Here is a 108971-nt window from a genome sequence, read left to right on the forward strand (position 1 = left end):
TTGTTCACATATTTTCTTTCTTAAATATGATGTTATGGATAAAATTGAAGCTCTTTTGTTCCCGATTCCAATTCTCTCCCCCTTCCTTTCTCCCCAGGGGTAACTATTATTCTGAAGTTGTTTTGGGTATTTTTCATTGAAGTCTTTAGGCTTTTATTGCAATGGTAGCTGTCCATAAGCAATACCAAGTGTTGTTGTGTGTGTGTGTGTGATTTGTATGTTTTTAAGATTTGTATAAATGGTAGCATATAGTGTATGTTGTTTTGCAATTTGCTTTTATCACATGAACAAAACGTTTTCTGGCCATTTCTCTATTTTTTTCCCCAATGAATAGGGAAAATAATATATAGGGAAAAAATAGTTTGCATTTTCTTAAGTATTTGAAAACAGCTTTTAAAAAATAATTAGGTACTTATGAGTCTGGCTCTGGATTTAGATTTTACCAACAGTTCCATAAGACTGACAGGGAATCAAATAAAAGGGTACTCAGACTGGACTAAAATGTTGTCAGGTTTTTTACTTTGATCTCTATTGCTAAAAAAAATTGTCAGATTCAATTGTCACTTAGATGAATATTAAATTGTGTTTTTATTTATTTATTTTGAAACAGGGTCTCACTCTGTCACCTAGGCTAAAGCGCAGCGGCATGAACATGGCTCACTGCAGCCTCAGCCTTCTGGGCTCAAGTGATCCTCCCACCTCAGCCTCCCAAGTAGCTGGGAACACAAGTGCACGCCATCATGCCTGGCTAAGTTTCTTTTTTTTTTTTTTTTGAGACAGAATCTTGTTCTGTCACCCAGGCTGCAGTGCAGTGGTGTGATCACAACTCACTGCAGCCTTGGCCTCCCAGGCTCAAGTGACCCTCCCACTTCAGCCTCCCTAGTAGCTGAGACTACAGGCACGTGCCACCATGCCTGGCTAATTTTTGAATTTTTTGTAGAGGTGGGGTTTCGCTGTGTTGCCCAGGTTGGTCTGGAGCCCCTGGGCTCAGGAAGTCCTCTCCCTCAGCCTTCCAACTAGCTCAGACTACCGGGTGTGCTAACATGCCCTGCTACTTTAAAAAATTCTTTTGTAGGCCTGGCGCGGTGGCTCACGTGGGTAATCCCAGCACTTTGGGAGGCTGAGGTGGGCGGATCAAGAGGTCGGGAGATGGAGACCATCCCGGCTAACACGGTGTAACCCTGTCTCTACTAAAAATACAAAACATTAGCCGGCTGTGGTGGCGGGAGCCTGTAGTCCCAGCTACTCGGGAAGCTGAGGCAGGAGAATGGCGTGAACCTGGGAGGCAGAGCTTGCAGTGAGCCGAGATCCCGCCACTGCACTCCAGCTGGGCGATAGAGCGAGACTCCATCTCAAAAAATAAAAAAAAATTTTTTTTTTTTAGAGATAGGGTTTTGCTATGTTGCCCAGACTGGTCTCAAACTCCTGGCCTACAGTGATCTTCCTGCCTTGGCCTTCTAAAGCATTTGGATTACAGGCATGAGTCACTGTGCCTAGCCTCAGATTCATATAATTTATCTTTGATAACAATGTGCAAATTTTAGTCCCATCCATGATAATAAGGTCCAATCTGCCAACATTTGAAAAACTCCCTGAAAAGAACATGTAAGTCATCTTACCCTTGAAAAGGCACCAAGAAAAATGTCAGCCTTTGGAAAGGCCAGTAAGATTCACTTCAGCACATTCAGGTAACGATTCAGGTTAACGATTCAGGAAATGATCACAAAGCTATGGCCTTTAGGGAGGGTCATACTCTTTAATTTTGTTCCATTTATGTAATATCGACAAATGTGGCAATTTAAATATCACTGCACTTAATGAAGAAGTATTTTTGTCTCTGACTAGTGTGATGTAGTAAATGAAATTGTTCTCATTGATTATTCATGCACTCACTGATTCAATAAATCAGTAGTGTATGCCCTTAAAGAGCTCACATAGGGAGAGGGGTAGCTCTATGTAAAAATTACATTAAAATGTTTTAAATGAAATAGCAAACATGGAAACAAAGTATACAACACGATCATAGGTCTTGGGAATAATTTGTTTAGAGAGTGAGGGAAGAAAGTCATGGGGATGACATTGCAGTAGGTGGATAGGAACATGTTGGTGTGCATCACAGTGCTTGTGACTTCTCTGGATGACTTGACAGCCACCCAGGAGAAGCGCAAGGGTGGAATTGAAAGAGGCAAAGAATACCAACTTTACTCATTTTATACTTTGTATAGGCTCTTGAAAGAAGGATGGCTCAGCCAATAATTTTGGAGCTTGAAAAACTCCACGTTTCTTTTTTTTTTTCCTGTGATGTTCCAATAGGGCTTTTACTTATCAGAACTCAACTTCTTCCTTAAAGCAGGAAATTAAGAATTAGATGTGCCGGCTGGCCACAGTGGCTCATGCCTGTAATCCCAACACTTTGGGAGGCCGAGGCGGGCAGATCACAAGGTCAGGGGTTCGAGACCAGCCTGGCCAACATAGAGAAACCCCGTCTCTACTAAAAATACAAAAATTAGCCAGGCATGGTGGTGCGTGCCTGTTGTCCCAGCTGTTCAGGAGGCCGAGGCAGGAGAATTGCTTGAACCTGGGGAGTGGAGGTTGTGGTGAGCCAAGACTGCGCCATAGCCTGGGCAACAGAGTGAGACTCTGTCTCAAAAAAAGAAAAAAAAAAAAAGAATTGGATGTGCCAACACACAGAATAACACAGATGTGGAAACATATTTAGGGTATTTTTTAGAAGGATTTAATGAACTTAAAAATGGAGCTAGTGACCACACTGTTTTTTTTAGAAACAGGGTCTCAATCTGTCACCCAAGCTGGAGTGCAGTGGTGCAATTATAGCTTGCTGCAACTCCGAACTCCTGGGTACAAGCAATCCTCCAACCTCAGCCTCCCAAGTATCTGGGACTACAGGCACACACCACCATGCCCAGCTAACTTTTTCTATTTTTTGTAGAGACGGAGTCTCCTTATGTTGCCCAGATTGGTCTTGAACTCCTAGACTCAGGCAATCCTTTCTCCTAGACATCCCAAAGTGCTAGGATTATAGGCATAAGCACCCGTACTCAGCCATTACCACACATATTAGCATTATTCAGAGGACAGAACTCTACAGAGTTTTGCCAGTACTGAAAAATGTAAAAAACAAAATGCATGCATCCATGCAAAAGCAGCCCTCGAGTAGCAAGGAATGGAGGAAATAGTTGAGAAAGGGAGAGGATTCAGATCTATACTCGACATGCAGAGACCAGAGGGATGTCATGTGTAGATCAACAGGAGTCTTCTTGGCTAGTGATGACTATAGAAGTCAAGCCTATTGGAAAGAAAGTCAAAATATATTGGAGATATGGTAGGGACAGAGGCAGGAGAGAGAAAGAAACACAGAAAGCTAGAAAAGTGCAGCAATAGTAAAAGTAACAGATGGCAGAAGCCACAGGAGCAATGGGGCATTAAGGAGCATATAATCTGCGCGTGAAAATGTCAGCTCCAAGATAAGAAAACCAGAATAGCTCTGAACCAGGAGGAGCAATGAGATGCTCACACCTTCAGTAATTTTATAAGGTCGTCCTTATGCTACTTTGAAGGTACACTTTGGCTTTGCTGAGGGGAGGGACATCAAGAGAAAGGACAAAAAGGCTCAATTGACTTTAGTGATACATATAGGCATTACTGTTCAGAGTGTGTCTTGCTGAAGGCACACAAAAATATGTATAGCTCAGCAGTCTTAAGAAGGGGCAAGGCATGAGTTGCTGTGAAAGGTCAGTGGGATTCTCTGTCAGTGACAGTGAACTATAATATAGTGGCATGATTGAGCCTATATAATGGTATACTAAAAAAAAAGCCAAATCGGCCCGGCGTGGTGGCTCACGCCTGTAATCCCAGCACTTTCGGAGGTAGAGGCAGGTGGTTCACGAGGTCAGGAGTTCAAGACCAGCCTGGCCAAGATGGTGAAATCCTGTCTCTATTAAAACTACAAAAATTAGCCAGGCATGGTGGTAGGCACCTGTAATCCCAGCTACTCGGGAGGCAGAGGCAGGAGAATTGCTTGAACCTGGGCAGCAGAGGTTGCAGTGAGCCGAGATCATGCACTCCAACCTGGGTGACAGAGTGAGATTCCGTCTCAAAAAAAGATAAAAGGCCAAATCACCATAAACTTTTCCAAGGAAAGTATCTGAAGGCACCCCTATTCAGGTTCAATACTAATTAACAAAACAAATGCTTTTTTGTTTTTTTGGTAAGGAAATGTTGATATCCAAGCTCCGCTTTTTGAAAAGTTGTCTTTGGTATTTCAAAGTAAGACTTGGCAATAAAAGCATAGTTATGCCTGGTAAAAAAATGTCAGCAAACCCTAAAACTGCAGAATAAGTTGCTGGGTTTTTTTTTTTGTTGTTGTTCAAAGAACTCAATGCTGAGCAAAATCTATCCCCAGGACCATTTTTAGCAGGCTGATGTAACTAGGTTATTTTAGCCAGGCAGCTCCTCCTCTGCTGTAGCAGGTGCCTATGAATTAGGTGTGCTAGGGCTTGAGAAGAATAAGGACAAGCTGGCTGGTCTCATGCTAATGCTGCAGGCTCCCCCAAATTAAATTTCAATGACTGGAAAATATCATTTTCTTGAAGATTGCAAAATGTCACGAGTGCCTACTCATTTACTTAAATAACACAATCTTATGCATTAATAGACAGACTGTTTCCCCCACTGATTTTATCAACTTCTGGTATCATTAGTTTAAGATCATTCTGGAAGCACAGCAAAGAAAATTATTTTATTACTGGACAATTGTAGAGCTTGCCCCCAAAGGAGGTTAGTGTCTTTCTTCCCATATTTTATTTTCTCTTCCACATATCAAATAAAAATATAAAATATATATCAGGATGTTTTCAGCTATGAAATGTTTTAAAGCCCTATACATGACTTAAATAGCAATAGAATTTATTATCTCATATAACAAGAAGTCTCAAGGATTGGTTAAATCAGAGGTGCACTGATGTCCTCAGCCTCAGGTAACTTCCATCCTTCCGCTTTGCCATCCTCCTGTTTCTTCAGCTAACTCCTCTCATGGTTCCAGGATGACAGCCATAGTTCTAGATATCACGTTGCAGACACAATGGCATCTAGCAGCAAACAGATGGTTTCTTGCATGTTTCTCTTTTTCTCGTTGTTGGTAAATATGATTTTATTTAGGAAAGTAATGCATTTCAACAGAAAATGAATGTCTCTTTTTAGGGGTAAGAGAAGATTTTTTCAGAAGTATCTCAGCCAACTTCCCATTGCATTTTATTGGCTAGAATTACATCACACTCCCATAAGATTATTATGTGAGTTGAATCAGTTACTGACAGGGAGATTGGGACTACACTGATTACCCTAGAGCAGGTTCTCTCAACCTTGGCACTACTGACATTTTTGGTGGGATAACTCTTTGTCATAGAAGCTGTTCTGTGCATTGTAGGATATTGAGCAGCAGCATCCCTGGTCTCTCCCTTCTAGAGGCAGATCGTGCTTCCTCTCAAGTAGCGACAACTGGAAATGTCTCCAGACATTGCTGATGTCCTCTGGGAAGCAAAATCAATCACTCCATGAGAACCACTAGCTGAGGTCAATCATTATTCACACAATGGTTCTGGGCCCACCTCCCCAGAAGCACAGATAGGGTAGCCCAGATCAGGATTCTGTTAACAAGCAAGAAAAGGGGAAATTGCTGTTCAGTAGGCAGTCAGAGGGCAGTGACTCCCACGCTCACACCATTTTCTTTCTTGCTATTCTCAACAAACAGACCAGGGGCTTATTAAAAATATAAAAGATGTTAACACAAGTTATTTGGCATTACCTGATGAATACTGGTGGTTATCTAAACGCCAAGTGGCTAATGTAAATATCCTTGTAATCAATGGGTGAGCTAGGTAATTAAATCACAGGTAATTTGTTTTGAAGCATCAAAATCATGACTGACTGGCTGGCTAGGTTCTGTAGGGCTCAGATGTTCCTACTTTTGGTCATATATTTGCAGCAATGGCTTAGATTTTGCCTTTATTCAGGTCCTATTTTTAATGTACAAGTCGCTCTACTCATGTTACTTTTATTAGTCATCCACTGTAACATTTGTGGCCTGGATTAAATCTTTTAGTAAAAGAAAGTATATTTTTATTAATTCAACAGATATTTATTGAGTGCCTATTATGTACCAGGCATGAGGCACTGTAAAGGAAAACAAGGCTGAAATACTACACTGGATAGTTAAGGAAGGTTCTCTGAGTCGATGACATTTTAGCTGAGACAAGTTGGGAGAATAAAGAGAGTTGATAAAAGGAACATGTCTGTTTATACTGGGCCACAGTAAAGGGTTCTGATTTTATTCTAAGAGCGGGGAGAAGAATCAAACGGCTTCAAGATTGTGTGTGTGTGTGTGTGTGTGTGTGTGTGTGTATGTGTGATGAGCTGCTTCCCTTTGCCTGCTATATTTTTGTACTTGGAATGCAGCTGGGTTTAATTCCGTCTGTGCTATAATAATTAGTGGGCTATGCAAACCTGCGTTCTCATTTTGTGTTTTTTTTTTTTTTTTGCCTTCTATTTCTTAAGGCAATGTTACCGTTTTGGCTTCTAGTCTCCTATGCACAGCTCTTCCATCTCCTGGTTCTTTAAAAGGTCCCAACCTCTGGATTCAAGCTCCAGGGTCTATGGCCTCATCCGAATCATGTCTTTTTTATTTTATTTTATTTTATTTTTTTGAGACAGGGTCTTGCTCTGTCGCCCAGGCTGGAGTGCAATGGCGTGATCTTGGCTCACTGCAACGTCCGCCTCCCGGATTCAAGAGATACTCCTGCCTCAGCCTCCTGAGTAGCTGGGATTACAGGCGCGCACCACCGCACTCAGCTAATTTTTGTATTTTTAGTAGAGATGGAGCGGAGTGGGGGGGGGTGTCTCACCATGTTGGCCAGGCTGGTCTCCAACTCCCGATCTCAAGTGATCCACCCACCTTGGCCTCCCAAAGTCCTGGGATTACAAGGGTGAGCCACCGTGCCTGGCCTGGATCATGTCTTTTAATCTTACTCCATTGGCTTTGGAGAGAACACTTCCTGGGGAACATCCACTTTCCTAAGGAGCAAGGTCCCTCATTTTCTTCCATCTCCCTTTCAAAAACTTCTTCCATCTTTCATAATTGCAAGGGTTAAATGATTCTAAATATAGATCACTGTTGTCCTTGCAGAAAATCTTTCTAGCATTTGAACATAAATTATTCTACTCTTGTAGAACCCCAAAAGCCAGATTCAAGTACCTGGTGCACAGTAAGCCAAACACAGATATGTCAGTCTTAGGAGCAGAGAAGGCTTATTCAATTTGGCCAAAGTGTGAGGACAGGACAGGCAAACTCTCAAATCCAACCTGCCTTTGAACATGATGGAGTGTTTTCCTGAGAAAGGTAGCTATGTGGAAGGTGAGATCCCTAGGCCGATCAAACTTCTGAATGCCATCAAGGCCGATCAAACTTCCGAATGCCATCAAGGAGGTCTGAATGACCGAAGAATCATTGTTCTTTGGAAAAACAAGTTCATTAATCTTGTGGGCAGCCCCTGAGGGTTAGGATATGAAGTTAATCAATTAGTAGTGACTACCCTCTACCGAAATGACTATGTGCGAGCAATCACGCATGGGGGAAGAAAAGAACAAAGGAAAACAAGTGTTAAATCAAGTTTAGTCTAAAGCTGCCTCCTTACATATTTTAAGTTCAGCCCCAAAATTTCTCCATGCATAGTAAACTGAAACCTAACTGTGCAAACAGACTAACCTACCTATTAGTACTAAACCCCCTGGCTTGTACCAGCCACCGGGTTTTGGCCAATAGGTGGCCAACTATTGAAACTGTGTTCAAATAAGGCAAACGCTGAGCTGTATCCAATGTGGCTGTTTCTGTACCTCACTTCCGTTTTCTGTATGTCACTTCCCATTTTCTGTCCACAAATCTTATTCCACCACGTGGCTGTGCTGGAGTCTCTCTGAGCCTACTCTGACTCAGGAGGCTCCTTGACTCGTGAATCTTTCTTTGGTCAGTTAAACTCTGTTAAATTAAACTTGTCTAAAGTTTTTCTTTTATCACAAGTAAGACAAACACCTTATGATGTGGTTGTTTTTAAAAAATAATATAGGCTTGGCCGGGCATGGTGGCTCACGCCTGTAATTCCAGAACTTTGGGAGGCCGAGGGGGGGCGAATCACCTGAGGTCAGGAGTTTGAGACCAGCCTGGTCAACATGGTGAAACACCATCTCTACTAAAAACACAAAAATTAGCCAGGTGTGGTGGTGCACCCTTATAATCCCAGCTACTTGGGAGGTTGAGGCACGGGAATTGCTTGAACCTAGGAGGCAGAGGTTGCAGTAAGCTGAGATCACGCCACTGTACTCCAGCCTGGGTGACAAAGCGAGACTCCATCTAAAATATATATATATATATAGGCTCGATGACATCACCATTACGTATTGAGTACCTTCTAGGTATTAGGCACCGAGTTTGGTATTGGGATAAAGTGATGAATAAAACTCAGTTCCCATGTTTTCCAAAGCTCTCATTCTACAGGGGTTATAATAAATAAACTCTAGTGTAATTAGTGTTATGAAGGAACTAAACAGCTTTGTGAAAGAGAATAATTTTGGGGCAACTAGATAGGAAGGCTAAGGAAATCCTGGCTTGAGGAAGCTCTAACTGCGTTCCCATGCCACCCCAAATAAAAATAATATCTAAGTAAAAATTGTGCTGGCTAGGCAAATATTCCTAATATTAAGTTCCCCAGTTTTGTACCCCCCTCCCGCCCCCACCACCCCCAGTGCCTCCAAAATCCCTCTAAATATAAAGTCTGGCACCTTCAGTGCCCTGAGGAGACTGTTAAGCCAACACCTAAGGTAGTGTTGTGGCCAATCAGGTGCAGAGGGGAGAGGAAGCTTCCAGGCTGAGGGACCTCGAGATGGAACAGAGATTGCCTGACTTGACGGAAGAGCTAACATAATGCTGTCATTGACTTCTGTTGTACTGCACTTGAGTTCCATAGACTACATAGAGATTTTAAATGTAGGGACATCAGGAATGCAGATTGTTACTTGTGCCTAGAATTCTAGTAAAAATTCAAACATTAAGGAGGGACTTGGAGACCACTGTGGCCTGTTATCTAATCTGCCCAAGTGTTAATTTTGATGAAAAGAATGTGACGATTTCAGTCTAAGCCTTGCTTATAACTTTAGCAAGAGAAGGAATTTCTCCTTTTTTTTTTCTTTTGAGACAGACTCTCGCTCTGTTGCCAGGCTGATGTGCAGTGGCGTGATCTCGGCTCACTGCAACCTCTGACTCCTGGGTTTACGCCATTCTCCTGCCTCAGCCTCTGGAGTAGCTGGGACCACAGGCGCCCACCACCACGCCTGGCTAATTTTTTGTATTTTTAGCAGAGACGGGGTCTCACCATGTTAGCCGGGATGGTCTCGATCTCCTGACCTTGTGATCCACCTGTCTCGGCCTCCCAAAGTGCTGGGATTACAGGCATAAGCCACCGCGTCCGGCCAGAATTTCTCCTTTTATATGCTATCAGAAGTGAAATATGGGCACAGTGACTCATACCTGTAATCCCGGCATTTTGGGAGACTGAGTTGGGAGGATCATGTAAGCCTGGGAGTTTGAGACCAGCCTGGGAAACATAGGGAGACCCCATCTCAACAACAACAAAAAATTAGCCAGGCACAGTGGCGAGCATCTGTGATTCAAGCTACTTGTAAGGATGAGGTGGGAGGATCACTTGAACCCGGGAGGTCAAGGCTACAGTGAGCCGAGTTGGTGCCACTGCTGCCTAGCCTAAGTGACAGAGCAAAAACCCTGTCTCAAAAAAAAAAAAAAAAAAAAAGAGATACCTATGGAAATTGTGTGGCTCACTGTATTGACAGTGTAGAAACCACCTTCTGAATGTTCTGAGGGCAATACTGTGGGGATAGGAGGATCTGGGACCTTGATTTGTTTCCCATCCATTGTACTGGAAGGGCTGTCCTTGCTCTACATGTCTCTTACACCGCCCCCCCATGAGAGTGCAGGTCACTATAAGATAAGTTAATCTAAAAATTAAAATTATCTTCTAAACTGTCTGTATATATCAGGGTGTGCTTTTTTACTTCTGCCAAGAGTCTCCAAAGAGACTCTTGGTTTTTAGCTCTTATCAGATTTTCACAGGGGCACAAGATCTAAAAAGAAGGATAAGAAGGATAAGAACTGTGATTTCCTGGGTTTCAATACTTGTTCAACTTTATGTCCCTCACCATCCACATCTTAATTATAAGATAGAATCATATCTGTTAGACAGTGTGCTGCCTTGGTGCTCTAGTTTTTCCTGAGTTGTTCTATTTATTGTGGATAATATTTATATTCTCATGGCTGAGTAGCTCCTGCCCATCCCCCCGTCATCACCAATGAGCTTCACACATGCATAAACCTGGGCATAAGCTCAGGGCTTGAAGCATGCTCCAACGGCTACATTCCAGGCATATTTTTTAAGTACATGCTTTACCTTTGCAAAGTTGAAACTTTTAAAAGCACTTCTGCTTCTCTTTTCTTATTTGGTCTTTATAATAACACAGTCAAGTAGGCAGGGAAAGGCATTATCACGCCCAGCGGCCTAGCTTCTGCAGCAAAGTAGGTCTAGATGCAAAGTCTAATGGAGCCTGCCTCTTGGTTTCCTTTCTCCAGCAGCGGGGGAAGTAAGTTTGATAAGGAGGGGTGGGGGGTGAGAGAGAGAAGATGAAATGGTGGGTGTCCTAGTCTGTTTTATGTTACTATAACAGAACACCTGAGACTGGGTCATGTATAAAGAACAGAGATTTATTTCTTACAGTTCTGGAGGCTGGGAAGTCCAAGGTCAAGGGGTTCATAACTCTTGAGGGGCTTCTTGCTACGTCATCCCATGGTATAAGGTGGAAGAGCAAGAGAACACCTAACAGAGCGAGAGATAGAGAGGGCCAAGCTTGCTTTTATAGTAACTCCCTCTCTTGATAAGTAATCCACTCCCTTGATAATGGCATTAATCCATTCATGAGGACGGACCCCTCATGACCTAATTGCTTCTTAAAGGTCCCGCTTCTTAACACTGTTGCATTGAGGATTAAGTTTCTGACACATAAACTTTGGGGGACACGTTCAAACCATAGCAATGGGTGTTTTTATTTGGAGGTTGGAGTAAGCTTATTAAGGAATAAGCAGTAAGTTCTTAGTTTTTTTTTTTTTTTCTCTGAGCAAAGAACAGAAATGAAACCAAGTCTATACAAGACAAATCCCTTGCACTGAGTTTTGATTAATATGTTTGTTGGCTTGAAACAACTAAGTTTTAATTACTAATGGAATAACCAAATATATATACTATATATATTTAGAACTTTTCTGCTGCTGTGCCACCTCAGTCTTGTTCTTCTTTTGGCTCTCACCAGTCCCATGGCCTCAATGTGCCACCCCATGCCCACCTGGGGAGCACCTTCCTGAAGACCTACCACAGGACCTGTGGGTTGATAAACTATACTGGCTCTACTGGCTTTGCTTCTAGGGGATCATTGCCATTATACAAAAGGAGAAACAAAATCAAGGGAAGGTCTTGCCTAACATGGTTACGCTCTCTCCTAGTTCTTTTCTCCTAGACTGGGGCTATTCAAATTGTGGTTCACTGGCCAATCTGAGACAAGAACTGAAATTGAGAATAAGATTTTAGAAACTTTACTAGCAATTTGACAGAATAATTTTATGTCTGTGGACTTTAATAATCAATAATTCAATAATTCATAGGCTAGGCATGGTGGCTCACTCCTGTAATCCCAGCTACTTGGGAGGCTGAGAAAGGAGGATTGCTTGAGGCCCTGAGTTTGACACCACCCTGGGCAACATAGTGAGACCCTGCCTCAAGAAAAAGATGAAAAAATATAATAATTAATAGTTAGGGCTTTTATTATGTCTTTTAAAATTAATTTCATTTTTATATCAACTTTTTGATTCCTCTAATCAACAGGAATCAAGTTTTTTTTTTTTTTTTTTTAGACGGAGTCTCACTCTTGTCGCCCAGGTAGGAGTGCAGTGGTGTGGTCTCAGCTCACTGCAAACTCCACCTCCCAGGTTCAAGCGATTCTCCTGATTCAGCCTCCCAAGTTGCTGGGACTACAGGCGTGCCCCGCCACACCGGGCTAATTTTTGTATTTTTAGTAGAGATAGGGTTTCACCATGTTGGCAAGGCTGGTCTTGATCTCCTGACCTCAAGTGATCTGCATGCCTTGGCCTCCCAAAGTGCTTGGATTACAGGTGTGAGCCACCATGCCCAGAAGGAATCAAGAGGTTTTAAAAAGGACAGTGTTTGAGATGAATCTGAAAGGATAAACTGAAGTTTTACAATTTTGAGCTAACTATGACATAAAGAAGCTTCAAATGATCATGATATATTGAGCTAATATTGCTCACATATTAAATCAGACATACAGTTTGATGCCAAGGTGTACCATATAACACCATTCCTTAATTTTTTTTTCCTTTTTGAGATGAGAGCCACCGTGCCTGGACTTCCCCTCTCCAATTTTTATTAAAAATATGTATATAGATAAAGGTCTAGATGGAGATACTGAGTGGTTATTTCTTGATGATGAGATTATGGGAAATATTTTTATTTTGTTTTTATGTTTTAATATTTAAGATTTTACACATATATTTTACAACAGTAGTTTCATAATTGGACAAAATTATTTTTGTTAAGGACTGGCTAAAATCAAAGTTGCTGGTTTAAGTGTAACTTGGTACAACCTTTTAAAAATCATTTGGCAGTTTGTATTAGTAACTGTGAAAGTGTTGATAGTCTTTTTCACCTAGTAATTTCACTTTTGGGTATCTTTAAAAATCTACATTCATGAAGATGTTCTATGATTTCTTTATAATGGCAAAAAGTGAAGGAAACAAGCTATGTCCAAAAATAGAGAATTAATGCAGTAAATTTTATGTCCACTTAATGTAATTTTATGCAGCTGTTAAACTGGTTATGAAGCTTATGTGGAAATATGAGGAATGCTTGTAAAAGTGAAAAGGATGCGAAATCGCGTACAACTACTATTACAGTGTAGTAAAATATATGTGATGGGGCAAAAGGTCTAGAAGAAAATACATTGTCCTCATGTTTTTCAATGTGGTTAATATTATTTTCACAATGAAAACAATAATAAGCTTAAAGATTGGGGATCAAAAGTTCCTCACTGGCCCTCTGATTTGAATATAAAGTGTTAAAAATTTATATCCATCATTAACCAGCCCTTAAGCTTCTACAGACTTTAACAGTTTCGTGTCAGCCTCAACGTTTATCTAGTTTCTGACCGGTATCCCTGCCATGATTTTCATAGGAAAGAGAGTCAGAAGGGACCTTTCCAATTTTGTCATTTTACAAATTGAAACTCTGAACCCCAGCCTTCCAAGCTAGCAGCAGAACCAGTATGAGGATCCAGGTCTACTAGGTTATCTAATAGTATCTGAGACCATTTATAGCTTCAGGTCCACCCACGAATATTCATAAACTTGACATGTCTGCTGATTGAACCCTGGCGTCACTACCCTTCTTGGCTGGCCTGGGAGGTTTGATTCCTTTCCCTTACAATCGTGCTCAAACTTTCATTCTCTACCACTTGGGGGCCGCAGACGCGTCATCCAGGTCTCCCTTTTCACTTCCCCCTTCCCGCCCCCAGTGTCCTGCAGGGGGCGCCGTGAAACTCTGGGTCCGTGGCCCCTCCCCCGGCCAACCGTCGATTGGGCCGGCGCGTGACGTCACTCCGTTTTAGCCAAACAAATGGGTTTCGGGGCGAGCGTTGGGCGCCGCCGCGCCGCGCTGGGTGCTCGGTCCGACTCAGCGGTGGGGAGCGAGCCAGGCCTCCCGCCACCGCTGCTGCCGCCACCACTGCATCGGGCTGGTGCAGCCCCGGGCCAGGCCGCGGCCGGGGCAGGAGCGCAGGTGGGTCTGGGCCGAGGTGGGGCGTGGCGCGAGGGCCGAGCGACTGGGGTCCGGCGGCGGCCACCGTGGCCGCTCCCCGCCCCCTCCCGCCGCCTGCCTGCGCTCCCGGGGCGCGGGGCGGGTGGGGGTGGGAGCGGGGGCGGGGGCGCCTCCCGCGGGTCCGGGGCAGGGACCCGGCCGCCTGCGCCTCCTCCGGTGCGGCTCTTTCCGCGCGCACGGCCCGGGCGCTGAGCGCCCCCGCGGGCCACGGAGGGTCGGGCGGGTAGGGAGCGGGGTCCTGGGTCCCGGCTGAAGCCGAGGAGATCACGGATAGGCCGTGAGCTTGCACCGGACCGGCGCTCCCACCTACGGGACCCAGGGCGGTGAGGAAGTCAGCCTCTGGACTGGGGTCGCCTCGCCCCTGTCGCGCCCTCCCGGGCTCGGCCACTCTGCCCTTCCCTGCCCCAGCGCAGGTGAGCTGGCGCTTGTCCTTAACCTTCCTCGACGACGAGGCGGGACGGAGGCTCGGACGCCTCCCCAGCCTCTGGGCTGGCGCATGTCGACTGCGGTTCGTCCTCAGTCCACGATGAAGTCATAGGGCTGTGGGTCCGTGTGTCTGTGACGTCAGAAGATGGGTCCTGGGATGTCACTGCAGGCCCGGGCGGGGACCTGGGCTCGCGGAAGGGCCGGGGGGACCCGCAGGGTAGAAAAAGGAAGTTGTCTTCCACGAACGCTTGGAATCGCAGTGGATTGGAATCAAAAGTTGTTCGATATCAGCATTTTGCAATTTTAATGTAATAGTTGTCAATTTCTTTAACTTCTTGTCCAGCAAGCGTTGCGAGTACAGCTCAGTATAACACATTTGATTTAGAAAAACTTAGGGTAGGAGGTTTTTTGGAGGGTGTAATGTAAAAAGCCTTTTAGGAAGCTAAATTCATAGTTTGATAGTTTGCAATCAGAATTACTGAAAAAAAAGAGAACCACTTCTAGTGTTGATAAATCAGTTTGCTTTTTTTTTTTTTTTTTTTTTTTTTAACTGGACATCTATCTGCTTGTTAGCATTTTTTGTTAGAAAATGGCCAGGAGGAGGGAGAGTGGATCTTACATGATTTTTTTTTTTCTGTTGTAAAGGGAGGGAGGAGTTTGAATTAATCCAACATTTGTCTTAAATAATAATTACCTGAGGAGTTAATTTATCCAGGTTGTCCCTATCCCACCCTATGCTACCATGCTACCACCCCATGCTACCATGGTTTAGAAGTCAGCAACAAGCCGTTTTCTTGCTTTCTTACTGAGACCCGGCTATAACTTAATATAAAAACATATTCCAGGACCGCTTGTCTGGATAGGTAACTAAAATTTTGTCTGTAGTGCTTTTAAATATGAAATTACAGAATAAAAAAATGATTTGTCTGTGAATACTGTTTTTCTTCCAAAGCTTTCAGAAGAGATCTAACTGGAAGAGAAGCTAGTCACTTGTCATAGTGACCCTCTTCGGGTATTCCAGCATATCAGTACTTTTCATTTCCTCCTCTGTAGAATAATGTAAATGGAATCTAGTTCAAAAGGTAGATGGCTTAAACTTGAAGCATAGTTAGTCTTTAGCAGGAAGCTTGGGTAGAAGTCCTTAATCCTTCCTCACTGACCTTGACTTGTAATGGTACGGTTTTTTTTTTTTTCTCTCTCTCAATACTTCCTGCTCCCCATTTGCGTTTTAGAAGTGATTGATAAGATACTGTCTCTCTGGGTTTTACATCAACATGCAGATGGAAGTTATGCCCATTTTCAGGCAGGAAATAAAAGCCAAAATTTACCCGTTAGGTACTATTGGATTTGACTGGAAGTTCACAAAACAAGGCTTTCCTGTACATGTTATTTTGATCCTCACCACAACCTTGGGAATTTGACAGCGTTGTGTGCGCTACTGAAAGTTGTTCTGGTTTTTTCTTCCTTCTTTTAAGAAATTAGGAATTTTATGCTGACAGTGTTGAGTGAAGTCTCTAAAGATACAATTTTGTATACAAATTATTTTTTGTATGTACAAATTTTGTATACAAAATTTTGTATGAAAGATACAAATTTGAGCCTTTGGATCACCAGAGACTGAGAGGCACTTGAATTATTATGCAACTGCTGATATTGAGAGTGTTAGTCAACCTTTAAGATGAAAGAATCTTGGCAAGATACTATGTAATGCAATTGAAGGAGGTCCAAAATGGACGCTTGCGTGTGTCTTTCCCGAGCGGTAGCCATTCTGGGGCCGGCTACACGGCTGTATGTAAGTTAGGTGTACTAGTTTTTTTGTATGTTTTTTTGAAACAGAGTCTCGCTCGGTCACCCAGGCTGGAGTGCAGTGGTGCGATCTCGGCTCACTGCAACCTCCGCCTCCCGGGTTCAAGCGATTCTCCTGGCTCAGCCCCTCGAATAGCTGGGACTACCGGTGCGTGCCACCATGCCCGGCTAATTTTTGTATTTTTAGCAAAGACGGGGTTTCACTATGTTGGCCAGGCTGGTCATGAACTCCTGACCTCGTGATCCGCCCACCTCAGCCTCCCAAAGTGCTGGGACTACAGGTGTGAGCCACCGTTCTCGGCCAGGTGTGCTAGTATTAATGGGAAAGGATGAAAGTCAGACTAAATAAGAGTTGAAAGACCTACAGCTGATAAGGAGATACCTGCTCTTCGGCAGTGCATTTTTCCTCTCTATTTTGCTTAGCAGTTAGGAATTTTTTATTTTTCCTCATGGAAAATGAGTTAATAGGTGAAGAATAAATGTCATAGTGCATACTGATGTGACTGAGGGACAATGACAGATATTTAAAAAGCCAGCTTGTGAGTGTTGTGTAATTATCTAACAAGCCAGAACTCGTGTGAAACATTTTTACAGTCTGTTTCTATTTTTGGCAGGATCTTTTTCACCCATGCTTTCCAGTTTTGGGTCTGGGAAGCAGCTTTTACTTCATATAAATGGTTTTATGGAAATTAATTTTGAGATTGGTTTATTATTTTAAGTCATTTGATTCACTTATATAATTTGAAGGCACTAAATTAAACAGTCATTTGTTATCCATCTTTCTGATGGATAAAAGCAAATGTCAAGATGAGAGTGCTGTATTGTAGAAATTCCTCAGCATATGTTTATTGGATCAGTTATTTTATTAACATTTAGAATTTAAATTCTTAAAAATTTTTATTTTTTAAACTTAATTTATGTTCAGCTAGCTTAATTTGACAGTTTTTATATTCTAGTAACTTTAATCTTGTTTTAATATTTGTTTGGGAGAGAACATACTTATCTTTAGAGACATCATTTAGTGTTATCTTCCAAAATTTACAGCTGTTTAGAACCAGATACTTGAGGGAAGCTACTATGGTATGATGAATGCCTTCCTTGTTAGGTCATGTGTGACAAAGGCAAAATTCAGCAAGTGCATAATCTGCAGTCCTTTGGAAGCAACAAAAACAAAAAAGAGCAGATTAACTCGAAATGCATTTAGGTCATCTGGAAATTGAATTCCTGTCAGTTCTTATCTTTGCATAATTTATCTTCTCCCCTTTAGTTAATGCTTATGGTATTTTGAAGCTGATGACATACTGTATTTTCCAGGAGAGCATTAATACAGTGTAGTTGTTTCTTAGTGTTGGTTAAAAGAACTTATCAACCTTTCATTCCCACCTCCATCTTCTAGTTAATGCTCCACAGAAGAGGCTCTCATTAATCCATTTTAAAATATTCAGCTTCAGAAACCTAACATGTACATTTCCTATCCTCAGTAGAGTATAGGTGTAAATATGAAACTAAGTGCTATGTAAGTGTGATTATTGCATTATTAGGTATGGATTTCATTCATCCAGCAAACATTTTTTTGAGTATTTCTGTGCCAGGTACTCAGATAGGGACTGTGACACAGAGATGATATATCCTTGCTGCAAGGACCCTTAACCTTTGTTTTAACATTGCCTTGCTATGATGGGTCTTGGGTGTGAGAGGCTAGAGTTGGGTCAAGAGGATAAACTATTGGCCGGATGCAGTGGCTCATGCCTGTAATCCCAGCACTTTGGGAGGCTGAGGCGGGCAGAACACGAGGTCAGGAGATTGAGACCATCTTGGCTAACACAGTGGAACCCCATCTCTACTAAAAAAAAAAAAAAATACAAAAAATTAGCCAGGCGTGGTGGCGGGTACCTGTGGTCCCAGCTACTTGGGAGGCTGAGGCAGGAGAATGGTGTGAACCCAGAAGGCAGAGCTTGCAGTGAACCGAGATGGTGCCACTGCACTTAAGCCTGGGTGACAGAGCGAGACTCTGTCTCAAAAAAAAAAAAAAAAAAACCAAAAACAAAAACGAGGATAAACTATGTTATGCTAGATTGGCCAGAGGTGTTAGTTAAAGGTCAATTTAAGGAGGTATTAGAAGCTCAGTTAAAAAGAATAGGGAATAGCTTATCATAGCCCAAGACAGACAAAGGGCCTAGATACCACAGATTGAGATTGTGCTAGAATGAATGGAACTTGGTGAGTTCGGGCTTCCTTAGAGGCAAGAACAAGTGCTCAAGGCCAGAACTAGTCTATCTAGGCAATCTAAAATTAGAAGCATAGAAAAGAGGGACAACCCGAATACCTGTTCTCCTTTTCTTTCCACTCTCAGGCATGCATATACCTTTTCCTTTAAAGTCAATCCTTTAATTGATGAACTCGGGAAATACGCAAGCCTCTCACAGCCTTCATTTCCAGTGTTTGCTTTCTTTCTGGAAGATTTCATAGTGAAACATTTCATTCATTACAGAAAAGTGGAAAGAATTGTTTGTACATTGCATACCTAAATACCCACCACCCCTATATTGTTAGTCATATTTTGGTGTATTTGCTTTATTGCCTATCTGTCGGTCTATCCATTCATCAATCCTTTTGTTTTTGTTGTATTTCAAAGTATACTTTACACCTAGACATTTCCCCATGCCTATTATTAACTATTTGTTTACTTGTTTTGTTGTGCCTGAGCGAGTTAGAAAAATGCCACACTTTGAGACGAATTAAGAGTCCTTTATTAGCCGGCGACCGAGAGACGGCTAACGCTCAAAATTCTCTCGGCCCCGAGGAAGGGGCTTGATTAACTTTTATATCTTGGTTGAGGAAGCGCGGGGGGGGGGGGGGGTCTAGTTAAAACAATTTTACAGAAGTTAAGTAGTTAAAAAAGTTAAAAGGATAAATGGTTACAGGAAAGTAAACAGTTCCAGGTGCAGGGGCTTTAAGACTATTACAAGGTGATAGATGCGGGGCTTTGGGCATTATCAATCAGACGAATTCTTGGGGACTGCAGATATAGCTTCCCACAGTATCTTATCAGTTAATTGCATTCTTGGATGTGCTGGGAGTCAGCTTGCACAAGTAAAGTCCTTGAGGAAGGGGCTGCCAGTGAAAGAGCCAAGATGGAGTTTGTCTGGTTCTCTTAGCTAAGGGAGAAACAAGGCCAGGTGAATAAGGAAAAAACAAGGTTGGGCATTACAGTTTTTAGGCAAAACTTGTATGTATATAGTAAAATGTACAAATCTTATGTATACCATTCCCTTAGTTTGAACAAGTTCATACATCTGTGTAACCCATATCCCTGTCAAGATATAGAACATTATCATCACCACAAAAAGTTCCTTCCTGCACCTTCTAGGTTAATTTCATTAGCTGTTTAATCTCCTGCAGTCATATTTCTACTAGTTTCTTCTGAAACTACTTGTTCAAATGGTCTACTTTGTTAGAAGTACATTAGGGTCGCATTGTGCTTGGTGTTCAGAGTATAAAGAAATGAAGAACATAGCCCTTGCTCTATGATTTAATTTTTTGTTTTGTTTTGTTTTTTGAGACAGTCTCGCTTTGTTGCCCAGACTGAAGTACAGTGGTGCAATTCATAGCTCACTGTAACATTGAGCTCCTGGGCTCAAGCCATCCTCCTTCCTCAGCCTCTTGAGTAGTTGGGTCTACAGGTGTGTGCCACCATGCCCGGCTGCTTTTTTTTTATTACTATTTTTTAAAGAGACTAGATCTTGCCCAGTTTGGAGTGCAGTGGCTGTTCAAAGGCCCAATTATAGTGTACTGCAGCCTTGAACTTTTGGGCTCAAGTGATCCTCAGCCTTCTGAGTAACTGGCATGTACCACGGGCTTAGTTTGGGTTGTAATTAGGTATCTGAAGAGACATAAGTAAATGTTACATGAATTCAGAGGACACAAGTTTCTTAGGAGTGGATCTTGAATTAGGGCTTCTCAGTTATAATTCTATCCAAGTCATGCCTACATTTTTATTCATAAACTGTTAACTCTTGTTGGGTTTCTGACTACTAGGAAGATGCTTCTTTTGTATATCCCTTTTTACTTTGGCTTATTCAGGATCCTGTAGCAAGAGCATTTGCTTTAAGTAGTTGTAGCAAACAGGATTTATTGAGAGAAAGATATGTAAACTTTGAGCGGGCTGAATGAACAAATTAGTCTGAACTTCTAGAGACAAACCCCTGAATGACACTGCAGAGCTTGCCTGCCAAGGGGGCTACTGCCACCACAGCACCGAGAACCATGTCGTTGAATCAGAAAGCCGCTACCAGAAGTTTAACTTCCTTGGGTAGGACTGTTCTTTCTGTTCTCTGTATCTTATGCAGGTATGTCTGCTTGCCCATACTTAGGTCATATGTGAAACCTTAGCATTGCCTATATATAAAACAGGAAGTGCATGTGAGAGCTTTATTGCATTATTGAGTCTGCAGTACATTCAGTTTGTGAGGAACTGAACTCATTTTCCCCAGATTCCCTCACTGTGACAAAGTTAAGCTTTTTCTAAGTTTTCTTTTTCAGTCCAAAGGCATGGGTATTGTTCTAGTTTTCTGAGGTAGAAACTATTGAAAACTGTATCATTTAGATTTTTTTAATGCTGATGTTACAGAAAACCAACTCAAATTCACTGGCTCACAATATTAAAAAGTCCAAAGTTGAGGCTTGATTCAGTTATACTTGTGTGATCAGACTTAATCTTTCTCTTCCTTTATTTAATGAGCTCAGCTTCCGTGGTTTTGGTCCCTTTGTGTTCACATGTTTGTTGCAGCTCAAGCCCTACGACCTCATGCTATCAAGTCCAGAGGAAAATACATAGGACTACTGTACAAAGAAAACTAGTTACATTAAAATGTAGTTATAAAAGTATTTTAAAAAATTGTTGGTAATACCTGTTTCTTTTTTTGAGACAGGTGCTTGATCTGTTGCCTAGGCTGGAGTACAGTGGTGCTAACAAGGCTCACTGCAGCTGAACCTCCTAGGCTCAAGTGATCTTCTCACCTCAGCCTTCTGAGTAGCTGGGACCACAGGTGCGCACCACCACACGCAGCTAATTTTTAAATTTTTTGTAGAGATGAGGTCTCGCCATGTTGCCCAGGCTAGTCTCGAGTTCCTGGGCTCAAGCCATCCTCCTGCCTTGGCCTCCCAAAATGCTGGGATTATAGGCATGAGCCACCATGCCCACCCTGTTTCTTTATTAAAGAGATTTAGTGAAGGCCGGGCATGGTGGCTCACGCCTGTAATCCCAGCACTTTAGGAGGCCGAGGCGGGTGGATCACGAGGTCAGGAGACCAGCCTGGTCAAGATGGTGAAACCCCATCTACTAAAAATACAAAAATTAGCTGGTCATGGTGGTGGGTGCCTGTAATCCCAGCTACTTGGTAGGCTGAGGCAGAGAATTGCTTGAACCCGGGAGACGGAGGCTGCAGTGAGCTGAGGTCATGCCACTGCACTCCAGCCTGGGCGACATAAGCGAGACTCTGTCAAAAAAAAAAAAAAAGGAAAAAATATATTTAGTGGGGTCTAATAATTTCCAAGTGGTGATGAGTATTATTACTATTTGGAGGTATCTGCAACCAAAGATCATGTGATAGGAAAATAAATAAACTGTGATTTCTACTGGTGACAAAATGAACAGATATTGCTAATATAATACTATTGTGGTGTTTTGGCTGAATTCACAGTGAAAGGAAATGCTAAATTTCAGTTAGGGGTTAAAGTAAAGATGTAATTTGTTTTTCTCAGTTTAACAACACCCTGAATTCTATATATAAACCTTTGGAGTATGTGTGAGCCTCAGCTTAAGAACCACTGTTAGAAGAGAGTTTCTCTACCTAGAAGTTCAAGAAATGTATTCTTGTGTCTCATTGACTTTGGGTTATGTTGTCATTTCTGAATGAACCATTAAGGCAAGAGAAATAGGATTTGCTAATTAGTTTAGCCAGCCTGGGCCTACCTCTGGAGCTGGGGGTCATTCCCTCCTAACCAGCATCATGGGAGAGGAAGTGGATTTCCAAGGGAAAATCAAGAAGCAGTGGATGGCAGGATCTGGAAGAATTTGCTAAGTGCCCCTAAATAAAGAGCCAGTAGATACTGAGTAGCAAATAGCATTATGTCCATCCTCTCTCTTTACTTCCATGGTCAACCAGTCATTAAGTTTTAGTGAAACTTTCATTTGCATTTGCCTTTTTCTGTTTAGTCTCTTTGATAATATCTTAAACCTCCAGTGTGGTAGTGTGTGGATTAGTCCATTGGATTGTGGAAAGAAAAATATTGAAACTTCTGTTTATTCTTCTCATCCTACTAGTATTTATATACATTTTATATATATGTAAAATATATTAGTACATGATATATATACATACATGTATATATATCACATCATATTTGTGGGTACATGTTAAAAATGTTTTAAAAAATGGGAATGGGAGAACCAGAAAAGTTGAGATAACTATGTAGAGCAGTGCTGTTGAGTAGAAATAGCCCTCTGTCTGTGGGTTTATCATCCATGGATCCAACCAACCTCAGATGGAAAATACTTAAGGAAAAAAAATTACATCTGTGTTGAACATGTACAGATAATTTTTTTCTTGTCATGACAGTACAGCATAACTCTTTACGTAGCATTTACATTGTATTAGGTATTTTAAGTAATCTAGAGTTTATTTAAAGTATGCGGTAGAATGTGTGTAGGTTATATGCAAATACTACACCATTTTATATCAGGAACTTTTTTTTTTTTTTTTTTTGAGACGGAGTCTCACTCTGTCACCCAGGCTGGAGTGCAGTGGCACGATCTTGGTTCACTGCAAGCTCCGCCTCCCAGGTTCACACCATTCTCCTGCCTCAGCCTCCCAAGTAGCTGGGACTACAGGTGCCCGCCACCTCGCCCGGCTAATTTTTTGTATTTTTAGTAGAGACGGGGTTTCACCATGTTAGCCAGGATGGTCTCGATCTCCTGACCTTGTGATCCTCCCGCCTCAGCCTCCCGAAGTGCTGGGATTACAGGCGTGAACCACCGCACCCAGCCATATATCAGGAACTTGAGCGTCCATGGAGTTTGGTGTCCAAGGGAGGTCCTGGAACCAATCCGCCATGGATACTGAGGGATGACTATAATATGAACCTTGTATGTATGTAATTTAGCATTTTCTAGTTAGCCACATTAAAAAAGGAAAAAGAAACAGGTGAAAAATATTTTAAAGATACATTAACACAATATATCCAGAACATGATTTCACATTGAAATCAATATAAAAATTACTGAAATAGTTTACAGTCTGGTGTGCATTTTAGACTTAAAGCATATCCCTCTGGGCATGGTAGCCCATGCCTGTAGTCCTAGCTGCTTGGGAGGCTGAGGCAGGAGAATCTCTTGAACTCAGGAGTTTTAGGTTATGGTGAGCTATGATCGTGCCACTGGACTCCAGCCTGGATGACAGAGTGAGACCCGACTCCTTAAAAAAAAAAAAAAAAAAGGACATCTCAGTTCAGACTACTAATATTTCAGGTGCCAAAGGCCACATGTGGTTAGTGGCTGCTGTATTGCATAGCACAGATCTAGACCAATGATCATTGTGAATTTAGATTTCTGTAATTGTCTCTATGACGGTTTTTTATAATTCCATATTTGCCCCCTTCAGTCTTATACACAGTTGGCAGGTTAGTTGGACAAAAATTCCAGTGGGATGATGTTACTCTCCAAATGAGAACCTGCTCTAGGTTTAGACGTCGTAAGATAGTCCCACCCTTCCTCTTCATTTTCTGGGACTCCCTGCAATAAACCTGGTATTCAGGCAGTTTCCTCAGCCTTGCTTTCTCCTTTCATTTCTCCAAATATTACATCTGTTTTACGAAGTCTATTCCCATAAAACCTTGTTGGACTCACCAATCCCTCTGTAACATCCTTACCATTTCCCAAATTCCTATGGTGTATATTGAGTACTTAGCCACTCAGCACGTTGGCATTTCATTGTATACTGTTGCTTGTTGCTCTTTGTTTCACGTGTAATGAGCCTTATCTCCCCTAATAAATTCTAAGCTTCATATATTATCCCTGAATTGTAGGCACATATCTAAGGCTTAGCTTTTCCTTATCTTTAGAAAGGACATAGCTGGGCTATGTAAATTTGTAGCTTTACGTTTTTTTGAAATGAATTGTTTATTCCAGTAAGTTTCATTTTTAAATTTAGCTTTTTTTTTTTTTTTTTTTGTTACAGAGTCTATTCTGTTGCCAGGCTGGAGTGCAGTGGCACGATCTCGGCTCTCTGAAATCTCCGCCTCCCGGGTTCAAGCGATTCCCCTGCCTCAGCCTCCCAAGCAGCTGAGACTACAGGTGCATGCCACCATGCCTGGCTAATTTTCTGTATTTTAGTAGACAGGGTTTCTCCATGTTGGCCAAGATGATCTTGATCTCCTGACCTCATGATCCGCCCGCTTCAGCCTCCCAAAGTGCTGGGATTACAGGCCTGAGCCACCGCGCCCCGCCAAATTTAGCTTTTTGACTCTGTGCTTGTGCTTTCAACACTTTCACAATGATTTTCTGCTTCTTGATAAGGAAGGCATCCTTGATCCTGTCATGGATTCGTTTAGCACACATCGGACCACGATAGGCCCTGCTGACATGTTTTTTTCATTGTAGACAACTTTATAAGAACTTTAAATCTCACGGCACAAACCCCTCGAAGTCTGTCTGGGCACATGCCACATGCCAATCTTGTGCCTTTCCCAACCTTCTTGGTTGGTAAACAGTTCTATTGCCAGGGGCTTGGGACACCCTATTTCTGTTGAAGGCTGTATTGTAGGAAAGCTGATGATTGTATGTCATACACTGGACCATTCTGAGTGACTGTAGACAATGTCCCCGGAAAAAAAAGCAGTTGCTGTGTTTTCTACTCTGCTTGTTAACTTAGACACTTTTTAGCAGATTCATTTGTAGGAGTTGGTGTTCATTTGCTTTATGACAATTAAAAAGATTAATTTTGTTTATAGAGTAGTTTATTTGAAACTGTAGAATCATTCTTGGAACTACAGAATAGGGAATTATTGATTAGCTGGAGTTACTGAAGATGAAATTTGAGTTTCATAAGGTAGTCTCAAAGGACACTTTTGCTTTATTGTCCAGAAACCAGGAGAGGCAAACTTGTTTCCAAAGTAGGGCAAGAGGTTTTATTTCAAGTTCAGTCATCAGGATTATTCTCTGGAGGTTGTCAGTACTTTTTTACAAACCCCAGTCACTTTAACCCTAGGGAATAGGTTTCTCTTGTTCAGGCTGTCTTCTTTCTTGGATGAAGAGCTCTACCATCATCACTGTATTTTAGCTTATTTGTGGAACAAAGGACTATCGAAATATTTCCTGAAAATAAGTCCAGGGAGGGCCTTAGAGCTTTATGCTTTATTGAATCGTCTTTCATTTGACATTTTCTTTGCTGTATTTTACTTAACATAGGCTATGATTAGATTGATAAAAAGCTAAAAAAATACACCAACATTTTTAACTTGTGGAATTTCACAGCCGATTTATTACAACCGATTTATATGCGAGGTAGTATGTTAAGTGTATTAGTTATATTTCCATCACTTTTTCTTTTAGCATAATTTTACAGATACTTATATTCTTTGGCAAATAGCAGTCTGTAAGAATTTATTCTTTTTTTTTTTTTTTTTTTTTTTTTTTGAGACAGTCTCACTCTGTTGCCCAGGCTGGAGTGCAGTGGTGTGATCTCAGCTCACTGCAACCTCCACCCCCTGGGTTCAAGCGATTCTCCTGCCTCAGCCTCCTGAGTAGCTGGGATTACAGGAGCCAGCCACCATGCCCGACTAATGTATTTTTAGTAGGGATGGGGTTTCACCATGTTGGTTAGGCTGTTCTTGAACTCCTAACCTCATGATCCGCCTGCTTTGGCCTCCCAAAGTGCTGGGATTACAGGCACGTGAGCCACCATGCCCAGCCAAGAATTTATTCTTTTTATTTAACACTTTGTGTTTTTCCCCCTTTTAGGTAAATATAATAAAATTGGTTATTAAAGTCCAGAAAAATATTAACTTTACTGGAGAGTTCACATTTTTGTTTTATTAGCTGGTAGGAGGTTATAACTTTCCCTAAAATTAAAATGTGACTTTACATTCTAAGAGTGTGTGTGTGTGTGTGTGTATGTGTATGTGTATGTATGTGTATGTATTTTTAGAGATAGGGTCTCATTCTTTTGCTCAGACTGGAGTGCAGTGGCACGGTCATAGCTTACTGCAGCCTCAGACTCCTGGGCTCAAGCAGTCCTCTTGCCTCAGCCTCTTGAGTAGCTAGGACTTACAAGCATGCACCACCATGCCTAGTGCTAATTGCATGTATTTTTAAGACTGTAGGGTATAAAATTTTTTTACACTTAAAAATTACAGTATATGGGTTGGGTGCGGTGGCTCATGCTTGCAGTCCCAGCACTTTGGGAGGCTGATGCGCGTAGATCACCTGAGGTCAGGAGTTCGAGACCAGCCTGACCAACATGGTGAAACCCTGTCTCTATTAAAAATACAAAATTAGCCAGGCGTGGTGGTGCATGTCTGTAATCCCAGCTACTCGGGAGGCTGAGGCAGGAGAATCTCTTGAATTCGGAGGTGGAGGTTGCAGTGAGCCGAGGTTGTGCCATTGCACTCCAGCCTGGGCAACAAGAGTGAACCTCTGTCTCAAAAAAAAAAAAAAAAGTGAATGATTTATTTTCTTCTCTTTTTATTTGATTCAGGGACCTAGCTTCTGGATTTTGAGTGTTAGTGGTTACCTAAAATTTTGTTACTTTTTTTTTTTTTGAAACAGGGTCTCTGTCACCCAAGCTAGAGTGTAGTGGTGCATTCTCAGCTCACTGCACCTCAACCACCCAGGCTCAAGCAATCCTTCCATCTCATCGTCCTGAGTAGATGGGACTACAGGCATGTGCCACCACATCCAGCTGATTTGTGTATCTTTTGTAGAGATAGGGTTTCACGCCATTGCCCAGGCTGGTCTTGAACTCCTGGACTCAAGTGATCCTCCCTCCTCAGCCTCCCAAAATGCTGTGAGAGTACAGGCTTGAGCACCATATCTGGCCTTACCTTGGTTCTTACTGCAGTTGTCTTGTTTTATTTTGTGAATCTTTACCATGTTTATCTTGCTTTTAATTGTCCTATTTTAAAATGCAGAGAACATTCTCTCTGGCCAGGTGAGGTTAAAAAAAAAAAAAGTGCAAAGATCAGTTGTAAAGCTTCTTTCAAGAATTGTTCTGGCCGGGCACAGTGGCTCACGCCTGTAATACCAGCAGTTTGGGAAGCCAAGGTGGGCGGATCACGTGAGTTCAGGAGTTTGAGACCAGCCTGACCAACATGGAGAAACCCCGTCTCTACTAAAAATACAAAATTAGCCAGGCGTGGTGGCGCATTCCTGGAATCCCAGCTGCTTGGGCTGATTCAGAAGAATGTCTTGAACCCAGGAGGCAGAGGTTGCAGTGAGCCGAGGTAGTGCAATTGCACTCCAGCCTGGGCAACAAGAGCGAAACTCTGTCTCAGAAAAAAAAAAAAATTGTTCTTTCTCCCAGGAGTCGAGGAACAGCACGTTACCTCAGGTGGGGTGAAGGGAGGTTTCCAGGTTGGAAACAGAGCAGGTCAAAACTCCCATGCTGATCAGTAGTGGGATCGTGCCTGTGAATAACCACTGCCGTCCAGCATTGGCAACATAGTGAGACTCTATCTCTTAAAAAAAAAAAAAAATTCTTTTATGAACATTTCATGGGATTTCCTCCATCCCCTTTTAGGGGACATAACAAGAAGGAGAACATGCCTCCTTAAAAGGTATTAGTTTTAGCAATTAAAATCTCCCTGCCAGCTCATTTGTTGGTCTACTTAATATTCAAGTTTTATTTCATTAAAGGTCTTTTCAGGTGTTTCAAGTGTTCCTTTAACCGAACACTTGTTGAACTGAACACTTGTTCACGTTTCTCATGTTTAATGGCTATGATTTAAATACATGTTGGTGTTACTGAAGTCATAATCCAGTGAGAATTCCTGTTAAAAGTGTTAAGATTTTGGACTCTTGCATAAGTCCCTTAAGGAGTGGTCTGACAGTTACTAATCTTTGTTTCCCATAGAATCAGGAATACCCTCTATCTTTAGATGTTCAGTCAAAATTGGTTAGAATTGAATTTGAGTAACCCCTGTGCTTGTATTTATGCTGCTTATTTAGTATTCATGGAGAATGCTGTATGAAAATTTGATTAGTTCTTTTTTTCCTTCCAAATTCCTTCCAATTGATAACTTAGAAGAGAAAATTAATCTCTACTTCTTTCCCTTCCCAATTTGTAAAAAATGAGTGTAACTTCCCATCTTTCTACTTTTAAAGGATGTTAGATGTCTTGGTTTATTAAAGTAAGAGTGATATTCTTGAAGATTCGACGTGAATTCAATTTAATGTTCTTGGCAGACACAAACTTAGTTTTTTTCCCTTTTAGAAGAAAACCATATCAAGCCTTCATTAATGAACCTCGGTGTAACTTTTGGCTTTCTTCAAGACATTTGTCATTTGCGTTGTATGGCTGTGGCGTAGATATCTTGAAATAATGCTAAATTTTAATTTTATTTCCTTGTGCGTTGTATTTGTTTTTAAACTCCTGCTCAGTTTACTTACCAAATATTAATAGTGTGCCTACTTTCAGTCTTCTATATTTGAATGTCCCTTTGGTCTATGTTGCTGAAATTCTACTTTATGGAATAATACAGATAACTGTATTGGAAAGTGTAGTCTTTGCCCTCAGGAGCATTTATTCTGATAGGGTTAATGATTGTAAGCCCCTAACGAAATTTCCACACTAGTTACTAATAATTTTTAAAGGATAAGTGATTTTGTTTGTAACCCTACAACCCTGTTCAAAACAATTTGATGTTTGTACTACAGGTTGAGTATCTCTTATCTTACATGCTTGGGACCAGAAGTGGTTTGGATTTTGGATTTTTTTTTTGAATTTGTAATATTCGCATATACATAATGAGATATCTTGGAGATGGGACCCACATTGAAACACGGAATTCATTTATGTTTCATTTACTTTTTTTTTTTTTTTTTTTTTTTTGAGACAGAGTCTCGCTTTTTCGCCCAGGCTGGAGTGCAGTGGCTTGATCTCGGCTCACTGCAACCTCCACCTCCCAGGTTCAAGCGATTCTCGTGCCTTGGCCTCCCGAGTATCTGGGATTACAGGTGTGCCATCACACCTGGCTAGTTTTTGTATTTTAGTAGAGATGGGGTTTCACCTTGTTGGCCAGGCTGGTCTTGAACTCCTGACCTTAGGTGATCCACCCGCCTTGGCCTCCCAAAGTGCTGGGATTACAGGCATGAGCCACTGTACCCGGTATCATTTACATCTTATACACATAGCCTGAAGGTAGTTTTCTACAATATTTTAAATAATTTTGTTCAGGAAACAAAGTTTGTGTACATTGAAGTGTTAGCAAAGGTGTCACAATCTTAGTCACTCATGTGCACAGTCTGTAGTTATTTAGCATCACCATCACACTCAACTGAATTTATATGATACTGATAAGCAGTCATTTTCTTATACTTATTCACACATAAGTATAAGAAAAAAGTAAAAAAATAACAGTAAAAAGTATGACATACCATTAATATAGTGGAATAATAATGTGTTCAGGGTAACTAAGCACAATAGCATCACCAGAATATGTGTATCTGCTGTTAAGCAACATCATCAACAAATAAGGTTAGGCTTTCAGTCTCCACCTATGATGTTATTTTTTGATTAAAAGGTTTCTAGACTTTTTGTTTGTTTGTTTGTTTTATTAAGGCCGGAAGAAACATCAGAATCAATTGAGGGACCAGGAAATGGGGCCTCTAGGGAAGAGAAGGCATTCTGCTAGATGGCTTTTAAAAATATTTCCGCCAGAGTCACTTGTCTCATTAACAACAGTTTTTGTCTTAGAAGTCTCTGTGATTTTATAAACCAGCATGATTTTGTTAAGAATGCATGCTGCTCTGGTTCTCTAATAAGCCCAACATGCATTTGCATCATGTCGGCAATAAGCACTTTTTTTGCTGTGTTAACAGTGTCATCTTCATTGTTGTGTGCCTGTGTTTTGACTGTGACCTGTCACATGAGGTTGGGTGTGGAATTTTCCACTTGTGGCATCGTGTTGGAGCTCAAAAAGTTTTGGATTTTGGACCATTTCGGATTTCGGATTTTTGGATTAGGGATTCTCAACCTGTGCTATCAGCCAGGAGGTATAAATGATGTCTCCTTTGTGGGTTTAAATATAATTTATTGCTTAAGTTGCTTGTAATTGGTATGGATCAATAATTTATGCTTCATGACCTCTACCTTATGATGTGGTTAGTCATCTTTTGGCATTGGTGTGAGAAACAAGGTTTTCCAAAAGGAAAATCCAATTTTTTTGGATATTTCTAAAGTAGACATTTTTTAAATTTTGTGCATTTAAATTATAATCATTACATAGAAATAAGTACATAAAAATGGAATATAAAATTACATACACTAATCATAGCTGGGAAAAAATAGTCCAAGACTTGGGGTACTGCAAAATTAAATGGTTTAATTAAGAGTAGATTTTGAGTAACTCGTTGTGTTGTGTATGCCATGAAAAAGGCAAGAGTTTATATTCACATATTTTAAAATAGTGTTGAAAAGAAAACCATGTACGGCCTGTTTGATACATTTCTCAGAAATCCTCATTTTATTTCAGTCTGATTCATAGACTTTCAAATGATCCTACTTGTAACTGTTTAGAAACTGTACTCCTCTAGCAAGAAAGAACCTTTTGTAATGATTTCTTCAGTTAATCAGAGAAAAGGCTTGTTGGATGATTTGATTTAGCTAGCTGCTTTGTTTGTTTTACCCCAAGAGCAAATGATGAGAAATTAAAAAAATATATAGGGCCGGGCATGGTGGCTCACGCCTGTAATACCAGCACTTTGGGAGGCCGAGGTGGGTGGATCACTTGAGGTCAGGAGTTCGAGACCAGCTTGGCCAACGTGGTGAAACCCCATCTCTACTAAAAATACAAAAATTAGCCAGGCGTGGTGGCGCATGCCTGTAATCCCAGTTACTGGAGAGGCTGAGGCAGGAGAATCGCTTGAACCTGGGAGGTGGAGGTTGCAGTGAACTGAGATCAAGCTACTGCACTCCAGCCTGGGTGACAGAGCGAGACTCTGTCTCAAAAAAACAAAACAAAAAAAGTATATGTAATATATATTTCAAGCAGCAAAATGACCCCAAAACTTCTCTTTTTGGTGAAAATGTTTTCTTGCCCTTTTCTCTCAAATGATTTAGAGTTCTTAGCCTTCTCTTTTTTCCCCCCTTTCCAGCATTTTTAAATTTTGTTATTTTTGTATCTAGTAGTTCTTAGGTAATTAGTTTAGTGTGGAAGTATTTCAAAACCAAAATCTAATATAAACCTTCAAATCTGCATATACCAAAATTTCAAAAAAGTTTGTATATTTTAGTAGGATGGAAGAACATTTACTTTTTGAATAATATGTTCACATGGTTCAAACACAAAAGGTGCAAAAAATGAGACGTTTTCTTCCTTCCCCTGTCTCTTGGGCACACTTTACCCCTCTCTGGAAGCAACCAGTGTTACCAGTTTCTTATCTATTCTTCCGGTATACGATTCTTTCTTTCTGTGTATGTACGTATGTGTGTATATATGACAGAAAGAAAGAGGTCTTGCTTTGTGCCCCAGGCTGGAGTGCAGTGGCATGATCACAGTTCAGTGCAGCCACAACATCCTGGGCTGCACTGGAAATCCTCCCACCTCAGCCTCCCAAGTAGTTGGGAATACAGGCATGCACCACTACGTCCAGCTAGTTTTTTTTTTTTTTTTTTTTTTTTGGTAGAGACAGAGTCTTACTTTGTTGCCCAGGTTAGTCTCGAACTCCTGGACTCAAGGATTATTCTGTCTTGGCCTCACAAAGTGCTGGGATTACAGGAGTGGGTCCCCAAGCCCAGTCACTGTCTACCTTTTAAAAAAAAACAAGTATGGTAGCATACTCTGTATACTATTAGCTTGCTTTTTTCACCTAACAGTAGTTTTTAAATTCTTTACATATTGGTATATGAAGAGTGTATTTGTGATAGAAAACTTAAAATAACAGTGACTTAAACAACAACAAAGTATTTTTCTCTTAAAAATTCAGGAGGGTGATTTAGGGCTTATCTGGAACTCATGGTGTGCTGTTTTTCTCTTACTCTCCTTTTTTTAAATTGAGGCATAATTTGGCCGGGCATGGTGGCTCACGCCTGTAATCCCAGCACTTTGGGAGGCCGAGGCGGGCGGATCACTTGAGGTCAGGAGTTTGAGACCAGCCTGGCCAACATGGTGAAACCCCGTCTCTACTAAAAAATGCAAAATTAGCCTGGCATGGTGGCAGGTGCCTTAATCCCAGCTACTTGGAGACAGAGGCAGGAGAATCGTTTGAACCCGGGAGGCGGAGGTTGCAGTGAGCCGAGATCGAGCCATTGCACTCAAGCCTGGGGGCAAGAGTGAGACTTCTCTCAAAAAAAAAATAAATAAAAAAATAAATAAAATAAATAAATAAATTAATTAATTGAGGCATAATGGATACAGTAACATACACAGATGTTAAGTGCATGGTTCAGTGAGGTCATCACCCCCTACCATCACTTTTCTGATTGGCCTTTTTCTATACTAATACTGCTCTATGTATGCTGCCTGTGTCCTCATTGACTTAGCAAGATCTCCAGCTATTGCAGCCCATTCCGAGCAGCAGGGTGCATGAAAGGGCAGAGGTTCTATGTTACCCTTTTAAAGGAAGGTTTCTAGAAGCTGTCACTTCATAGCAGTTTGAATTATGTTTCATTACTTAGAACTTAGTGTCATAGCCACATCTGAATGCAAAGAAGGTTGAGAAATGCAGTCTTTATTATCTTTTTTTTCCCATTATAAACAGTGCTGCAGTGAATAACCTTATTCAGATTTATTTTTATTTATTTATTTTGAGACAGAGTCTCTGTTGCCCAGGCTGGAGTGCAGTGGCACTATCTCAGCTCACTGCAACTTCTGCCTCCGGAGTTCAAGTGATTCTCCTGCCTCAGCCACCTGAGTAGCTGGGATTACAGGCACCTGCCACCATGCCCGCCTAGTTTTTTTTTTTTTGTATTTTTAGTAGAGACAGGGGGTTTCACCATGTTGGCCATGCTGGTCTTGAACTCCTGACCTTAAGTGATCCTCCTGCCTTGGCCTCCCAAAGTGCTATGATTTTAGGCATGAGCCATCATGCCTGGCCTCAGATGGTGTTTTGTGGGATACATTTTTAGAAGGGGAACTACTGGATCAAAGAGTATTTGCAGTTGGACAATACACTTGTTTTCTCATATCCTTGCTGACACAGTTTTTGTATTTGCTAATTTCATAGGTAAAAAAATGACAGAGGGTAGCTCTAATTTGCCTGATAGGACATGTAGGTAGAGAAAATACTTCTATGCTTACATACTGATGATACCTAGAAAGCATGGATTACACAGCTAGCTAATGTAATGCTAGTTGGGGTGAAGCATATGCAGCATGGTTTCATTTTATTTAGGCCAATTGTAGCAGAAGACTGATGGTTAAAGGTAGATGAGAAACCCTTCTACTCACAAACATGTCACTGTGAACTGACAGGAAAACAGGGTAATAATGTATTCTTTTGGAGTTTTTTAATTAAAAAGTAGGTTAGGGCTGGGCATAGTGGTTTATGCTCACTTCAGGAGGTGAAGTGGGGAGGATTGCTTGAGGCCAAGAATTGGAGACCAGCCTGGACAACATAGCAAGACCCCACCTTTAATAAAAACCCCAACAAATTAGACAGGTGTAGTGACATGCACCTGTAATCCCAGTGCTTTGGGAGGCCAAGGCAGGAGAATTGCTTGAGCCCAGAAGTTTGAGAGCACCCTAGGCAACATAGGGAGACCCTGTCTTTAGAAAAAAAACAGCTGGGCATAGTGGAGTGCACCTGTAGTCCCAGCTATGTGGGGGTGGGTGAGATGGGAGGATCACTTGAGCCCAGGAGTTCAAGGTTACAGTGGGCTGTCATTGCACCACTGCTCTCCAGCCTGCATGACAAAGTAAGACCTCATTTCTTTAAAAAAGAAAAAAAAAATCAATTCATGTATAAGGTTAATTTAGCATTAATTTTCTTTGGTCCTGTTTTCTATCACATACATTTCTTAACATTCAGAAACATATTTTTAACTGATCTTAAAGTACCCTTTAACCTAATGGGGAAAAAGAAAGTAATATATATTTTTTGGTTCTTTTTATATAATATTTTTTGTTGTGTTTTCTTTTTATTCTCTGATTGCTAAATGGGTTCAGATACATTACATGATATGTATTCTGCTTAAACTGTAATTTTTTAAATAGAATGTTAAGTGTCCTTAATTATATTTTTAACTATGAGCTTTTGGTTGGGACTTAAGGAAAAACTTCATAGTAATTTTCTATGCCACTGGGTAGTATTATAAGCTGTATTTACATTTTTTTTTTCATTTTTGACACAGGGTCTTGCTCTGTCATTCAGGCTGGAGTGTGGTGGTGCCAACACAGCTCACTACAGCCTCCACCTCCTAGGCTCAAGTGATCCTCACACCTCAGCCTCCAGAGTATCTGGGACTATAGGAGTGTACCACCATGCCTGGCTAATTTTTGTATTTTTCTCAGTAGAGACGTGGTTTCGCCATGTTGCACAGGCTGGTCTTAACTGTTAGACTCAAGACCCTTCTGCCTCCCAAAGTGCTGGCGTTGCAGGCGTGAGCCACTGTGCTCGGCCTGTACTTACTTTTAAAGTAGGAAATGGGAGCATTAAAAGAAAGGATATATATGCATGTTTTCCCCATACCACCTGATGAAGTCTTAGATAGCAGAGAACTCTTACTTAGCTACCATAGGTACTGTGGCATAGTAGATTAGACTCCCAATAGCAATGTTTTGGCTCTTCTGGGTGAGAGGGAGGGGTAGATGTTAGTACTTTTAAAATGTCAGTTCTTTAGGTAAAGAAACTTTTCTCTTTTTTTTTTTTGAAACGGAGTCTCACTCTTTCACCGAGGCTGAAGTGCAGTGGCACAATCTCACCTTACTGCAGCCTCCATCTCCCAGGTTCAAGCAGTTCTCCTCCCTCAGCCTCCCTAGTAGCTGGGATTACAGGCGTGTGCCACCACACCCGGCTAATTTTTGTATTGGTAGTAGAGACGGGGTTTCACCATGTTGGCCAGGCTGGTCTCGAACTCCTGACCTCAGGTGATCTACTTGCCTTGGCCTCCCAAAGTGCTGGGATTACAGATGTGAGCCACTCTGCACCCGGCCTTGTTTTTTTTTGAGACAGGTTCTCACTCTGCCACCCAGGCTGTGGTGCATTGGCACAATCTCGGCTCACTGCAGGCTCTGCTGCTGGTTTCAGATGATTCTTATGCCTCAGCCACTCGAGTAGCTGGGATTACAGGTGTGTGCCACCACATCCAGCTAATTTTTGTGTTTTTAGTAGAAGATGGGGTTAACCCTTGCCATGTTGGCCAGGCTGGTCTTGAACTTTGACCTCAAGGGATCTTCCCACCTTGGCCTCCCAAAGCACTGTGGTTACAGGCATAAGCCACTGTACCTGGCACTAGGTAAAGAAACTTTGTAAGGGCCCGATGTCTATAATCTGAAGATAGAGACTTTGAGATACTTTGAGTACAGTATCGTCTCACTTATCTGGAGGTAAGATTTCTGTAAATCTCTGCTTTTTTTTTTTTTTTTTTAGTCAATGAAGGCTTAATAAGCCAAGGAGTAGGAAAAAAGTATTGCTTAGTAAATGGGCATTGTGATCAACCTCAGGCTCTTTGCTAAGGTTCCTGTGACAGAATAGAAAGTATTGCCTGTCATGTTCTTTTCTGTATCCTCAGCATGGAAAGTGGGACCTAGCACATGGGTATTGTTCAGCAAACATTTGTTGAATGAATGAATTTTTATGAAGTCTGGTTTTTTTTTTTTTCTTCCCTAGCACAGATTTGTGTGTGTGTGTGTGGAGAGAGGGATATAGAAACTTAACAGCAATGGCTGACATTTTTGCTTATTTGTTAGGTATTGGTGGTGGTGTTAATCGGGTACACATATGCTTTCCTTAGGATTTGCATTTGCTGTTCCCTGTGTCTAGAACGCTATTCCTTAGATAAATCTTCATTCCTTACCTCCTTAAAATGTTTTCTCATCTATCACCTTCTTAAGTCTGTACTGATCACCCTACTTAAAATTATAACTGCCCCTCTTTGCTTGCACTTCTAAGCTTCCTTACCCTAGTCTGTTTAGCAGTTACCTCCTTGAAACATGCTCTGTAGAATTTACTTATTATGACTGTTGTCTCTCTTACTACCAGAATGTTAGTTCCTTGAGGGCTTTGTCTATTTGTTCACTGTATTCCAGGTGCCTAATAGATGCTCAAAAAATTATTATTATTTTTTTTGAGACAGGATCTGGCTCTGTCTCCCAGGCTGGAGTGCAGTGGTGTGAACACTGCAGTCTTGACCTCCCAAGTTCAAGTGATCCTCTGACCTCAACCTCCCAAGTAGCTGGGAGTACATACGCACACCACAGGGTTTTGCCACATTGCCCAGGCCGGTCTTGAACTCCTGGGCTCAAGTGATCCACCTGCCTTGGCCTCCCAGAGTGTTGGGATTATAGACATGAGCCTGGCCTCAAAAAACATTTGCTATATGTGTGAAGAGAAGAAAGGGTATGACGTAAGAAAGTTAGCTATAAAATAGTTTACATTTTAAATACTTATATTTGAAAGTATTATTTCCATTATTTAAAAAGTAATTTTAAAATTTTGCTTTTGGAGACTACTGTGTTCCATAATTACACCGGGGCAAACACAGCTGTGCTAAGTTTAAGAACTGTATATTCTGTTGGTGGAAAAGGACTGAGTATTGCTTTGCCCAATACATCACCTGCCTCAGTCTTCTAGTGGTTTTGTGGTGAAGTTGCTTTCAGTGGTGGTTTAGTTAATGCTGTTTGACTTACGTCCCGATAAATCAGTTGAAAATAAATGCATTTAATATATTTAACCTACCATATATCATAGCTTAGCCTAGCCTACCTTAAACATTCTTAGAATATGAACATTAGTCAACAGTTGGATAAAATCATCTAACGCAGAGCCTACCTTGTAATAAAGTGCTGAATATCTCATTTACTTTATTGAATACTCAAAGTGGAAAAGCAGATCAAAATTTGAAGTGCAGTTTCTACTGAATGTGTATCACTTCTGCACCATCGTAAAGTCAAAAAGTCATAAGTTGAACCATCCTAAATTGGGAACCTTCTGTAATGGAAAAAACCTCTAGGTTTGAATGTGTTCCATAGTGTCCAGATGGAACATCCCTTTCCTACTGGAGGTAGCTTTCTGCACAGTGAGGTGTGACAATGTTAATAGTTAGCTTTATTTATTTATTAACGTGGACTAGGCCTTATGCTAAGCGTTTTATGTATATTATCTATTCTATATAATGGCTCTATGAGGTAAATATTCTTTTCTATTTTTTTTTTTTTTTTTTTGGAGACAGAGTCTCTCGTCTGTTGCCCAGGCTGGAGTGGAGTGGTGTGATCTTGATTCGCTGCATCTTCTACCTTCTGGGCTCAAGCGATTCTCCAGCCTCAGCCTCCCGAGTAGCTGGGATTACAGGCATGCACCACCATGCCCAGCTAGTTTTTTGTATTTTTAGTAGAGATGGGGTTTTGCCATGTTGGCCAGGCTGGTCTTGAATTCCTGGCCTCAAGTGATCTGCCTGCCTCGGCCTCCCAAAGTGCTGGGATTATAGGCATGAGCCACTGCGCCCAGCTGAGGTAAATATTCTTGGCCATTTTTTCTTGCAGAAAATTGATTATTCATTAAACACCTTGTCTAGCTAGTAAGTGTTGAAGCTGGAATTCAAATCCAGCCAGTCTTACAGTGGAACTTCACTACACAAAACACTTTCCTGTTATAGTAAAGAATACTTTGAAGTAAAAAAGAAATTAGGAACAGCTTAGTGGAACAGTAATGTCACAAAGAGACCATTATCTTTTATTTGCTTTAGCTTCCCATGATTTACTAGATTGAATGAGACTGCTGTGACTGAAGCAGTAATGTTATGTTAAAGTTAACCAATGCTGTCAGGCACAGTGGCTTGCATCTGTAATCCCAGCTACTTGTGAGGCTGAGGTGGGAGGATCTTTTAACGCCAGTAGTTGAAGACCAGCCTTAGCAAGTCCCCCCCCCCCTTTTTTTTAAAGTTAACCAATGCTAATTTAAATAAAGTAAGTATATTTTAAATAAAGCCAGAGTTGGCTCCTAATTATCTCTTCTACTACTTAGACTTAGTTCAGGAAGAGTTTAGCTTCTTTTTGGGACAGAATTTTTATGTTCTCCCTTTATCCCTAAAAATTAGATTCAGCAGGAAGGCAAAAGTTGTAACTGTATAGCTGGACAGGAAGTATAATTTAGTGAAGGAGTAGAGGGGTAGACAGTGGGTGGGTTTTGCTGTTCTTGTTTTTTTTTTTTTTTTTTTTTTTTTTGAGACAGTCTCGCTCTGTCGCCCAGGTTGGAGTACAGTGGCTCGATCTTGGCTCACTGCAACCTCTGCCTCCAGGTTCAAGCAATTATCCTGCGTCAGCCTCCCGAGTAGCTGGAATTACAGGCGCCTGCCACCACACCTGGCTAATTTTTTTTGTATTTTTAGTAGAGATGGGGTTTCACCATATTGCCCAGGCTGATCTTGAACTCCTGACCTTGTGATCCACCTGCCTTGGTCTCCCAAAGTGCTGGGAATACAGGCATGAGCCACTGCGCCCGGCCGCTGTTCTTGATTTTTAAAAGAAAAACTTCCCCATAATTTACACAAAATTATAGTAATGGAAACAGTCTTCCCCTGCCTACTATAGAAAGCAATTTTTAATTTAAAATTTTGATTAGAATATTCTGATTCTTTAATGTGAATTAGTTTTGAACCTTAATTAGCCATTTGTCTTCTAAAAAAATATATTTTATTTCCCACCATGCAAATATTTGTTCTGTTCTAAGGAGCTTCAGACTGTACCTGGTTATCTCCAGTATATAAATCAGTTTTAATTTGTTTTAAAACAGTAGTTTAGGGGAGTAAATTAGAATCTACAATTGTAGGAAGACCCACCCTAATCTTAGGATGCAAATAAATGTACTTTCCCCTTGACCGGAGTCATTTTGGCTGCCCTTTACAGTACACGTGGCTGGCAGAGAAGGGAAGATGGAGCCGCCATTTTGAACCTGACTGGCACAACTGCCGGCATATATGTCTGCAGCTCTATCTTATAGGCTGCTCTTTGTTAGGAAAGTGATTTGGGGCTGCTTTTCATTAAAAGGGAAACCTTACCGAGGACTGCCGTACCCTATCTACCTAAGTAATTTCTTTTTAACTCCTATGTCAGTATTAACATAGAGTAGTTCAAATGTTGCAGTCAGATTGCTAGGGTTCACATCCTGGTTCTGCCATGTACTATTTGGTGCCCTAAGTTAACACCTTACTAGCCTCTCAGTGCCCCAGTTTTCTCATCTGTAATATTAAGACAATAATATTACCCACCTATTAGGGTTGTTAGGAAGATTTAGTTTAAAATACATGTTAAATGCCTAGCATATAGTAAGTGCACAGAGCATGTTAATTTTCCTTTCTCTTTACCAGCAAAAACGATTATGTGATTTAGATATGGTAGTGATAGCCTCTATTGGAAATTTTGATAGGATTAGGTAATTTTAGATTATTTTTCTTTTTAGAACCTCAAAGAACACTTGGTATCATTACATGAAATGCTAAAATGTATATCTATGTGTATGTTCAAATATTTTCATAAAAGTCTTTGAAAAACCCTCTACTTCTTCCCAAGAAAGGATCTCACTAAAGATTATTTGGTAAAAAAAGAAATCTTGGAGCACAGCCAAAAAACCGGGAATGAAAAAAAACTGTTTTCACGCCCAGAAACTCTGTATGTATAATCAGAATTGTACATCTTAGGATGTTAGGGAAGCTTTCTTTGTTCCATGCAAAACAAACACTGACCGTCCACTTCTTGGACCTGAGAAATGTTGAAAGTTTCTTTACAAATGGATGTCTAGGGCAGGACTGGCAGGAGGAAATAATTCTTTTCTCAAAACACTTTTTTTGCTTCCAGTAAGTGGAGGAACATTGTTGAAACTTCCCCCACCACGCCCTCTGCTGAGTGTTTGTGAAACTCAGGTGAGTTAAATGTGTAGCGCAAGCTTGTCCAACCCGCAGCTTGTGGTGGCTTTGAATACGGCCCAACACAAATTTGTAAACTTTCTTAAAACACTATAAGTTTTTTTTTTTTTTGCGTTTTTTTTTTTTAAGCTCATCAAATATCGTTAGTGTATTTTATGTGTGGCCCAAGACAGTTCTTTCAGTGTGGCCCAGGGAAGCCAAAAGATTGGACACCCCTGGTGTAGTGGTTCCTCCCGCTTCTCCCATACTTGACCCTTATTTGAACTAGGATTATTTCTTTTTTTTTACCTTCCTGGATGAGTGGAGGAAGTCCTTGAAATCTATTTTACTGCTACTGTTATTACTACTTTTTAAAATGGAAACATACACAGAAGTAGAGTCAGTGAGCCCTTATGTTTGTACCAGTTTTATCCTACCCCTACATTTGACCTACTTGTTGTTGTCCTCATCTTTAAAAAAAGCAAATTTGGCAGGGTGGAGGCGGAGGAGGGTGGGCGCCGGAGCCCAGCCGGAGCGGGCGTTGAAGGCTGGCGCGGCGAGCGCTGTTCGGGGCTGGAAGGGATAAGGCCAGCAAGGGCGGCCCGACCCTCCAGGAGGCCATCCAGCGGCTGCGGGACACGGAGGAGATGTTACGCAAGAAACAGGAGTTCCTGGAGAAGAAAATCGAGCAGAGGCACGGCACCAAAAACAAGGGCGTGGCCCTCCAGGCACTGAAGCGTAAGAAGAGGTATGAGAAGCAGCTGGCGCAGATCGACGGCACATTATCAACCATCGAGTTCCAGCAGCAGGCTCTGGAGAATGCCAACACCAATACCGAGGTGCTCAGGAACATGGGCTCTGCCGCCAAGGCCAAGAAGGCGGCCCACTACAACATGGACATCGATAAAGTTGATGAGTTAATGCAGGACATTGCTGACCAACAAGAACTTGGGGAGGAGATTTCAACAGCAATTTCGAAACCTGTAGGGTTTGGAGAAAAGTCTGACGAGGATGAGCTCATGGCGGAATTAGAAGAACTAGAACAGGAGGAACCAGACAAGAATTTGCTGGAAATCAGTGGCCCCGAAACAGTCCCTCTACCAAATGTTCCCTCTATAGCCCTACCATCAAAACCTGCCAAGAAGAGGAAGACGACGACATGAAGGATTTGGAGAACTGGTCTGGGTCCAGCGCGGGCAGGATGGATGTGGTGCAGGCAGGTTCCATCGCTCTCGACTCTCACTCCAAAGCAGTAGGGCCGCATTGCTGCTCACTCTCTGCATAGCATGGTCTGCACCTAGTGGGACGGGTGGGGGCGGGTAGAGGGGGGTTGCGGGGCGTGGGGGCTGTGGGGGAGAAGTGCCTGCTGTTTATAATGTCGAATTTCTGTAAAATAAACTGTGTTTGCAAATCCAAAAAAAAGCAAATTCTAGATATGTCATATTGGCCCTAATTACATCGGTATGTGTCTTTTAAAAAGATATTTTCCCCCTATAACCACAGTGCCATTATCCCCACCTAACAAAACTAACAGATTGATCTGTTGCCTTAGATCTGAGTCTTAGTATCCTCAGATTCCTTTTGATTATCTAAAATATTAAAATAAATATTGAAAATATTAAAATACATTCAAGTTTGTGGTTATCACTTTTAAATGACCCATTTTTCTACATTTACATACAAATATTTTGTAAATGTTTGACTTTCTAACTTGCTATGGAAATTTTCAAACAAAAGTAGGTGGAATCCGTATAAGAAACCCTCATGTACTTATCACCCAACTTCAACAGTTATCAACCACTCTACTCATGTAGGAGGGGAAATTATCAAATCATGCCCAAGTTTGGTTGAACTGTTCCCCTCCAACTTCCCCCTCCTGAATTATTCTCAGGCAAATTCCAGAGTGGATATTATTTCATTGGCAGTCTAGTCTGTATCTTTGAAAGTGGGAAAGGATTCTTTAAAATTAGTGTGTATGTGTGTATATATTTATATATGGATAAGGATTCTTTAACATGAGTTACATATACATATATAACTCATATATATAACTGATGTTAAAGAATCCTTGTCTTTTAAAGATACAGACTATATCTGCATATGTATATATCCACAATACCATTATCACCCCTTCATTCTTCAATATCTTCAAGTATCTAGTATTCAAATTTCCATTTGTCTCAGATGTCATAGTTTTTTAGTAATGGTTTGAATCAGGATCCATATAAAGTCTCTACCTTGGCAGTTGGTTGGTAATGACCTTTAAGTCTAACCCTTTATAGTCCATTTTCAGGCTTTAGTCTATAGTCCATTTTACTACCTCTCTTTGGTAATGTTTTTTGTTCAAGAAACCACGTTGTGGCCGGGCGAGGTGGCTCACGCCTGCAATCCCAGCACTTTGGGAGGCCGAGGCGGGTGGATCACGAGGTCAGGAGTTCCACACCAGCCTGGCCAATATGGTGAAACCCTGTCTCTACTACAAAAAAATACAAAAATTAGCCAGACCTGGTGGCATGCATCTGTAGTCCCAGCTACTCGGGAGGCTGAGGCAGAAGAATCACTTGAATCCGGGAGTCGGAGGTTGCAGTGAGCTGAGATTGTGACACTGCACTCCAGCCTGGGCGACAGAGCGAGACTCCATCTCAAAAAAAAGAAACCACGTTATTTGTTCTAGTGTTTCTCAGAGTCTGGATTTTAATGATTACATCTGTGGCTCAGTTCAACACTTTCTTATGTCCTGTATTTCCTGTAAATAGGTGATTGAATCTAGAGGTGTGCTTAGCATATAATATATATGCACATGGTAAAATTTAAAACAGTTCAAAAGTCTGTGTAATGAAATGTCGGTCATTTTCCCACACAGTATTTTAGGTATCTTCCCCAGAAGGAATTATTCTGTCTAGAATGAATGATGTGTTTTTATTAAGCCTTATATCCCAATGAGCATACTAAATGTTCTTGTAATTCTGAATATACTAAGGTTATTCTTTTGTAAATTTTAGAATTTGATTTAAATACTACAAAAGCACATGGTGCCAGTCACTAAGGTGTGATGTTTTCTTTTTGGTAAAGGAGAATTTGTAAGGTGAAATGACAGTGAATTAGAAGTTGTAAACCAAATTCCTTGTTACTACAGTGGACTACTTTTCATAGAATGAACAAGAAAAATCAGCTCTGTAGGACAATGTTAAAAAGAGTGTTCTTGGCTGGGCACGGTGGCTCATGCCTGTAATCACAGCACTTTGGGAGGCCAGGAGGGGAGGATTGGTTGTCTCCAGGAGTTTGAGACCAGCCTGGGCAACACAGTGAGACCTCCATCTCAACAGAAATTCAAAAATTAGCCAGGTATGGTGGCATGTGCCTGTATTCCTAGCTACTTGGGAGGCCGAGGTGGGAGGATCACCTGAGCCCAGGAGGTCAAGGCTCCAGTGAACTGTGATTGTGCCACTGCACTCTAGCCTGGGTGACAAAGTGAGACCCTGTCTCAAAAAAAAAAAACAAGAAAAACTTCTTTGTTAACATTATACAGCATCTAGTATTGTTAGGTTTATTTTCCTAAACATGAAGATAGTGAAGTACCATAGTTTTCTCATCTGTAAAATGAGGGCATTACTGTATTTATATTAGTGGCCTTTGGTAGGTCTTGAGTGAGAAAGTATCTAGGGAGGAGACTTGAATGTTAATTTCCTTTTCTATAAGTATGTCCATAATTAATTGTGAAACTCTGCTCTCTTCAGTAGAAAGTTTTAGGTACAAGGCATGTGGCCAGGGATGTCATGCCCAGTGTAATGGGTTTGATTGGGATCAAGAACAAGTCTGTCAGAGTGAGCCAGGCAGTATTATCTGAGCCACTTGGTCAGGACAGGTCATGGAACAGTTAGAACAGATGAGTCATGTCATGTGTACCATACCACAGTCTACTTTTTCTTGGCCCCTCTCCCCATGCCTACTCCTCTGGTCCCTGTCTGGCAGATAGTACAATTCAGCAGATAGGCATTAGATCAGTTCTAAGCATACAGGAAGAATGATAATTGGATTACCAGCAAGGCAGAGTGGCAGATCAGAGGCCATAGGGAACTGGGACCAAATAAGGAGACTCTCCAAAAGATGCAAATGTAGCTCTAGCAGCAAGGAAAGGCAAACTGGTTGCAAAGTTACATGTGTAAAGTCGATTGAGAACAAAAATAAAGCAGCAGTCCTGGCTCCTTAAGTGATAGTTTCTTTTATGAGACCTCAAAACAGTTTACTGATAGGAGTATTCCATCTGAACTTCTAGGTTTGAATAGCAGGACATTACATGGAGGTGATTTTTTGGAATATATTTCTCTGCCAGCTATATAGAGATAGATAGGTAGATAGGTAGATTTGGACCTGGGATAATTGTCATCTGTTAGTTTACCTCGCCTGGTTGTGTACGAAGTTTGTATGATGTTAGACAGTTAATAGAACAGAAATTTTTAAATAGCCTTGTTCTCATCAAGTGACTCTGTAGCCTCTTTTTTTTTTTTTAATTGAGGCAGGGTCTCACCATATTGCTCAGGTTGGTGTGGAACGCCTGGCCTCAGGCAGTCCTCCTGCTTTGGCCTCCCAAAGTGCTAGGATTACTGGTGTGAGCCACTGCACTTGGCCCGTATTACCTTGTTTGGGGGCAGGGAAGTATGGAGATACAGGAGTCTTTTCAAGCCTCTTAAACTCCCTTTAGTAGCTATTTTACTCATAGACTCTGTGGCTAGAGTAGGCTTTATAATTAGAAAGTAGTGCTAAGTGCTTACTTACTAGATACAGAAAGAAGTTTTATGATGTTTCTTGGGTTTACAGAAGAATTGGTTAAAGACTAAGAAATTCTGTTTTCTTCTTTGGAAAATCTTTTAAAAACTAATGTAAGTAGTTTTGGGGCAAATGCAGCAAAGAATTAGGGACTTGCCTTTGGTTTGAACTAGATGTGTTTCCTTTTTTTGGTGAATAGTGGAAGTAGTAAAGAGGCTAACAGTTGTCAGGGCTTGTCAGCCGATCATGGGATTGAATACTACTGAGGTGAGCAAGTCTTGCCAGCAGTGTTTTGCCCCCTAAAGATCTTTAATTTAGGCAAAGATAGTTTCTCTTTCTGGAATAAATTCTGAAAACAGAATAGTGCGTTTTAATGTGCATTAATTTCTCTTTACAGGCCTTTATTTATTTATTTATTTTTAGCATAGGCTATTCTTTAAATTTTGAGTGCCTCCCTGTGTGTTAGCATCATTATAAGAACTGTCAGCTGTGAAAAAAGATGATGCAAGAATGAGCACTAATTTTGATTTGCTTTGAACAAAGTAGACAGAGTGAACCTGCATAATTATAGTTTCAGCTGGACACTCTGCTAAGTAATCTAATCCTCATCACAACTCTGTGAAATGTCAGACTCAGAAATAGTGACATGCTCAAGGCCATAGAACTAAGATGTAGCTTCTCTTAGGGCAGAATCCAGGCTTTATAGGACTTAAGATGCTATTTTGCTTTAAAAACTTTGGGAGGAGTGAGAGTCTTATATGTGTAAATGGGTATATCTAAGGTCATGATATCATAATTTACTAAGTAGACCAACTTTTATCAAGTATCACGAAGTAGAATTTGGCAGCTAGGACAACTCCCTTCTCCCATTCTTATCTTTTTTTTTTTTTTTTTTTGATAGTAGTAAAGTTTCTGGGAATTTATGGGAACATACTTTTCTTTCTTTTTAAAAAAAAAAACCCTTTATTTCCTTCTTCCTCATTTTGCTTCCCACTCCCCCTTAATAAAAATAATAACTTTTGTGAAAGAGGGAGAATGATGTTATGAACTCAGCAGGTTCAGACAAGTGTTGTGAGTGTGGAGGCCAGGAAGCCATGTGTACCAGGACCATGTTACTGCCTAAGAAGAAATGAGAGTGTACAGATGCAAGGGAGGTGAATAGAGAGTCAATTTCAGTTCCCCTTGATTACTGTGATTTATATGGTTCTTCTGGGACTGATGTAAAGAATGTTTCACCAGACTTACTGGGAAGCCCTCTGTTTTGTGTCCCTTGTAATAGTGATTTTACATCAGAAATAAGCCATCTGATACAGGGAAAGAATAGTGTTTGGATTTATTGCTTAGTTACAGTGACATGTGTGCAGTTAAAGTGATGAAATTGTTTAGTATGAGTTAGCATATATCTTAATTCTAATGAAACTAGCTCTAAGTCTATGTTTATGCTTGTGATTTTAGCTTTTACTATGGTAACCTCATTTCTATCATTAAAAACAGTAAAAACTCTACCATGTATTGAGTGCTGTACTTTTTGTTAGGAATAGCAGATTATTTTCAGTACTTGAAACACCAGCTCCTTAACTCATTAACACCATCATGGTTATTCTCATCCTTGAAAATCTTTCTCTTTTACTTTTTTTTTTAATTTTTAAGATTTTTTGTAGAGACAGGATCTCACTATGTTGCCCGGGCTGGTATAAAACTCCTGGCCTCAAGCAGTCCTCCCTCTTCAGCCTCAGAATGCTTGGATTATAGGCATGAGCCATAGCAGCCAGCCAGTCCCTCACCCTGCTTTTCCATTTTTGAGACAAGGTCTTGCTCTGTCACTCAGGTTGGAGTGCGGTGACATGATCTTAGCTCATTGCAAGGTCAAACTCCTGGGCTCAGGTGATCCTCTGCCTCAGCCTCTGGAGTAGCTGGGACCACAAGTACATACCACTGTGCCCAGCTAATTTTTACATTTTTAGTAGAGATGAGGTCTTGCTGTGTTTTCCAGGCTGGTCTCGAACTCCTGGCCTCAAGTGATCCTCCCGCCTCAGCCTCCCAAAGTGTTGATTATAGGCTTGAGCCATTGTGCTCAACCCAGCCTAGCCCATTTTTATTGTAATAATCTTTCTAGGTTTGGAGCTCTATGAAACAGGTTTGGTTTTTCAAAATCTTTTTTAAAAAGATTTATTTAAAATGTGTTTTTAACCTATTTTGTTTTTGTACTTTTTGGTGAAAATTATCATAGTCTGTTCCTATTCTTAGAGTACATTAGGGCAGGAGTTGCCGAACTCCCCTTTTAATCAACTTCCCTTTCAGTTTAGTTTGAGCAATAGATTTCTCTCACACCAGCATTTAACTAACCTCAAATAAAAATCCTAATTAGTGATTGGAATTGCAACTGAAAAAGACTGTTTCAAAAATGAGTCTTGGCTGGGCCTGATGGCTCATGCCTAAATCCCAACACTTCAGGAGGTCGAGGCGGGTGGATCATGAGGTCAGGAGATTGAGACCATCCTGGCCAACATGGGTGAAACCCTGTCTCTACTAAAATAAAAAAAATTAGCTGGGCATGGTGGTGCGCACCTGTAGTCCCAGCTACTCAGGAGGCTGAGGCTGGGGAATAATCACTTGAACCCGGGAGGTGGGGGTTGCAGTGAGCCGAGATTGCACCACTGCACTCCAGCCTGGTGACAGAGTGGGACTGCATCTCCAAAAAAAAAAAAAAAAAAAAGTCTTAGTCTGGGTGTGGTGCGTGGTGGCTGAGGCGAGTGGATCGCTTGAGGTCAGGAGTTCGAGACCAGCCTGGTCAACATGGTGAAACCCCATTTCCACCAAAAAATACAAAAATTAGCCAGGTGTGGTAGTGCGTGTCTGTAGTCCCCAGCTACTCGGGAGGCTGAGGCAGAATAGCTTCAACCCAGGAGGCAGTGGTTGTAGTGAGCCGAGATCATGCCACTGCACTCCTCAAAAAAAAAAAAAAAAAAAGTCTTAAAGCCTCTACAACAGGAGTCGTACAGGTGAGGGGGAAAGTCAGCAATAAAATTACGTCATAAAAATTTTTACTGAATTAGCTCAATAGCAGGATTTTTCCCAATCTGAATTTTATCCCCCACATTTCTCCCGGTTACTGCAAGTACTGTATGTATAAGGCTACACTGATTTGGCTGTAAAGTCATGATTTATCATTGTTGAGGCTGGTTTTTCATCTCCTTTCTGATTTTTGCTCTGAAGCCTGTCAACAGAGCCACAATGACAAAGTATCACATTTTAAACCTGTGTGGTCTAGTAGTAAAATAGTTCAATGTTTGATCAACTGAACTTTACATTCTAGCTTAAAGGCCTACTTAAATATGTGTGCATGTATGTAATACATAGTCCTCCTCTTTTCTCAGTCATTAAAAACAATTTGAGTTTATGCTCAGCTTGTAGTAAGCCATGAAGTTGAGTTATGTGAACACTAAACTTCCAAAAAGTTGCTTAATTGCTTAATGTTTTGGACTTCATTATGATTAGGGAAAATGGAGTCAGGGAAACCATATGAGAGAGTAATTTGTTTCCTAAGGAATAAAAGCAGTAGAAACCCACAACAAACCACACATTAGCCTTTATGTTGTTACTTGTTGGCTTCATTCAGTTTGCACTTTTATTGTTTGTGAAACAAGTGGTTTTCTTTAGAGTTGCAATGCTTATATGTTTTTAAAGTTTTCCACTAAAGTCATTTCTACACAGCGTCATTTTGAAAATTACATGATGTCAAATCCAGTATCCACTGCATATATTTTAAGTTAACAAATTATACAAGGAAATGGTACGTGGTCTTTCAAACTTTTGTTTAAAAACAGGCTGGCTGGGTGTGGTGGCTCACGCCTGTAATCCCAGCACTTTAGGAGGCCGAGGGGGCAGATCACTTGAGGTCAGGAGATGGAGACCAGCCTGGCCAACAGGGCGAAACCCTGTCTCTAACTAAAAATACAAAAACTAGCCAGACGTGGTGGCACACGCCTGTAATCCCAGCTGTTCGGGAGGCTGAGGCAGGAGAATTACTTGAACCTGGGAGGTGGAGGTTGCAGTGAGCTGAGATTGCATCACGGCAGTTCAGCCTGGGTGACAAAGCGAGACTCCATCTCAAAAAAAAAAAAAAAAAAAAAAAAAGGCCATATTTAGGTCTTACTAAATGGAAACCTTTCTCAAGTAGTGCTTTTCAAATAATAAAAATTTTTATTGTGTAAAGGAGGAAGGGAACTTAGCATCTGCATTGGAATCATTTTTTCCTATATCCTATTAGCTAATTCCGAGATTGTTTAATATGGTATCCACCCATTTCATTTGGCTGCACCCTTTGCTCTCATGAAAGTAAGACTGATTGTTCTGAATTGCTATGTATATGTGCTTTGGCACAGCATGAAGGTACCCTTAATCACATTGCCATTGTCTTTAAAACAGCTTGCAGTTATGGCTACAAATAAAAGGGTGTGACAGGAGGGCATGACAGATAATGGTTCTTTTTTCCGCCCCTCTGTTTAGCAGATCTGCTTTGTACTACTAGCCTTTTGTGTTCTCTGGACTACCTACTGTATTTTCAGTATGTTTTTCTAGTCAACTAAAATGTGTTTGCATATTTGTCACTGTAACTTTAAGCGGACCTCTTTGAATTCTTTTCGTGGAGGCAGGCAAAACAATGTGTGGGAAGAAGGTGAGTGGCCTTGCTGCTGTTGGCATTTTTTCCCCCACTTCTGTGATTAAACACTTAAGCTGTTAAATTATTTTGTGTGACTCTTGTCCTCCAAATGTTTATTTACTTCTGTCTGGTTTAGAAATTTGGTTATAATCCCTTTACTTCACTGCACATCTTTACCTTGTAATTTCTTTATAAACAAGGTAGAAAGAATGGCTGGCGATTTGAGTGTTTAAGTTGCTGAGAGATAACCTACTGACATGAGCAAAGGTTTTGTTGTGTCCTACTTGATTCTGATTTAAAATAACTTTATCAAGTGATGGAGGAAAAAGTAAATATAATGCAGAAATTAGAAAAGTTTCCTTGTTGCTTTAGGAGGTTACCTCTAAATTATATATTTTTCATGGATACCTTTTAAGAGAAGGGGACTGACATTTAATGACCTTCATGCTCTCATATGACTGTTAGCATTTATTCCCATTTTACTGATTCAGAAATGGAGGATGAAATGGTTTGGCTGTGCCCCCACCCAAATCTCACCTTGAATTGTAATAATCCCCATGTGTCAAGGGTAGGGCCAGGTGGAGATAATTGAATTATGAGGGCAGGTTTCTCCCATACTGTTCTCCTCGTGGTAATAAGTCTCACGAGATCTGATGGTTTTATAAATGGGATTCTCCTGCACAAGCTCTCTTGCCTGTTGCCATGTAAGACGTGACTTTGCACCTCATTCACCTGCTATGATTGTGATTAGTAGTGCAAGAACAGACTAATACAGAGGGTCAGAGAAAACAAGCATTTTGCATAGAATTGCAGGCATATATTTTATTACAGGCACATATCTGACTCCAAAGCTAGTTTTTTGTTCTAAACATATTTTTCATTTGGAGAGGCTTATTACTAAAGTCAGTTTGTTCTTCAGGAGATCTACTGGATAGTTTTAAAGGTATTTAATGTATGAAATAAATCAGTATTTGATGATACTTAAAGTACACTAAGGAAAAAGAGTAACTTGTACAATTTCTCATGTAATTTAGTAACAGCCTTGCCTCGCTGTAGTACTTAACATGGATTTTAAAATTTGGTTTTCATGTTAAGGTTCTTCCATAGTCGGGTTAATTATCTTTATTTTACAGATGATGAAACTGAGATGCACATAGAAACTATAATAGGTTTTCTTACCTTGAAGTATATTGTTCTTTACTCTCTATTGTAACTGCCAAGTATTGCTAGATTTGAGGTTCAGGTTTTCAGAAGAAAACAGTGGTTTACTGTAAACAATACCCAGTGATTCCTGATTTGGAATCAAGATACTCTAGGCAAGCAATATCATCAGATTCCTCCTTAATTCCCTCATCTTTAAAATGAAGAGTTTGAACCAAGAGATCTCAGTACCTCTTTAAATGCTTGAGAATGATTATGGTTTAAAAGCTTCAGAGGTCTGTGAATTTGAGAAAAAAGTTACTTATTTTTCCTGGTCTCTGACTGAAATGTAGCATTTCTTTCTAACTGCTGCAGTACTACCAGTACCTGTGATTTTGTCATCAACAGAAATCACAGCTATTTTCTTATTACAGTGTAGTTCTTGCAGACATCATGAAAATATCATTTGTGTTGATCACAATTTGGAAATTATGGTAACTAGTAGACTTGTTACTAGAGCTTATTTAATGTGTTAAAAAGACAAACATGTATTTAATATCATTAGTTTTTGAAACTCTTTTAACTGTATTTTAATATAATTGGTATTCTGTGTGTGTGGGTATACACACTTTTTGCTTCAAAAAAGTATTATGGGAGTTTATAGTCTTTACACACTTCCAGAAGAGTTTATGGAACAAAGTTAAATATTCCTATGAATACAAAATGGCCAAGGTTGATGTGAAAAAAACTTTTTGGACACTGCTGGTTTTTTTGCAGGAGTGTGGTGGTGTGTGGATGGGGGAGATGTCTCTACAGCAATGTCTCAGGTTTCCAGAACGATGGGCTATGATTGTGTCACATTCCACTAGTACTGAGCAAGCTAGATAGAGCAAAATGATGATAAAAATAAATTTATGATTATTTGGATATCCTTTTTGCAAGAATTAAGCTTCTAAGCAGTTGTTCCATTTGAGAGGTTAGGAGAAGACCTCTTATTTAAACTTATCTGATTTTTCAAGCAGGAGGACTAGCTTGCCAAGAACAAAAGTTACCCACACAACACATGTACTGCATAAAATTATTTCTGAAACAGAAAATCAGTTGGAAGGCTGCATTACTTTAAAAATATTAGTGCATTCACTGCTGAGTTTTTGTGTGTCTTTTTTATTTTTTTGCTTGCTTGACTGTTAGTAATTTACATACTAACTGGTTATGAGGGAAGAAATGGTAATAATTTCTTCATATTTGTAATAATTAGAAATACATACAAAACTCTGTAGCTTCATTGTGACACAAAGACCACTGGAGTTCTGTCCTTTGGTGAGCCTGTTATTCCATTCGTAATGCATTTATCTTTAGATTGGGTAGGGTGGGATTTGCATTGAGTTACAATGAGTTTTCTGATCCTTATCAGTCAGTATTAGGAGTGACTGTTTTTAATAGTGATAATGAGGCAGCTATTCCCAGGAGAAGACGTAGTCACAAGCAGAATTGTCAGAACCCTGAAATAGTTTGGGAAAACTCAGGATGGAAAAAGTAAGCTGTTTCAAAAACAAAACAAAAAACTTGAGTTGCTTTTTTGGGAAGGTTGAGATGGGGATGGATGGAGGTAGCAAGAAACCAGATGAACTTCCTTGAGGCCTGTGAGCTATCTAGAATGGAGAAGAGATTAGTACTGTTTACCTAAAGTACTGGAGTGTGAACATAAAGGTTTGAATAAGACCAAGTTGGTAATAGCTATTAATGTGGAAGTATGTTTGTTCTCTGTGTAAACTGGCAAAATTTAATTTGGCTTTGAGAAAAAGAGAAATGCTAGTAGCAGGTTACTTTTGTTGCCAGTTGAGAGAAAAATTCAAGTAGCATTTCATGCCAGGAGAGTATTTTACTGGTGTTAGAGTGGAAGTGGGGAGTGCTCATGGATCTGCAGGTCACACCACCAAACCAGGATTTACTGATTAATAATGGAGACAGGATAATTTTTGGCCTCATTAGGAAGAATGAAGATGAGAAATGTAGACTATGCCTTCAGGTATGTCTGTCCTACCTCAATTTTAAGTGTAAAAGTAATCTTTTAGATTAGGGTTTCTTCATGCCTGCCTGCCTGCCTGCCAACATAATAAGCTGTAAAACCTTGTTTAATTTTCCTTAAATCCAGAAATGATTCTATACCAAATCCGTACAAATCAAATCACTCTTAAGGGAGTAAATGAAAACATGTGTATCTGCCTTGGCTGGACTATATCTATTTGCAGATTGCCTCAATTCTCTTTGCTAAGCAAATTTCTTAAACATCCTATGATGACCATCATCCAGTTTGGAGGTAAATACAAGGTGTGATAGTGTTTTATCTGAACTGTTTTATAAACTCTGACCACGCTTACTTTTCTAGCTACTTAAGAGTCAACCTATCACTGCAAGGAAAAAAAAAAACATCCAACCTGACATATATAAAGACAAAATAAGAACAAATGCTGTTTGATTGCATTAAAACAATATACTGCATGTTGCAATTTACATATTGTATTAGTCCACACTGCTGCAAAAAAACTGCCTGAGACTGTAATTTATAAAGGAAAGAGGTTTAATTGACTCACAGTTCCACATGACTTGGGAGGACTCAGGAAACTCAGTGGTGGAAGGTGAAGCAGATACTTTCTTCACAATGTGGCAGGAGGGAGAAGGAACACAGGAGGAGCTAGCAAACACAAAACCATCAGATCTCGTGATAATTGATTCACTAACACGAGAACAGCATGGGAGAAACTGCCCCATGATTGTTACTTCCACCTGCTCTCTCCCTTGACATGTGGGGATTATGGGGATTATAATTCAAGATAAGAGTTGGGTGGGAACACAAAGCCCAACTATATCATTGTGTTCCTGGCCCTTCCTAATCTCATGTCCCTTTCACATTTCAAAGCCAATCATGCCTTCCCAGCAGCCCCCCAAAGTCTTAATTCACTCCAGCATTAACTCTAAAGTCCAAGTCCAAAGTGTCATGTGAGATGAGGCAAGTCCCTTCCGCCTAGCAGCCTGTAAAATCAAAAGCAAGTTAGTTACTTCCAAGATACAGTGGATCGGATACAGGCGTTGGGTAAATGTTCCTGTTCCAAGTGAGAGAAATTAGCCCAAACAAAGGGCCTGCAGGTCCCATGTAAGTCCAAGATCTGGCTGGGCAATCATTAAATCCTTTTTTTTTATTTTGTTGTTTGTTTTTTTGAGAGGGAGTTTTGGTCTTGTTGCCCAGGCTGGAGTGCAGTGGCATAATCTCAGCTCACTGCAACCTCCACCTCCTGGGTTCAAGCAATTCTCCTGCCTTAGCCTCCCAAGTAGCTGAGATTACAGGTGCCCACCACCATGCCCAGCTAATTATTCATTAAATCTTAAAGTTCTGGCCAGGTGCAGTGGCTCACGTCTGTAATCCCCAGCACTTTGGGAGGCTGAGGCAGGCAGATCATGAGGTCAGGCATTCGAGACCAGCCTGACCAACATGGTGAAACTCCGTTTCTACTAAAAATACAAAAATTAGCTGGGTGTGGTGGCATGTGCTTTGTAATCCCAGCTACTTGGGAGGCTGAGTCAGGAGAATCACTTGAACCTGGGAGGTGGAGGTTGCAGTGAGCTGAGATCACACCACTGCACTCCAGCCTGGGAGACACAGTGTGAGACTTTGTCTCAAAACACACAAACAAAAAAAAACCTTAAAGTTCCAAAATGATCTCCATGTCTCACATCCAGGTCACACTGATGCAAGATTTAGGCTCCCATGGCCTTGGGCAGCTCCACCTGTGGCTCTGCAGGGTACAGCACCCTTCCCAGAGGCTTTCACAGGCTGGCCTTCAGTATCTGTGGCTTTTCTAGAAGCACGGTGCAAGCTGTCAGTGGCCCTACCATTCTGGGGTCTGGAGGATGGTGGCCCTCTTCTCACAGCTCCACTAGGCAGTACCCCAGTGGAGACTCTGTGTGGGGGCTTCGACCCCACATTTCCCTTCCGCACTGCCCTAGCAGAGGTTCTCCATGAGGGCTCCACCCTGCAGCAAACTTCTGCCTGATCATCCAGATGTTTCCATACATCCTCTGAAATCTAGGTGGAGGTTCTCAAACCTCAATTCTTGACTTCCGTGCACCTGCAGGCCCAACATCATGTGTAAGCTGCCAAGGCTTGGTGCTTGCACCCTCTGAAGTAGTGGCCTGAGCTGTACGTTGCTCCATTTTCACCCCAGTGGGGATGCGGGGCACCAAGTCTTGAGACTGCACAAAGCAGCAAGGCTGTGGGCCTGGCCCAGGAAACCATTTTTTCCTCCTGGGCCTCCAGGCCTGTGATGGGATGGGGCTGCTGTGAAGACCTCTGGCATGCCCTGGAGACATTTTCCCCATCATCTTAGCAATTAACATTTGGCTCCTTGTTACTTATGCAAATTTTTGTAGCTGGCTTGAATTTCTCCTCAGAAAATGATTTTTTCTTTTCTGTCACATCATCAGGCTGCAAATTTTCCAAACTTTTATGCTCTGCTTCCTTTTTAAACTTAAGTTCCAATTCCAAACCATCTCTTTGTGAATGCTTAGAACTGAATGCTTTTAAGAGCATCCAAGTCACCTCCTAAGCTTTGTGGCGTAAACATTTCTTCTATGAGATACTCTAAATCATCTGTCTCAAGTTCAAAGTTCCACAGATCTCTAAGGTAGGGGCAAAATATTACCAGTTTCTTTGCTAAAACATACTGAGAGTCACCTTTATTCCAATTCTCAATAAGTCCTCCTCTTCATCTGAGACCACCTCATCCTGGACTTCATTGTCCATATCACTATCAGCATTTTGGTCAGAGCCATTCAGCAAGTTTCTAGGAAGTTCCAGACTTTCCCACATCTTCATGTCTTCTTCTGAGTCCTCCAAATTGTTGCAACCTTTGCCTGTTACCCAGTTCCAAAATTGCTTCCACATTGTCGGGTATTTTTATAGCGGGGCCCCACTCTTTATATCAATTTACTGTATTAGTCTGTTCTCACATTGCTGTAAAAAAAAACTGCCTGAAACTGGGTAATTTATAAAGGAAAGAGGTTTAATTGACTCACAGTTTCACATGGCTGGGTGAACACAGGAAACTTACAATCATGGCACAAGGTGAAGAAGCAGACACCTTCTTCACAATGTGGCAGTTGGGAGAATGAACCAGGAGGAGCTACCAAACACTTACAAAACCATCAGATCTTGTGAGAACTGACCTCACTGTCATGAGAGCAGCATGGGGGAAACCACCCCCACCATGATTCATTTACCTCCATCTGCTCCCTCCCTTGACATGCGGAGATTATGGGGATTATAATTCAAGATGAGATTTGGCTGGGGACACAAAGCCTAACGATATCACATATACTAGAAACTGTGTGTGTGTGAGACAGGGTCTTGCTCTGGCATGCAGGCTGGAGTGCAGTGGCATGATCACAACTTACTGCAGCCTCGACCTTCCTGGCTCAAAGTGATCCTCCTAACAGCCTCACAGGCAGCTAAGACCACAGGCATGCCACCATCCCTGGCAATTTTATTTTTTATTTTAATTTTTTTGAGAGCTGAGGTCTCCCTTTTTTGCCCAGGGTGGTCTGGAACTCCTAGGCTCAAGTGATCCTTCCAATTAGGCCTCCCAAAGTGTTGGGATTACAGGCATGAGCCACAATGCCCAGCCCTGAAAACCTGTAATTTAGTGTTGGGAATAATAAAGATATGAAAAAAAAATGGATTTTGTTGCCACCTTAGGGCACATTCTAGAGTTTATTGTGTTTATCAGTTTCTCACAACTTAAGTGGAAATGGTCTTAACAGTGCTTTGACAGACTGTAGCCTTGCAGGGGGAAACCTAATGTGAGATAGTTACCCAAATACACACCTTGGTGTAAACTACTGAGCTACCTCCCAGAAGGGAAGCTGCTATCTTCCTGAGGTGTGCCAGATTGGGTATCACATAAATGTTTTGTCTCCCCTTGAGTCTGTTCCCTGGGAATGGATTGGGTATCATATGACATAGGAGCAGCTGAAAATAAGGGAGTTACAGATGATTTTGAATATCAGACAGTAGTAACAGGTATGTATAAAATGATAGATGATATTAAATTTTGATTATACAGCAATAAATTTTTGTTGTAGAAAAATTGGAGAATACAACAAATGAAAGAAAAAAACCTTGTTGGAAAAATTTAATCTGAAAAAAGAACTAAAACGTTTTGAACTTTTATCACTATTCTTATCCTTTTATATTGTGTTTTTGATTGAAGTATTAAATGTGCATAGTTTAGTTGATAGCTGTTTAAGACTTGTTTTGAAAAGCGTCAGTCTTTCTCCCACTTCATCCCCCCACTTCATCCCCCCACTTCTCCCTCTTGGAGGCTTTCTTTTAGCTTATTATTTTTGCATTTACCTCCATGTTCTTAACAGCATTCTTGTATTCTGATTCCTTGATTTCTCAGCTTCAGGTATCTTTTGATTTCCCATTGTGGCACTTGAGGATTTAGTTCTTTTTTCTCATCCCCAGGAATGTTTTTGTCCCCCCATTTCCCTGGTATAGGTATTTATAACATTGCTTAGACTGGTATTCTAGTATTCAGTGTTGACACATTAAGACTGAAAGTGCATGTTAAGATTCACAGTTAAGCCATGTAGTAATTGTGACTACTTTTACTTTATTACTTTTGGTTTTCCATGAAATTTATATTTTTCTTTATTGTTTACTTTTCTGTTAACTTCTCACTAATTTATTTCAAATTGTAACTTGTCCTTATTTACTTTCAGGAAAGTCAGACACTTCAAGTATTCTATTATCTTCATATTCCTGAAGATGTGTTCCCATCTGGACTGGTTGCCTACTGGTTTTATGTATACCTGTTATCCTGGTACTTCCCTTTACCAGCACCTTAGAGATATTCATTACCTCTTTGTATTGGATTACCTGTTTTTTAGATTTCATGTCTTCTTTCTTGGTTTAGTCTTTTGTCTTGGCAGAACAGGTTCTCCAAGTAGCTGCCTGTGAAAGGGTTTATGTAAGTTAAACTTTGAGATCCTAATAGGCTGAAAATGTCTTACTCTGTTCTTACTCTTAATCGATTGTATGGTTGGGTATAAAATTTAGCTTGAAAATTTTCCTTTGGAATTTTAAAGGGAAGCTCCATTGTTTTCTAGTTTCTTTTATGCTTCCTGCATTGCTCCTGAAGACCTAAGCCATTCTGATTCCTGGTTTTTCATGTTATCAGTTCTTTTCTTTGTCCCTCAGCATTAGACATTTCACAATAATGTGCCCTAATGTGGTGAGGTACTTGATGCTGAGTACTTGATGAATCCTTTCCATCGTTGTGAGTAATTATGAACCCCTGCAATCTGGCAACTACTTTTGCATTATTTTGTTGATGACTTTCTCCCCTCCTTTTTTCTTCCTTAGTTTTCTCTTGAACCTTGTTATTCAGATATTGAACATTTTGGACTGATCTTCCAATGTTTTTCTCCTTTTCTATTGAGTTTTTCATTTCTTTGTATTTTTTTGAGCTTTTCATTTCTACTGAGAAAGCATGCTTGTGCTTGCCCTGTATCACCTTTTAGTCTTCTCTTTTTTTTTGGTAGCATACTGCTCTTCTTATTTGAATATTTTCTCTTATATTTCTGAAAATAATAATGATTTCTTTTTCTCCAGAGGTTTCTTCTGCCTGCATAGTCTCTATCAGGAATCGACTACATAATTTGCAGGGCTGAGTACAGGATGAACATGTGGAGTCCCTTGTTCAGCATTTGTTAAACAATTCCACTACAGGCTGGGTGCAATGGCTCACGCCTGTAATCCCAGCACTTTGGGAGGCCAAGGTAGGTCTATTGCTTGAGCTCAGGAGTTCGAGACCAGACTGGGCAAAATGGTGAAACCCTGTCTCTACAAAAATAAAAAAAAAATTAGCTGGGTGTAGTGGTTCACACCTGTAATCCCAGCACTTTGGGAGGTAGAGGTGGGTGAATCCCTTGAGCTCAGGAGTTTGAGACCAGCCTGGGCAACATGGCAAAACCCTGTCTCTACCAAAAAAAAAAAAAAAAAAAAAGCCTAGCACAGTGGCACATGTCTATAGTCCCACCTACTCAGGTGGCTGAGGTGGGAGGATCACTTGAACCTGGGTGGTTGCGGTGCATTGAGCTGAGATCATGCCACTGCACTACAGCCTGGGCAACAGAGCAGGAACATCTCAAAAAAAAAAAAAAAAAAGCCATAAAAGAATTTCAAGACGGCAACAGCAGAGCATTAAACCGATTTTCAGACTCAAAGTCCACGGCTCTGCATGACTGGCCAAGTCACACGCCTATAAAGTTGATCCTGCTCTCTTTTTTCCAACTTGTTTTTCTTGTTTTTATCTCTATCTTTTATGCTAGAGATGTCTAGCTGTTTACTCATATTCAATAGTGAGATTCTAAAAAAACTGATTAGAAGCTCTGAATATGCAAGTATGGCTTATCAACTAAGCTTCACTGGGGTATGATCTGGCTGGCAAATTTAGACTGGGGAATTTTTCAGTATCTCTGTGTTTCTCCTTTTAGAATAATGGCTGATCAGATTTCCCACAGAAGCCTCTTCCAGTTTCCCCTCCCTGGAAGTCAAGGCCTTACTGTGTCAGCCTTTTGGGAAGGGGTAGAGGGGGCTTGGGTCAGTGGTGTGTTAGAGCTGGTTCATACTAGCTTATCAGAGCCAATTGTTAAATTTTCAGAAATTTTGCAAGCCAATTGCTAAATATAACAATTATTTAAAATTATACAAATTTGTAGTTAAATAAGTTATATAAAAAGCCAAGGTAAATGTAAAAATTAGCCAGGCGAGGTTGTGCATGCCTGTGGTCCCAGCTACTTGAGAGGCTGAGGTGGGAGAAGCCCTTGAGCCCGGGAAGGCAGAGGTTGCAGTGACCCGAGATTGTGCCACTGCACTCCAGCCTGGGTGACAGAGTGAGACCCTGTCTCAAAAAACAAACAAACAAACAAAAAAAAAACGGTAATAAATACTAAAAACTCATCACTTTCTAATTGTTTTGTTACATTTTGTTATTATGGATTCTCTCCTGTTTATATGGTGAAATACTGTATAGTAATATATACTGTGCATCTCTTCTGAACTGTGTTCAGTGACATCATTTAGTAGCTTGAAGCTGCCATGGTAAGATATTTATACCGCAGAATCAGCAAATACTACAAACAACTGCCCTCATTCTCCCCATTCCCCCTTCCTTTAGCCAGCTGGTAAACATTTACCAACCCACCATGGAGTGGGATCTGGCATGCACATGTTCACTTAAACTGTCCCACCTTACATCGTGATTCCTAGTCCAGATAATCCTCTGTTTTAACCCTCTGCAAAGATCATCTTCAGCCTTTTGCAAGGGTAGGTATTTGCCTGCCTGCCTAAGAGTAAGAAAGGGAATATGGGAATTGGATTGCATTTCAGAAACATTTTCTATTAATCCCTCCTGTTTTATCTTCTACTTCTAATTTCTGAACCTTTTGTAAGAGAATGTTCCCTGATGCTTACCTTAGGGTTTGGTTTTATTGGGGGTTATCTGAGTTCTTTAACTCTTACTCATTTATTTTTCAGCTTTTAAAGTTTATGGCTATAATCTCCAGTTCTTTTTGACCTGTGAGTTTATGTCTTTACATTTCCCTAGGTCTTTGGGGATCAACAAAGAGCTATGTGTTTAGTCTACCATCTTTAACCAGAAGTCTGGGACATAATTCTTTATAAAAATAGGTAAATAACTTAAACAATTTAAGTTCTAAATAGGCATAGCCAATCCCCATTGGTTTGCAAGTCATATATATATATATATATATATATATATATATGCAGTCGGTAACTTTTTTTTTTTTACTGATTCTGGGGTATTTTTCATTTCCTTAAAGAAGTAACCATCTATATGTAGTTGTTCAACTACATGACTTGTATTTTTTTTTTGTTTTTGTTTTTATTTTTAGAGACAGGGTCTTGCTATGTTACCCAGGGCTGGTCTCAAATTCCTGGCCTCAAGTGATCCTCTTGCCTTGTCCTCACAAAGTTTTGGGATTATAAGGCTGAGCTACTGTACTGGGCTTTATCAGTTTTTTATATTTTTTATATGGATGTTATGTGGAGATAAGAAAACCCACAAAATAGTTTCAGGTCATATTGTTTGGTCTTGAGAATTGGAACAATTAGTATTCCATTGTCTCTAATTCTTCAGCAATTCCAGTTGCCCATCAGTAGCTGGATCTGGTGACCTGGTCGTCTCACTCGCTCTCAAGTAGGCATTTATTGCTCTGTTATCCAAGACTGGAAGATTGAGTCTTCCAGTCTTGTGACTGTCTCCATGGGATTTCATGTTATTGAGTTGGTTAGACTCTCATTGTGCTTAATTTCACACTAGGTCATCTCACAGTCCACTAAGTTCTCCTTTGTCTATTTGTTGATGGTTTTGTTGTTGATGGCCAGTGTAGAAGGGTCATAGGATATGAAGGTGGCAGTTTAAGTAGGAAAATTTGCCTATTATTCCTATGGATTAAGAAGGGGGAATGTGGGTCTGTTAGGCACTTAAGAAACTCCTGGATTCCTTTATTGAGGAATGCACATATTTACACTTTTTTTAAAAGAAGATTTTTGTGGTTCAAGACAGTGACAGCTGTATCTAAAAGAAATAAATACCTGTTCAAGTTTCTTTTGACACTGTACCTATCATACAGTGTACATGTGATCGATTTTTAGGTGAACCTTCTCTTTCAAAGTTGTGAAGATGGTAATTATTTTTAAAAATCCAGTATACAGAAATATCCAGTTGCCAGATTTTATTAAGCATTTATATAGAAAGGACTTCTGGCAACAACTTTTTGTTCTTCTTCTTTCCATTCTGTCCTTCTTCCCTCATTATGGTTTGTGTTTGAGTTGTTTTCAGTTTATATGATGACTCTGTATGGGTTAATTGCTGTTTTGTTTTTAATCCTTTGTAATTTTTGGTGATAACCCTGGGATTCTCTTTCCCTGAATGGGTGGCAGGAGAATTAGTCCAGGTTTTTTCATGTGATTGTATGCACAGGACCAACATTCTATATAGTTTGTGAAAGGATTTATTTTTCCTGAACTTTCTTTTTTAGACGGAGTCTGGCTCTGTCGCCAGGCTGGAGTGCAGTGGTGCAATCTCGGCTCACTGCAAGCTCTGCCTCCTGGGTTTACGCCATTCTCCTGCCTCAGCCTCCCAAGTAGCTGGGACTACAGGTGCCCGCCACCACGCCAAGCTAATTTTTTGTATTTTTAGTAGAGACGGGGTTTCACCGTGTTAGCCAGGATGGTCTTGATCTCCTGACCTTGTGATCTACCCGCCTCAGCCTCCTAAAGTGCTTGGATTACAGGTGTGAGCCACCACGCCTGGCCAATTTTTCCTGAACTTTCATAGGAAACTCCTTTAAGAGTACAACTGTTAAATCACCTTGAAAGGCATATTTAACAAATCACCTTAAGTGAAAAAAAAAAAATGTATGCAATTGGACCGCCTCAGGTTATCCAGGTCCTTTAACTGCCATGCTTGCCATAATCTTTTCTCAAAGCAGACCTGCACCTACCTTGGCATTGCCTGAAGCGTGCATTCGAAAGAGGAAATCTACCAGCAAGGAGGGAACTCATTGGCATGGTTTGGGGAGAATTATGACAGGTTTATGATAAACTTGCTCAGGAGGTTGACTTTGTCAAGGTGACGGTGATTGTGTGCTTGACCAGCAGCCTCAGACAAGACAAGCTCCTTTCTCAGCCTAGATGGGAAAGTGGTTAGCTGCCCAAAGCTAAATGGTAGGGTGAATTTTTTGCCAAACATATCAGCAGATTCTTTTTTCCTGTCTCTTTGCTAATACTGGGTGCTTTTAAAAAAATAAGTTTTGGCCAGGCGTGGTGGCTCACGCCTGTAATCCCAGCACTTTGGGAGGCTGAGGCGGGCAGATCACGAGGTCAGGAGATCGAGACCATCCTGGTTAACACGGTGAAACCCCGTCTTTACTAAAAATACACACACACAAAAATTAGCCGGGTGTGGTAGCGGGCGCCTGTAGTCCCAGCTACCCGGGAGGCTGAGGCAAGAGAATGGTGTGAACCTGGGAGGTGGAGCTTGCAGTGAGTCGAGATCTGCCACTGCACTCCAGCCTGGGTGACAGAGCAAGACTCCATCTAAAAAAAATATATATATATATAAAGTTTTAAGGTGAGAAAGTTGAATACTTTTAATGTATAGTCATAGTCTTTGTTAAAACTTTTGTTAAATCTGGGATACTGTTGAGATAGCAGATGGCTGTTATAAAATGGGAACATGTCAGCTGTAAAAAGAAACCAATGTGGATTAAATCATAATTAAAAATACCTCTGGTTCACTAAAATATTTTTCCTTTGGGTTAAATATTAATGTTGTTATAGTTTTCTTTTTTATTCATCTTTTGAGAAAACCAAAAAATAAACAGTGGACACAGAGAAAATGACCAAGGGTAGCTTTGGAATTCCTTCATTTCAGAGACTTTTTAGAACATGGACTTTCCAAAGTCAAAGAATCTTAAAAATAAGAGTTACTTGTAAAAGCAAGACTGATATGGGCGCTTTTTTTGTTTTGTTTTGTTTTGTTTTTTCAGTGACTTGTCAAAAAATAGATGATACTTATCAGGAATACTTGGCCATCTTGTAATATAAGGAATATCAGAAGGATATTGTCCACAAATGCCTTAAAATGGCACGTGCTTTACACATCCCACACCCCCCACCTGCAAAGAACAGATGCCTTCTATTCCCTGGCTCCCTTGCATCGTTGCCCAAAGTAGTTACATATGATCTTTTACTGAGACAACTTGCAATGTTTCTTTTTTTTTTTTTTTTTTTTTGGAGACAGGGTCTCCCTCTTTTGCTCAGGCTGGAGGGATTTCAGCTCACTGCAACCTCTACCTCGTGGGTTCCAGTGATCCTCCCACCTCAGCCTCCTGAGTAGCTGGGATTACAGCCAAATGCCACCACCCCCGGCTAAGTTTCATATTTTTTGTAGAGATGGGATTTCACCATGTTGGCCAGGCTGGTTTTAAACTGCTGACATCAAATGATCTGCCCGCCTCAGCCTCCCAAAGTGTTGGGATTACAGGCGTGAGCCACTGCATCCAGCCAGCTTGCAGTGTTTCTAACTGGTCCCAGTGCTTAGCTCAGTACCAAGGCACAGTAGGTTTTCATCTGTTGAATGGAGAAAGTGAATCAATACCTATTTGCCTCTTATGTCCATTCTCTGTAAAGCTGCCGCAGGGATCTGTCAAAAATACTCATCTTTAGTGGACCTCAGATCCCTACAGTTGTGCCTTTCAGACGTTTTCCCATTTAAAATTGTTTTTGAAATTATACAATTTAACATGTATTTGTGATCAGAAATTCAAACCACATTGAAATAGCTGCAAAAAGATCTCTAACTTGCCTCCACAAATATCCAGTTTGCCAGTTATTATATAAGACATCTTTCAGCCGGGCGTGGTGGCTCACGCCTGTAATCCCAGCACTTTGGGAGGCTGAGGCGAGTGGATCACGAGGTCAGGAGATCGAGACCACGGTGAAACCTCGTCTCTACTAAAAAAAGAAAAAATTAGCTGGGCGTGGTGGCGGGCGCCTGTAGTCCCAGCTACTTGGGAGGCTGAGGCAGGAGAATGGCTTGAACCCGGGAGGCGGAGCTTGCAGTGAGCCGAGATCACGCCACTGCACTCCAGCCTGGGTGACAGAGCAAGACTCTGTCTCAAAAAAAAAAAAAAAAACAAAAAACAAACAACAACAACAACAAAAAAAGACATCTTTCTGTGTATTTGCAAACTACATATAGTCTTTTCAGTTTTTACACCAATAGCAACATTATGCTAAAGTATTGTCTCTCTCCTCCCCCACCATTGGCTTCAGTAACTGATTTAATGTCATGGAAAATTTTAAAAAACAATTTATATGTTTTTAATGAGACGGGGTCTCGCTCTGTTCCCTAGGCCTGGTCTGGAATTCCTGGGCTCAAGTGATCCTCTCACCTGGGCTTCCCAAAATGCTGGGACTACAGGCATGAGCCACCATGCCTGGCCAGTGTCATGGAAATTAATCTTTTGTGCATATTGCAAATATTATTGTCCCATTCTTTTGCTTGTGTTTTAACTTTATGGTGTCTTTTTTCCAAATAAAAGTTTAACGTTTATATTTAGATATGTCAGTAATTTATATCTTTAGGAAGGAGGAGTTACCCAACTAAGATTATAAAGCATTCTACCATATTTGACAGTGTTGGATTTTACATTTTACTCAGTCTGCCATTAAAAATTTTTTTACTAAAATTATTTTTTTGGCCGGGCACGGTGGCTCACGCCTGTAATCCCAGCACTTTGGGAGGCCGAGGTGGGCGGATCACAAGGTCAGGAGATTGAGACCATCCCGGCTAACACGGTGAAACCCCATCTCTACTAAAAATACAAAAAAAAAAAAACAAAAAATAAAACCGGGCATGATGGTGGGTGCCTGTAGTCCCAGCTAGTCGGGAGGCTGAGGCAGGAGGATGGCGTGAACCTGGGAGGCAGAGCTTGCAGTGACCTGAGATCATGCCACTGCACTCCAGCCTGGGCGACAGAGTGAGACTCCGTCTCAAAAATATATATATATATATTTTTAGAGACGGAGTCTCACTTATGTTGCCCAAGCTAGTCTCAAGCTCCTGGCCTCAACTGATCTTTCCTTTTTGGCCTTCCAAAGTACTGGGATTATAGGCGTGAGCCACCCCCCCACCTGGCCCCCCTTTAAATTTATTTATTTTTTATTTATTTTTTTGAGATGTAATCTCGCTCTGTCCCCAGGCTTGAGTGCTATAGTGTGATCTTGGCTCACTGTGGTCTTCGAGTCTGTGGTTCAAGTGATTCTCCTGCCTCAGCTCCCCGAGTAGCTGGGATTACAGGCACGTGCCACCAAGCTAATTTTTGCATTTTTAGTAGAGACGGAGTTTCGCTATGTTGGCCAGGGTGGTCTCAATCTCCTGATGTCGTGATCCGCCTGCCTCAGCCTTCCAAAGTGCTGGGATTAAAGGCGTGAGCCACAGCGCTTGGCCAGAAATTTTTGTTTATGATGTAGGCCTGTATCTTTTCACTCAGAGATCCAGTTTCCTCAATTTATTCAAACGTCTTGCATTTCCCATTTACTTGATGACTTCTTAATCATTTGGGGTGCAGTTTATTGAACCACTTATTTCTGTACTGCTGCCATACTGTCTTGATTACTATAGCCCATTTTGGGAGTTGTTAAATTTTTCCCACTGCTGATGTTACTGATTTATTTAAAAATTTAGATATTAATCACATACCACAAAATTCACCCTTTGAAAGTGTACAGTTCACTGGTGTTTAGTGTATTCACAAAGTTGTGCACTTATCACCACTGTTTAATTATAGAACATTTTTGTCACCCCCATGGGTGACAAAATGGGTAACTCCATACCCATTAGCAGTTACCCTACATTCTCTCCTCTCCCCAGTGGTTGCCCTAGGCAACCACTGTTGTACTTTCTGTCTATAGAATTGCTTCTTCTGGACACTTCATACAAATAGAATCATATGGTATGTGCCTTTTGTTTCTGGCTTCTTTCACTTAGCATGATGTCTTCAAGGTTTATCCATGTTGTAGTGGATATCAGTACTTAATTCCTTTTGATGGCTGAATTAATATTCCATTGTATACTTGTACCACAGTTTGTTTACCCATTTATCTCTTGGTAGACAGAAGGGTCGTCACCACCTTTTATCTATTCTGAGTAGTGCTGCTATAAACATTTGTATATAATTATTGGTTTGAGATCTTTTGGGTATATACCTAGCAGTGGAATTGCTGGGTCGTGTGGCAGTTCTTTAAGTTTTTTTTTTTTAATGTTAATGTTTTATCTGTTAAGTTTATTGAGGTTACTATTAGACTAGACTAAATAATTTTTAATTTGTTGGTTTAACTTGAAAGCCCCACATAACATGTAGTTTGCAAGTAATGATAGATTTTTTTTTCTCAGTAATATGATAGCTGGCATCTTTATTTCTAGCTCTGTATAGGACTGTTTTTAATATTTTGCCATTGTGTGTATGCTATTTTCTGTTTCTGATGGGTGCCTTTTATTAAAGGAAAAGAAGTTTTCCTCTATCCCTAGTTTGCTAAGAATTTTTATCAGGAATAAGTGCTTGTCTTAGTCTGTTTGGGCTGCTATTATAGAACACCATACACTGGGTGGTTTATATACAACAGAAATTTATTTGAACAGTTCTGGAGGCTGAGAAGTCTCAGATCAAGGCATCAGCAGATTCGGAGTCTGATGAGGGCCTGCATCCTGGCACTTAGATGATCATCTCAGAAAGGATGAATGAGCTCTCTGGGTCTCATAAGGGCACTAATCCTATTCACAAAGGCTCCATCCTTATGACCCAGTTGTCTCCCACAGGCCCCACCTCCAAATACCTTCACATTGCAGATTAAGTTTCAACATATGAATTGTGGCCGGGGTGTGGGGGAATGAACATTCAGTCTATTAATAGTGCTGAATATTATTATTTCCCTATAAGAATTTGTTGACATACGGCTTCTTTAATCTGTTATATTTTAGCAGCATTGGGCTTGCACAGTACTATTTGCCTTAGTTGGTTCTTAGTTACTTTAGTGGATTTTTCTTCCCAACCAGACTGTTGCATAGGAACCTTCTAGACTTATAAATATTTTAATGTGTTTTGTGTGTTTATGGGCAATCTGAAAATCTGTTTGTTCTGAAAGATCTGCGGTGCTGAGCTGTGATGGTGTAGAGCTGTACATGTTAGAATACAGTCTAACATGTTTATTTTCTTTGGTCCTCTTACTCCCTTCTTTTTTCTTGTAAACTAAATTATTTTTTTTTTTTGAGATGGAGTTTCACTCTTGTTGCCCAGGCTGGAGTGCAATGGCGTGATCTCGGCTCATCGCAACCTCCGCCTCCTGGGTTCAAGCAATTCTTCTGCCTCAGCCTCCTGAGTAACTGGGATTACAGGCATGTGCCACCACGCCCGGCTAATTTTGTATTTTTAGTAGAGATGGGGTTTCTCCATGTTGGTCAGGCTGGTCTTGAACTCCCGACCTCAGGTGAGCCGCCCACCTCGGCCTCCCAGAGTGCTGGGATTACAGGCGTGAGCCACCATGCCTGGCTGTAAACTAAACGATTTAAAATCTTGTTATTCAGAATCAAGAAACACACTCCTTTACATGTTGTTTAAATGTACTCTATAATTGGTTCTGCTGCTCCTGCCACCTCGTTTCTTATGTTAAAAAACCAAAACTATAGAATGCTTGAATTTTCAGCAAAGTGGCAAATTATCCCCATTCATGGGGCGCTTATTACCGTGGTAACAAGGAGCCAACTCATTCTTGAAGTGGGGTAGGATTCTGGTCCATTGGTTTCAGGATCTAAAACAATCCAAATACCTTTTTTATACACTTGACAGCGTGGCCTATTCAAGGTGTTTCTAAACGTCCTTAGCATACACAAAGCACAGCTGAGATAGTTTGTAGAGGAAGTAAAATCCCCCGAGTTGAGGTTCTCTGTCATATTACAAAGCTCTGAAACAAATCCAGTCTTTATTTCTGAAGATAATCACACAGCTTCCTATTAAGGTCCATTCCCCTCCCTCTGTCTCCTTCCCCTTCTCCCTATTCACATTAAAGACAACTAGTAGGGAAGGTCTGGGGGACTAGATAATTAAATGAGGCAGAAGTAAAATGTGATTTTTTAGACTTTGGCCGAGTTGCCTAGGTGAGGGCTGCAGGTAATCTTTGGTCTAAATATGTTGTGTTAGATTTTGAAGTGCCTTTTCTTAGGTCTTGCTGTGGGACAAGGTTGTTTGGGGCCTACATCTTAGAGATTTTCCTTAGCAGTTGTGTTTGAAGCTAAAATCTGGAGGAGCAGGTTTGGTGAGGAGAAAAAAATCATAGATCAAGATGTGAGACTTGCTGTCCAAAAATGATTTTTAGAGAGCATAAGAAATAAATTTCCCAGTAGCTCGTAATAGAGGGCAATCTAGTTTCTTAGCTTATGAATAGAATTTAAGAGTCCAGGAAAATCAAAGTATAATTCGTTTTGGATTAGTCAGATCTCTTGTTTATGGATACGATGATCAAAAAGAGCATTACATTTTATTTTTAGGAGGAGAGAATTTCAAATGCAGGATAGAAAACTCTCAATAATACAAACTTTAGGGATGTTTTGATGTTAATGAGGACAAAACAGTTGGTATAATTTTACCTCCTAAAACAGCTGGTATAATTTTTATTCTGTATTTGAGTGTGTATAACATTATTATTTTGGGACTGTTAAATATGGCAGTGAACAAAACTAAGTCTGTCATCTCAGAACAGATGATCTAGTGGAGAGAGATGTACCATGGACACATGTCAGAAAGGGGGAAAAAAGTGCTGCAGAGAATGTATAGCAAGGAAAAAGGGGAATAGGGAGTGTGGGGAATAGTACTATATGAGGACAGTCAGGGAGTGCCTCTCTAAGATGACATTGAGCAAAAGCCTGCAGGATGCAAAAGAGTGACACGGGTAAATATCTGGGGAAGGAGCAGAGGGAACGACAACATGTAAAGCCTCTGAGGTGGGATTGTGCTTTATGTGTTCCAGAAGAAGCAAGATGTCTCATTGGAGCAGAGTAAGCAGAAGGGAGAGATTTGAGTAGAACATGAGAAAGAGAGGGGGCATCTTAGAAACCATTGAAGGGTGTGGTACAGAAAATGAGATGATGGAACTTCCCCTTTTATAAGATCACTCTGGCTGCGGAGTTTGAGAGTAGAAGCAAAGTGCAGGTGAGAAATGGTGGTGACTTAAAACAGGGTAGTAGCAGTGGAGGTGGTGAGTTGTAGTTTATTCTGAATATATTTTGAAGATAGAGCCAACAGGATTTGCATATGTGATTTGTGAGAGGAAAATGGAGTCATTTTCCAATAGCATTAGCTGTTGGGAAAAAAATGTTGCTGTTTACTAAAATAGGAAAGATTTTGGAGAGTAGTACTGGAAAGTGCATAGGGAATCAGGATTTTTACTTTGGACATGTTGAGTTTAAGGTGCTTGATATCCAAGTGGAGATTTTGAATAGACAGTAGCCCCTCTTATCCTTGGAGGATACGTTCCATGGCCTCCCGTGGATTCCTGAAACCTTGGGTGGTGCCAAACCCTATATATATTGTGCACGAAATCTCTTTTCATTCGCAATTTTATGGACAGAAGATTCATCCTTACCACAGATCTTAGCAACCTCGTCATATGATTTTCTTTGTTGTTGGTGGTTTTTTTTTTTTTTTGGAGACAGACTCCCACTCCATCACCCAGGCCGGAGTGTGGTGGTGTTCTCAGCTCACTGGAGCCTCCGCCTCCTGGGTTCAAGCAGTTCTCCTGCCTCCGCCTCCCAAGTTCTGCCTCGTGCCTCAGCCTCCTGAGTAGAGTAGCTGGGATTACAGGTGTGTCCCACCATGATCGGCTAATTTTTTTGTATTTTTAGTAGAAATGGGGTTTTGCCATGTTGGCCAGGCTGGTCTCGAACTCCTGACCTCAAGTGATCCACCTGCCCCAGCATTCCAAAGTGCTGGGATTAAGGCATGAGCCACCATACCTGGCCGATGTTTTTTGTTTATAAAGTCGAGAACTTTGATCTTTTCACTTGAAGGAAACACTATAAGGCTTCTCTTTGGCATATGTGAATTGGCCAGCATCACTACTCTTGCGCTTTAGGGCCATTATTAAGTAAAATAAGTGTTACCTGAACACAAGCACCGTAACAATAGAGCTGATCCCTAGAGATGGCTACTGAGCTACTGAGTGACTAACACATTGGGAAGCCTAGACAGCATGGATGCCCTGGACAAAGGAATGATTCTCATCCTGCATGGGATGGAGCAGAGATTTCATCACACTTCTACAAATGGGGTGCAATTGATAATTTAATTGTTTCTGGAATTTTCCATTTACTATTTTTGGACCATGGTTGACCTTGGGTAACCAAAACCACGGATAAGGATAAACTACTGTATACAAACTTGTAGTCCTGGAGAGAGGTTTGGGTTAGCCACTTGGAGAAACACGTAGGTAATGTTTAGAGCTGTGAGAGCCAGTTGGGGTATTCATTCCCAAACTGTTTGAGGTGCCCCGGGGTATTGCAGTGAACTCACAGGATATTTTAAATTTTCCAGGAAAACAGTATGATAGGGTGTGTGTTTGATGCCTGTGTTTTCAAAATGATGTTTAAGATGTAAGCATGTGTGCATTTTGTATTCCCATGGGGCTGGGTCCAGCTGTATGCCTTTGTGTATGTGTACTTAGTATTCTTCACAGAAAGTATAGTACATTAGCAAACAGTTCCCATTTTACTCAAATTGTTCCCTCGTGTATCAATCAATCCTATTGCAGAACTGATTGTACTTAATGAGAAGTTCCTAGAGAGTGGAGTAGCCTAAAGGCCCAGGAAAGGGCTGAGGGAGATGTGTGAAAAATGTCTTTAAAACGTGGTTTATTTCTAAAATTCATGCAGCTGAGTTCTTTTCTCATATATTGTCCCAATCTTAAAATTGTTTCAATTTAATTTTATAGAATGTTTGTTGCAGGAATGAATGTGTCGTAGACTCCTCTCCTTAAGATGTGTACTAGTTAACTTTGAGATGACTGAGAAAATTGGGGAGAATTAGTTGGTAATGGATGAGATCAGACATCTTTAGAAGGAACATACTGCAGTAAATCAGCATCTAGAAAGCTTTAGAACAGTCAAGGAAACTAGTTCAGGCTTAGAATATGAACACTTAGGAAGTTAAAAATGCATTCAATTGTTTCACCTGAAGAAAGTGTGTAATAAACCAATTCAGTAATCTTAAAGGATGTTTCACCAGGTTTTATGTTTCTTGACACTTGAATCACTCCTTTTCTAAAGGTTTAACTTTCTATTCAGTAGTATTTTTGAGGAGTCATCTGAGTTTGTTTCTGAGATTTGCAGGAATTGGGTAGAAATGGTGGAATAGGATTAAAATATCTGTGGACCTATTTTTTAAAAACAGCATTTTGGCTTGAAGTCCTTTTTTTTTAAGACCAGAAAGAAAATTTCACAGTAATTTGATTTCTCTGATTAAATTTGACTAGCATATTGAATATTTTCTCTTAGCCTCTTTAAGCCTTACTATTCCTCTTTTCCTAATTCCGTGCCAGGAAAACTATCAGCTTTCAGTGGTGTTTTCTTTACCTTTTTGGCTAGCGTTTTTACATTAAGATAAAATATATATATATATTTTTAAACTGCTTGACTGGCCAGTTTTTTGTTTCTCTACTACTGGTGTTCCTCTTCCTCCTTTTCTGTCTTCCCAAATGAGGACCTGTGGAGAGCATTTATCTGTAGTTTTAGATTTGTGCGTTTCTGTAAGTGTGCAAGGAATTTAGAGTTCAGTGGCATCAGATAGCCATGATGTCACTTTTCTCTTCCATCCAAATTTAGTTTTAGTTTTGTAAACTTGGGAAATACTACACTTAATTGCTGACAAACAGCGACTTGAAAATCTGACATTTTAACTTGATTGGTGGGTGTTCTTTCCACATACTTTCCCTTTTAAGTTTTTTTGTCTCCATAAGTGTTCTTCTAAATTTGTTTCAAATCTGTTTTAGGAATGGTTTGAGCACACACCAGGATCAGATTCAGTTTCAAAAAGATCTTGCTTTTTGTGCCATTTTGTTTCTCTCTGTTACCCTGATGTTCTCATCCCATTCTGGATTTGTCATATAAATGGGCGCACTCATACTGTATTCTTTTTGTGGGTTTTATTTTTCAAAACTTTTTGTTCTATGATCTGCATGACTGTAAAATAGCTTTCCAAAATCTTATGACTAAATAAGTCATTTGTGGTGGCTCACACCTGTAATCCTAGCACTCTGGGAGGCGGAGGTGGGAGGATTGCTTGAGCCCAGGAGTTCAAGACCAGCCTGGGTAACATAGTGAGACGTCTCTACAAAAAAAATTAAAGTAAAAAAAAAATTAGCTGGGAGTGGTGGTGTATGCTTGTGGTCCCAGCTACTTGGGAGGCTGTGGTGGGAGGATGGCTTGAGGCTGGGAGTTCGAGGCTGCAGTGAGCAGTGATCACGCCACTGCACTCGGCTTGGGCAACAGAGTGAGACCCTGGTTCAATCAATCAGTAATTTGTGTATGGCACACACATACCTTGCTCCCTTTTTTCTCCATAGCCTTTTATATACTGTGTACCTTATTAATCTGTCTCTCAGCTAGAACATAACCTTGTTGAGGATGGAGATTTTGTGCTTTGTTCACTTCTGTATCCCCAGTCTCTGAAAGAGTGCTTGGTACATAGCAGATGCTCAGTATATATTGAGTGAGTGAATAAAAGATCTGTTTGGTAATTTAGCTCCCAAACTGTGGGATTTGAATAGGAGAAATGATTTGCTTGAACATTCAAATTAGAGACAGGAAATTTTTTTTAGACTTGTGAAACAGAAGAAAATTCACCAAGGTTACAGATTGGGCTTCTATTATAATACCCTGATCTCTTTAGGCCCCACTAGGTAGTTTCAATTTGAGCAAAATTCCAGTGTTGCATATTTGGAGGAGACTGGCTAGAAATTTCTCCCTTCTTTGTGGTTTTTATTGAATTTCTCTGGTAAAAATATATTAATGGCTTTTCCTATGCCACTCTCATCCTCTCCTGCACTGAATAATTTCTGTTCTGGAGTAGTAGTTTGTAAATTTGAGTAAGGTATGAATTCTATCCAAAAGAAGAAATGTATTGAGGTTCTTCAATATAGATGTAATTTTCTAATTTCTATGTTACAAATATATATGCAGCTATAAAGAGCAAATAAATACATAACACCTCAATATTATTTTGATATTAATTTGGTTAGAGTTTGGAAAACTAAATTGAGGCATGATATATATATATATATATATATACACACACACACATATATATAAAATATATAAAAAATATATATAAAAATATATAAAAAATATATAAATATATATAAAATATAAAAAAATATATATATACCACCATGGTGTATATATAAAAATATATATATATACCACCATGGTGTATATATAAAAATATATATATATACCACCATGGTGTAATATAAAAATATATATGTATACCACCATGGTGTATATATAAAAATATATATATATACCACCATGGTTATATATAAAAATATATATATATACCACCATGGTGGTATATATAAAAATATATATATATATATATACCACCATGGTGTATATATAAAAATATATATATACCACCATGGTGTATATATAAAAATATATATATACCACCGTGGTGGTATGTATAAATATATATATTTATATATATATATTTATATATATATATAAATTTAATATATAACTCATTCTCACCACTTTTCTCCACTTGAACTGCAACTGGAATCTTTGATCACACATCTTCTGGCTTTCATTTTCATTCATTAAATCAGGTTTTCTAGCACATTGGAGCATAGTAGGTGTTAAATCTTTAGTAAATGCACGAGCTCTAAAGTACATCCTTTTTGATTATCCTTGGGCATTTTTCTCACCTATACATTCCACACATAGTAGCAATAATTATGGCAAATGTTACTGTCCTTCAAAGTGTTGTTATGTAAAAATGAACTGATTTTTAAAAGGTCTGCCTAAGTGTGAACCGAGGTCTGGAGCTATCACCTCTTCATAAGATCCCGGGTAATGCAGATTAACTTCTGTTTTGCATCTGGGTAATGTTTAATTATTTGTTGATTATTGTAGAAGTCTTTTTGGATAAAAAGCTCTTTCTCAGATTGTCTTTTACTTTGCTTTCTAAAACTAGGAGGGAAGTATAATACATGATGGGACTGAGTGTTAGTATGGACATATTGTCAAATGTTTTCATAGGGAGAACTTGGTGTACCTCATTATTTAGATTTTTTTATAACTTAAAATGTGGTATGTTTTGAACTTTTAGTTTATCAGAAAATGTTGACTTTTGATGTAATGGCTACTTCTGTAGCTACGGTGATCTTCAGCAAGTTTCACTTTCTAAACTTTTATCTTTTCGGTGCAGTGGTTGCAGGTTGTGAGGTATGGAGATACTGAGGGGTACGAGGCACTGTTTGTGGTGACATGAGAGCCACTAGCGGACAGAGACTGGGGAGAAGGATTGATCAGCTGGCGCATTAGTCCCAAGATGCAGATGAATTTGGGAACAGAAAGAGGGCCAAATGAGATGTTTGTGAAAATACTTTGTCGATTTAAAACATTCCTTCCAGCTCAGGTGCTGTTATGTTTAGGGAAGATGTGCGTGTTTTCTCTTTCTAGTGGGCTATTGTTAGCTACAAGGTGACCTTGCCTCGTGCTTTGAGGGAGAAGGAAAAAGCTGGACCCACAAGACACAAATCCCAGCAGTCTGTGGTTACTGCTGGAATGATTACTGTTCTTTATTTGTACTAATAGTTGTCTCTAAGATTGGTAACAGGAAAGTGAGAATAAGCTTACTCTCAGAAATGTTTGTTGAGGGAGTTTTGTATAATTTCTGACTATTACCACATTCCCCTTTACTTCGACCCTCTTGGTTTTGCTGTTTGCTGTGCTCTAGTTTTACCATCTAATAACCCAGCACTAAAATCTGATCTTGGGTAGCAGATTCTTCTTTGTGGTTTGGTTTGTTAATAATTGAAGTACCTAATGGTTCTGGGTGTGAACTGTGCATACTTGACAATCTAGAACCAGGGAAGTGAGTTTCCTATTGAAGTAATTAATAAAACCTTGTGGCTCTTAAAAATATATAAAAACTGTTACACAGAAATAACCAAAATGTAAACGTAACAGGATATAGTTTAATTATGTTTTTATAACATAAACCTTAAAGATAGAAGTATTTTTAAGCTTGTTGGTGTTCTGTTCCTTTCTAGTTTGGGTGTGTAGGAGTCTTTTTTATCAGGAATTTTGTTAGTGCTAATGCTGGGGTGGCTTTTTTTTTTTTTAAATCTATGTAAACATGACCCTATTAGACAGCTGTGTTTAATGTAGTAAAGAATCATGGGGAGACTTCATAGTGTTTCTTGTTGGGACTTAGTGTCTGTATATTTTAGTATTTAAAGGATGTGGTTTGGTGCTTTGAAAATGAGAGGGAGGTCACCTAACTCATAGCTGAATGCCTGCATGTCTAGATTGTTCCGTCCTGGAGGTTATTAACAACATGAAAGTTGTTTTTATTCTAGTTAAACTGATAGTATTAAGTTAAATAACTTTATTGTGGAAGTGTTTGTTTACACATGGCTGCTGAGTAGAATTTTCCTTAAAATCTGATTACATAGGAATGTTTTAGTAAATAGAGTGCTGGAAAAAAGCTGCCAGAGCCTGTTGTGCTTTGCAGAACAGTAACCAAGATGAAGAGTGGCCTCTTTTTCTCCACCTTTTCCACCGCTCATCTCAGAGAAAGCAGGGCACTAATCAGGTGGAGCTGCTTAATTGCATTAAGTTCGTGGGCTGCTCAAGGGTTGATTAGTCAGACTCTCATAAACTTCCACTTATGAGATTCTTGCTGACTGGCTGGTTTAAGTCCTTAGGGTTTGATGCACATTCACTCTAATGAGTACTTACATGTACAGGGCACTGTGCTGTGTGCCCTATGATGGATACAGAAAAGAATAAGATTACTTCTATCTTGAAGACAGGGTAGAACCTGGGAAGTGTCCCAGGGTAGAAACTGGGAAGGCACAGTTCTGGGAATTCAACGGAGGCATGTAGTTAGTAGCCATTGGGTAATATTGATGGGGTGGGGGTGGGGCAGTAGATGTGATCTGGGCAACGAGGAGCCAGTTGGAGAAGTGGTTTCAGTAGTTGCAGTGGGTAAAGCATGATAAAGATGCTCACAAAGCAGAGAGGAAAAGTAAAATTGACAGGATCAGGCCACTGTGAACATGAAGGGCAAGTTAGAGGAACTCAGGCGGAAGCTCTTCATCAGGAGCCCTGAGCTTTCCCCAAAATCCTCCCAAAATCACTTATGTGTGTGCTTTGGTATTTTTGGGTGGCAGAGAACTTAGACCTTTTCTCAGATGTTCGGAAGGGTCCAGCATCCAAAAAAGACTGACCACTGCTGCGCTGAGTTTTCATCCATTGGTGACAAGATGGTCAGACTTGTAGAGAAATAAGGTAGTTTTGTGGTAGAACAAACTCTTCCTTGTGGGAGGTATAGTGGGATTTGGGGAATAGGGTTTATGAAATGGTCCCCAGAGTGGGATGGCTTGCCTTTTCAAACTGGGTTTCCCACCCAGCAAGTTAAGTTGACCCATTGCAGTGGATTGAGTGGAGGGCAGGTGAAGGGCAGGTGTTTTCAAGTCAAATGAGTTCAGGTGAAGGGCAGGTGCTTTTAGTCAAAGGCGTTCCTTAGCATTATTTCCTCCTTTATTTGGAGATCAGATTGAAGATGTAGGGGACTAGAATGCAGTTGTAGTTTGTGGTGTTTACTTTTTATGGAAAAGTGCCTCTTATGTGAAAAGTCTTCTGTGCTTGATCCTGGGGGTAGGGGGGTTATAAAAATGTCATACCTGGGATCCTGCCCTTAAGAAGTTGATGGTAGGTAATGCTTTCCTTTGGCTTTTTGTTCATCTTGAGTCTGTGTATGTTCAGTTATCTTCAGCCATTTCCTGGGCAATGGGAAACATTTCTGTTAAAACAAACTTCTGACTTTGATCTGTGACTTATATTTCTTTTTAGATAATGAAGAACCACTGGGATTAGAGGGTGTATAAAATACAATAATAAATATAGTGTATGTAGGAACCTCTGTACAACCAATTTGGTGACTTTTAGGCAACTCATTTGACTATTTGACTGTTTGTTACATGAGTGTGCATTTGGCTTTGTTTAAAATTCCTCTATAAAGCACATTTTAAAAAATGACCCAGTACTTAGTATATAAGATGAACTGCCATTTGTATAATTGATCATTTAAAAATGCTTATTATACTTTTAATCAATCAGTTTCTGTGTTTATGAAATGGGAATAATTATTACATCTAGCTCATAGAATTGTCCTGAAGATGAAATTTATATCCATATATACATAATGAAGCTCTTTAGAGCAATGTATAACTACATGCCTACTGTTCAAAAAATATTAATGGCTACATCACTATTAATATTTTAAAATTAGTACTGTCGTTTTCCCTTCCTACATGACTGAATGTAGGAGGTGACTATTTTTGTTATAAAAGGATTTCCAATGAGATACCTTTGAATGGTAAAATTTCCTATGCATTTATTTAAATGTTTTTATATATATATCTTTAAAGTATGAAAGTTAAGTGCACTTATACAAGGCAGATTCAGGTACTAATTAAACTGCTCGTTTAGATTACAGAATGAGGGACTGAAAATTATATGTATTTAATTAGGAATTGGATTGATTGGTCTTGACTGCTGTTGTCTTTCAGTTCTTTTTTATTGTTAGACTTCCCATGTGTTTGTCTCCTTTTCTTTTTATCTGTTAAAAATTGCTTTCTGATTTATTTCCTGTTCAGTTTTCAGTAATGGGTGTAGAATAGGGCAAGAACTTAGGTTGGTGCCCGTTGTTTGAACCAGGAAGGAGCAACTGCATCAGACAGCCTGGGGCTCAGTTGGGAGGGACTTCAGATCAGTCCCTGCAGAGCTGCCTGGCCCAGGGAACCACTGAATTCCAGTTTCCTAACTCCAAATCGGACAGTTTGTGGGTCTACACTGTACATAATGAACATTTTAAGGCTCATTCATCCAGTGTTTTCCACATGCTCCCATTTGTTTAGTTCTCCTTTTTAAAAACCAATAATTATGGAAAAATTTAGCTATGTACAGAAATAGTAGTGAGAAACCCCCCACTTAGCCATCATGCAGCTTCAGCAGTTGATCATCTCATAGCCAGTCTTGTTTGCTCAATACTCCCAACCATTTCTTTTCTCCCATTTTATTTTGCAGGAAATCCCAGACATTATATCATTTAATCTAAAAGTATTTCAGGATGTATCTGTAAGAGATGAGGACTCAAAAATGCATACACACATTTTGAGAACTTCCCAGAAATGTAAAAAAAAAAAATGCTATACACATATAGAATATATACACGCACGCACGCACACACACACACACATATACTATTTTATGGTCTGTCTGACTCAGAATCCTATGTGGTGTGTTTGGTTGGTAGGTCTCTTCGCTCTTTTTTTTTTTTTTTTTTTTTTTGAGACAGTCTCACTCTGTCGCCCAGGCTAGAGTGCAATGACACTATCTTGGCTCACTGCAACCTCCACCTCCTGGACTCGAGAACCTCTTGCCTTAGCCTCCTGAGTAGCTGGGACCACAGATGTCCACCACTGTGCCTGGCTAATTTTTGTATTTTTAGTAGAGACAGGGTCTCACCATGTTGCCCAGGCTGGTCTCTAACTCCTGAACTCAAGGGATTCACTCACCTTAGCCTCCCAAAGTGCTGGGATTACAGGCATGAGCCACTGCACCTGGTCCATGCCTATGGTTATATTTTAATGCTATTTTCTTCTATTCTCTAGCATTTCTCATTCTATGGAATAATTTTTTGTAAATAAATCCGTTATAAATTGACACCACAACAGTATATCTGTGCATGTTCTCTTCCATGTGTTCTGTATAGTTGTACCAGCCTTACTCTTTGATAATGTCATCGTCCTCAGGCCTCTACTCAAGACTATCATATTCAATTTTTGAAGTCTCTTTTTGCCAAAAATAAAACTTGAATGTTTCTAATGATGGCTGCTTTTATTGCTAAGTTGATTTCAATACATTAGAAAATTACAGATTTGGAAATGAAAAGGCTAAGGAATTGATGCATCTCTCTCAAATGTGCCTTGAGGGCAGAAATTCCTCAGTTTTGTTCATGCTGAAGCTGCAGGCTAGCACAATATCTGACACTTAGAGGGAAGTTAAATATTTGATAAACAAATGAATTAATTTTAAGTAAGGTGTCAAACTTGAGGCATCCAGAATTGAACCTGAAGCCCCAGTTCTGCCTCCTTTCACAGTCACACATCTTATACTCCACTTACCACTTGAAGATAAGCTTGCTGAGGAGTTACCCTGCCATGGGCCCTTCAGAATCTCCTTTCCTTATTGCATAGTGTAGTGGTAAGAGCGTAGGCTTTGACTCCTGACTGCACACATATCGAGCTCCATGATATGCTTCCTGTGCGATCTTAGCAAGTTTCTTAACTTGCCTCTGATTCAGTTTCTCCATCTACAATTGGAGATAAGAGTATGTACTTTTTTTTTTTTTTTTTTGAGATGGAGTCTCGCTCTGTCGCCCAGGCTGGAGTGCAGTGGCACGATCTCAGCTCACTGCAACCTCTGCCTCCCGGATTCAAGCAATTCTCCTGCCTCAGTCTCCCGGGTAGCTGGGACTACAGGCACGTGCCACCACACCCGGCTAATTTTTTGTATTTTTAGTAGAGATGGGGTTTCACTGTGTTAGCCAGGATGGTCTCGATCTCCTGACCCCATGATCTGCCTGCCTTGGCCTCCCAAAGTGTTAGGATTACAGGCATGAGCCACTGCAGCCAGCGAGTATGGACTTCTTTTATGGGTATTGTGACCTAGATCTTTGTAAGTTCCTTAAGCCATCTCTGGTTCAGTTTCTTCATCTACAGTTGTAGATAAGAGTATGTACTTCTTGGGGTTTTATGGGTATTTTGAGCTTAAAACAGTACCTGGCACATAGTAAACATTGTAGAGGTATTAGAGCTGTTATTATTCTAGAATTAAAACAAGTTATTCTCCTCTTACTCATTTTTACCTTTTATCTCTAGCTCTACCTTGGTTTCTTTTCTTAGGCCTAAAAACAGGCCAGGCGCGGTGCCTCACGCCTGTAATCCCAGCACTTTGGGAGGCCAAGGTGGGTGCATCACAAGGTCAGGAGATCGAGACCATCCTGGCTAACACGGTGAAACCCCATCTACTAAAAATACAAAAAATTAGCTGGGCATGGTGGCAGGCGCCTGTAGTCCCAGCTACTCGGGAGGCTGAGGCAGGAGAATGGCGTGAATTTGGGAGGCGGAGCTTGCAGTGAGCTGAGATCGCGCCACTGCACTCCAGCCTGGGCAACAGAGCGACACTCCGTCTCAGAAACAAAAAAAAAACAACAAAAAAAACCCCCCAAAAAACCAGTTCTTTAAGATACAAAATCCTTGCCATAAAACTTGCACGCTTGTCTTGCTGGTAGCAGTGAAAATTAGCATTATCCCTTTGGAGAGTGGTTGGGCAAGATATATCCAGTTGTGAAAATACACACTGACTCAATAATTTCACTTTTGGAAATATTTTCTAAGGACATACCCTTAAATGCATAAGAGACAGTATTCATGAAAATGTTATAATGTCCAGGTTTAGAGGGAATGGTTAAATATATTCTGGTACTTACACATTTACAATATTGGTTTTGAAGACTATGTAATATGGCAAATGTCTCCCTGTGATAAAAAGTACATTGTATGTACAATATGATCATAACCATATTAAGTAATATATACTGACATTCAGGAATTTCCCTAGGGTAGGACTTGTAACTGCTCCTTTAATCACCTGCCCCCCCTCCCCCAATCCTGGATCTATGCTAACCTGGTTCCAAAGGCCCAAATTTTACCTTGAAACTAGGTGCTCTGTATCCTTTGTCGAAGCCATTATCCTTTTTACATGGCTTTAGGAATTCCAAGTTTTGTCAGATTCTTGCAGAATAATATACAACGATGAAGATTCCCTCTGTGTACTTAAGGAATAGTTTTGTTTGGAGGATAAGACAAATACACCAGATAACATTACAGTTTGGGCTCTTGGTGCCCAATGATTGATTTATCTATAGTATAGATTTATTTCTCACAGTACCTCTTGGAATGCTCATCTTTAACCCCAATAGTTAAATTTGCCTTGGTAAGCTACAAAAACAGGCACCAAAGCAGCAATGTTTTTTAGTTTTCTGTTGACCATAAATCTCGTTTCTTTACAAGTAGTAATTCTAAACAGAGTATACCTTAACCAGCCAGTGCACATACTGCTACTTCAGTCTTGGTTCAGCAGATCCTAGAGGCATGTGGTAGAAGGAAGAACAGTTACTCAACAGGTGAGCAGGCAGGACAGTGGTTTTGGCTTTCTTTGGTAAACACCGTGGGGCCTATTTCTGAAGTAATTCCCCACCCCCTTCACTCCCACTCAGTATTGCTGACAGAAGTCTTAACTTGCCAAGTCTTTTGTCTACATTGATGCTATAAGCAAACTATTATTTTTAGAGACCAGGTCTTGCTGTGTTGCTCAGGCTGGACTCAAACAACTGGGTTTGTAGCTAGCCTTCCACCTCAGCCTCCCAAGTTGCTGGGAGTACAGGGGTGTGCCACTGTGCCTGGCTTGCAAGCAAACTCTTTTGCTTGGTGCACTAATACTTGTTACCCTGAATTTTTACCAACGTTTGCTTGCTTTTGAGACCAGGTCTCTCTGTTTCGCCCTAGCTGGAGTGCAGTGGCATGATCATAGCTCACTGCAACCTGTAACTCCTGGGCTCAAGCAATCCCATGGTCACCTCCCAAATAGGACTACAAATACAGGCCATCATGCTTGGCTTTTTTTTTTTTTTTGAATGGGGGTGGTACATAGGGAACCTCCCTGTATTGCTCAGCCTGGTCTCGAACTTTTGTTCTCAAGTGATCCTCCTGCCTTGGTATCCCAAAGTGCTGGGATTACACATGTGAGCCACCATGCCTGGCTGGCTCCTAATTTTTATTTTAGCCTCTTTTTTTCTTTCCCTGGGGTCAAGCCATTTTAAAATTCAGTTATGTATAACTGTGTTAATGGGCCAGCCTGTGCCCAGGTGGCGTGTGTTAGGTACTTGGCCTAAGATCATTGTCCAGCCAGGGATTTGTGTGTGTGGTAGCAGATGTGTGCAGTGTCAGGTTGCATTTATACTCTAGAATTAGTAGCTGTACTCTTATTTTTCATATCAAATGTTATTTGACACATAATGGATTTTTGAACTGGATTCAAGGCTAGCCTTGGAATCTTGAATATTATCCCTTAAGAGAGAGCCTTTTGTTTGAGTTACATTTTGGTCAAATAGGGCATATATTAAAGCACTGATCAACTCTTTGAAAGTACTGCAAGTGATGTCAGAAATTGCTATTGCCTTAAAAATATTTTAAGAAAATTTATGTTTACATAAAAATACATGTTAAAGAAAAAACTGATACTTGTTAAAGGTGGGCAAAGAAGACTATTCAGGACCATCGCGATAAGTATAGGGATCACTGCAGCGGGGTCTTGCAGCAAAGGAAAGAGATTGGGCTCAACTCCAAATACATCATGGGCAAGGAGCAGGAATAGGGGTCAGTTGAAGGTAAACTACTAAGAGGAAACATTTGGAGTAAGGGGGATTCTGGCTAAACCCATCTAACAGGATTCTTGCTGAAGACAAGCCAGGGTGATCAGACATCACCTGGGGGATGGTGGAAAATGAAGAACCTGATCAGATATTGAAGATGGGAGGGGGTCTTTTGCTAAAACTGGATTTTGTGAGGAAGTGCACAGAGGGGCCTAGAAGAAAGTTTAGTATCTTTACTCAAGTTTGGCCAAGCAAAGGATCTTTGTCATATGAAAAAATGATTGGTTTCAAAGTAAAAGCAAGTGTCAGCCCACTCAAGGAAGTAGTGGTTTGCTATGCAAAGGGATAGGAGTTTTATTTTCCTTCAGTTTCTGTAAAAAATATTAGAGTAGGTAAAATATGCAAGAGAGTTGTTAACAGGAACTCTGAATATCTGAAAATCCTTGGAAATTAAATTTTCCTGGTAATGCTCAATGTACTTTTCAAAATGTATTAATTTTTTTGGACTTTAACTTTTTATGAGGTTTCATCTGCATTTTGTTGTTCATTCTAGTGACATTTACCACTGGTAGGCTTTTCATTTGCCTGCTTAGCAGTAAATGTGATATGCTGGAGTTTTGTGGGTGTTTGGCATTATGTCATAGGAGCAATAGGAAATGACTACGGATTAACTTAAACATCATTAAGTTTAACAAAATGGAATACTTTATTTTGTCTCTATCCTGAACTGTTATTTAATAATTCACAACAGCTTAAGCAGAAGTTCTTTCCTCCAGGCCCTTCTCTTCCCTCCCTACTCCAACAAAAGTGGCCTGGGGAACTGTGTAAATTTGCATAATATTACTAATTCACTATTTTGTAATACTGTCAAACTGTATTAGGTGTTGCATTTATTGCGAGCACAATAGAAAACCAAAGTGTAGTGGCTGTCATTCCCAACTTGTCAATATTCCTTTTTAATATGTTCTGGATACTTTGTTGTCCCATCAAACTTATCATAGACCTTTCTCTACCTTCTGGAAGTTAGCTTCATTTGGTCAATATTATAGATAACTTTGAAGCAGGTAGGTGCTGTATTTAAATACCATTGTGAATTCTAAGATGGAAGCCGTGAGCAGAGTTTTTGAAAACCATACATGTGTTTCCAAAGGCCATTCTATTACTCAGTATCCATTAACAGACAATAAAGGACTTTTCTGTCGTTCGCCACTAACCCTAACCACCCAGTCCTCATAAGGCAAAATTAAGAAGTTCCATGAATTGATTTTAGAGAATATTCCCTAAAAGTAAAAGAAGGAGTGGACTGCCTCCCCAAAAAAGTCATCCCCCAATATTTTGAAAGTTAATTTGAGAAATACTGCATTTTCTGACCGATAGGGTTATTTTTTCTCCCTTTTTTCCTTTTTTAAAAAAGGCATGCTGTGGGAGTTGGATGCATTCTTTCTGTCAGTGCTTAGAGACATATGGAGGGGGAAGTCTTTTCTTGTGCCTCTGCCTATATTCACACCCTCCTGGTCTTGGCATTTTTTCCAATTTAATAGCCATTGAAACAGCCTTTTATATGCTTTTAGATTAGTATGGTTTATGTGATCTGTCTGCCATAATGCATCACAGCTCTGTGTAGTAGTTTTATGTGGCACTTATTAAAAACTGACCTAATTTGAAAGATAAAAGCTCTTGGAATAGATGCTGTCAGAATTATTTAATTTTATTTGCGTCATAATTTATTGTAGGTTTTCGATATATCATCCTTCATAGTGGGGAAAGTATAGATCCAGGAGACTGTATTTCCTATCTAATTCTAATCTTAATTTTACCACTGTCTAGCTGTGGGGCTTCAGAAGTCACTTTATTTGTACTTCCTCATTTGTAAAAACAAGGATTTCATTATATATATCTGCAGCACTTTGCTGAAGTTGCTAATCATTTGTACAGTGGTCCAGTGAAGAAGGCTGTCATAAGATGGTCTCTGGAAGCCTTTACAGTTTTTAAGACACAAATGATGAATTTTCTTACTGTATACTTTTTTCCTCTCTAAAGGTATTATATAATGAGAAGGGGCCTTTGTATACTATTCTATTTTTATTCCTCCGATTTTTTTTTTTTTTTTTGGTCTCCCAAGACGGAGTCTTGCTCTGTCGCCCAGAGCTAGAGTGCAGTGATGTGGCCTCAGCTCACTGCAACCTCTGCCTCCTGCATTCAGGCAATTCTCCTGCCTTAGCCTCCTGAGTAGCTGGGATTACAGGCGCATGCCACCACACCCGGCTAATTTTTATATTTTTAGTAGAGATGGTGTTTCATCATGTTGGCCAGGCAGGTCTCGAACTCCTGACCTCGTGATCTGCCTGCCTCGGCTTCCCAAAGTGCTGGGATTACTAGCGTGAGCCACGCCCCCAGCCATTATTCCTCCGATTTTTATAAATAAAGAGTGGCTCTTATGCTAATAAGTGACTCCTTTTTGGAATTAGCATTCTTGTGCCTTTACTGAAGCAGAAAGAAACATGAACTGCCTTATCTTCTAACTTGTTTTGATAAGCAAGGCTGAAGACTAGCAAGTTAGAAAACTGGCATCTGCCTTTGATATTGTGGCTTCCTATTAGCACTAAGAGAAATATCGTCCTTTCTCCTATTCTGACCACATATTGTCATTCGATTCTTCATCAGGTTTACCCCTCTGTGGACAAGAGTTAATGTGACTCTTTAGGCGCTAGGATTTATCCAAGTATATTTTTTAAAAAGGAAAGTTTAGTTGTCTTTTATGGCTTCATTTTGGGGAGTGTATACTGTCTTTAGGTGAGAGTTTTCTTTTCTTTTTTAAGCTGAACTTAGAGTCTAAAAGGAATACTGGAATTATTGAATGCAGGATTTGGGCCTTTACTGGAATAAAGTTTCTCAAATTATACCTGGTTCACTATTCTGTCTCCCCATAGACCTGGAAAGGATTTAAGCTGACAGGTATGTTGAGACTGTCCTTCATAGCCAAGCTTAGTGAGAGAGTCGCTGTAGTTGGTGCTCACCCTCTCACCTTCTAGTCACCCCTCCATCATGAACTTTTGACTTCTTGTCCACTGTACTTCCTCACAGCAGGGTCACCAGGGGTCTTTATCACCAAGTGGGCACAATTCTTTATTTGACCTTGCTGCTGACTGTGCCTTCCTTTTACAGACTTTTTTTTTTTCCTGATTATGAAAGTAATACATGGTCATTGTGAAAAATTTTGGAAAAAGACTTGTTATCTCTATCCAGAAAACTTTCTCCTCATTGAAATGTTTCTGTGACAACTGTCTTCTTCCTTTCCTCCTGTTTCTCTTGACCAGACCTGAGTCATTTCACCTCCTGGATATCTCTGTCTTGTAGGCACTCAAGCCCAATGTTAATTTTTGTGTATGTGTATTTTTTTTTTTTTTACTTTAAGTTCTGGGATACATGTGCAGAATTTGCAGGTTTGTTACATAGGTATACACGTGCCATGGTGGTTTGCTGCATCTATCAACCTGTCATCTAGGTTTTAAGCCCTGCATGCATTAGGTATTTGTCCTAACGCTCTCCCTCCCCTTGTCTTCCACCCCCACCACCCACCAACATCCCCAGTGTGTGATGTTCCCCTCCCTGTATCCATGTGTTCTCATTGTTCAACTCCCACAGTGAGAACATGCGGTGTTTGGTTTTCTGTTCCTGTGTTAGTTTGCTCTCCCCATGGGCTCTCACAGCACCCTGTGCTATCCTTCTGACACGTATAACATTTGTTGTAATTGTCTGTTTGCTCTTCTGTCTCAAGGGCAGCAACTATGTTTTACTCGTATTTATACCAGTGTCTAGCCCAGAGCGGCTAGGACATTTCTGATAATAAACGGGTAGGGCTGGGTGTGGTGACTCACTCCTGTAATCCCAATACTTTGGGAGGCCAAGGTGGAAGGCTTACCTGAGTCCAGGAGTTCAGGATGATGATGGGGTCAAATGATGACCCCAACATTTATTAAAGTGAATTTACCTCTGCCTCCCCTGCTCCAAGTACGCTCAGCCACCTGTTGCCATCTCACTGGGAGGCATCACTCTTCATGTAGTTGCTGAAGCCATAGAAGAGGACCCATCCTTGACTCCTCTCCCTCATCCTCCATTTTCAGTCAGTAGTTAGAAACCTGCTTGTTATTCCTGTGAACCCATTTACTTGTCATCTCTCTACTCTTAGCACCTTAACTTAGACTCTCTTTATTTCCCACCTACCTGAATTTCCTAAAAGCATCATCCACTTTTGAAAGGCTTAGGACTTTGCGTATCTTCCCTCAGGGCTTAGCTTAGAAAATCAGGACTTCTCTGACCTGTTCCTCTACCCTCAGGTGAGCTTGGTGCTGATGTCCCCTTCTCCCTCTTCATCCATACCTCTTCCTTCTTCTCCCCCTCTCCCCATGGGCTCTCACAGCATCCTGTGCTATCCTTCTGACACATATAACATTTGTTGTAATTGTTTGCTTTTCTGTCTCAAGGGCAGCAACTGTGTTTTACTTATATTTATACCAGTGTCTAGCCCAGAGCGGTTAGGACATTTCTGATAATAAACAGGTAGGGCTGGGTGTGATGGCTCACTCCTGTAATCCCAGTACTTTGGGAGGCCAAGGTGGGAGGCTTACCTGAGCCCAGAAGTTCAGGACCAGCCTGGGCAACTTAGTGAGACCCTGTCTCTACAAAAAAATTTTAAAAAGATTAGCTGGCCATTGTGGCATGTGCTTGTGGTTGCAGCTACTTGGGAAGCTGAGGTAGGAGGATTGCTTGAGCCTGGGAGGTTGAGGCTGCAGTGAGCCAAGATCACGCCACTCACTGTAGCCTCGGTGACAGAGGGAGGCCCTGCCTCAGAAAGAACGAAATTAAATAAATAAAAAATGAGTAGAAGGAAATGAACATTTGTAGGTTGGAGGTTAGTATAAAAAATCTGATGCTACATGTTTTATGGTCTTGGTCTTGGCTGCCTTCAAATTGTATCTTAATATGATTGGCTTTCACTACCTAGTCTAGTAGTCATGGTTCTGTGAACAAGCTTTCAAAGTGTGAAGTATGGTACAGCAAAGCAGGAGTAAAGCTGTCAGGTTGGCTGGAATGGGCCTCAGCACTTTGCTTGTATTGATAGAGGTTAGGTTTTCCAATAACTGATGACAGTGTAGCAGAGATGACTAGGGCAGTTGTGCTAGGGATAAAGAGTGGCACAGTTTAGCGACTTGGCGATGAGATGTGGGGATCAGAAAGGAGGAATCTAAGTGACTCAAGCTTCTGGCTTAATGGACTAGGTATACTTGAGGCTATCATTAACTAGTAGTGTTGATTTTGAGATTCTTTTTGATATCCAGGTGAGTATGTCTACCAGGCTGTGGGATATGAAGTTGGGGAGAGTGTGTCACTGGAAATGTTTGAGTTAAAACTACAAGAAATCACTTAGATAGCTTAAGAAGAGTAGTGGTCTAGAAACAGAACTCTGAAGAACACTGATGTTTAGGGGCTGGGGAAGAAGAGAGCTGGGAAGGCTATGTCAAAGAAACTGAGGAGCTGGTGGTTGAAGAGGGAATTTGGCAATAAAAAGGCCATTTGACCTTCAGCTCTAGAAGCCAGGAAATTAAGAGAAAAAAGGCCGTTGAGTTTATTGTGTTTTAAAGAGAAAATATCAAGAAAATGGGTGTGTTTTTACCCAGCCCTTAGATGAGATGCTTCAGTATGGACTGTCTGCTTGGCATTTTGTTGGGCAGTTCCACCGTACCCGTTAGTAGCCCAGCACTCCAGTCCACATCCAGAATCCTACTCTTACATTAGATCTAACACATGACCTCTAAAGTCCCTTCCAATTTCAACCTAACATTAAAAACAGATTCTGGGCCCAGTCTGAGAAATTGTGATTCACCGGGCCTAGGGGATCTTAATTTCTTCTAAGGGCCTTTCTGAGAATCTGAGGAACATTGATGTGTAGGTGCTATAAACCTGCATTTTACTTTATTGCAAGAGAGCAGGACTTTATTATAGCAACACTTTAAAATACAATTGTGATGAAGAGGTTGGCAACCATGGAAACCTAGCTGGAGCTTTACCCCACCCATGCCTGCCTTTGTGTGTGGGGGTGACTTGGGGGTGGGAAAGTGCCACCATCTGTTGTAATCTGTTGGAGATTTAAAGTTTTTGCTTTGTGGATTTTTGCAGCAGATGCCCTTTGCTCCCTGTATCCTCTCAGGCCATCACTGGTTTCAAACAAAACTTAGATTTTTGTAGTTTCTCTGCGTCTTGCCAACAGCTTTCTATTTTCTGCCTCAGGGCTCTCAAACCCAGCAAATGATGGGGAAAGGCTAACCTCAGGCAACCTTCAACCAGTGAGGGATTGGAGCTGGTGCCTAAATGTCCTGCTTCTTTCAGGGGTCTTACAGAATCACCCCACTTTCCAGCAGTCACCCTGTGTGTCCTTACTGGCTATTTTCCTTCCCTCACATCTGTTCCCTGGGATCATCTCCTATTTTAATCTCGCTAAAATCTTGTACACAAAGTGTTAGTTGAGCTGACTTTAAAGCTTGAATGCAAATAAAAGCCTTCTGTAATTACATTAGTTTCTTTTTAATGTCCCTGTCTATCAATAATAGCACCTAAAATAATATATGGGGGAAGAAGTCAAAGAGAACATACTGTGCAATGCACAGTGGCACACATATTGCTAAAGTTTAAATTTATTCATCGATACTGTGTAATGAGATCATTATGTGAGAATTTATTGGGTTTTTCAACACTTCCATTTCTTTCATTTAGGAATAGGGTTGAACGGATATGAAAACATAGAAAATAGTTGGCACAGAGAGACAGCACTAGGTGTGCCTCTTTTATTCATTTATATGTCATCTGTTCTTGAATTCTGGGTAGCTCTATTTGTAAGACTATACAGTATAATGATAGAAAGCTATTAAAAATGTCACAGTGCAGAAAGGGGGAAGATCTCTACAGATGATTAGGCTATAAATTGCCAAAGATCAGAAAGACCCAGATAAGATCTGTTTCAAAGGTTTTGTTTGTTTGGTTGGTTGGGTTGGTTTGGTTGGGTTTTGTTGTTGTTGTTGTTTTTGGAGACAGGGTCTTGCTGTATTGCCCAGGCTAGAGTATAGCAGTGTGATCATAGCTTACTGTAACCTTAAACTCCTGGGCTTAAGAGATCCTTCTGCCTCAGCCACCCCATTAGCTGAGACTACAGGCACGTGCCGTCACACCTGGCTAATTAAAAAAAAATTTTTTTTAGAGATGAGGTCTTGCCGTGTTGCCCAGGCTTTCCTAGTTGAAGCATACATCTTGGACAGCTCAGTGTATTCATCCTCGTTTGCTCCACATTTACTGAGTGCCTGCCATATGGCAGCCTCTATGGTAACTGTTTTCAGATACCAGTTTTAATCACCAGGAATAAACTTGGTCCCAAACTCCTGGCCTCAAAGGGTCCTCCCACCTATGCCTCCCAAAGCACTGGGATTATAGTTGTGAGCCACCATGCCTGGCTCCTATTTCAGGGGTAACTTTTAAAAAACACTTTGTATGCTTTAAATGCAAAATTTCTCTTTATCTGGCTAGAAGATATCAATATCCATAATTCTTTTATCTGAGACTAGAATGTAGGATTTAAAAGTTGAAGGTGAAAGGTAAACTTGTTCCAGACGATCACTTTCATTCTTGGTGATTAAAACTGATAACCTGAAATCAGTTACCACAGAGGCTGCCATATGGCAGGTACCCAGTAAATGTGGAGCAAAGGAGGATGAATATACTGAGCTGTCTGAGATGTATATGTTCAGCTGCTGTCCCAGTGAGCAAGAGTAGGTGAAACTTCACGTGCTTAGACCTGTAGGTACTATTGCCTCACTCCCACCAAACTGGGACTGCAGATCTTTAGTTTCTAGGTTTATTTTGCAGGAGTCCAGCCATCCCTAGAAAACACTCTTTCCTCAATCCAGGGTGTTTTGTGTAGCAGTGGGCTGTTTTGTGTAAATTGTACATTGACAAGTTCATTAGGTTATCTAGTATTTCAGCCCCTCAGTTAACATTTCAACTGAGACAGAGAGAGGAAGTGACTTGCCCAAGGTAAAATCACCATGTCTAGATAATCAGTGATATGGCAGGGACTGGAACACTAGTCTCTGCATGTAATCATCTTTTTGTCTCATTTCTGAAATAGCTCCCATCTCTACCCCTGGCCAAGGACCAAAACAAGGCACCATCTTTCTGAACTAGTTTAAAATGGTTTTAGAATTAATAAGGACTGTAGGGTCTATATTTAAGATGGTTACAGGAAATTCGACAGTTAAATGTTTCTACACATAGATTATTTAGAAAATCAAGACTAATAGATGGGCAAAGTACACAGGAAGCAAATGAAAAATTGTAAACATCTAAATATTCAGTATTCAGTGGTATGGGAATAGTTTAGGAAGCAATAATTTTCTTTTCTTTTTTTTTTTTTTTTTGAGACAAAGTCTCGCTCTGTTGCCCAGGTTGGAGGGCAGTGGTGCGTGCGATCTTGGCTGCAGCCTCCGCCCCTAGGTTAAAGCAATTCTTGTGCCTCAGCCTCTCGAGTAGCTGGGATTACAGGCACGCCCCACTATGCCCGGCTGATTTTTGTACTTTTAGTAAAGACAGGGTTTTCCCATGTTGGCCGGGCTGGTCTTCAACTCCTGTCCCCAGGTGATACGCCTGCCTTGTCCTCCCAAAGTGCTGGGATTACAGACGTGAGCCACCATGCCCGGCCAGGAAACAATAATTTTGATGGGCTGTTTGCAACTAATAAAATGCTAATTGTGATGATCTAGAAAGAGTGTTTAAAAATCTAATAGGGATCATGGAGGAGTTCTTTTTATACTTTCCTTTCTTCTGTACTATGCCTAATACTTAGTTGTTTTCAGGAAGTTCAGATTTTTTTTTAATTTAAAAGGTTAAAGTTTACCAAATGTTAACTGAAGTCAGTTTCTGAAGTTCTTCAGTCAAAACCAATTTATTTTCTGTAAAAAAAAAAAAAAAAAATGTACTACACACCATATAAACTGGTAGCTGTTTGTTATTCTTGATATGTGCAGTAAAAACTATCACGAGAGAGTTGGTAAAGATTTAATGAACTGGTAGAACATGTTTTTCTTAGTTGCTAGAACCATCTGAGCTTACATTTAAAAACATTTTTTTCTAAAAACAGAATTGGTTTCTGAATCAAATGTGTATTTCTTTCCTGTAGGGGCTTTGTTATGCACCTAAAGCCATATTGGAAGCTCCAGAAGAAAGAGCACCCCCCGGAAGTCAGCAGGGAAACGCAGAGAACTCCTATGAACCACCAAAAGGCTGTAAATGATGAAACATGCAAAGCTAGCCACATAACACCAAGTGTCTTTCCTTCAGCCTCTCTCAGTAAAGCATCATCTCGAAAGCCATTTGGGATCCTTTCTCCAAATGTTCTGTGCAGTATGAGTGGGAAGAGTCCTGTAGAGAGCAGCTTGAATGTTAAAACCAAAAAGAATGCACCATCTGCAACGATCCACCAGGGCGAAGAAGAAGGACCACTTGATATCTGGGCTGTTGTGAAACCTGGAAATACCAAGGAAAAAATTGCATTCTTTGCATCCCACCAGTGTAGTAACAGGATAGGATCTATGAAAATAAAAAGTTCCTGGGATATTGATGGGAGAGCTACTAAGAGAAGGAAAAAATCAGGGGATCTTAAAAAGGCCAAGGTACAGGTGGAAAGGATGAGGGAGGTTAACAGCAGGTGCTACCAACCTGAGCCTTTTGCATGTGGCATTGAGCACTGTTCTGTGCACTATGTGAGTGACAGTGGGGATGGAGTCTATGCTGGGAGGCCTCTGTCAGTTATACAGATGGTTGCCTTCTTGGAGCAAAGAGCCAGTGCTCTGCTAGCTAGCTGTTCAAAAAACTGCACAAACTCACCTGCAATCGTGAGGTTTTCTGGCCAATCCAGAGGTGTGCCTGCAGTGTCTGAGTCCTATTCTGCCCCAGGAGCTTGTGAAGAACCCACAGAAAGGGGAAATCTTGAGGTTGGTGAACCACAGAGCGAACCAGTCCGTGTCCTTGACATGGTAGCCAAGTTGGAGTCTGAGTGCCTGAAGCGGCAGGGCCAGCGTGAGCCTGGGAGCCTCTCAAGGAATAACAGCTTCCGTCGAAATGTGGGCAGAGTATTGCTTGCAAATAGCACTCAGGCTGATGAAGGCAAAACAAAGAAAGGCGTCTTGGAGGCACCTGACACTCAGGTGAATCCTGTGGGGTCTGTATCTGTGGATTGTGGCCCTTCAAGAGCTGATCGTTGTTCTCCTAAGGAGGACCAGGCCTGGGACGGTGCTTCTCAGGACTGCCCCCCATTGCCAGCAGGAGTGAGTTTCCACATAGACAGTGCAGAGTTAGAGCCGGGTTCGCAAACTGCCGTGAAAAACAGCAACAGATATGATGTGGAAATGACAGATGAACTCGTTGGGTTACCTTTTTCCTCTCATACCTATTCCCAAGCCTCTGAATTGCCCACAGGTGCTGTTGATTGTATGAGCAGAGAGCTTGTGTCGCTTACTAGCCAAAATCCTGATCAAAGAAAAGAATCTTTGTGCGTTAGTATCACTGTGTCCAAGATAGACAAAGACCAGCCTTCCAATTTAAACTCCTGTGAAGACCCAGTTCCAGGGATGTTGTTTTTTTTGCCACCTGGTCAGCACTTGTCAGACTATTCCCAGTTGAATGAAAGCACAACAAAAGAGTCTTCAGAGGCCAGCCAGCTTGAAGATGCTGCTGGGGGTGACAGTGCATCTGAGGAAAAAAGTGGGTCTGCTGAGCCATTTGTACTGCCAGCCTCTTCTGTGGAAAGTACATTACCAGTGCTTGAGGCATCCAGTTGGAAGAAGCAGGTGTCGCATGACTTCCTGGAGACCAGGTTTAAAATCCAGCAGCTTTTGGAGCCTCAGCAGTACATGGCTTTTCTGCCCCACCACATTATGGTAAAAATCTTCAGGTTACTTCCCACCAAGAGTTTAGTGGCCCTTAAATGTACCTGCTGCTATTTCAAGTTTATCATTGAGTACTACAATATCAGGCCAGCAGATTCTCGCTGGGTTCGAGATCCACGCTATAGAGAGGATCCTTGCAAACAGTGCAAGAAAAAGTATGTGAAAGGGGATGTGTCCCTGTGCCGATGGCACCCCAAGCCCTATTGCCAGGCATTGCCCTATGGGCCAGGGTATTGGATGTGCTGCCACCGGTCTCAGAAAGGATTCCCTGGCTGTAAGCTGGGGCTTCATGACAATCACTGGGTTCCTGCCTGCCACAGCTTTAATCGGGCAATCCATAAGAAAGCAAAAGGGACTGAAGCTGAAGAGGAATACTAAAGTCCATGTGAGAGGCAACAAAAGGACCGGTTTTTAAAGCTGCAAAACACCTAGATACACCGTTCAAATGAGCGTAGCCCCCTGAGTCATCACTCTAGAAGAATCTGTACATCATCAGGACTGCATTGCTCAGGCATTTTCTAAACTCTAAATTTACGAGCTGTACAAAAAAATTGGTCTTGTTGTTTATAGTGGCATCTCATGTTTGAACCCGGGTGGTATCCCACAGTTGGATTCAGTTGGCTGTGAATAACTGCCTGTTTTCCTAAATCAAACCCATCCTCAAAGGATGAAGACTCACCACCATCCAGGACATTCAGAAGAGTTCACTGCAGATGCTGCAGGTAGTCCTCAAAAATGGGTTCCAGAAATGTTTTGAGCACTGGCAACATATTTGAAATAAGTGAATAGTGTCCTGTGAAAAGAATAGCAGGACTTTTAGATGAAAAGTATTCTTAAAAAGAAAAGTCAGGCACCCCACCTTAGACCTCGTATGCTTGATCCTGTGAGATTGATGTTTGTGGCTGGAGGTGGATTTCATGCCCTGTGGTGTTTACAGTGTATATAATGGTTGTGTTTTCATAGGGCTATGAAAGTGCACATTAAACCTTTACCTTTAGATGAGTGCTTTGGCCCCTCTGTGAATAGCACGATTAAAATCCAGTTGTATATAATGGACAGCTAACTGAACAATATAATCACCACAATGCAGCTAGGATAGTGTTGCGGCTATAATTTTGTGTTTTTTTTTTTAATTGTCCAGTCTTAAATTTGTACATCTTGTATAAAATATGAATGTTTCCCAAATAAACTATGAATGTTTCCTGTATAATATATGAATGTTTCTGAGAAGAAACTCTAAATAGTTGAAAGGCTAACCTGCTCAAAGGATACCAAATAATGGTTTAACTGGACAACCTGAAAATTAGCATAGAAAACAATCCTTTGTTATATTTTAGTGATTCACAAGATTGAGAAAATATTATATAGTTAGATAATAACATTCTTGTCTACTTTATCCTGTCTGGTTACAAAATTTTTTAAAACTTAAATAAAAACATGCATCTTAAATGGAACCCAAGTTTTGCAAAGATTTTTTTCTCCTGTTTTGATACAATGTTGAAGAAGGTTCTTGTGAATTGAATCTTAAGAATTTGTTTTAATTGTTTTGAATTGTTGGAGATAAAGTGTTTTTTTCTGCCACGGAAGAGGCCATCTTCACTTAACATTGAGGTTTAAATTTTTGCAACCCGTCAGTTCTTCCGTTTGTTTTCTGTTCACAACCACTGTATTTCCTGTTCGAGTGACATATTATCTAGGAGATTCTTACAGCTTATCTAGGTGTCATCATTTGGGAGTCACTAAGGATCTGTTCAGGCCTGTAGCTGCGTAGTGCTTGGTGGGGTTGGGAGGTGTTGGACCCCAGAAAGCTGCTGTGGGTGGAAGATCTAAAAACTAGGCTGGCTTGAAATCGAGTACCCACCAAAAAGCCTTGCGACCAGTGTCGGCTGCAGGCTGTGGAGAAGGATGGTACGTGCTCTAGGGGAGGCGCTGTGCTGGGCTGATGTGCTTGGTGCCATGGTAGGCTGCAGCCTCCAGGCTCATCAGATTTGTCTGTGACACGGGATCAAGAGGAGGCTGAGAATAGCTTTTCCTTCAAGAGTGTTTTTCCTCATGACTCACCCAGGTGAGGCATGTTGGAAAATGCTTCTAAATCCTAGCTGTCCCCTTGGTTGAGGTTTCCAGTGTTTGTCCTACTCCCCTTGTATTTGCTGTAAACTGGCAATCTCAGTAGTGCCTTCTTAATTGGTTTATGATTCATAATTTAGGTTTAAAGGAGATCAACATAAAGGACCTAGAGTACAGCTTGCCTGTAAACGTCAGCTATGGCTGACATTGACTATGGCTCTACATTGGCCCAGCGTTGATACTGGATAAACAACTCTCTTGGTTGGTTTTCACAAATCAGCCACTCTTGATCTGGTTTTCATGTGGGACACAAAGCTGTGACTGCGTGAGGGGTTAAAGTGACCAAGAGCAGAGGGCACAGTAAGTATGTCCCAGCCCCAGTTGGCATGCAGTACTTGGGTCCCTCAGAAATCGCCAGTTATCTGTTTTGAACTATGTGGCAGGACCTGGTTCCCGGTGCTGTCTGCATGAAAGGTGGAGGATTAGCAGGTGGCATCAGAGGACACCCCCTCCCAGGGCTTCATTTCTAGGCAAGTGTAGCTTTCCTCTTAGGTGAAAGATGCTGTTCTTCAGGGCCCCCTAGTGCCAAGCTGGTGAAAACAGCGGGCTTTTAAAATGTCTCCAGCAGTGTGCCACACTACCTGCTTTCCTGCATTGCTGTAGGATCACAGAATTCAAGAAAGGAAATGATAGTGTGTCAGTGTGGGCACCAGCACCCTAGCCTCTCCCCACTGCACCCCTGCCCCCACCAAAAAAGAGAAAACCTCCCCCCTCAGCTTTTCTTCAGGGACTCAGTACACCTGGCTTAGTTGTTTTCTCTCCTATCTCCTACTTCAAGCCCTTACTTGATCATTTGAAGCAAAAACCCAGAACCAGGGAAACTAGAGGAGGAGTCAGGGAGCTGCTGCTCCTATTCCTGGAGTGGTTCACCTCTCCCCTGCTCAGTGGATGGTCCAGACCCAAGGAAGGAGTGAATTGAAAGCTAAGGAGGGGCTCAGGTAAGAGTAACATTTGCTTTTTTAGGCTCTCTTAAATGACTCCAGGTTAAAACAGACATATGAGAGGACTGTTCAAACCCTAAGCACATTGGTGGCTCTGTGCTTAGGAGATACCTCTTTTGGAACCCAACCCTATGCCCCTGCTTGGCTGGGTGCCTTTCAGCGCCCTCTGCACATCTGCTACCACATGCCCCTCTTCTTGTCTGTCACCGTATCTTTGGCCCTCCCCATCTGTAGGTTCTGCATCGCAGATTCAACCAGCCTCAGATTTAAAATACTCAGAAAAAAACATTGTGTTTGTACTGAACATACGCACTTTTTATCTTGTCATTATTCCGTAAACAATACAAGCATAACAACTGTTTACATTAGGTATTATAAGCAATCTAGAGGTGATTTAAAGTAGATGGGAGGCTATGCATTGGTTATATGCAAATACTAAGCCATTTTCCATCAGGGACTTGAGCATCTGCAGATACCGAGGGACCACTGTGGAGCTTGCCTACCCACTGCACTCAACTCAGAGGGCGTCGCCCACAGTGCCTCACACAACACACTCTGTAAAATGTGTGCATTCCTCTCGAGTGACCATTTTAATGTGAGGGGTGCTTCCAGGACCTGACTGCTCTGGGCCATACCATAATTTTCTGTTTAGTATGAGAAACCTGACAGGGAGGTAAAGGGGTCTTGGAGGACCTTGTCCTCTGGCCATAGCTGGTCTCATGGGAGCATCCTTGGTGGAAACTCCCACTGCAGCTATGTGGGGTTTGCTCGGTACCTCTCATTGTGCATCTGGTATAACCTCAGTTCTGTTAGCACCAGTAGTAGCTCCCCTAGCAGCAGGCTCTGAGCTGGTGGTTGTGTTATGACCTAGAGGTTGCCTTCCTGGGCTTTATCCAATCACCGCTTCTAACTTGGACTTGTCAGTACCTTCGTGCCAACCTTTTTGGACCAGCTTGGGACACTGTTTTTATGTGAGTGTTCCCAGGTATTTTCCATAGCTCCATTCCTTCTTCACTCAGCAGACTGGCTGTTTGTCCTCCTTTATCTACAGCCTGATTCAAAAACATGAAATTAGCCTGCACACTGCGAGCCCTTCTTTTGTGTACACCACCGACTAAACCAATGAGAGCTGATGTTATCTAGCTGTATGTCGGGTATGCCTCGTTTAAAGGCATTCTCTATTGTGCAGTGTCTGACAGTTGGGGAATCTGATTGTTTCTGGGGTTTGTTTGTTTGTTTTGAGATGGAGTCTTGCTCTGTCGCCCAGACTGGAGTGCGGTGGTGCGATCTCAGCTCACTGCAACCTCAGCCTGCCGGGGTCAAGTGATTCTTCTGCCTTAGCCTCCCGAGCAGCTGGGACTACAGGCATGCGCCACCACGTGGGCCCAGCTGATTTTTTTTTTTTATTTTTACTAGAGATGGGGTTTCACCATATTGGCCAGGCTGGTCTTGAACTCCTGACCTTGTGATCCGCCCACCTCAGCCTCCCAAAGTGCTGGGATTACAGGCGTGAGCCACCGTGCCTGGCTGTTTCTGGTTTTTTGAGATGGGGTCTCTCGCTCAGGCTGGAGTGCAGTGGCATGATCTCGACTCATTGCAGCTTCAACCTCTTGGGCTCAGGTGATTCTCCTGCCTCAGTCTTCCGAGTAGCTGCAACTACAGCTGCATGTCACTATGCCTGGCTAATTTTTGTATTTTTTTGTGGAGACAGTTTTGCCACGTTGCCCAGGCTGGGAATCTGATTGCTTTTATCCCCGTTTTTCCTCAAAAAAGCTAGTGTTGCAATCTTTGTGAGTTGGTCGAGGTACCTGTGTGGGAGATGTGCAGTCTCAACTGACAAACATGTCATTTCCTGCCTGTCATTTGTGGCCATAGCTGATGTTTGCACAACCTCATGGGAAGAGCAAACATTGGTGGTTATAAACCCTTGGGTAACATCCAGTGCCTTTATACCAAACTGATGTGAGGAAAAGCACAGTAAGGTAGCATCACCATTCCAGGTGGTTGGTTTGACCTTAACAGTTTTAGGGGAGCAGAGCCAGTGTCTGGGAAGAACTGAAATGGAAGCAGAGATGGCAGTCCCTTATGTGGCAGCAGCCCATGTAAGAGGTGATGTTCCTCTATCTGCAAAGCAGAACAAAACCTTTTACCCTTTCTCCCAGAGGCCCCCTCAGCCAAGCATCCTTCAGTGAGCAGAGAACAGGCCTCAGAACAAACTCCTTTTGGGACCCCCCTTTCATTCTTTTTGAATTAAGGTGGACTTTTCCTTTACATACTGGTACTGAAGTCTCAGATCTGTTTATTAAGAAGTATGAAGGGCTGGGCATGGTGGCTCATGCCTGTAATCCGAGCACTTTAGGAGGCCAAGGTGGAAAAATCATTAAGCTCAGGAGTTTGAGACCAGGCTGAGTAGGAAAGTGAGACCCTGTCGTTGTACATAAAATAAATGAGTGAGGCGTGGTGGCACACACCTGTAGCCCCTGCTATTCAGGAGGCTGACGCAGGAGGGCAGCTTGAGCCTAGGAAGTTGGCTGCAGTGAGCCATGATCGCATCACTGCACTGCAGCTTGGGTGACCCTGTCTCAAAAAATACGAAGATGTTGATAAAGTTCTTAAAAAACTAAAAATCAATTAGTTAAATAAAAAATAAAAAATCAATTAGTTGCCAAACATGAGTAAAATGGAAAGCAAGGTTGTATTTAATTGTATCTGTTCCCTCTCCACTGTGAGGCTGGATAATCTATTTGCATAACTTGAGTGTTTGCAGTCTGGTTCAAGGGTAGGGTTGGAGCCAGGCCTGGCCCACCCACCCTTCCCTATTCTGGGACCGAACTGTTGGCCTTCACTCTGCCCTTCCTCACCAATCCTCCCCTATACAGACAACGCAGCATGATTCTGCTGCAGGGTGTGTGGCCTGTCTTGAGCAATTCCCTTTCTCTACCAGCCCTTATTTTCTCTCCTAAGCAGAGATGACTTGGCTGCCCTAGTGCCTAAGCTGGGACCTCTCGTGAACTTTTCCTTTTCCATGGCCAGTGGTCTTGGCTTTAGGCCCCTCAGATTTCTAAGTCTGTGCTCCGTGCAGGGTCTTGAAAGGAAACTGCTGCACACTTGAAATGAGTAAATTCAAGGATTTATTATAAGGGTGTAGATATAGGGACAAGCCCTCCCCAGTATTTGCAGGGCCCATGGCAGGAACACAGAGAGCCCTCCTGCAGCACATCCCCTCCAGCATCCTCCCACCCTCTGTACTGAGCCACGCCTCAGCCACTTCTCAGGATGAAGGGATCTGTCTGGAGGACAAAGCTGGGGAAGGGCTGGAGGTCCTGAGGTTCTGGGAACCTAGGTAATGGTTTATAAGGGGAATAAAGATTCTGGAACAGTGCCTGCCCCCTTGATCCTTCAAACTCCTTGCCCATGAAGAGGCGCAGGGCAGGAAGGCCAAAGGATTGGCCCTACTAATGTGCAGGAGCTGGTGCAGAGGCCCCAGCTGCCTGGTTGGGGGTAGTAGTGGGCGGGGTAGTAGTGGGCAGGGTAGTGGCTGCACATTAGAATCAACTGTGGAGCTTTTAAAATTCTCAATGCTCAGGGCACACCCTAGACCTATTAAATCAACCACTGGGGGTGGGAGCTCCCAGGTGATTCCAGTTGCAGGTGGGGTTGAGAACTACTGACACGTGTAATAGAACCACGGGGTGATTGTGGTTGGGATGATGGTTCCCAGGTCTGGTGGAAGGAGGAGGGTGGTTGCTGGGATGGGAAGGAGGGAGGAAGGAACACAGACATGGCAGGGAAGGAGCCAGGGAATGAACACCTTGAGCCTCAAAGGGCCTGGAGACCACCGATGCACCACTCCCAGCATAGTCTCTCTGGCAGTGAGCAGGATGAAGGGGAGGGAGTGGACCTAGAGGGGCAAATGTGAACCAGAAACAGCCTTCTGTGGGACATTTCAAGCAGGGAGAGAGTCACTATTTTGTCAGAACAAGCCTCCCCCCAGCTCTTCTTCAGCTCCCCAAAGGCCAGTGCAAAATTTCCTTCCTTCTCCATGCCTGCGGAAGAAGGAAACCTATTTCCTAAAACTTGATGATCCCTAGGAGGCTCTAAATGCACACCCTGGGAAGCTGTTCACCAGGCTCTAGATAAAATTCGTTCCATCCAACAGTTCCAGACCACTGCAATAAAGCAAGTCATGAATTTTCTGGTGCATATACAAGTTATGTTTATGTGATACTGTACTAAGTGTGCAATAGCATTATGTCTAAAAAACAATGTACATTAAGGAATGCTTTATTGCTTAAAACATGCTAACAATCAGCTGTGAGTCATAATCTTTGCTGGTGTATGGTTTGCCTCAATATTGATAGCTGACGACTGATCAGAGTTGGTGGCTGCAGAAGGTTGGGTGGCTATGGCAATTTAAGACAACAATGAAGTTTGCTGTATCGATTGACTCTTCCTTTCACGAAAGATTTCTCTGTAGCATGTGATGCTGTTTGATAGCATTTTACCCCCATTATAACTTACTTCAAAATCTCAAACCTCTCTGTTGTCATTTCAATGATGTTTGTAGCATCTTTATCAGGAGTAGATTTCATTTCAGTTTCTGCCAGTAATCTCAGCACTTTGGGAGGCCACGGTGGGAGGGCTGCTTGAGCCCAGGAGTTCAAGACCAGGCTGGGCAACATAGGGAGACCTTGTCCCTACAAAAAAAAATGGTGTGGTAGTGTATGCCAATAGTCCCAGCTACTTGAGGCGCTGAGGTGAGAGGATCACTTGGGCCCAGGACGTCGAGGCTGTAGTGAGCCATGATCGTTGCTACTGCACTCCAGCTTGGATGAGAGTGAGGAAAAAAATAATTTTTTTTTTTTTTGAGTTGGAGTCTCGCTCTGTCTCCCAGGCTGGAGTGCAGTGGTGCGATCTCAGCTCACTGCAGCCTCCACCTCCTGGGTTCAAGAGATTCTCTTGCCTCAGCCTCCCAAGTAGCTGGGACTACAGGTGCGCACCACCATGCCTGGCTAATTTTTGTATTTTTAGTAGAGACGGGGTTTTACCGTCTCCCATAGAGACGGGGCTATGTTGGCCAGGCTGGTCTTGAACTCCTGATCTCAGGTGATCTGCCCGCCTCGGCCTCCCAAAGTGCTGGGATGACAGGCGTGAGCCACCACGCCCAGCCAAAAGAAACACTTTCTTTTGCTCATCCATAAGAAGCAACTCCTTATCCATTCAAGTTTTATTATGAGATTGCAGCATTTCAGTCACATCTTCAGGCTCCACTTTTAGTTCTCTTGCTGTTTTTCACCACATCTGTAGCTACTTCCTCCATGGGTCTTGAACCCCTCAAAGTCATCCATGAGGTTTGGAATCAACTCATAAACCCTGGGATTTTTTTGTTTTTTTTCACTCTATTTTTATTTTATCTTTTCTATTTTACACAAGATGTTTATTTTAAACAACGAGAGGCTAGACTTGAAGGTGAAAGTAGAAAGGATTCTAAGCCAAACTCCTGTTAATGTTGATATTTTGGCCGGGCATGGTGGCTCACATCTGTAATCCTAGCACTTTGGGAGGCCTAGGCGGGCGGATCACCTGAGGTCAGGAGTTTGAGACCAGCTTGGCCAACGTGGTGAAACTCTGTCTCTACTAAAAATACAAAAATTAGCTGGGCATGGTGGTGAACACCTGTAATCCCAGCTATTCGGGAGGCTGAGGCAGGAGAATTGCTTGAACCCGTGAGGTGGAGGTTGCGGTGAGCCGAGATCACGCCACTGTACTCCAGCCTGGGTGATAGAGTGAGATCCTGTCTCAAAAAGAAAAAAAAAAAAAAGTTGATATTTTTCCTCTTTCCATGAATCACAAATGTTTTTAATGGCATCTAGAATGGCGAATCCATCCCAGTTTTCAGTTGACTTTGCCCAAATCCATCAGAGGAATCACTATCCATAGCAGCTGTAGCCTTACAAAATGTATTTCTTAAATAAGACTTGAAAGTCAAAATTACTCCTTGAGCTATTGGCTGCAGAATGGATGTTGTTATCGTGCATGAAAACATTAATCTCCTTGTATATCTCCATCAGAGCTCTTGGATAACCAGGTACAATGTCAATGGGCAGTAATAATTTGAAAGGAATCTGGTTTTCTGAGCAGTAGGTCTCAATTGTGGGCTTAAAACAATTTGTAAACCATGCTGTAAACAGATGTGTTGCTATGCAGGCTTTGTTGTTCCATTTACAGAGCACAGGAAGAGTAGATTTAGCATAATTCTTAACAGGCCTAGGATTTTTGGAATGGTAAATGAACACTGGCTTCAACTGAAAGTCACCAGCCGTATTAGCCCCTAATGAGAGAGTCAGCCTGTCCTTCCCAAGCTTGGAAGCCAGGCACTGGCTTCTCTCTAGTTGTGAAAATCCTAGATGGCATCTTCTTCCAATAGGATGCTGTTTCATCTCTATTGGAAATCTGTTGTTTAGTGTAACCATCTTCATCAATTACCTTAGCTAGATCTTCTGGATAACTTGCTGCTTTCTCTTACACTTTTATGTTACAGAGACAGCGTCTTACACCTCATGGGCCAACCTCTGCTAGCTTTTGACTTTCCTTCTGCAGCTTCCTCACTTCTCTCAACCGTCAGAGAATTAAAGAGATAGGGCCTTGTTCTGGGTAAGGCTTTGACTTAAGGTAATGTGGCTGGTTTCATCTATCTAGTCCACTAAAGCTTTCTCCATATCAGCAATAAGGCTGTTTTGCCTTTTAAATCATTTGTGTGTTCACTGGAGTAGCATTTTTAATTACTTTCAAGAACTTTTCCTTTGCATTCACAACTTGGCTGTTTGGCACAAGAGATCCAGCTTTCAGCCTGTCTTGGCTTTTGACATGCCTTCCTTACTAAGCTTAATCATTTCTAGCTTCTGATTTAAAGTGAGAGACATGGGACTCTTTCATTTGAACACTTAGAAGCCTCTGTAGGGCTATAATTGGCCCGATTTCAATATTGTTGTGTCTCAGGGAATAAGGAGGCCCGAAGAGAGGGAAATGAGGGAACAGGAGGTCAGTGAAGCAGTTAGAATACACACATTTATTAAGTTTGCTCTCTTATACAGACGGTTCGTGGGCCTCCAAAACAATTACAATAGTAACATCAAAGATCACTGATCACCATAACAGATATAATGAAGAGATTTGAAATATTGTGAGAATTATCAAAATGTCAGACATGACGAAGTGGGCACATACCATTGGAAAAATGGCGCTGATGACTTGCTCAACGCAGGGTTGTCACAAACCTTCAATTTGTAAAAAACCCACGGAGAGGTGTGACAAAGCAAAGCGCAAAAAAACAAGGTATGCTTGTATAAAGGAAAAAAAGAATGTAAAATGTCTCAAAGGAGTAGCAGAACTCCCTTAAGCCAGTACCAGTGGCCCCTGAACCAGAAAACAGTTATTTCCTCCTGTGGATACTAGACTTAGTCCTCTTTATTTTGAATGCAGCTGTGAAACTGCTGATCACAGAAGATACTCTCTGCTCCTATCATTCTTTCATCAGCCTTGGGTTGGGAGGTCTTTCTATTCCATCTACCATCAAACCACTTGGCACTTTCATTCCCAAATTGAGAGCAACATACTTACACTCCAGAAATGTTGTCTTGATAATTTTTTTTTTTAATTAGGGAAATAAGCTGCTGGAAAGGGTAGGAAAGTTCTTTCCTCAAAATCCAGGTGTCTTCTGAAGCCATACAGAAAATGCTAAAATACCACACCCAAAGGGAAGGTGAGGTCAGGAACAATCTCATATGGATCTAGAGGTATCAATGCCACAGGACCCCTTTTTTCTCTTTTTTTTTGAGGCGGAGTTTCGCTCTTGTTGCCCAGGCTGGAGTGTAATGGCACAATCTCGGCTCACTGCAACCTCTGCCTTCTGGTTTCAAGCGATTCTCCCGCCTCAGACTCCTGAGTAGTTGGGATTAGAGGCACACACCACCACGCCTGGCTAATTTTTTTTTTTTTTTTTTAATTTCTAGTAGAGATGGGGTTTCATCATGTTGGCCAGGCTGGTCTCGAACTCCTGAGCTCAGGTGATCCACCCACCTTGGCCTCCCAAAGTGCTGGGATTACAGGCATGAGCCACTGAACTTGGCCTTTTCTTTTTTTCAGATAAGAGTCTGCTCTTTCGTCCAGGCTGGAGTGCAGTGGCATGATCTTGGCTCACTGCAACCTCAGCCTTGCGGGTTTACATGATCTTTCCACCTCAGCTTCCCGAGTAGCTGGGATTACAGGTGCCCACCACCACACCCGACTAATTTTTGTATTTTTAGTAGAGATGTGGTTTCACCATGTTGGTCAGGCTGGTCTTGAACTCCTGACTTCAGGTGATCCACCCACCTTCGTCTCCCAAAGTGCTGGGATCACAGCTGTGAGCCACCACGCCCAGCCCACAAGACTCTTTAATGCAAGCTTGTTCAACCGGTGGCCCATGAGCTGCATGTGGCCCAGGATGGCTTTGAATGTGATCCAACACAAATGTGTAAACTTCTTAGAACATCATGAGATTTTTTGCAATTTTTAAAAAATAGCTCAGCAGCTATTGTTAATGTGTTTTATGTGTGGCCCAAGACAATTCTTCCAATGTGGCCCACAGAAGCCAAAAGATTGGACACTCCTGCTTAATGCCTCTGAGTTTTTTTTTTTTACTCAACTGGCTCTAGCCCATTTTCAACACTTAACTAGTGTCATCAAATACCTTCTGCCAATTTTCTTTTTTTTTTTTTGAGACAGAGTTTCGCTCTTGTTGCCCAGGCTGGACTGCAATGGTGTGATCTTGATCTCAGCTCATTGCAACCTCTGCCTCCTGCGTTCAAGCGATTCTCCTGCCTCAGCCTCCCGAGTAGCTGGGATAACAGGCATGTGCCACCATGCCTGGCTAATTTTGTATTTTAGTAGAGACCGGGTTTCTCCATGTTGGTCAGGCTGGTCTTGAACTCCTGACCTCAGGTGATCCACCTGCCTTGGCCTCCCAAAGTGCTGGGATTACAGGTGTGAGCCACCACGCCCAGCTAATTTTCTCTTTTTAAAGGGCAGCATTCATTCAAAGGCTCCTTTAGATCCCTCCCACCACCAGAGTATCTCTGACTCCTCCCTACAAAAGGCACAACAAAAAAGTCATTGATGTAACTCGTTAGTTTACTATCCTCTTTCTTGGAGGAAAGATTATCCCACTGGTGGTTTCTGGTTTTGTTGTTGTTGTTGTTTTGAGATGGAGTCTTTCTGTCGCCCAGGCTGGCATGCAGTGGTACGATCTTGGATCACTGCAACCTCTGCCTCCTAGTTTCATGTCATTCTCCCGCCTCAGCCTCTTGAGTAGCTGGAATTACAGGCATGCACCACGACACCTGGCTAATTTTTTTTTTGTATTTTTAGTAGAGATGGGGTTTTGCCATGTTGGCCAGGCTGGTTTTGAACTCCTGACCTCAGGTGATCCACCTGTCTCTGCTTCCCAAAGTGCTGGGACTACAGGTGTGAACCACAGTGCCCAACTTTTTTTTTTTTTTTTTTTTTTTTGAGACAAGGTCTCACTCTGTCACCCAGGCTAGAGTACAGTGGTGCAATCACAGCTCACTGTAGCCTCAACATCCCAGGCTCATGTGATCCTCCCAGCTCAACCTCCTGAGTAGCTGGGACCACAGATGCACACCACCATGCCTGGCTAATTTTTCAATTTTTGTAGAAATGGGGTCTCACCGGCTGGGCGCAGTGGCTCACGCCCGTAATCTCAGCACTTCTTTGGGAGGCCGAGGCGAGCAGATCACGAGATCAGGAGATTGAGACCATCCTGGCTAATGTGGTGAAACCCCATCTCTACTTAAAAAAAAAAAAAAAAAAAAGCCAGGTGTGGTGGCGGACACCTGTACTCCCAGCTACTCAGGAGGCTGAGGCAGAATGGTGTGAACCTGGGAGGCGGAGCTTGCAGTGAGCCGAGATCGAGCCACTACACTCCAGCCTGGGCAACACAGTGAGACTCCGTCTCAAAAAACAAAAAAACAAAAATGGGGTCTCACTATGTTGTGCAGGTTGGCCTTGAACTCCTGAGCTCAAACAATCCTCCTGCTTTTGGCCTCCTAAAGTGCTGGGATTTCAGGCATGAACCACTGTGCCCAGCCCTAAAAAAAATTCACTTCAACTATCTAAGCACTGGAAAATACTCTTTGCAGTGTATTTTCTTACCAAGTCGGCTGGTGGTGGTTTTCCTCATTGAGTTTCAAGGCTGAGGTGCAGATGGCTTGCCCAAGAGTCCAGTTTCAAGTTTTCTGGTACATTTTATTGACGCAACTTTTAAATAATCTCCCCACTACCAATGACAAAGTTATCCTTAATTCCTCCCAATCTGTTTCAATCTGTTTCCTGCATCAATCATGACATAACTCAGGATGGAGAAATCTCCCTTTAAACACCAGATGGGAGCATGCTTTAAACTGCTGCCTGGAAAGACTGAAGGACAGTACCACCAAAGCACACACCCTGTTCGAGAACCCTTCCGTTCCCTTGCCCATTTCCTCCTGTTGCCTGCCAGCCTTCTGCTCCAGATAAAGGGGCAGTATGACCATGGCAATAGCTCCTGAGGGTATCCTGGCTGGCCTGGCTCTTCCACAGTAGTCACTCTTGGTATCTTCTCCACCACCTGCAGGTGGTCCTTGTCTACAATAATCTAATCTGAAGGGTACCGCCGACTACCCACCTGGGGGAAATTAGTTATAAAAAATAAGGGTGTTGGGTTGGGGAGGGATTCTCCAAAGCTACTCAGGCATCTGAGTGGTTCCAACATTTCCGTTTTCCTCTTGTCCTGAAGAAAGTCTGGGCAGGTTCCACGTGGGCATCTTAGAGGCCCTCTGCCCCAGGGGTCTGTTGCACAAAACCAGGTCATTGTAGGTCACATGCATCAAATGATGGCTACCAAAGAAAAACACGTCTTTAGGGAAAGTATGCAACCAGCTTCTCAGCTTGGGAAAGATCATTGTTAATACCACCATAATCCATAATTTAAAAAAATATATTAACATTTTTTCTTACCTGGCAAAAAAATTCTACAAACTTCTTCTATTAATTTGTATAAAGTACTCCAGGGTTCAATCTCATTCTTGCTACCCTCGATGTAGCAGTGCAAATGAACAGTTTGAAAAAGACATACACATTAGCAAAGTACTGTGAAAAGATTTATTGCAGTAATACAATGAAAGTTTAGAAAACATTTGTATGACTCAAACTGGTTTGGAAGTTGCAGAGCAATGGGGAATTCCTGCAACATGATACTGTGAGGAGATTCTCGGACACTAGACCTCTAACAGCATGCCACTGAATGCTCTTCCCCAAATTAAGTGAGTCCTTACATGAGTCCCGTCCACTCTACC

General features: G+C 41.3%; 2 protein-coding genes across 9 annotated transcripts; both read left to right on the forward strand.

Annotated features, from left to right (window-relative positions):
- Nucleotides 1-13744: 13744 nt before the first annotated feature.
- FBXO34 (F-box protein 34) lies at nucleotides 13745-95964 on the forward strand. Of its 8 annotated transcripts, none has more exons than XM_063697853.1 (4): nucleotides 13812-13979; nucleotides 24488-24603; nucleotides 58765-58931; nucleotides 92743-95964. In XM_063697853.1, the coding sequence occupies exon 4, from the start codon at nucleotides 92753-92755 to the stop codon at nucleotides 94886-94888; it is 2136 nt and encodes a 711-aa protein (XP_063553923.1). In that variant the 5' UTR covers nucleotides 13812-13979; nucleotides 24488-24603; nucleotides 58765-58931; nucleotides 92743-92752; the 3' UTR covers nucleotides 94889-95964. The 8 variants fall into 8 exon arrangements, 7 of the variants coding, with proteins under 7 accessions (XP_030857729.1, XP_055217399.1, XP_063553923.1 ...); XR_010130756.1 differs by lacking the exon at nucleotides 92743-95964 and adding an exon at nucleotides 60761-60872 and having other exon boundaries at nucleotides 13866-13979; XM_055361424.2 differs by lacking the exon at nucleotides 58765-58931 and having other exon boundaries at nucleotides 13803-13979.
- On the forward strand, nucleotides 40655-49866 carry LOC101133958 (putative charged multivesicular body protein 4B-like protein CHMP4BP1). Its single transcript, XM_055361428.2, has one exon. The coding sequence runs from the start codon at nucleotides 41170-41172 to the stop codon at nucleotides 41683-41685; it is 516 nt and encodes a 171-aa protein (XP_055217403.1). The 5' UTR covers nucleotides 40655-41169; the 3' UTR covers nucleotides 41686-49866.
- Nucleotides 95965-108971: the final 13007 nt, after the last annotated feature.

Source organism: Gorilla gorilla, chromosome 15 (genome assembly GCF_029281585.2).
Source record: "Gorilla gorilla gorilla isolate KB3781 chromosome 15, NHGRI_mGorGor1-v2.1_pri, whole genome shotgun sequence".
Lineage (NCBI taxonomy): Eukaryota > Metazoa > Chordata > Mammalia > Primates > Hominidae > Gorilla > Gorilla gorilla.

What these genes read in the sequence shown, in the direction of transcription:
- LOC101133958 (XM_055361428.2), top strand. Translation starts at nt 41,170, where the DNA reads ATGTTACGCAAGAAACAGGAGTTCCTGGAGAAGAAAATCGAGCAGAGG.
- FBXO34 (XM_031001869.3), top strand. Translation starts at nt 92,753, where the DNA reads ATGCACCTAAAGCCATATTGGAAGCTCCAGAAGAAAGAGCACCCCCCG.